This window comes from Adiantum capillus-veneris, chromosome 17 (assembly GCF_014529385.1).
Source record: "Adiantum capillus-veneris isolate H3 chromosome 17, ASM1452938v2, whole genome shotgun sequence".
Taxonomy (NCBI): domain Eukaryota; kingdom Viridiplantae; phylum Streptophyta; class Polypodiopsida; order Polypodiales; family Pteridaceae; genus Adiantum; species Adiantum capillus-veneris.
The window spans coordinates 108,500,438-108,644,616 of record NC_140947.1 but is presented as its reverse complement, the minus strand read 5'-3'; the positions used below and the strand labels follow the sequence as shown (position 1 = coordinate 108,644,616).

General features: G+C 44.5%; 1 protein-coding gene across 2 annotated transcripts; it reads left to right on the top strand.

Moving 5' to 3' along the window:
* Nucleotides 1-28,573: 28,573 nt before the first annotated feature.
* Nucleotides 28,574-141,184, top strand: RH1 (RNA helicase 1). Of its 2 annotated transcripts, XM_086487286.1 has the most exons (9): nucleotides 28,576-28,841; nucleotides 59,997-60,231; nucleotides 69,183-69,440; nucleotides 71,506-71,612; nucleotides 71,724-71,907; nucleotides 107,491-107,675; nucleotides 108,024-108,228; nucleotides 108,332-108,437; nucleotides 140,565-141,184. In XM_086487286.1, the coding sequence occupies exons 1-9, from the start codon at nucleotides 28,663-28,665 to the stop codon at nucleotides 140,612-140,614; spliced, it is 1,509 nt and encodes a 502-aa protein (XP_086343412.1). In that variant the 5' UTR covers nucleotides 28,576-28,662; the 3' UTR covers nucleotides 140,615-141,184. The 2 variants fall into 2 exon arrangements, with proteins under 2 accessions (XP_086343413.1, XP_086343412.1); XM_086487287.1 differs by lacking the exon at nucleotides 140,565-141,184 and having other exon boundaries at nucleotides 28,574-28,841; nucleotides 108,300-108,437.
* The last annotated feature ends 2,995 nt before the right edge of the window (nucleotides 141,185-144,179 follow it).

Below are 144,179 nucleotides of genomic sequence, written 5' to 3'. Positions count from 1 at the left end.
GTCTACAATGGTCAAATAAAGCACCCTGACAAGTTTCATCAAGTTTGGCACAGTAAAAGCCTACCAGTCACTAAAATCTCTAAAAGCGGTAAAGCGAACACAAATTTGTGCACAATTCTCACCACAAGTGTCCAAAAGTTATCCAACTCCATGCATATCACCAACAACCCATACACTTTCCATGCACTCACTCTGACACCAGTTTGCATGCCGCTGTCCCAATCTGTATCTTAGGCATGCCTAAGATAAATTTTGCCAGGATTGTGTTTTTTCGAGCTCATTTTTATCTATTTGGTTTCTCTACTTGATTGGGACTTGCTAATTTGGTATGACCAATGAATTGGATGCTGCCCTACTAGGATCCCTCTCATCTACCTCGAGAGCTCCAAAGAAGAAAACCATGAAGGAAAAATATGATGAGCTTCCACCATACCAGTTAGAAGAAGACTCCTTGAAGAAAGCAAATGTCACCCGGTTGTCAAACAAACAACTAGAGCATGTTACTATATACCATGGCTCATTGAAAAACACACACGGATCTAAAGTAAAAGTTTAGATGATGCCAAACAAAGCTCAAGATCTTGTCAAAGAAGAGGCAGTCATGCCACTTTGGGAAAGAATTGGCCTTAAAGACTACCTTGAACTGGAGCCTTGTGGTGTAGACTACAAGAGGGCTTATGAGCTCCTACATAGCATCACAGAAGAAGGAAGAGCAACCATGTCAGATTTGAATGACTCTCCGATCGAGGTGCACATCAGAGGACCAGGTTGCTAAAGCCCTAAGGTTGCAAAGAGGAGGAAAGCCTATTAGAGACCGAGGGTTTCCCACAGCCGGCATTTTCACAAGTTGATCAACCTCCTTCTCAGATCTAAAGGAAATAGAGATAGAGCTGGCACTTTGGCTCTATCATCACCACTTTCATTTCACTACTACAAGACCTCCTAGATACACAGGTCCAAATCATAATGTGGCATCCACATTCACACATGCCTCAAAGCAAGAAGGCATGACAGAAGTAGACCACACCCGATATATTCACACAACTCTTACTCATGTGAAAAAGCCGGAGAATGTCACCTTGTTGGGAGCTCCAAAAGTGTTAACATGGATTGCTTACCATGCTATCAACCAGGCAGAGCATTTACCGCGTGCCCCAGAGCAAAATCTATGGCTAATAAACAAGAAGGAAGAGGAAGAAGTGCAGACAAGAGCGTCACCAGTGAGGACAAGACGAGTTGATGTCCCTAGCCTAAAAACAACTACTGTAGAGCAAGAGCCGCAAAAAATGACAAGGAAGAAGAAGAGATTGTGGACGAAGACACCCCTCTCAAAAGAAAGAAAAGAGAAAAAAGGAAAGCAAAGGTAGAGGACATAAAAGCCACAAAACATGCACGCACTGCAGCAACAATAAAAGAACCAATCCTAAAATCAGTAAGAGTCAAAAGAGAGAAGGCCACTTTTGAGCTCGAAAGAGGACTCAGAGGGGATTTTGAGGGAAAATGAAAACCATCCCCAAGAAGAATCAAAATTCAAACCAAACACCCAATGTTCGATGAGAAGGACGATCCTCGGGCTAGCTTAGAATATCTTTATCACAAAGAAGAAGAACAACAAGAGTAGGCCATGTCACAAGAAGAAGAAAATACACCACCTATAGAGGATTCAACAAAAGAAAAAGTGAACCCTATTGCAGAAGCTCCACATTTCTCTCCTCCAAGTGCATCCCCACAGTCAAAGGACACAACACATCCACAACTAGAGGAGACCACTCCCATTGCTAGCAATATAGAACCAAAAAAAGAACTACCCAAAGAAATTATCAATGAGCAAGTCAATGAACCAGCTAGCCCAATAGAGATACCAAGTACTCAAGCCAACCAGCCAAATGAGCCAATCACCAAGGCTCATGACACACAAATGGATCAACTTGAAGTGAGCAACCCAACAAGGTTGGAGAGTCTGGAGGAAATAGATGAATATGCCTAGTATGCACATGATGTGGTGGAAAATATGAATGCTCACCACCAACAACTCCATAGCTTGTATAAGTGACTGTGGATCTTAGATGAAAGGCTTGAGATGGCCAATGTTTGTGCCGAATCATTCAAAGAGTCCATGGAATTCAAAGAAAAGGAATTGGATGAACTAATTGCAAAGTCAACAACAGATTTGGAAGCTCTCCAAACAAAGAATCAACAACAAGAGCAACAAGTCACAACGGCCACTGTAGCTCTACAAGAGTCTGCTTCAAAAATCAGCATGCTACAAATTCAACTCAACATTGCAAATAATTAGTTGGCACAATCAGATGTTAGGTACCAAGAGAAAAATACATTGCTAAACCATCTCAAGGACAACACTACAATAGCCACACTATAGGGCACATATCAGGCAGATAAAGTAGTGGAACAGAAAGTTAAAGACCTTGAGATGGAGCTGAGGCTAGAGAAAATGCAGCAACGAGAGCTCTCCATCGGGTTTATGCAATGGGAGGAGAGATATCAACAGGAAATAGACCAACTAAAAACAGAATTGAGCAAAGCTCAAGCATTTGCCTCGGCACATGCCACCACACCAGAGGAAGGATATGTAGATTCCGCAATGCAAGATAAAGATACCCTACAATTTATGGACTTTGAAACATCTACCATCAAAGAGACCAAAATTCCCAATCTAGATGTTTCTCATGATGAAGATGGACCAAAAATCTTAACTGCTGAGGAAGAAGCGGCATTAAAAGATTAGGTGGAAGAGGAGACAGAGGACATTTGGAAGGAAGCCATGCAGTGGGAAGAGCAAATAACACATTCCATCAATGTCAACCTCCTCACACCACCAAATATCAATACGGCATGGCATCAACAAGCTTTATCCTTCCCTCTCATCATAGTTGAAGTAAATTTGAAGTACTCCAAATCAAAGCGAGATTACTCAAAGATTTTGAAGTTGAATCAACACTCGCACATCCCAAATGATGGGAGATCTAGTTAAACCGACACCCCAGGTATCTTATCTTGTATAAAAATGCACCAACTCATATCAAACAAGATCTTGTGCAGTGCCCAATACCAAGAGTTCAAAGCTGGAAACAACACTCTCTCCTCAAGTAAAAGTGGCCTACTTGGCTCAACTACCCAAGGTTTCCATCCCCTTCAAATAACCAACACACAGAAGCATACATGGTGGAAACATTGTCCTCAACCATTCAGCTATTTTGTGGAATTTTGGATTTAGAAAGAATCCTATTGGTAAAGATTGCAAAAATGCTCCTAACCAGTTTGCAAGCTTTTCACTGTGTAGAGCAAACAAATGCAGCATGGATGTCCTTTCTTGAAGGCTCCAAGGGCTTATGCTATGATTTATCAGGCTAGCCCTTCGAATAAGTGCTTCATGGCTTCTATGCTAGGGTGACGTTTCTACCATCCTACGACCTGCAGACGTTTGAAGAAGAATTCTACATGGGCTTCTTAACTTATAGGTCCAAGATCTTTGGCCCCGTCATCACCAATTTGCGGGCAAGATTTGTCAGTTACTCCACAATTGAGCAAAGAAATAAAGTAACCATGCAGTTTTTGTCCACTAACAATAAAATACTCCACCTCAAATACCAACAAGGTCTTAAGCAGCACGCAAAAAGGATAGAGGCAAGGAATCCCGACCACTACTAAGCAACCTAAGTAGCTTTGTCTCGGACGACACAGGTCAAGAGGGGGGGAATATTAGCTGCTTAGCTAACAAGAGCGAGAGAAAGAGCATCAAAAGGGATGCCACTCATTTTTTTAAAAAGCCAATCAAATGTTTTAAATCCCTTTTTATCATTGAAAAATTCCACAAAGTCCAAAGACATTGTAATATTATTGATTGCCAAGGAGTCTAAAGAGGTTGAGGGCCTCCAAGTTTGTAATCATATGCAATTTCTAAGCTTTGTATTGAGCCCAAATAGCTAGAAATCCATTCTTTGAACCTTGGCTAAGGTATAAAAGCCAACTTTTGTAAGTAAAAACCTAAGTTTTTGGATAATGAAGGTAAGCACTTGCTGCAGAAGCTCAACATGAGTCTATTGTTTCTTTGATTCTTTGTGTCACTCTAATACTGTGTTGCATTGATTTTCTGAGCATACCAACGTGTTTGTAGGTGAAAGATGTTCCATGTGATGTAAGTTTCTCGCGATGAAAGTGTGATTTTAGTCGTGCTCTCTATAAGTTGGTTTTTCTCCCTATGCACCATACACACGCCAAAACTGGTTTTTGACCTTAGGAATAGGTAGAGCACGTCTAGAGGAAGCAATAGAGTGCTTTAGCCACCAAAATTGAATAGACCTAAAATAGGTTGTTCATCTTAGGTACGAGTTTGTCTTAGTATTAAAAATGACATTTGAGTACATGGGAGCATTAAGTATACTCTGCTCATGCTAGGCATAAAGTCATTGCATTTGGAGACTTGTAGCTATGCCAAATCATCAAAACAAGCTTGCGGTAAGGAAAGTAGCTTTTGATGTATGACACACATTTGAGACAGAGATAGGTGGGAAGAGCATAGACTTGGGTTTTTCAAGAGATTAGCTATCTCTTGTAGCCTCCATGCACTAGTCAGGTCAGCTATGTCCCACGGATTGACATTTTATGTCTCTGGTTCTGACTTTGATAGCATAGATATGGTGAGGCTTGACAGCCGACCGACAAACAAGGTCACCCATTTTTTTACTCAACAACATTTCAAAGATTATTGGACTTCAAGAATATAGAAAAAGTCTAAATTATTTCATGGTATCATGCAAGGCTACTATGCTAGCTCTCCATAACCTGTTCTTCTTATTCATTGGTGGTCCAGGAGGAGGTGGTTGTTGTTTCCATGAAAGGAGTACTTCAGCACACACCTTTGACAGATTCTTGGTTTTTGAGGTTTGGTACCACACTTGAATTCCCTTCCTGGCTTGGTTGGTTCTTGGTCTGCAACTAAGCCACTAAATGACTGATTATGTCTCCCTAGGGTGCCAATATTCAAATGTTGTAGGCATGAAATTCCACGTTATTAACTTTTGTGATACACCTTTTGCAAATCAAACATGAACACAAAGATGTATAGTATCACAATATCCATAAATAAATCTGATTGCAATATGAACATTAAACACTTTACCTCTTCCAAGAAAAAGTATTTAAACATTGTTAAATTTAGGCCAATCTATCCTTGTGGCATACATTGTTGAAATCCATTGGAGTTTAGTTTTCCAAGCCATTGATTAGCAGCTTACGAATGACTCTTTTGAAGGTACTAATACTAGTTTCCAATCTTGTTGAGTATAAATAATCTCCTAAACGAAGAGATGTTAAATAAAGAATCCTTCTAATTTTTTTAAAAAAAAGGTCCAATAAGTCATTCATGGGAAAATAACATCAACCATCAACTCTGTTATTTTAGCTGCTTATCCTATTTGAGATATCTTTCCATAGCTGTTGCAACATCTCTTTCTTTCTCTCTCTCTCTCTCTCTCTCTCTCTCTCTCTCTCTCTCTCTCTCTCTCTCTCTCTCTCTCTCTCTCTCTCTCTCTCTCTACAACAAGAAGATCTAGGGTTTCCTTCCTTGTTGTCTCCCCCTAGGCAAGGGCGGCCTTGTGGGGGGGTGTTAGTTTGGATCCCAACTCTACGCTCAAGCCAAGACAACCTTCAACACTACCTAATGATCTATGCTCAAGCTAAGACATCCATCATAACTACATGCCACCCTTGCTTGATTGCTTGCCTATAGAGCCAATGCTCCTGACAACGGCTAAATGCATGTATTCCCAGTGCTAGTGCATGCATCCCCAATGCTGCTACTTTCAGCCTTGCCCTCGTCAAACCAAGTGTAACATGAGCGTCACACAGTCTCTCCTTGGAGGTTTGAGTTCATGTTTTTCTAATTAAGATCAAGTGCAACCTAAGGGTCACCCAATCCTTCCAACCTGAAGGTTTGAGTTCAAACAGCCGATTCAAAACCCCATTATTTTGACAGGTAAAGGAAGCCCCAACATCTTCTTTTGGCACCCCGATCTGACACAAGAGCTTCCTCGTGGTGGATGTCCCACCACAAAAGGATCCCATTGGGTCACCAAGAAGCAAGGATTACTATACTAGAGGCTTAGGTTGAGGAACTCATTGGAGAAAATGAGAAACTCAAGCAACACCTACTTAAGCTAGAGGAGACAAAGGATGTAGAGATCCAAGCTCTAATCACAAAAGCCCAAGGGGTTGAAGCCTCCCTTACCTAGATTTTCAAGGTCGTGAAGGAAGTTCATGAAGCGACACAAAGATCAATGACACCAAGATACAGGAAGTCTTACAAGGATGCTGACTACAAGAATCCCTTAGCCATCGGGTCAAGATTGACGGATTTCACTCATGACGGTGCACCAGCAAGGATACTCTCAACGACCAATCGGAAAGCTTAATGAAATTCTTCAACCTATCAAACATCAAGCTTGAAACTGCTTCTTGGATCAATGACACACATAGGCATGTGCTACTCAAGCATTTTATTCTCACCTTCAAGGACAAAGAAGAATATTTTTAAGATCTTGCAGTACCTCAATACCAAGTAGTAATCCACCAGTGAGATACCTAATGTTCTTTAGAGACTTTTTAAGCATAAAACTAGCCCAGAATCTCAACATATATTCCATCACTAAATAGCCCACAAGCCGGAGTTAAAAAAACACAGAATATTCAAAAACCTGTTTATCATTATATCTCCAACCAAACAACCCGGCCAAATCTGAAGTGCTAGATAGGAGAAGAACACCACAAGATCAGACATAAAGAATTTTCTAAAAAAAAACCTGTAGAATCGGAGTAGATGATGATTCCTCCATAGATAAAAAATACACAAAATATTCAAAAACATGTTTATCATTATATCTCAACCAAACAACCCAGCCCAATCTAAAGTGCTAGATAGGAGAAGAACACCACAAGATCATACATAAAGAATTTTATAAAAAAAAACCTGTAGACTCGGAGTAGATGATGATTCATCCGTCGATTTCTCCTTCCCTTTAGGCATGATGTAGTCTTAATAGTTTAGATGTTATGAACGTATAGGTTGAAAATACAGCACGTTGATGCTAACTGAGTATAGAACTCACCTGTTCCATAGCTGTGAGGGTTTTATAGAGGTCCAAGCACAGTCGTAGCGGATGGGACCCGACCCACCATCGAGGTCGCTCCATACAGCCCCTCTCTCAGGGATTGCATTCGCACAAGATCCGATAGCGCATAGAGTTAGATGAAACATGAGCACAGAAGCTTCAGATATGAGCACACTCCATTCTCTTGCAAAGGGTAGCGTGAAACAGAATGGCAGTACTAGCAGAATTGCAGAAGGTTAAAAGTAAAAAACGCTAAACAAGTGTCATAAGGTAAGTTCATTTTTTAGGGTTTTTTAAAGCAGCAAAAAAACCAAGTTTAAGTAATTTCTAAAAAGAGACTACCAAAAATCCCCCAAATCTTACTACCCGTAGTGATTTAATTAGATCCAACAAGTCAGTAGCAGTAGCCAGTATGAAAATATTAGACAAAATTTGCTAAGGCGATGCATGATATATAAAAAATTCTAATGAAGAATACTCTCCAACTCTGGATGATTGTAGATGAAAAATAATTTGATATTTCAAGAGAGACCATTTTAGGTAGGATGGCCTAGTTTGGTAAGTATCTAGGAGAAACATATGTCGAAAAAAGCAAAGGTGAGTTAATGTGTTCCGGGACCCAATAAGAGTTGGCAAGAAGAGTTGGTTTTTTGTACGGAAATTCACTGGGTAGGGGTTGCAATCTGGGTCTATATAAGATCGGTGTTTTATACTTCAAAGAGCATTGTAACAGGCTAGATCAATCTTTAACAGCCGACAGTTAACAATTTTCTTTAATAACTTGTCTTAAGCAGTGTCTTACACTTCATCAATTATGGCTTATAATCAAGATCAGGTATTATCAATAATGCTAGCCCATATGCAGCAGTCAGGTGAGTCCATAAGGAGAAATACCATACTCCATTATGAGCGTCTTCTATTCCATCTATTAAGAACATCAGTTGCGCAGACAAAATGGTGGACATATCAAGAGGAGAGAAAAAAGATTTTGAAGATCAGAAAGTTAGTGGGACAGTTTGAGGAATGGACCAGTGAAAGTAAGGCTATGGTTGCAAAGTTAGATGTTCTTGGAGAAGCAAACATTGCATTGCTAGCAAAAAATGAAGTACTCAAAAGAAGGGTTGAACCATTGTTGTAGATGGAGAAACGACTACTTGAGAATGAGGGCGTGGAGTTGTAAGGAGTATTGCTAACTAATGCAGAAGTGGAATTAATCAAATAATAGGTACTCAAGACAGGGAAACAGGTGTTGCAGATTATAAGAAGTATGTGGAGGATTTGGTTTCAAAATCGTTGCTGATATTCAAAGAGCCTTATAACAAGAGAGGATTTGGATTGTGTGATAGAGAATCGCACTCAGTCTAATATGGTGTAGAACTTGAAGGAAGGAAATATGCAATTGAAGTTTGAGATTGAGTCATTAAAGAGAAAAGTAGAGGATGATGAAGCACGTTGGTTCCATACATTTACAGTTAAACTAGCAAGTCCAAGGATTCAAAACTATTACCATATACATGTGGTAGTGATGTGTGTGAACACACAAGGACCACCGGGGCATTTTTTCCCTCTTTAGGAGGTTTTTTTCCCCGAGCATTGTATATACGCCCATCACTCTACGGCTATCTATCTTTCCATTGCATACTAAGTAACACACTCTCTATTGTGTGCCTTGAGCTTCCTTCATCTTCTCCAAGCTGTGCGCGTTTCTCTGCAACCCTAATTCCAACAATTGGTATCAAAGCAGGTTGCATCCTCCCGGGCTTAGTCGCCAGCTGCTCCAGCACACGCCTGCTCACTTTCTCCGATTTCAGTGAGATTTGGCGAGTGTTCCACAGGTCGACAAATATTTAGGGTGAGCTCACAGAGCATGGTGTGCTCAGATTTTATATTCGGGCTCATTTCGGCCTCCGTTTCCACTATAGGTAGTGTTGCATAGGCTATTTCGTCATTTTGTGTAGAATTTTTATCAGTATCATTTTTTGTATAACAGGTGCCTTACATTCTTCTACGGTTTGTGCTATATAGCACGTGTTGTTACCGCTCCGTTTCTCCTATTTTTGGGCAATTTTCACATCAGGTGCAGCATTTACCATGGCTAACAACAACAACACAGATGTGTTCAAGATGTTTTCTGCTGAGGACAGGTTGGATGGGGACAATTACCGTATGTGGGCTTATATGATGCAACACGTTCTTGTGTCAAAGGGCATCTGGAATATTGTGCAGGGCATTGATGTACGTCCTGGTTCTGAGGATGTAGGCGATGTTGAGGATGTTGTAGGTCTTGCTGCAAGGATTGCTGCTATTAGAGTTGTTTTGCCTACGACAGAACATGCTCATTGGGATGTAAAGGATGTGCATGCTCATGCATTGATTGCGTTGTCTGAGAAGCGCACCATTGTTCCTCACATCCATTCAGCAAAATCTGCAAAATAGGCGTGGGATATTTGTTTGGTCTTTATGCAAGCCGCAATGAGGCTAAAATTGCTTTGCTGCGTAAAGAGCTGGAGTCGAAGATTATGCATGAGGAAGATGTTATGAACACTTTCCTTGCTAGTGTCAAGGATATCAATGAGCAACTTATTTTTGCAGGTGAAGTTATTTCAGACGGTTCCCTTGTGCAGACTGTTCTTGATGCCTTACCAGACTTTTTCTAGTACTTGGAGACTTATGACCCAAGGAAATCCAGAAGTTGTCAAGTTTGATGCATTATGCACATTGCTGTTGCAAGAGTCACTTTCTAGAAAAAACAGGACTAGACAGCGTGTAGTTGAACAAGCTTTTATTGCTTCTCAAAGAGAGGGTGGTAACAACAATGCAGCCACTCCTTATGTTTTTGTTGCAAGTGGCAAAACTTCTGCTCCTAATGTTTCTGCTAGCAGCACTTTGTCAGGCAATTCTGGTGATAAGGACAAAAAGAAGATGCGTTGCCATTATTGTAAAGCTAATGATCACTTGATCAAGTCATGTCCTAAGTTGAAGGCCAAAGAGGCTAAGAAGAAAGAGGGTGGTTCCACTGCAAATGCTGGTTCCACTACAAATGCAGCCATTGTTGAGTCTTCTGTGAAAGGAGACTATAATACTGAAGTTGATGCAGAATGGGCTTTTAGCGCAGAGTGCACTTACAATCTTGTTGTCCATGATGCATGCTTGTCAGTTGCTGCAGATTCGCATGTGTGGTGTGCTACAAAGCACATTACCTCATATCGTGCATTGTTCACCTCTCTCGAGTCTATCCCTCATGGGAATTCAGTCACTTGTGCCAACAATGTCTCTTATCCAGTTCAGGGAGTTGGAAAGATTGTGCTTACTGCTTCTAATGGCAGTTCTTTCACACTCGATGCATTTTATGTACCTGGGATCAAGAAGAATCTCTTGTCTGTATCCGCACTTGCTAGACTTGGACTTGTAGTCAAATTTGTGGATGATAGATGTACAGTTCATGATCTCAGTTTTGGTGATGAAATTGTTGTATCTGGCCTTTGTGCCGTGGGCTGTATAAGCTCACTTTGTATGACAAGTGTGGACAAAATTTTGCAAATGTTGTTGCAGATTCAAGGGCTATTTCAGATGCAAAACTTTGGCATGCATGTTTTGGTCATCTGAATTTTGCTAGTTTGCTCCGTTTGCAGAAATCCGATATGGTTGCTTCTTTGCCGCCTCTTGAAGCACCTAACAAACATGTTTGTGAAGGCTCTATTTTGGGTAAGATGTAGCGTTCTAAGTTTCCAAAGGATGGTTCAGTTTGGGCCACATGCAAGTTGCAGCTTGTGCATAGTGATGTTTGTGGGCCCATGCAAACTCCGTCCTTGGGCAATTACCTTTACTTTGTGACTTTCATTGATGATTACTCTAGGCATGCATGGGTATTTCCGCTTAAAGCGAAGTCCGAAGTTTTTATGTGCTTCAAAAAATTTCTGGCTATGGCTGAAAATGTCTCGAAATGTACTATGGGCACCCTCCGTTCTGATCAAGGGGGGGAGTATATGTCTCATGAATTTAATGCATTTCTGGCTGGTTGTGGGATAAAACACCAATGTACAGTGCCTTATACACCTCATCAAAATGGTGTTGCTGAGAGGAAAAACAGGTTACTTACGGAAATGGCACGATGTATGGTCAAAATTCAAGCTTTGCAGTATTCTTTTTGGCTTGAGGCCATCATGTGTGCCACTTATGTACAAAATAGGTGTCCTACGAAAGCTTTGCAGTCTATTACTCCATATGAAGCATGGCATGATAGAAAGCCTTCTATTGAGCACATGCGTGTTTTTGGCTGTTTGGCATATGCTTTGGTGCCACAAACATAGCGAAGAAAATTGGATGATCAGGCTGTCAAATGTATCTTTGTTGGTTATAGTGCTGAAAGCAAAGGTTACAGGTTGTATCAGCCGCAAACAAAACGTATTCTAGTTTCACGGGATGTAGTGTTTGTGGAAGATTCTGTTCAGCCCTTGCTGTCATGTACTAGAGACAGTAATGTAAGCTCAGAGGACATTTATGACACATTGTTGCCTCTTTTCAGTGGTGGAAATACAAATGTAAGTTCCAATGAGGCAAATGTATAGCCTATGGGGGTTTCTGAAAATGTGACAGATCAGCCTATTACTGATGCAGATGTACATGATGTACTTGATGAGGAAAGGACTGAAAATGCAGGCTAGAGGTATGCCAAAATGGCTTGTGCACACTTTGCGTGACAGTAAATTGGATGCACCTTTGTCTAGTCGTACTCGTTCAGGCTCTCGCCATGCATCTTATGCATGAGATTGTTATGATTTGGTTGTGTCTAGCTTACATGATGTTGAGGAGCCTCTGTGTTCTAATGAAGCACAGAATTTCGAAAATTGGATGGTTGCCATGCAATCAGAATATGATGCACTTATAGAATATGACACATGGACTTTATGTGATTTGCCTCCTGGGCAAAAGGCCATTGGTACAAAGTGGGTTTACAAGTTGAAACGCAAGCCGGATGGTGAGATTGATCGCCATAAGCGTCGACTTGTTGCAAAGGGTTATGCACAACAAAAAGGCATAGATTATGAAGAGACTTCTGCTCCCACTTGTCATATGACTACTGTGCGTTTTCTATGTGCATTGGCAGCTCATTTTGGTTGGGATGTACATCAATCAGACATTGTTACTGCTTTCTTGAATGGTGACATATTTGAGGAAGTTTATGTAACGTAGCCTCGCGTTTTGTCCTAAAAGGACAAGAGGACAAAATGTGCAGATGTAAGAAGGCTTTTGTGTGGGTTGAAGTAATCTCCTCGTGCTTGGTATGAGAAAGCTGACACTCATTTGGTCAAACGAGGCTTTCGTAGCAATCCAACAGAAAGCACATTGTATGTAAAGCATGAGGGTGATGTACTTCTCATTGTGGTTCTTTATGTCGATGATTTGCTGATCACTGCACCAAATGAGAGACGTATTGATGAATTTAAGGCTGATTTGAATGCTACTTTCAAGATGAAATATTTCGGGTTGTTGCATCATTACTTGGGCATACAGTTTAAGCAGTGTGATGGTGATATTGCCTTGTGTCAGAAAAGTTACATAGAGACCTTGCTATGTAAGTTTGGACTTGAGGATTGCAAACCTATTGCCACTCCCATGGAAACAGCTTTGAAGTTGAGTCTACATGATGTTGGCGATCCTGCTGATGTCACTCTTTACCAAACAGATGTTGGCTGTCTCATTTATGTATGCAACACGAGGCCGGATATTCAGTTTGTAGTCTCACAGGTCAATAGATTTATGCATAGCCCAGGGTCTAAGCATTGGCAGGGTAACAAGAGGATATTCTGCTACCTTAGTGGCACTTTACATCTTGGCTTGTTTTATCCCAAGGGGGGATCATTGCCGCCAGACTTACATGCTTTTTCGGACTCAGATTGGGTTGGTTGTTTTGACACGTGAGTGTCCACAAGTGATTTTTGTTTCATGCTTGGCAGTTCATGTATATCATGGTTGAGCAAGAAGCAACCTACTGTGGCCACTTCGAGTTGTGAGGCTGAGTACAGGGCAGTCTTCACAGCTACGGTTGAGTGTGTATGGCTCAGGCGCCTTATGGCTGACTTGGGTGTTGGACAGGACACTGCCAACACTATCTACACTGACAGTCAGAGCGCATTGGCAGTTGCGAGGAACCCAGTTTTTCATGCTCACACAAAGCACATTGAGGTGCATTACCACTATGTCAGGGAGAGACTCTCAGTAGGAGAGATCAACTTGGCTTATGTGCCAACACAGGACAACCTTGCAAATCTTTTCACAAAGGCATTGTCTCGTGAGAATCTTGAAGCTTTCCGCAAAGCTTTGGGCTTACTCCCCTTTGTGGACTGATCATGTCCTCAGGGCATGGCACTTCCCTTTACTCATGTGCCAGCTCTCGTTCACCGCATCACTCCAGGGGGAATTTGTTATCATATACATGTGGTAGCAATGTGTGTGAACACATTAGGACCGCCGGGGCATTTTTTCCCTCTTTAAGAGGTTTTTTCCCTCGAGCATTGTATATACGCCCATCACTCTAGGGCTATCTATCTTTCGATGTGGTAGCAATGTGTGTGAACACACTAGGACCGCCGGGGCATTTTTTCCCTCTTTAAGAGGTTTTTTCCCCCGAGCATTGTATATACGCCCATCACTCTAGGGCTATCTATCTTTCCATTGCATACTAAGTAACACACTCTCTATTGTGTGCCTTGAGCTTCCTTCATCTTCTCCAATCTGTGCGCGTTTCTCTACAACCCTAATTCCAACAAAAACACGTTTAAGCAGACGGAAGTTATGGAAAAGTCAAAAATTCAAAACACAAAAAATCACGAGTAGAAGGAGTTTGAGCAGAAAAATGTTGAGACATTGAAGGAAATAGAAAGTGTAAATGAGCAAGTGAATCCATAGTTCAGGACAGTTGTGGTCATTCTCAGGATGACAAGAATACACATAGCAAGAGTTGTGGATGTGACATGAGGAACATTTAATGCTACCATTGTCACAAGAAAGGACATATGAAGAAAGATTGTCGTTTGTTTCAAAAAGAGAAGAGTAAAGCCATTTTTGTAAGTCTTGCACCTCCTAAAATTAGTGTGAAGATACAGAAGCTCAATGTAATTGAGTCTCCACATGTAGATGTTGTTTTTGACGTGCCGCAACCATCAGATGTACTAGTCTTCATTTTTTATTTGAGTCCAAAGGTGTTATTGGCTCTTGATGAATGCTATGCACAAAATCGGATTATTTACTTAGGTACCAGTTTTCACGTTACTCCTCACAAGGAGTGGTTCTCTAGTTATGCTTCCACACATGGTTCAATTAAGCTCGATGATTCTCATCAGCTTTAGATATGTGGCGTTGGAGATGTGAAGTTGTGTATGAGCAATGGTATCGTGTTTATGCTACGGGATGTTAGATATGTGCCAAAGCTAACTAAGCGATTGGTTTTAGGAGGATAGCTTGATGATCTTGGATACACTATGCCTTTTGAAATGATCTCCCTTGACCATCATTTTCATCAAAGAAGTCATTATTAGTGAGATATATCAATCTTGATTTTCCAATGTTGCACTTAGATATGGATGCAATTGCAAACATTTGGATGATCTTGAGTGTTCTTCATAGAATTTGGGATTATTCTTTTATGAAGAGTAGAGTATCGTCTACAAAATATTTGCTAGCAATCGTTTGCCCCTTGAAAATGAGAGTCCTTGAATTTCCACTTTTGTAGCATTTCCTTGAGAGAAGATTTTAGTGCATGTGAGCCGATTGCAAACGGGAGTGGGAAAGTGGGAATCCTCATTTGATTTTTCTCTTCACTTCAAACATTCCTACCACCCTTTTGTTGTAGAGGAGCTCAAAGTAGCTAGCCACCCCTAGGGTGCTATCTTGAACATTCTATGTCTAAAGCCCAAGGCCTTCATGACACCTTCAATGTACGGCCACAAAATTCTATCACGCGCCTTGTCTAAGTTAATTTGAAGAAGGATGCATTCTTGCTTGGTGAAGTTTACATACTCAATGCTTATCATGGTTGCCAAAATGTTGTCATAAATTGATCTCCATTGATGAAGCCACGATGATGGGGGGTGTTTACTCTGTCTAGGATTGGAAGAAGCTTTAGTGATATAACCTTAGCTATAGTCTTGTAAGAAATTTTCATAATCGAGATAGGTCACCAATGACTTAAGAGAGAGCAACAAACTAGTTTGGGGATGGGCTTGATTAACGCTTTTTCACGGTGGCATCCAATCGTTCTTCTAGCAAAGCCTTGTTCACCATGTGAGCTATCAAGATTTTAAGATCTTACCAAAACTCTTTGAAACATTTTATTGATAGACCATCCCACCTAGGGGACTTTTTTCCCCCACACCTTGATACTCTATAAGGGGTGGACATCTCAAACAAGCAAAGATTTGATTGGGTCCTGAAAAATGTTACCAATAAGATGAAAAGGTGGGAGTACACACTCCTCCACCTTTCACAGCAAAGTGTCGGTGATTAAGTCCTTCAATCTTGAAAATGGCCAAAGGCAATTAAAAGAATTTTTAGAACCCATCAAATGGTTGCCATGGAAAAATAATAAAAAAGACACAATTGTATGGTAGTGGGGAGAGTGGTAATGGGTGGCAAGACCCAAAGACTAAGGTGGAATCAAGATCCTAAACCCAACACTTTACTCAAAAGTCATGTGTGCAAAGCTTGTAGGATCCTTAACAAATCAAAGGTTGGATTGGGTGGTCATGGCTTGGGATATGATGGATGAAGCAATGATTATTTTGTAAGGATGCTAAAGTGCATGACAAAATGATTGCTCCGAGTTGGACTTGTTTGCAACTTGGAGGTTGCACGAGAGAAACTATAAGAAAGTACGTCAACGTGGCCTCATCACTGGAATGGGGGGGAAACGCTCCATCCTACACTAGTTCACTTCAATCTTCAAGCTACGAGGGTTCCTTGAATTCCTTTTGGAGGGAAGTTGTCAAAAAGGTTAATAGAAAAGGGATCTCCAAGCTAGCACATTTCTAAGAAAATGACAACTTTTGCTCGAAGGATGTGGACTAATTAGTGGTGCAACATAGTTATCAATCAAGAAAACCTCAAAATTTATGTGAACTTGTCCAACGCTAGCCATTGGTACGAGGTATGATTCAAAAGCTTGTCATTGGCCCAAGGAAAAAATAATTGTACATTTAAAAACATTGGAAACTTATAAAAAGTTGACTTAGATTGCTATGCTCCCATGGTTTGTTCTTTGGCAGCATGATCCATGACATAGTTGTTTGTCCCAATTTCTTTGCTTCCAAACTTAAAAATCATTAGTTTCTTTTAAAGCTCTCACCATAAAATAGGGAACTAGGTCATATCCTCAAACAAAAAGTCCTAACGAGGTCTTCCATGGAAATTTTGTCGGTCTTCACACTCAAATGCACCACACATCCAAATGGATTTCTTTGATTGTAACCAAGTAATATGGATGGAAGGAAAATCAATCAAAGATTGATTAGAAGATTTAGAATGTAATCCACTTCAAAATGCACGCAATCAAGGTAGAGTAAACTAATAAAAAGACATGAAAGTTTATTAGCAAAAGCAAAAGTTACAAAGGCATTGAAAGCCCTAGAAAATCCATGACCACCATATCTACAAGAGCTTTGCTCGCACAAGAATGCTTCTCTCTTAGATTAAGCACTTTTTTATAGGCGTGGACTTCAACCCTCTTTACATTACATTTAAATTAAGTCCATTGTCCATAGTCTTATACAAATGGGAACTTCAAATGAGCCTAAAACCATACAATATACACGAAAAATATTGTGGCACATCCTTTGCTTGGTGCATGCTTGGTGTAAGTGTTAGCTCCCGCTAACAAAGATAGTTCTTTCTAATCTATGAAAGCTCAATGCCATGCTAACATTTTACTTTACAAAAAATGCATGGAACCCGACACTTAACTATCCAAGGCCTTTTGGGTTAGTAGACAAAAGAATGTTTGCAAAAGTAATGGCTTACCTTGGCACTAAATGCTAGAGAGAGAGAGAGAGAGAGAGAGAGAGAGAGAAATAGACCAAAGACAAAATTAGTAAGCGCTTGGGTTTAAACACTTCTCCTAAGCATACATGTTACAATTGTCCATATCTATGGGCTCAGCATAACAATGCCCATTAGTAATTTTCACATCGTTTTCCAATGCAAAATTCGATTCTAAATTGATGGTGGTAGTGATAGCCGTTTTTCGGCCTTCCATAATTGTCATAGTGAGCTACCTCACCCTACCAAAATCACCCAAACACTATGGCTATCCCTACCATTTCACTGTACATAGGCGTGTGTGAGTTAGGGGACTTTCTCCATATTTTCTTAAAAACCCTCAATTAGCTAGTCATTGGGCTAGTTGAGCTAAAAAAATAAAATATATTATAGCCCATTTGTGTGTAAATATTGCATTGTATAGATGGCCTAAATATAGGGATTTTTATAATTATTCTGGTATTTTATTTAAATATTTATACTTAGGTGTGTGTTTTATTAAACCCGTGTATGCCTTCTTTCATTCTCTTACACCATAAGTATTTTGCCAATGTGTACATACTCTAACCTCATATGTTTCTTTTATACAAATCACCCCCACATTTTCACCCTCACCCTCATGAAAACAAAAATTGATTTCTACTCTCTTAGTCACGTTTATTATATTATTTACTTGCATACCTTTTCCTCTTTCACCCAAGATAATACAAAGAAGGACCATATCATATGATTCAAATATCTTTCCATATCCATAATTCCTCCATATTTTTTTATTATTTTTACTCATTATTCTAACACCATGTGCTCATTGAGCTAAAATCCATGAATAGTCCATACACTAGTCCCACCATGTATATATTGCTTTATTCACCAATAATCCTCCTCCATGCATGTGTAAAGGTCAACTTGGATGCTTTGTATTATGATATGACAAAGGAGGGGCTCACTCTTGGATGCATTGTACAAATTCAACAAGGAGGGGGCCACTAAAAGACTTTTGCAGGCATAAAAACAGGCTTTTTGGTGAGATTTTTGGCAACCATCTCCACTCCAAATTTGGAGTGCTGGTCAAAAGAGAAAATGTGGAACAAGAGCTGAATAATCACCTCAAAAACTTTGGTGATTTTTTGAGCAACCATCGGTGAGCTAGGATTTTTTGAGTGGACCGCAGCCTGCCCACTTTTCTCACAAGTAGCCCTTAGTCTTCTCTCACCTCTTTCCACACATCTACACACACACACACACACACTCATTCCTCTTAATCCTTCACTCAAACCTGCACCTTCAATGGTTTCTCTCACCTTCTTTACCATTAACCTCCCCTCTTACTCCCATAGTTCTCATATGAGCTCTCCATGTACATACACCATCTCTATGCCTCTCTCTATTACTTCCAAAGTACAATTCCATCTTACCCCTTCTCTATATAAAATTCAGCATGTAAACCATGTTTTACCTCTGCAAATCAAGAGATCTCATCAACCAAATTACCATTTTCATTGCGATAATCAACCTTGGTGGCGGTGGCGTAAAGAAGAGAAGACAAAGAAGAAGATTGATAGTCATTTTGAGAATCTACACAAGTAAGTCAAAAACTTCTTCAAACTTCACCATCACAAGGATTTTCTCACTTCATTCAACCATCCACCCCATTCTACCCATTGTAAATATATCATTAACTTTCTAGTGATTACTAACACTAACCACTAACATACTAACACAAAATAGCCATTGACCTAACCATAAAAGACACCTCACCTCAAGACACGTACATAGTAACTCTCTCTCTCTCTATCTCTCTCTCTCTCTCTCTCTCTCTCTCTCTCTCTCTCTCTTCTTTCTTAAAACTCTACTTTCACCTTATCTACCATCAATAATGCTCTCTTTTGAGCCCACATTCATGACTTAAGCAGACAAAGAAGGCCCGCAATGTTTTGATGTTAAATAAAAATCATAATCTTGATTTGTTAGCTTGTAAATTAGGATTTCCAATAATATTAATGAGGGGTCTCCAACCTATAAATAGGCCCCTCTCCTTCTTGTAAAACAACCTCCAATATCTCACATAGCACCCCAACACTCTATGCGTGAGGAGAGACTCAGGTGTAGCAACCACTTTGTGAGCTTCACTCTTGGTGTGAGAGAAGCTTTCAAGCTACACATTGCAAGTGAGAGAGCGTGAGTTCAAAATCTCAAAACCACTATTGTATATGTTCCTCCATCATCAATCAAATGAGGTTTGGTGCATCAAAGGCGTGATTCGACGTTCAAATCTTCGTCCTTCCACTTGTGCGATACGGTTTAGTGAATTCAAGGTGACTTGTGTACTTTGAGTTTTATCGTTAATCTTGTTTTAGAAAGTGTTTTAGTGTGGTTTCATTGCCAATTTTGTGTCCATTGTAAGAGGGTATTTTGGTGAGATGTCTCCCACACCCTAAGACAGTGTGTGTGTGTTGGCAATGTTTAGCATTTACTAAGCATTGAGTGAGTTTTGTACAAGCTCTACTATAGCAACATAACGAACCATCTCCATTTGCAAGTCACAAATAAGGTATTACGCAAGATCCATTCCTCTCTCTCTTCCCTTTGCTCTAGCTCTCTCTGGCCCATTTTATGTGAGTCTTGGTGTGAGGTTGCTTGTGTGTGTTTTGTGGCGCATCCTCTTGGTTGTGCCAAAATCTCTCTTGCGTCCTAGTTCACATACCATAACTAGGTGGTGCCCCTTAATTTGTTTGGATGTGGGTTTGTTGTTGTTGTTTCTTGCTTGTGGTTGCCCCAACCTCAATTGAGCAGCACGGGAGCCTTGAGAGGTGTTTAGAGGTCGCCTCTCTTGTTGCCCTCCCCGGACCGCCTCAGTAGGTAATGAGAAGATCAATAATGCATGTTTGGTGTACCCATCTAGAAGTGCTCTAAACTTGGACATAAATGAAAATGTGGATGGCTAGATTGCCAAGATTCAAGCCTTCGACCCCTTCCCACTGACACGGTCTCCCCTAAGAGCTCTTTGTGTTAGTTGGGTTCCCAAATGCATACACAAACATATCTCTTGCAATTATTTCCATCCAAACAATGAAGTTTTCACCAACTGTGGGGGTTGAGTGCTTGGCTATGTTTTCATACATAGGATTGTGAGCACTACTCTTGAGGCCATGATTCATGCTAGTGGGTTGAATACCCCATTTCCAAGGGGGAAGGTCACCCGAGTTATGGTTGCCACGTAAAAAAATGAGCTTATTGGCCATAAGCTATTGAACACCATTGTGAAAATTATGAACCCAAAACTAAATTTCGCATTGAACATCAAATGGATGGTTGGTTTACGTGGCTGACTCTTCTAGGTGCGGTTAAGAGATCAAGCCCATCTCTGCTATTGACATTGAAAAGCGACTTTAGCTCTTCCTCTTATGGTTGTGAGGGCTCTTGTGTTGACGGTGGGTTCTAAAAACTCTTTCTTCTTTTTTACCAAATGGATGCGTGCCACATAGTTTCTACAACCATGGGCATTTGCTTGGGGCGTGCATTTCACCCCCATATCAATGAGTAGAGTTAGACTGTTTACACACAACCTAATCACAAAGAATGCTTGTCCAAGCCTTGGCATGGACTTGGTGATGGCAAGCATGCATTTCAATGTGCATAGTTACACACTTCCTAGAGTGTGCTTTGCATTGCTAGAAATTGAAGCTCAAATTTGAGTGTAGCGCACTAGTGCCACAAGAGCTGATTGGTTGCTAGAGATTCTTCCATTCTTGGACAACCTAGAGGTGTCGTCCAAAACCCTTGCAGCTTTGGGTGTGTGTTGTCTTCCAAGTAGGATATGGCGTGACCTTTAGATGGCACTGTGTAAGGTGAGGCAACGCCCAAATCGGGCTTGGAAATTGACTTATGCAGAAGTCATACAAGAAGGCTCTCTTGTTTTCTTATTGGCCTACAGAGGCCTTAGGGGGCTGGTGGAGAAAGTGTGCATTTTTGCAGCTGTTGATTTGGGGCGGCTAAGATGAGTGCCACGTGGATGTAGAGGCTTAAAGCTTAGGGTTTTTGTGTTTGCACATCCTTTTTGGGGGAGGTTGGTGCAGTGCGTGGATGAAGGCAGGTTCCAGTGTATGGATGAAGGCACAAGCCCATGTATGGCTGCTCTACAACACGTGGCTAAAGGCATGTGCAAGTATGGCTCCTTTGCAACTAAAGGCAGGTGCAAGTACGACTCCTTTGCAACTGAAGGTAGACGCACCTTTGTGAAGGAGGGCGCAATGTATTTTTTCTACGTGTTGTTCCTTGTGCTACTTTGTTTTTGTGCGCCTCGTATGCTAAGGGGACATCGCTTGTTTTTCTCTCACATGGCGTATCTCTATGTTCTGAATTGCAAAGCATTCAATGCCTAATGGGAGTGTACTTAGAGACGAAAACGTTTGTCTTATCCGGGTTGCTGCACATTGAATATGTGATGGGAGGCCACTCAAATGCAAAAATGGGCATATTTCGGGCTTCTGACAACCAACTTGCTAGGCGTGCTCATCATTTATTAAATGCCACAGTGCACAGAGTTTCATGAAATTGTATAAGAGCAGGGATTTGCCTATGCCTCTCCATTTGAATGTGTGAGAGGATATTTGATAGTGAGATTGAGTCTTGCTTGTCAATGGCTTCCAAACAACATAGTGGAAGTTCCTTTGCTAATGAAGTGTGAGAATGGTACATAAGTAGTGGACATTTTGATGGTGTCGATAGCATGGACTTTGAAGGGGGTGAGATGTATCGAAGGCTTTTGTTCTATTGTAGTTTCCAATTTTGTTTTGGCCGAACTATTAAAGAAGCTGTATCTCAAAATCTATTATTGAACTGTATTGCAAATGTGCTACTCATTCCAAAATCATTGAATATCATTGTTGGATGATGCTTATTTTGATCATTGTGTTAGCAATCTAATGTTTTTTTTGTTCACTGCGTTGTTGGCGTGTTGGCGTGTTGTTCACACGTGCATGGTCTCGGGTTATTTTGTTGTGAGGAGGTGAGTGGTTGTTGTCTGTTTTGATACCCAACTTTGACAATGATTGAAGTGCCAATTCCAATTATTAACCCGGTGTCTGAAATTTGTTGAGAAGCGCTCCAAGTGGAGAAAATAGAAATAAGAGTGGTAAAACTCTTGCAATACATATAGATTGTGACAGGCTGCTCGAGCTCTTTCTAAGCCTTGGTTGTTTTATCGCCATAGCAAGGAAAGAAGAATTTCAGTAGCCCACACGTCTCGAGGAAGCCACATAGAGTCAGCCACTTCAGGCTGGTCGAGTCTCATCAACGCCAAGATGTCTGTCTAGTCTGTTGTCACCCATGAGTAGCTGACTTGCAATGTACCCGCTATTTCAAGAAATGTGCTTCACTTGCTGGCTATTGCCCCTTTGATTTCTATCTCTCATTTTTATTTTTTGCACTGCATCTTGACCTGTTGCGAGGTCAACAAAACCCAACACCACCCCTACTACTCAACTTTGAGTCACACATGGGCAAAACGGATTCAAAAAGTGGAAAAAGGTGGACGGAAACCCTGCTCTAATTAGCTGATGCAGCTCAGATGAAAACCACGCTTTCACTCTCTAATTCTTTGTAATGTGCTTTTGCACGCTTTTGGTTGTGCTTCTAAGTATTGTGCATTTTGTACCTGCATTGAGAATTAAAAAAGAATCTCTATTTCTCTTCTCTCTCTCTCTCTCTCTCTCTCTCTCTCTCCTCAATTCCTCTCTATGTCTATTATTTACTTGCATAACAACGGACACTCCCTCTCTTCCTCTCTCTATACCATTCCTTATTTGGGTTGTTGAATATTGTCACCTATATTTGCATTAAGAATTTGACTAGTTTCTCTCTCTCTCTCTCTCTCTCTCTCTCTCTCTCTCTCTCTCTCTCTCACACACACACACACACACACACACACACACACACACATAGAAACAAAACATATACACACAATTTTCCATAGCCATGGAGAATCTTGGTAATTTGAGTATTCCAAAAGAGATAGACATTGACCTGATATTATGCAAACACATCCTTTTAATCGACAATTGTTTCAAGCACTCATATTGCAAACAAACTTAAGTTTTGAATCATTTAAGCTTATCATGTCACAATGCCTGTTTGAGAACTATTTAATAAATTTTATTACACAATCTTTAGCTTCATTGTTCTTTGGATCACAATTGGACTCATCAACTAAAAGCGCGGCACAATTGAATGCTTTATACAAAACTTGCAAAACATCAATGAGTGTAACAATGGAAGTCGTCAATATTTTTAATTACAAATTTAAAAAAGCACTTGTCATGATCCTTCATAATGCTACAAGTGGACAAAGCAAAGAACGAGTAGTTGGAAAATCATTCAACAATTTCAAAAATGACTTCTAATTATAGATACATCTACTACATGCTTAATATATCATGCATTAACGAGTTCACAATCACGTCGTAAGCATGTCCATTGGACAGTCAAAGAGTGTGATGCATTAACCCCTTGTGGAGAGAAAACATGAATAAACCAGCTACTCAAATCGCAGATCTATTTATTGAAAAGCAACCACTTTGTGTTCATAAACACTCTGCAATCACAACAAAAGTAAAATGACTAAGACATACAAAGTTGACAGAGACCATCTCATTGAAGCAACATCCTTTCATTTAACCACATTAGAGATCCACAATTGTAAAAAAATAATTCAAGAGGTTGAATGACACACCTACATATCCATGTGAAAAATGGGACCGATTGTTTTTTTGCTCGCAAGTCACACAATTCGTTCCTCCAATGTGCTTACACAATGAAAGTAGAAAGCGAAAAAGATGTTGCTCTCTATTCTATTTTTGTGCATGCAAGTGCAAAACAAAAAAATCCAAGGTGCCGTTTGAGAGCTTGCATAGATTAGTCTTTAACGAGCCTCTAATACCAGTCATGCAACTAAACAATATCGAAGCGCACATGGTCTCTATTCGCGTACCGTTTGCAAAGATTTGAGAACTAACTTATGACGGCAAGTATGGTTTGTGAGGGAGTGTGGTTAATGTTCTTGCAAACATTGAAAAAACACCACAAGTTCTTCCTCAATGTATCTAGGATGAGGCTTCAGTCTTGGTAGGCCTTAAACACGAGTTTGAGTACACACATTGTTGCTTATCTGAGCTTGTTAGACCGTTATTGACACTGAAAGCTACACATGCTCTTCTTAATAACTCCCTATATAAAAAGAAAAACATAACCATAAATCATAAATGGCTTGCACACTTTCAAGCAATCTCACGCTCATTAGTTCCCCTAGACACAATCACATATCAGATGGAGGATAAGGAAAGTATTGACACTGATGTTATGCTACACAGCATCACTATAGCTGAGCAAGTTGTCAATTGGAACACTCCACTTGGTTTATTTGCTGATGAATTTTGTGAGGAGCTCAATTTTTCTACAATCTTCTTTGGAGAGCCTAGAAAATACCACCAGCACGTATCAAAAAATTACCAAACAATACCAAAATGGGAGCTAATACACAAAGATAGAAGTTTTTCTCTCGATATCGAAAATTATTTTTAAAGTCACTAAAAATCATGACACAAAAAAATACTATCCTCCATTTGGATATGCCTTCGCAAAGCGAAACTTGAGGGAGCAACATTGTGTCTAGGAGAGGTTTGTCAAGGCACAAACATAGAAAAAGTAGTCTCATCACGACTAAGCTATAGAGACTTTGAAGCGCTTCGTACCTCCCCTGATTATAAAGAAAGAAAAACTTAGAAGTTTTTGGTATGATTCTACAACTAGGGCCACCAACTTTCTTTGTGACATTCTCTTAAGCTGAAAAACGTTGGAAAAATCTTGTTGATGCATTGCAACAAATAGTCCCTCTTAAACACGATAGAAATGAAAGTGATATTTCCTTCCATAAATGTTTTGATACAAGCAGATCCAATAACAACAACTCGCTTCTACCTTAACCGCTTCACAGCCATGAAAAGAATATTGCTTAACAATAACACAATATGTGAAAAAATTCTTGACTATTTCTTCGTGATAGAGTTCCAAAGCCGTGGTAGTCAACATGATCATGGTCTTTTATGGGTTGGACAAGCTCCTTTCTTTGATCATGACACATATGACACCATTACTGCATTTGTGGAGAAGTACATAAATACAGACAACTCCAAGCTTCCATTAGACCTTAGCAAAATAGAGAGATATCGCCGTAAAAAAACTTGTCTCAAGAGAGGAAAATGTTGTTGATTTTTGAGGCCCACTACTAATGACAACCAAAAGCGAATGAGAAGCAAGAAAAATTTCAAATACATTAAGAACAACCTTGATACAATTGGCGTTGAAACTACAATTTCCTTTGAGGAATGGTTGCAAAGCTTGCATTCTACTTTTGAAGAATACACTATGGCAATAAGAAACTCACTATCCACTGCAACAATCTTCTTGAAATGAAATATAAGTGACATTCATACAAACAATTTTAATCCCACGATTGCACCACTATGGGATGCAAACACTGATATTCAGTTCATCTTGAATGCACATGGCACAACAAGTTATTGCACATCATACATGACAAAAAAGGACAACACATTGATTGGCGCAATAAAATCTCGATTTGATATTTGTGTAGCCAATAGCGCAACAACAATTGAGCGACTACGCAAGATAGGCAACGCTATTTTTAACACACAACAAATTAGTGCACAACAAGCATTTTACATAGCGTTATCATTACCACTCCATAGTGCAACTCGTAACTTTGTATACATAATGACTAACCCTCCTCATCAACATGCATTAGTTCTCAAAAGAAAATCATCTCTGCAAAAAATAGACTCATTCGACACAAACAGATTCTTCCAAAACATTATTGATAAATATGATGTGAAAGACCACAAAGTCTCCATCATTTATGTTTGGCTAAATATGCATCAACAATTAAGCAAAAGAGAACAACATACAAAATACTGTGTAAAGCTAAGATCATATGATTTGTGAAACATAACATTCTTAGTAATTCAGAAGACCTCCTTGGATAAATAATGAGAACCAACAGTTGAAAGAATCCTCTACATGGAGGGATGTATATGATCAATATCTACAAGTCATAAAATTAATTGAAATCAAGTTCACTAAAAACCCATGCCCAATAGAAAAAATTGGAAAGCACTACATTCCTTCCTCAAGCACAACTAGTACAACATACAATAAATCACATGGCTCACATCATGTAGATATTCTTAATGACTTACAATTTAATATGTGCTCTAAAAACCCTTTGCACTTGCAACCTTTCAAGTACCTTTCTATGGCAAATGTCGACTTCCATGCAGGCATTTAAAAATTAAATCACCAACAATGACACATATTTAATGACATAATATCAAAAAAACAAATTCAGCCCAACAAAGAAATACACCTTTTCCTCACAGGAGGTGCATGAACAAGAAAAAAATTTACATTGCTATTGTTAGTAGAAGGATTGCAAAGATTCTACAACCATAAAAATCCACCAAATCTAGAATCTCCAACGACATTGCTAATGGCATACACACGAAAGACAACTTTTAGTATTGGTGGCACTACAATCCACTCTGCACTTCAGTTAGCTCTAATTACTTCTACAAAAACAAGTTTGAATGCTGAAAAGTTGGATGCACTTTCTCTCCTATGCCAAGACTCAAGAATCGTAGTTTTTGATGAGGTGTCTTTGATAGGTTCAAGCATGTTCTCCATGGCCGACTCACATTTGCATGTTATCAACCGCGTCCACGATAAACCATTTGGTGGATTGAATGTCATTCTGTGTAGTGATTTGTGTCGGGCAAGCCTTGTTAAGGATAACTGGATCTTCGCAAAAAAAAAAAACACTTTTAGAAGAAATTTTTTGTTGATATTGGCACACTCATCCGCACTGCTACGAACTTACACTAACAATGCGACAAAATGATCCAACATTCATAGATATCCTTAATAGACATCGAGTTGCCCAACATAGCTGTGAGGATTTGGAATACCTTAACAACAATTACTATAGACCTATTCCAAATAGCTATTTTTCTCCAACAAAGAAAAAGAAACTCATAATCTTAATGGTTATGATCAAATGGAGGGAACACTCCACACTTTCATCTCTATTGATAAAAGAAATAACTCATGCATCAAAACAATTAACATTCCCACAGATCCCAAATTGAATGGAGGATTGCATTCCACACTAAGCCTAAAAATAGGCATTGTTGTCGATCTATGCGCATGAAACTTGGATATTCTTGATGGATTGGTTAATGGAGCAGAAGAGGAGTACAAAAAATTTACAAAAACAATGAAAAAAACAATAATCTGGGTTCATTTCTCTAACCCTATCATCACAAAGAAAAAAACCTATGAAAATCAAACATTATTCACCAACCATTAACAAAGAATGTACTCCAATAGAACGTGTCGTTCATGAATTCCAAGTTGAGAAAAACTACTTAAATGTCATCTCGAGATCGCAGTCCTCATTTCAACCGGCTAGTGCTCGAACAATTCATCGTTCCCAGGGTCTTACATACATTGGCCTTCAATCATGAACATATAAGAATACATGGTCTTACATACACAACATTATTGTGTATTCAAGACCTAACTAATCTATACCTGCGCGAAAGAATACAACCTTCCCATATCAAAGTTGATCACACTGTACTAGAAGGATTGCATTGCCTAAAAGGGAAAGCTAAATGGATCTCTACCCATAAGCCATTACAAGGTTACGCAAACACACATGTCATCATTTAATCTCTACACGTTGTGTCTTTCAATAAACACATAAGAAAGATTACAACAAATTCCATGCTAATGACATCACATGTACTTTGTTTGCGAGAGACAAAACTAACAAAAAAAATACCACATGCAATACCAGGCTTTGCACAACACCAATTTAATGAAAAAGTGGGTGTCTCCATTCTCCACGAGAAAACATTCATCCACTTTTGTCATGGAAATATCTCTCATCCAAGAATTGAGATATTGCATACAACCATAAAATTCACAAACAACAAAATTATCAAAATAGTTTCTCTTTACAATTCGTCTTCAACACGACTAGCAAATTTAATAAACATATTAGAATTATTGCTTAAACAACACATTTTAAAAATTTCAATCATTATTTTGGGTGACTTCAACATTGATATTAAAGTTCCTAATATTTTCTACAACCAGCTTTCTCTTTGTTAACAAATATAACATCATACAATTAATAATAGATATTACAACTATTTATAGATCTTCTTTAGACCATGCTTGGGATAACTCTATGATCTTCAACTAAGAATTGAAAAACCAACTTCATGTATTGGTGTGATCACTCCAAGACATACATTATGTTACCTTGTGACCCATTCTTTTGTCTTGCTGGAGCCTTGTTTTTTAAAACATCAGTAGGCCTAAGGAAGTGCGTGCCAACTTGTTGCAGCTCGAGCTTCCTACGAGCATGGGGAAGAGGACGCGAGAAGAAGCGGAGGAACAGCACCGTCCGCCATCACTGAAGCCAGAAGAGGAGAGCTCCGCTGTTCGCACCTCCTTACCTGCGCTGCCTTGGATGCGTAAACCTCTAGATATCGATTCTTTCCCAACACTGCCCCTCCACCAAGTCGCTTGCTTGGACGCCAGGTAAGACCATGCATTGTATATGCTCGTGTGTGCGTGCGTCTATGTGGTTGTGGGTGAAATCTATATGCCTCCAAAGAAGTAAGAGTAGACATGCGGCATGATAAAATTGAGGTGAGTTGTCAACTCATCCTTGGACACCTTCATCTGCCTTTAGGGGGCTTCTCGGAAAACATGATTCAGTTGGATAAACCAAGCCACACAATGCCACGGCACACATGCTGCTTATCATATGGACTTAATTTATTGTCAAAGTGGCAGCGGAAGATCAATAGACAGGTGCTCTCCCTATCAAAAGAAACAGCTAGAAGACATGCACAAGGCAAACACACACTCGTGGTAGGCAGCCAGCAAGGGAGCATGTGAGCAGCGATGATCTCCAATGGAGACTGAAGGAAGGCAACCCTGAAATCCCGATCAACTGGTAAAGAAAAAGAGAGAGACGAGAGAATAAGAAGGCGATGAGCGAGGAAGAAGAGACATGTCAGACACTTCTTTTAGGCATGTTCCTCTTGATGTGAGTAATCTTTGGCATGTGGATGCCTGCTCAATTTTATTCTACATATTGCTTCCTAGCGGCTTTCTAGCCTTGCCTCTCTCTGGTGGAGCTTTTGTCCTGTTCTACTTTGGTTCGTGCCTTCTACCTCTACAATTTGGATGTACCTATGCAACCTTGATCCGGCGAAGACCTCATGGATGATTGCTTGGTGACAGCCTCTCTTTTCATCTTAGTGGTAGTTTCTCCCTTTGCACTTGCATTGTGTTTGCTTACACTTGCAGATTGTGGTCTAATCTAAGGCTGTGGCTCTACACTGACAATCATTCTTCCCAATGCATTCTCTTAACCATTTCTTGAAACATCTTAGCAAGTGTTTGATTAACAGTCAACACAAGGTGTATGCTAAGCAGAGCTTCTATGCTAGAGGCCCTTTGACTTCGATTTGTTGCCAGTTCCTCACCTTGGCAGCTTTCTCTCCTTTTTGGTCACAATGTTTCTCCTCAGGGGGGTCCCCGTATTATACCCTTACCTTGGCTCGTGCTGCTACACAGGGTTTCTCTATCTCAATGTTGATGAGCTATTTGATGCTTGCCTTTCGTCACGTCCTATATAATTCTTCAGCGACTTGTTTCGAGTTGACCACTCCATCACCTTATGTGAATTGATTGGTGTCATTGTAGCCTTGGTGATCATCACACTTGTGCTATACGGGTGGTTGTTTTGTGGGTTTGGCCTCATTCCTTCGGGATTTTCTTCTTATATCAGGATTTTTTCATTTTCCTCAGCAAATTCATTTGTGTGGAGGGGGGGTTGTTAGAGTATTTTAACCTTCCAAATGCTTCTCCTCTTGCTTATAGGCTTCTCATCACACGTGCACTAGTCCTTGATTGTGGATTGGCCACCCGTACATCTCTTGGATAGTGATCTCGGACACATTTAGAGTTCGCACCAGCACTTTGCTCACCTTAGGCATGTTTTGGCCATTTTTTATTTTTTAGGCTGAGGGTTTAATTTTTGGTAATGGTATTTGATAGAAATAATTGCTTGACCTTCCCCTGACTCACTATATATGTGGCCTCGGGGACTCTCTTTCCTTTGTCTTGTATCATTCACAAAATTTTCCATATGGAGTTATGGGGCTCGCTAGCCTCTCTCTCTCTCTCTCTCCCCATTGTCTCTTTCCTCTCTCCTTTTGCTACACACTGTGACAGAAGCTCTCTTTACAAAGCACTACCCAAGAGGAGAAACCGTTGGTGAAGAGCCGTATGTAAATACAACGCATAATCCTCAAATTGTTTTTGTAAAAAACACACACACTCTCTCTCTCTCTCTCTCTCTCTCTCTCCTTTGTCTCTTTCCTCTCTCCTTTTGCTACACACTTTGACAGAAGCTCTCTTTACAAAGCACTACCCAAGAGGAGAAACCGCAGGTGAAGAGTCGTACGTAAATACAACAAATTGTTTTTGTAAAAAACACTGATACTTCAATGGGTTAAAAATATGATCATTATTAAAAAAGCTGAGAGAAAATGGAAGTGCTGGCATAAATAGAAAAATGCTGATTGAGCAAAGGTTGGGAGGAAGCGCAAGGGTAGGGGATGGCGCTAGGGGAAGGCGATTGAAGATCTTGACACCATGCCTAATGCTTTGAATCTCAAAGTCATAAGGAATGGCCATTTTTAGGTCTTCGTTCCCCGTTCCCATTCCAACTTCCCGTTCCAAATCCCCGTTCCATGTTTTAGATATAAGTATTCATAACTGGGGTTGGCATCTTGCCTGTTGCCGTTCCCCATTCCCCTCTAACTTTTTGCTCGGGTAACTATGGCTTTGATACCATGTCAGAGTGCGCAATGGAAGGGAGAAATACAAAGGTACACAAAAGAATACAAGAGAGACAGATGGTGAAGCTGGCAACTCAATAACTCCAAACATTGATACAATACAATGGATGCCCAAGGAATGGACCTTGGCCACGAAGAAAAAATTCTACGTAATGATAAGGTTTTATGTAAGTATCTAGTTAAATTCTAAAATTATCCCTTTGAAGATGTTAAATGGATACAAGAGACATAATTAAAGGATAGCATGACCCTTGTAGATACCTACAATGAATTACACACAAAGCCTTAATCGATGTATTCCATGGCAAATGCATAGAAGAATAACATGATTCTCTCTTTCGAGAATCGAAATGTGTTCTCTCATGTTCTTCAATGTTTAAATGTATTAAGTGTATGCATACATAATGCGACACACTTGCGACAGACTTTCTTCCAAGTACCGAGTAGCTTTGCAAGATATTGCAAAAATGTGCTGGTGCTAAATGGGTAGACATACTTGCAGCAGATCCCAAGTGCCAAGTAGATTGGTCATCTACTCGGGAAAGATGCCAACATGCTAAAAGTGGATCCTGAGCAAAAAGCCAATGGACCAAGGATACCTCTCTTGTATATATGCATAGTCGAGGATGATTGTGATTTCAAGGGCGAGGTAATGTTACCAAATTTCATTTCTAGTCTATTAAATCAATTCTCTCTTTTTAGAATTTGCCATTCTAGTGAGAGAAAATAGAAAATAATAAAAGGGCTAAAAATGTAAAATGGGTAGCAAAATGTATTTTAAGACTTGAGAGTTCCAGAAGGTGATTGCATTTTATAGAAGTGCCAAAGGAATTTGATAAGGATTCAATCGGGAATTTATGGGAAGAAAACGAGATATCTACAAGTCTAAAAGTGTCCGAAACGGATCGCGAAAGCCTCCAAAAGGGGGCAGTATGGCTAACCAAAAGGTGGAAGTGGGAGCCTAGGTGTTATTATCCACACATGCAAATCTCAAGCTACGTGGAGATAATGGATGTGGTCCACAAGCCTCCCATGCAAGAGAGAAGGTAAAAGGAGTACTTTAAATAGAGAACTGTCTCTAAAGAATTTAGTTTGAGTATTTTTAGAAGAACTAAAAAAAGAAGGGCACGAGTCTTGTTGGAAACGGCAAGATAAACAACTTCATGTTCAGAGTTTTTCAATTTGAGGACCGCAAAGAGGAGACTTTTTCGTTTTTTATGCGCGACTGCACTAGAGAAAGTAGGGGTATTGTCACAAATTGCTGACGTGTCAAGCCATTGAAGAACGGAGCCAACGTGCAGATCTCGGCTCAAAGGCCTAAACCCTAAGTGAAGAAGCTGAAGCAATAGGAGAAGTTTTACCGACTTAAAAAGTCTTACCGAGTGGCCTATTTTTTAAGAAGAGTTCCCACCAACTTATGGGACCCCATCGATGGGGCCCAAGTGACATAAAGGCAGTAAAATAAAGCTGGATCCTCACACACACAAAAGATAGCGTTAAAAGTGATGATGTGGCATTGTTGTACGGAACTCCCGTAAATGCGTTGACTTGTACGGAATTTTGCTTTTCACGCTAACCTGATGACGTGGTAGCGAAAAAGTACAGATTTTCGTGATTTACAGTGGGCAGTTTTCAGCACCAGTTTTTGAGGCCATATGCTTTTGAGTTTGACTGCTTTTCATGTAACTGCTTCTCAAGGCCAAGGGCCTTTAAATATGTGCAAAAGGCTCAGTCTCTAGCACTTTCCGGGTGAAGGTGCAGAGTGTGTTGATGTATGCTCGTGTATGCGCGTGTGGTGTGTTGTGTGTTTGGGAGCATATGTTATTACCTAGTTCTACACCCACTATTGGGCACTGACGACATTAGTGGGGATGTCGTGGTATTTAGTCAATACTATGCATGATGAAGCTGATGGTTATATTGTCTTGTGGGTGACTACCATGGGTCTATACCTGGCACTTTCCTTTTAAGGGTGAATGTGGGCTTATCCTGGATTCATCTAGGTATATATAATATAAAGAAATACCAAAAGGGGCGCCAAGGTTTGGGGCCAGTAATCTTTGGGGTGGACTCACTCCACGTCTCGTGTGTCGTGCATCTCTTTCGGTTCAATTATTATTTGAAGTGCTAAAAGTCTGTTCAGTCTGTTCTTTTCTATTGGCACTTGGTGCCTGGTGCCTGTCTCGGTTACAGTGGTATCAGAGCTTTAGGCATGTGCTTTTCTGAAAGCATACCGGTTCTACCAAAGAGCAGACAGAGCAAGATGTCGCTTCCAAAGTTCACTGGAAATTTCATTTAAAGAATGTTCGTGTCCCGACCCCGGACTTATTAGCCACTCCCACCCTTACTTCCGTCTTCATCGCTCTGTCTTACAGGGCATAAGCCATAATAATCACTTGCAGAGAAGGATCAAAACTTTTTTTCGAGCTGTCGTCTTTCTCTAAGGCAGTGCCATGGAGTGGTGGATATCTATAGCTACCAAGCCGCACACTCCAAGGACTTGGCAAGCTTTCAAGAAAATTTTTGCTCGAAGTTATATGGTTTCTGTGAGCTTCTGCTAGAGTGGGGTATCCTGAAATGCTTGCCACAGAAATTCTTGCAGATTACGACCTGAAATCTCTCGACATCTCTCGACAGGTGTCTCTTCCCGAGCTAAAAACCTTGGAGGTGCAATGTGATTGCCAGGTTCTGGGACTACCATCACCGCCACAAGAACATTGCTTGTCAAGGCTCGTTTCGACTATTCAAGAGCTTATGGACCATGTTGCGGACGGCTACAACCATATGGAAGAAATCTCACCCTAATCTTGGTGCAAATTTTAGTATGGAAAGTAAGTCGATTTTGGAGCTCAACCGATGTCGAGATCGTTTTTTTTAAAGTTTGAATTTTGTCTGAGAATCTGTTTGAGAACTTGTTTGGTGATCCTATTTGGAATTTGTTTGAAATGGATGGTATCGGTTTTGAACTTTTCTTGGTACCGATTTGAATTGTTTGACTTTGGTTTTAATAGTTGTGTGAACGATTGGTGATTTTAGTCCTGGGTGGAGTAGTGAGAAATGATGTTTTGGTATTGTCTTGAAAACCTTGGAACGACGCAGATGGGATGTTTGGGGAGCGTTTCGTTGTATGTTTGAAAACCTCGGAACGACACAGACAGGATGTCTGGGGAGCGTTTCGTTGTATGTTGGAAAACCTCCAAATGACGTAGACGGGGGAGCGTTTGGTTGTATGTTGAACCTCCAAGCGACGCAAGCTGCGGTCCGGGGAGCGTTTGGTTGTACCAGTCCTCTGAACTCATGGCCCGAACCTTTTTAGGTCATTGTGGGGGGAGTGACGAGGTAGTCGTTGAGTAGCTTCATACCGCAGACCGTCTGTCTCGAGGGAGTGCTCAACGGCGCTGTTCATTGTGTCTTGTAACATGCATATGTGAGCATTTGTGTTGCATTGTGATGTGCCAACCATTGAATATTCCTTATTGGATGACATACTTTTGGGAAACCAATGACCCAGGATATCAAGAGTTCCGATCTACTCCTTCTTGGATGAGATACTTCTAGGAAACCAACGACCTAGGATATCAAGAGTACCAATCTGGAATGAGACTCCTTATTGGATGAGATTCTTCTGGGAAGCCAACGACCCACAAAATCAAGAGCTTCGATTTGGAATGATAATTGATTGTCCTCGGAATGTCCCTCGGAAATTTTTGAGCTTACTTGAGTTGTTTTGCAGGTATGCTGTAATCGCGGACGATTACTTTCTTTTAAGAAGGGGGATGTCAGAAATTGCTGACGTGTCAAGCCATTGAAGAACGGAGCCAAGCTGCAGATCCCAGCTCAAAGAGCAAGAGAAGTCTGACTTACAAAGTCTTGCCGAGTGGCCTATTTTTAAAGAAGAGTTCCCACCAACTTATGGGACCCCGTCTGATGGGGCGAAGTGACATAAAGGCAATAAAATAAAGCTGACCCTCACACACACAAAAGATAGTGTAAAAAGTGATGACGTGGAAGTGTTGTACGGAGCTCCCGCAAACGCGTTGACTTGCTGACGTGGCAACTTGTACGGAATTCCGCGTTTCACGTTGACTTGATGACGTGGCAGCTTGTACGGATTTTCGTGATTTACACTGGGCAGTTTTCAGTGCCAACTTTTGAGGCTATATGCTTTTGAGTTTGATTGCTTTTCATGTAACTGCTTTTCAAGGGCAAGGGCCTTTAAATATGTGCAGAGGGTTCAGTCCATGGCACTCTTCTGGGTGAAGGTGCAGAGTGCGAGTACCGACATTGTATAGAGTTCAAGTAATATAAAGAAATACCGAAAGGGGTGTCAAGGTTTGGGGCCAATACTCTCTAGGGTGGAATTTCGTCACTCCACGTCTCGTGTGTCGTTCATCTCTTTCAGTTCAGTTGTTATTGAAGTGCTAAAATTCTGTTGAGTTTGTTCTTCTCTATTGGCACGTGGTGCCTGTCCCGGCTACAGTTACTTCGGTCTTCCCAACTCTTGAAGCTCGATGCAATCCTCAGTCTAAAGGAAGATCTCCATGCTGTTCTCAAGGCTCATCATCTACTCTCTCTCTCTCTCTCACGAGTCTCCTGGCTAAATACACTGCTTATGCTAATTAACAACACAACAGGTTATTACTTCCTAATGCTTATGTATTTCTCTTTTCCAATCTGAGTTCTTAGTTAATCTCTATAGATCTTATCACTCGCGAGGTGTTTTAAGGCCTTGAGATCGAGTCCTACAAGTTAATTGTAGATCAAGTCTATTCACAAGAGGCTATCAGATTCTAGAGTCTCCATCTCTCTAATTCTATTAGTGGGAAGTGTGATTAGCATTGTAAGTAATCAAATGCTCTTTGAGTGAAAAGAACAGTTAATACAAAGTCCTTTTGGAAGGGGGTTCGGCTCCAAAACGTTCGGCCCTCAACTGGTGTTGAATTCTGTGTTTGTGTTTCAGCTCATGTGTGCATGTGTGATTGAATCTTGATGAAATTGTACATGTCTTTGTAAATGTTATGCTACAACGTGCTTAGGTATACACAAAGTGATTTAATTACACATTAATCTCCATATTTTTGATGTTATATTGCCAATACTCTGGCAATAAGTTTCCGCAGTATCTGTTTCATATGTCTAACAATCCATGAACTTGATGAAATGAAAGGACATTATGCTAAACAAGAAGATTTTGCAAGGATTCATGATCAGCTCGTTAATGGACGTCGTGAGCATTATACACTTAAGAGTGATTTTCTCATGATGCATGGCGCTATGCGTCACTAAGCAATTGTGGCCGAAAGTCTTTATTGAAAGTCATGCTCCACCGTATGCTGGGCATCATGGATTTGATGCGAGAGTGAAGGGAGTTGAGATATTCTTTTATTTGGCCAGCTTTTCGTCGAGATGTTGATGCTTTTGTAAGATTATGCTTAGTATGCCAAAAGGTCTAGTTTGATAGGTGAAAAGCGATGGGATTGTTACTGCCATTGCCGATTCCTGATAGGCCATGGGAAAGCATAGCGATGGACTTTATTGTTGATCTTCCAAGAACATCAACATGAAATGATGGATTTGGACTATGATTTGCAATTTCGGCAAGCAAGCCTTTTATTTCTATTAGGAAGAAGATAAAGTCAGAACACATGGTCAAGACATTTATGCATAATATCTTCCAAGAACATCAACATGAATGATGGATTTGGACTATCATTTGCAATTTCGGCAAGCAAGCCTTTCATTTCTATTAGGAAGAAGATAAAGTCAGAACACATGGTCAAGACATTTATGCATAATATTTTCAAGTACCATGGAATACCTCAGTCAATTGTCAATGGCAGGGATCCACGTATGACGAGCCTTTTCTAGAAGGCATTGTTTGAAAACATGGGTACTACGCTAAAGTTCTGATCTTCATTTTATCCACAAACAATGTAATGTGCAACGGAAGTGAATGATGGTGTATGGCTCAGGATGAGTGATCAGTGAGTCTTTAAGGTTCCTTTTACTAACGGGAAGGGAGAGCCTTCCTTTACTAATGAGAGAATGTGCAATGACCAAAACAAGAGTGGAATGCAAACTGTGAATGTGCTAGAGAGAGAGAGAGAGAGAGAGAGAGAGAGAGAGAGAGAGAGAGAGAGAGAGAGAGAGACGACACCAGATGTGGGGTCCCAAACCCCCCTCTCTATTGCTAGAGAGGTATTTGCTTTAGATTACACAAAGTCTAGTACAATGCTTCCAGATGCTGTGGTACTTGACGACGACGACGATGATGGTGTCGACGACGACGACAATGGCTGAAATTTGAAAATGCTGAGATCTAGTGCTGCGAGGCAAGGGCTGATTTGCTGCTGTCCATGCCTGCAAGGGCTGAGAATGCAAAACATTGACTGTACAGAGCTGAAAACAGAAAAACGCTGGCTGATCTGGGCTGAAACTGGACATGCTAGATGATCTACTGCGACGGGAAGGTCTGCGCGGCGAGGTTGTACTACCGGTGGTGTGGTATGGTGAGGCTAAGGGCTGGGAATTGAAAACGCTAGTCTTGCTGATGCAAAAACGCTGGGCTGATCCTGGAGAAAAACGTTGGAGATGCCTAAGGTGCTGCCGCTCTGCTCGGTGCCTACCTCCTTGTGTCTCTGCCTTATTCCACTGGTGCTAGGCCTCCCTTTATAGCCCCCAAATGTTGGGTCGAGCAGCTATCAAGATGCCCCCACGATTTGGTTAAAAATGCTAAAGTCACTTAGTAATAAAATAAGTGCCAATAAGAGGTGGTTCCCAAAATGACTGTGCATGCAAGATGAACAAAGTGACGGAGTGTCAAACGGTTTACCAAACACATGCCAAAAGTGTGATCGAATCTTGACTTTTCCCTAAACCTATTAACTGTGGCAAATCACAAAGCAAATGCCAATGCTTGATGGACAATCGTGCTCGTGCTTTTTCTATAATTTGTGTTATGCCAAGGAATGAACATGCAAAACCGACTGACAAAATGGACAATCGTGAAACATCGTGAACTCCTTGAATGCAAACTCTTTGTCTTTTCTAGAATGATTTGTATACATCCCTGCTCATCTGTGAGTGAATCATCTGCATTGTGCAATATGGTATGCTTATGAAAAGGGAACATATAAAGACGGTGACGAAAATACAAGAGACTGTCACGGATGAGAAACTCGAACAATGCGTATTGACTAATCATGCGAAGAAAAAATACTTTCTGAATGGGCTCTTTGGACCTCGACTCGAGAGCCAAGATCAGTCCTGCGTGACTGATCGTATTTGCAACTAGGTTAGCTTTGTTAGAAACATGATCATCCAAACCACCAAATTGCTCACGAGACTAGAACCGTTTAGTTTGACGGTCACCCCAAGGTGTACTCGGTACAAATTGGAGCAACGTGAAGGCTTGGTGATCCCGACGAACAATCACATCTCTATCATGCAAAAAATGCGTGTTGTGCTTCAAAGAAGACGTTGTTAGCGAAGGAAAATGAGAACCCCTATAGCGTTGCACACACCACACCATCCGAAAGAAACACCACAAAGTTGCGGAAACACCTATGTCGAACACCTGTAGAGTCGGGTGGAGAACAGCCCTAACCCGAACCATGATTAAAATTGATGAAAACCAAGACCATAAAGATGAAGCTTGTGTCGTGTAGACCTCCGTAGAGTATCCATATGCTTGATTCCGACACCAGACGAGAGAGTTACTAGCTTTAGAAGTTGGGGTATCTCTCAAAAGCTCCAAAAAAGCTAGTCTCTGTAAGGAAAAAGGGTGTGCAGGGAATTGCAGCTATTAAAAGGGGATTTTTTTTGGCTCTTCTTCCAAGGGATTTTCTCTCTCTTCTTAGCCGACATGGTTCTTTCCTTGGGCACCTTTTAATTGGTCCAATTTTGGCCTTTTTTGGGTCAAAAATGAGCTGTCGGCCACTTTTTGACCAAGGCAAGTGGGGAAAGGGGATGTCCAGTGGACCAAAAAGGTGGCCAGGCGCCTGGGCAGCTGGTGTGGACTCAAAATGGCGCCCCCTCTCTCCCCCAACTCCACGAGCCCTCACAAGCAAGGCAAGGAAGCTCCATTAGCTCCTTTGATACACCCTTAAGGGGTACCCACTCCCCCCCTTATACCCTCCAATTTCCACTTGCTCCCCCCTATGTGGGATTACTCCATTGCCACTTGGCACCATCCTCCCACCTCCCCACTTAAGCCAATGAATTTTCTGTTTTGCCCCCCACATCGAGCAATCTTGGTGGAGGCGTGGCGGGTGACTCCGAGCACCGAATGCGATGCTGTAAAGCCCGGCTTGGAGCTTATCACTTTGGCTATTTCCAGAAATCCTCGGCCACACCTTTTCTAATTAAATCCATCAAATCAGCCCACTTGCCTTTCTTCGCATGCATCCGCACCCACTTTCTAAGTAAGGAACCGTTCACTTCCAATGCATGTAACTTATGATATATGAGTCCATTTCACCGACTATCAAGCATGATTGAGAGTACTTATTGGAAACCACCTTATAAGAGTTCGACCAACCCAAAACTCTTGCAAATGACTAAGCAAAACCAAGCTTTTATACATAATTTTTACAAGAGCACTCTGAAAACTCAAAGCATTATGTACATCTATGTACTCGAGGCTAGTGAGCAAGCTTTTTGGCATGACTTAGTGACTTCATGAAACCGGCCTGTTCAATCCAAAAAGGGCGGTAGACTTTACTTCAAACCTTGATTTAGCTTTCACTCATTATTAGTCGTCTATTTTACCTGCGCTATAGTGACACAAGAGAGGGGAATGGGATACAGATGCTAGAATGCACCTGTATGAGAAGACGGACACCAGATTGGCCCCTAACTTAGGCGCCCCTTTCGGTATTTCTTTATTCTTTAAAAGAGGGAATAAATGCTGTGGATCCCTACAAGCTGCCCCGCACAAACTTGGCTGAATTTCAACTGTCCCGGCCTGATTTCGGCAGCATAACTGAACTAGGACCCTTCACATTCAGTATTCCCACGCATTGACTGACTTTCCCGACGCATACGGGCACTTTGCAAAACCTGGCGAGAATCTGCAGCACGCTGAATTCTCTGTTTTCAGCCCTGAAAATGCGCCAGATCACCTATACAGCGGTCCCCTTGCGTCCCTGAACCTCCTGGGGGTATTAGGGTCCGTTTAGGGCCAAAACCCTAAACCTGCAAAAATACACAGCAGGCTGTAATTTACTGTTTCGGTCTCCGTTTCGCGTGCCGGTAGCATCCGTAGCAAGTCCTCGAGCTCCCGCACCTATAGGGCTACTTGCCCTTTGAATCAGACGAGATTTCTGGCGTGAAACCTCTCCGAATTCACCTGTACCTGCGGGGGAATTAGCCGCTAGCTAATCCAGTACCTGTGCAAGAGGCTCTTGCCTCGGCAATCGCGCATGAACCCACACAACTGTACATTGGTCAAATGAAGAGCCCACTAGAGGGGCATAACATACTGCCAAAGGGGAGAGAGAGGGCAGTGCGTAGCGTGCAGGGCATCACTCCTGGCACCTCACTGTGCATAAGAGGGAAAGCAAGCACTCCATAGCTCTTAACCTGTGACAAATCTGAAAATGAGGCTCTCCCCCTCCTAAATTCAGCGCCACTTCTTGTTGCATGAGGCAAGTGCACCAGAAGGTGCCACTTGGCACATTTATAAGCATTTTCCCGTTTCGGGGTTGTCGCCTAAAAATCTCCCAACCGGTTGCCCAATTGACTTCACGGCAGAGTAAGAAAATGTTCCCCTTGTCATTCTGGAGGTAATGACGTCAATACATTTTCAGGTCCCAAAATAGCAGTTCCCTAAATTTTAGGAGATGTTGCCATTGTATCTTTCTAGGTCATCCGACCCTCTTTGTACACTGCGGCCACATCCAGAACTGAAATGTAGCCTCTGTAGCAAAGGATTCCACTTTGGCTAGTCAATGACCCCACTTGGCTAACCATAGTCCTTGTCCAACCTTAGTGCTCTATTGCCCTCAGGCCTGGACTTCCTCTGGACAGTTCCACACTAGCTATGCAATGCAGGGCAGTTAGATTTCCCGAGGGGTGTTTCCAAAAAGTGAAAGTAAATAGATAATAAGAAAGAAATCAACAAAAAGGATAGATAGTAGTCACACGCTGGTGACACTTCATGCTTATCCAAAAAATGCCTGACATAGCTTGCCAACCCTCCCTTGCCTGCTTAGTCATTCATGACAAGCAGAGGTCCCTAGGGTGAATAACTGCTGCATTTCATCCCCAGTACCCTCATCCAAATTTTCAGATGTCTCCACCTTGTCTCCTTCTACTGATAGCATTTCTTCAATCATAATTGTCATCAAACGTGCCAGATACTTCTTCAATCTATAACCATTAACACGATACTTATGCTGTGCACCATTTAAGTCTGCCAACTGATATGTGCCATTTTCAAACTTGTTTACAAGAGTAAAAGGACCTTCCCATTTGATTTGAAATTTCTTCTGAAAGGTATTGTCCAATTTGCTATTGTATCGCAACACCAAATCACCCTTCTCAAATTTTTATCCTCCACGCATTCGTTGGCTTTTAGCTGAGCCTTCCTTGACACTTCCTCATAGTAGCTCAAAGCTAAAACTCTATCCAATTGCAAGCATTGTAAATCCAATAACCTTTTCTGCCATGCATTTGTTTGCTCGTCATTTTCCAATGACAACAACTTGAGAGCAGGAATTTCCACTTCAATTGGCAGTGAAGCTTCCTTGCCATAAACCAAGTGGTAAGGGGAAAATCCTGTGCTTGTTTTGATAGCAGTTCTGTAGGCCCATAACGCACAAGGCAACTCTAAATCCCAAGTCTTCCCATGTATTTGAGTCATCTTTGTCAAGATCTTTACCAACTCTCCATTGAACCTTTCATTAAGACCAGTGTATTGTGGATAATAGGGAGAACTGTACCTATGCTGTATATTGAGCTTTTCGCATAAGAAATCAAACAGCTCTCCTCTAAATCCTGGTCCTCTATCAAAAAGTAGCTCTAGTGACACACCAAATTTGCAACATATGTACTCATAAACAAATTTTCCCATCTCTTTACTGGTAATCTTTTTGACGGTCAAACTGTGTGTTGCCCTATCAAACGGACGCCGAAAACTGCCGGACGGATCCTAAGCTAGGTGGGAGGTAGCCAATGCCAAAATGGTAGCCCAAAACGTTCCCCAAAACTGCGCAATCAAACGGTTAAACTGTGTGTTGCCCAATCAAACGGACGCTAAAAACTGCCGGACGGGTCGGACGGAACTAGGGGACGGGACGTGATCAGACGCATCGATGTGTTCGTCGAACGAGAACAACCTTGCAGGTGTTGGCAGAGTTTGTGCCGATAGAGGTAGAGCGGGTCTGCTCCCTAGAGACACATGCACAGATGACAAACATGGAGTTCTTTGATATGCTCATGCTAGAGGTTGATGAGTTGATGCAAGGATAGATAGTTCTGCCTATGGATGAGAGGGACATAGGCATCCCAGTGTCGACGATGACGTATCCATACGTGATGAGTAGTCTTTGAAACTGGCCCGTAGGGCGGTAGGCGTTGGCTTTCACCCGAAATGCTTTACTTTAAACACACACACAGAGCACTTTGTAAAGAGAACCTGCGACGGGAGTTAACACTTGAATACACACACGGCTCGGAAGCTAGAATGCTCCAAGCAGACGCCGACAACCTGTAGGCCCCAAAATTGGCGCCCCTTTCGGTATTTCTTTATTCTTAAGGAGGGTAAATTACAAGGTAAGGTCCTGGGAATCCTTCACGTGTATCCACCTAGATACCATTTGATTTGGCCAAATTTCGGCAGCATAACAGCCCCAAAACTTGCGCGAAACCAATTCCCCTGTTGGAACTCGCTTGCATTGTCGTATACCCTCTGATTCCTGTCCAAAAACAGTAAATTCAGCACGCTGTATTTACTGGTTTTTGCCCTGTTTTCAGCCCCAAACAGTCCCCTAACTGTCCTCTGCCAGTGGGGCATGATTCCCAATGGTCCTGGCGTCCGTATGGCTGAAAAACAGTGAAATTAAAGCACATACACAGCGCTGATTTTGCACCTGTACGGTGAGGTTATGACCCTCACCAGTGCCTGCTTTGGAGCAGCAGTTAGCTACCCCTGTTCCTGCTCAAGGAGGCTCTTGCCTCAGCACAAAAGCATGAACCCACACAACTGTACATCAGTCAAATGAGTAGCCCTCTTGTGGGGCATCACATAATTGCACGTAGGGGAGAGAGAGAGCAGTGTGTAGTGTGTAGGGCATCACTCCTAGCACCACAGTGTACATGAGAGGGAAAGAAAGCACTCCATAGCTCTTAACCTGTGACAGGTTGCAAATGAGGCCTCTCCCAGCATAAAAATCAGCGCCCATTTTTCTGCAAGAGGAAAGTTCACCAAAATGTGACACTTGGCGCATTTTCAAGCATTTTCCCGTTTCGGGTTCGCCGCTTAAAAATATCCGAACCGACGCGTCAGTTGACTTCGCGGCAGAGTTATTAAGTGTTCCCCTAGTCATACCGGAGGTAATGACGCGAACACATTTCACGGCCCAAAATAGCAGTTCCCTAAATTTTAGGAGATGCTTCCGTTGGGCTCCCACTGGTCTTCTAACCATCTATCCTCATTGGGACCGCATCCAAAAATGCAATGTGGCCCAACTGTCGGATACTTTTTGTTGGTAGTCCCACCTTGACTTTACGCCTTAATTGAGTTCACTTCATAGTATCCACCAACTTGCTAAGTGCGACGGGGGGACCTATATGATCTTGCTCTGAGCCTAGACATCCTCTTACCATACGAATTCCAGTGCCGACCACTTCCCGTCTGCGGGTGAATCTACCGTTCACATTGGCCATACAATGTCCGACCGTTTGCTACTTCAAAAAGAGGGTCTTAAACAAATAAAATAAACCCCATTGGAAAGAAATCAACAACCAAGGTTAGCAGTTGCCACATCTCTGTGACATGGTTAATAACTGCCACGTCCTCGTGACATACCCCCCTCTTGAAATCGCAAACGTCCTCGATTGCATACCGTAAATACACGCCACTGATGATCTTGTGGTATTAACACTCTTTTATCATCGCATGTATCCGCAAGAAAGGTCGTAACATACATAGATACAAATGACTTAATGAGGCCTTTATACTTTTGCCATTTCCATCTATGGCATTGAATTCATATGTACATTTGATGTACTAGCTCTATCATTACCCCTCCTTTGCACACGTTGGGTTGGGGCATAAGTAGGCTGTAACCCAAAGGCTTCAAGGTAAAGCTGCAATACATTTGGTGACTCTGAGAGTTCATGCTCTTCGATCCACTTTGCATCCATAGGCGGATAGTTCTTGAACTTCACCAAATAACGTCTTGCAACTTGTCCTTTAACTTTTCTGTCCTTATGTGCCAAAACTTGCTCAGGTACCAGGATCTCATTAAGTTCCTCAACTTCTGGCTGATCCTCAACTGGCATATCTTCTGGCACATCACCCACGAAGGGTCTTAGAAGACTCACGTGAAACGCATTATGAATCTTCCATGCATCAGGTAATTTCAGCCTGTAAGCCACATCGCTGATCTTGTCAAGCACTTGAAAAGGCCCATAGTAATGCATGCTGAGCTTAGGAAACAGCCGTTCCTTGCCCTTCATCTTCTTTAACCTTGCCTTTTCGAACCTTAAAAGAACCCAAATCACCAGGTGATAGTAACAATTCACGACGGTGACGATCAGCAGCCTTTTTCTGTTTTGCCTGAGTCTTCTCTAAGGCAACTTTAATTTTCTTATACATCTTATCCATGTTCTCAACATATCGATCTGCCTCAAAGATCTTGTCCTTTGTGTGCAAAATGGGAGGAACCTTTTTGCCGCCTTCAACAATTTCAAAAGGTGCTTTGCCAGTAGACGAATGCACCGTATTATTGTACGCATACTCAAGCATAGGCAAATATTGTTCCCACTTGCCCTTATTATCTGACACATAGCATTTCAGCAGATCTAAGACAGTAGAATTGGCCTCTTCTGACTGTCCATCAGTTTGTGGATGAAACGAAGACGAGAACTTGAGCGTGTCAAACAATCCTCTCCAGAACAAACTGGTCATGCGAGGATCACGATCACTGATAATCGATTGTGGCATACCATGGTACTTAAACACATTGTACATGAACAAGCGTGCCATCTGATCAGATTTTATCTTCTTCCTGACAGGGATAAAATGGGCTTGCTTGCTGAACCTGCAGATAATGGTCCATATACCATCATTCCCTGTTGGCGTCCTTGGAAGATCAAAGATAAAGTCCATAGCAATGCTTTCCCATGGCTTATCCGGAATCGGTAGTGGTTGTAACAACCCTGGTGCCTTTTGCCTGTCAAACTTGACCTTTTGGCAAACTATGCATGCTCGCACAAAGGCATCCACATCTCTCCTCAAGGTAGGCCAATAGAAGAACGTCTCTACCGCTTTAACTGTTGCATCAATGCCACGATGCCTTGCATACGGTGGGACATGACTCTCTTCCATGACCTTATGTCGCAATGGCCTAGTGACACAAAGTCTGCCATGCATCATCATAAAACCATCTCTGAGGAGGTAGTGCTCATGATGTTGCCCCTCTTGTAACTGTTCAAAGATCCTTGCAAAATCTTCATCAGCAGTATACTGTTCCTTCATGTCATCTAACTCATGATGATAAGGAATTGACACAACTGAAATTTGTGGCTTTCTTGATAACGCATCAGCCACAACATTCTTCTTGCCTTCCACATGCATAATCTGAAAGTGGAACATGGAAAGAATGTTTGCCCATCGCATATGCTTTTCAGATAACTTTGACTGTGTCAAGAAGTATCGCAAGGTCTGATGATCTGTTTGGACAACAAAATCAGCACCTAAGAGGTAGTGCTTCCAGCTAGAAAGCGCATGAATCACGGCCAAGAGCTCTTTCTCATAGACTTGCATAGTCCTCTCTGGCCCTTGCAAAATTCGGCTTTCATAGGCTACCACCCGTCCATCTTGCATTAGCACTGCTCCGATGCTACTGCCACACGCGTCACACTGGACCACAAATGACTTCCTAAGATCTGGCAAAACAATAACTGGATCTGAAGTCAACTTTTCCTTTAAGAGACTAAAAGCTGAAATCTCTTTTTGGGTCCATCTGAAAGTGACCTCTTTCTTTTGCAATGCGTGAAGAGGCGATGCTATCTCTGCAAAATTTCTGATAAACCTTCTATAGTAGGAACACAATCCCAAGAAGCTTGTGACATCGTGCACAGTCTTCAAGTCTGGCCATGTCTTGATAGCTTCGACCTTTGCGGGATCCATTCTAACACCATCCTTTGAGACTATGTGGCCCAGAAAGTGGTTCTCTTCGAGGAAGAATTCACTTTTCTTAGGATTGACAAGTAACCTGTGACTGCGTAGCTCTTCGAACACAATGGTCAAGAGACGCCTATGCTCCTCTTCATTCTTCGAATACACAATCATGTCATCGAAGAATGTTCCAACAAAGTGTTGATGCGAGCGGAAAATCCGGTCCATCATTCTGTTGAACGTGGCAGGAGCATTTGTTAGCCCAAACGGCATCACTAGAAACTCATAAAGACCAAATGTCGTTCTAAACGCAGTCTTGTGCACATCCTCTGGGCTTATACGAATCTGATGGTACCCACTCTTCAGGTCTATCCTGCTGAAAATTGCAGCACCCTCTAAACGATCGAGAATATCATCAATGCGAGGAATAGGAAACCTATTCTTGATGGTATTCTTATTCAACGCACGGTAATCAATACACATGCGCCATGAGCCATCCTTCTTCTGCACTAGGAGCACTGGGGAGCAAAAGGGTGAAGAACTAGGCTGAATCAGCCCCTTCTCTAATAACTCCTCAACCTGGCCCATAATCTCTTTCTGTTGCGCCGCACTAACCCTGTAGGGAGGTCTATTTGGTGGGCTACACCCTGGCACCAAATCTATCCGATGGTCCTCAGGTCTCTCTGGCGGCAATTGCGACGGTAATGAATCAGAAAAACAGTCACTAAACTTTTGCAAAAATGCTGACCTTTCTTTATCTAACACAGATAAATTTGACTGATCCCTATCTGAGACATCACATGCAAAAATCAGGTACACAGAAAGATGATTCTTTATTACAGAAGTGATAGCAGAAGCAGATACAATAGGGACTGACTCTCCTTTAAGCTTTACATCCAAGATGTGAGTTTTGCCCCTATGCTGTACAGTGATCTTTTTGTTGTAGGCATCCAAGACTCCATGCACTCGGAACATCCACGGGATCCCCAACAAGGCGTCACAACCTTCCAGCGGCATGATGTAAAACTCTTCAGTGTCCACATACGACTGAATATGCAGACGCAGTTTTCCAATGATGGGAGTAACACACTCTGAGTGGCCAGGACATGCCAACCCTGCCTCTGCTGTGTACCCCATCTCTTCAGCTTTGATGCCCAGCTTCATAGCTAACTCTGGTGAGATAAAGTTGGCTTTGGCACCTGGATCAAAGAAGATGAGTGCCGTCTGATCCCTAACTTTACCCCATGCCCTGCATAACTCACTGGCATCTGTGCTGGGCCTGTCACCCACCATGTCTGGCACTAAACCTGCCGTGGGTTTAGGCTTCTTGCCTTTCTGGTCTTCTTTATCCTTTGAGTCAGCTGGCCTTTTCTTTTGTGGACAATTGATAGAGATATGACCAGGCTGCTCGCATATAAAGCATTTGTTCTCAGCCATTAGGACCTTCTTTTCCTCGAGCGACTTGCGCACAAAAGGCTTCCTTTTCTGTTTCTTTGCCTGCGCTCTAGAAGTCCCAGCTGAATCCTTGTCTTTGGTGGCCTGTTCAGACCCCTGTGACGCATCAGGAGCCGTTTTCACAAAGGGCTTCTTCGCTGAATTTTTCTTTTGCTGCCCTCCTTTATCACTGCTCGGAAATCCACTGTCCTCTCCTTTCAACAGGGCAAGACCAGTGTTCGCAACTTCCATAAGCTGAGTAAGGGTAGCCACTCTGTTCTTTGTACAGTAATCTCGAAGCCCTTTTGGCAGCCCACAACAATACTTCTCTATCTGCTCTGTCAATGGCACAAATCTGTAGGAGGTCACTGAGAGTAATGCTTTACAGAACCTCCTATTGTACTCCAGCAAGCTCTTGCACGAAGCTGCCGTAAGCTGGTGCCAATCTGTTAGGACATCGGCTTCAAATTCATTTGATAGCCAAGCAGATGCAAACATTTTCTTGAAGTAAACCCAAGTGGCGGGTGCCTGTCCTTGCATTAACAATGTCGTCCACCATGTAAGCGCATTGTCCTTTAAGAAAGTGGCAGCTTTCCTAACCTTCGAGGCCTCTGTAAAATTCCCTCCCGCATAAGCTGTATCAAACTGCTGGAGGAAAGTAAGTGCCTTGGTCTTGTCCTCGAAACCACTGAAGGTACTGAACTTTACTGCTGCACCACCTTCTTTGTAAGCCTTCGGCTTCTCTAGTGCCCCCAAATTGTCATACGGAATGGTCTGCAACATGGGCACTGTAGTAGGCATGATCGGCACGTGTTGGCCATTCACAATTTGCGTCGGAGGTGCGATATCTGGCTGCTGTCCAGAAAAACCAGCCATGCCAATATGACCCCGTGGCACCCCAAACTGGCCCTGGTTGCCGTGGAAACCTTGCTGCATGCCGATAGTACCATACATGGGGTTTGGCATGATGCGGCTGACTTCCAGACGCATAACCAGCCATACTTTGGAACACTGATCCACCCCCGAAATACCCAGGATGTACCGTGGGTGGTGGAAAAACTGAGTGCATAGCCTGGTATCCAGCTCCCTGTCCATTCAAGACAGCATGCTGGCTCTGAAAGGTGGCGGGCTGAACTGGCATAACTTGTGGAATAGGCGTTCTAGCCACCTGTTCAAGCACGGGAGGAATCTGCTTTGGAGCCCCCGACTCCGCAACATGCGAGTGTTCCCTTTCCTCCTACGCCTCATGAAGTACCTGGGCTTGAGCTTCAACAAGCTCCGTACGCGGCGTAGGTTGCCTATTTTGCTGTTGCACTGGTGACGCTTGCAAGAATTCCATAAACCTCGGATTCTGCACCAGCTGCGAAAAGACATTCACCGTGGCAACTAACTGAGTCTTAAACGCATCATCCTCAAGTTGCCCTGTCATAAAGCCCTGTACTACTGGAGGGACATTCACGTTGACAGTAGGTACAGACTGACGTGGCCGTGAGCTCTCGCCAATCTCAAAAACCATAGGAATCTCCTGCCTGTCCTTTGGAGAGGAACCCTCTTCCATAATTCCCTTCCCCTTGTCGGCCATAGCGTAATCCCCGCGTTCTTGCACTGTGTGTCTTTACCCTGAACAATCCAGGCTCACTCTTTGAGGAAAAAGTGATTGATGTCCCAGCAACGGAACCATGAAACCGGCCCGTAGGGCGGTAGGCGTTGGCTTTCACCCGAAATGCTTTACTTTAAACACACACACAGAGCACTTTGTAAAGAGAACCTGCGACGGGAGTTAACACTTGAATACACACACGGCTCGGAAGCTAGAATGCTCCGAGCAGACGCCGACAACCTGTAGGCCCCAAAATTGGCGCCCCTTTCGGTATTTCTTTATTCTTAAGGAGGGTAAATTACAAGGTAAGGTCCTGGGAATCCTTCACGTGTATCCACCTAGATACCATTTGATTTGGCCAAATTTCGGCAGCATAACAGCCCCAAAACTTGCGCGAAACCAATTCCCCTGCTGGAACTCGCTTGCACTGTCGTATACCCTCTGATTCCTGTCCAAAAACAGTAAATTCAGCACGCTGTATTTACTGGTTTTTGCCCTGTTTTCAGCCCCAAACAGTCCCCTAACTGTCCTCTGCCAGTGGGGCACGATTCCCAATGGTCCTGGCGTCCGTATGGCTGAAAAACAGTGAAATTACAGCGCATACACAACGCTGATTTTGCACCTGTACGGTGAGGTTATGACCCTCACCAGTGCCTGCTTTGGAGCAGCAGTTAGCTACCCCTGTTCCTGCTCAAGGAGGCTCTTGCCTCAGCACAAAAGCATGAACCCACACAATTGTACATCAGTCAAATGAGTAGCCCTCTTGTGGGGCATCACATAACTGCACGTAGGGGGGAGAGAGAGCAGTGTGTAGTGTGTAGGGCATCACTCCTAGCACCACAGTGTACATGAGAGGGAAAGAAAGCACTCCATAGCTCTTAACCTGTGACAGGTTGCAAATGAGGCCTCTCCCAGCATAAAAATCAGCGCCCATTTTTCTGCAAGAGGAAAGTTCACCAAAATGTGACACTTGGCGCATTTTCAAGTATTTTCCCGTTTCGGGTTCGCCGCTTAAAAATATCCGAACCGACGCGTCAGTTGACTTCGCGGCAGAGTTATAAAGTGTTCCCCTAGTCATACCGGAGGTAATGACGCGAACACATTTCACGGCCCAAAATAGCAGTTCATTTTAGGAGATGCTTCCGTTGGGCTCCCACTGGTCTTCTGACCATCTATCCTCATTGGGACCGCATCCAAAAAATGCAATGTGGCCCAACTGTCGGATACTTTTTGTTGGTAGTCCCACCTTGACTTTACGCCTTAATTGAGTTCACTTCCTAGTATCCACCAACTTGCTAAGTGCGACGGGGGGACCTATATGATCTTGCTCTGAGCCTAGACATCCTCTTACCATACGAATTCCAGTGCCGACCACTTCCCGTCTGCGGGTGAATCTACCGTTCACATTGGCCATACAATGTCCGACCGTTTGCTACTTCAAAAAGAGGGTCTTAAACAAATAAAATAAACCCCATTGGAAAGAAATCAACAACCAAGGTTAGCAGTTGCCACATCTCTGTGACATGGTTAATAACTGCCACGTCCTCGTGACAGTCTTGATGATGCAGTGCATGTAGATAGCGTAGGGGAGGCTAGTACAACCAGGTTTGTGCATATTTCTTCAGCGTTCGGGTGCCTCATGTATGATCTACTAGTATTGAGGCACGGCCTAGTAGCTGCATTGGGAGCATTTGCGACAGGGATTGTCAGTCGTACGATGACTTACACTGTGTTGTAGACTATACAAAGTTGGTTGCGGGATTTGCATGCAGGCTCTAGCCTGGATACGCACATTCGCTTATCACTAGAGCCGACAGTTGCATGTAGATCGATTGAGCGAACCATTGGGCGTAGGTTGAGAGAGTCTCTCACTTGTTTCCTTGTATCTACTAGTAGCTTAGCTAGTAGGACCCACTTATTGGCACATTCACTTTTAAGTGGGAGATTGTTAGGGTTAAAGGCGAAGTGTCTTTACTCGGGACCGGACTTCCGCCCACTGCATACACTTTCCTTATCTTTGGACATATACAAAGAATAAGGAGCTCTTCTTCTTGACTGTTGCTCCACCCACACAATGCACTTCTCCTCTCCTCCCCTTCCCGCACGCGCACATCACACCGCACGGTGCGCACAAGCATCCGTGCACCACTGCACTCAACTGTCAGAGTGAGCAGCGGAAGGTGGAGAGAGAGAGAGAGAGAGAGAGAGAGAGAGAGAGAGAGAGAGAGAGAGAGAGAGAGAGAGAGAGAGAGAGAGAGAGTTGGTTGGTTGTATTAGGCTACAGCCCCCCAAGTAGGTATGTCATCACTGCCAACCAGTAACCCATAGGATTTATGCCAGTTAATGCGTGCACCATTGGCAATGCAAAAAACCTGTAGGGCCTCCCGCATGGCGTCAAGAGCAGGTAGCAAATAGCGCAACATGAGCATAGTGTCATCAGCAAACTCCTGATCGATAAGGTCTGGAGCTGTAGGTACTGGCATGGTCAAGCCACGAAATGCATGACTCTGAGCACGAAGAAAGTCGGACATAGTCTCTCCCACAAACAGATACAGATATGCTGCTAAAGGACATCCCTGACGGACAGATCAAGAAAGCTCAAAACTGCGACTGACACAGCCACCAATAGTAATAGCACTGCTGGCAGTTCTGAAGAGAGCGGAAATGCCTGAGATCCATCTCGAAGGGAAACCCATCCTGGCTAAAGATCCTTCGAGAAAGTCCCACTCAACACGATCGGATGCTTTCTCGAAGTCAAGGATGCAAAAAGCGAGAGGTTCAGAAGATGATCTGGCCCACTCTACTACCTCATAAAAGGTGAAGATATTATCCAGGATGCATCGATCCATGACAAAGCCTGTCTGAGAAGTATGAATAATATCTGGTAAGAACGGACGCAAGCGATGGCGGATCAGTAACGCTAATATCTTATAGACCGAAGGGAGTAGGGTAATAGGTCTCCACTGTCGGAGCTGAGTGGTGTCACCCCCCTTCGGAATAAGAGATATTAGACCTGAACAAAGATCCGGATGCATATATCCTGATACAAAGATGTCCTGACAACCGCGAAGCACTGGTATATGCAATACATCCCAATATGTCAAAAAGAAAGCTCTAGTGAGGCCATCCTCTCCTGGACAGGAGGATGGATCAAGACTCTCTATAGCAGCATGGAGCTCTGCAAGTGTGAAGGGTGCCAACAAGATCTCTGCCATAGTGTCTGTACAACGGTGTCGAGTGTGCTGCCAGATTTGCTCACGGGCAAGTAAAACCTCAGTAGTGCATACATCAGCAGTGAACACTGTCTCAAAATAATTTGCAGACATATCAAGAATAACATCAGGATGCATATGTAGTGTCCCTTGAGCATCGCACAAAGTCCGAAGGGTGGTGCCAGGAGGGCGTTCTTTATGCGCAGCGAAGAAGTCTTTATTCATTCGATCAGCTTTAGCTATCCAATGAGATACTGAAGCATGATGAGTGAACTCAGACCTAGCCTCCTGTACGCGACGAATCTCTTCTGTGAGCTCTGTCTGTCTAGCAGCGAGATAAGCATCCTGAGGCCACTCCTCAAGCAAGCGCTGAGTGGAACCAAGAGGGATGTGAAGATCAGACTCGCGTACTCTCAACTGACGATGAATAATAGCAGTCTGGTCACGGCAGTAAATACTAGACTGAGTAATGCAATGAGCGAGAAACTCTCCAAGGGGTCCACAATAAGAAGCATCCGTGGACCATAAGTCACGAATCTGGTGCTGCAATAATTGAGCGGTGAGAACACTATCAGGGATGCGGTAGCCTCGTCTCTGTGCAGAGGATTTAGTGAAGGAGATAAACAATGAGGTGGGTAAATGATCTGAGAGGTTGGTCCCTCTCCATATAGTAGTAAATCCGCCTAGAGCTGCTGCCCGAGGGCCAATGTAAAAACGATCAAGTCGCTCTAATAATCTCCCCTGTTGTCTCTGAAACCCCCAAGAGTAATGAAGTGTAGCAGGGTGGTGGCCAAAAGAGGGTATGTGCCAGGCGTCAACACCTTGAATAGCTAGAAGAAATCAATCCCAAGCTGGCTGCTCATCGGGAGAAATGGATGATAGAACTGGAGGTGTGATGGCTCGCCAATCAGAGTCGCTCTCAATGTTGTTGAAGTCACCTCCAACAACCCAAGAGTCTACATCAGGTAGAACAGCAGCCAAGGAGGACCAAAAAGTAGCTCTTTCCGGAGGGGTAGTGGGTGCATAGACTGACATAAAACCAATGATAGATTCCCGAATCCGAATAGAAACATAAACTGCTCTGCCAACGACAAGTGTGCCATGCTGCTGAACTGAGGCCAAGTAACATGGCCCCAGTGAGATGCATACACCGCAACTCTGTCCATGAAGGCCCAGAGCAGGCTCCCAAAAAGTGCGGGCGCCCGAGGGCATGAGATTGCCAAAAGGAGTGGCAATCTTATGCTCCTGTACTAGTAGTATATCCACAGTGCCCACTACATGAGTGTGTAAATCTCTGCGAAGTAAAAGCTTACGGGAACCTTTTACCCGAGAAGTCTGTAAACCATTAGCATTCCAAGAAACTACATGTAAATCCATAGACTGCATGAAAGAGTTTGTATAGTATCTGACTAACTACGCATCTTCTTGGAGGCAGCTGGACCATCCAAGGGGTGAGCTTCAGGCGGTAGGAAAGCAACCCGCAAGCCCTCTCTAAAATATGGTGTCTCATTGCACCAACTGCGGACCTCAGCTTGTTTACATTGCATTACCGATGCTGCAGCTTTGACACCCCAAATGCGCATAGACATAGGAAGCACCACATCTGAGGATACATGAATGACCATAGGCAATGAATAGCAAGCATAAACATCACTCCACTCCATAGCACCAATACATGAAGGGTAGTGAGGAGACAAAACATCAGGAGCGGAAGTAGACAACCATAAATGAAGCTGAGCCATAGTCTGTGCGTGCACAAAATGTAGAACCTGATCCTCGGACCATTCCTGAGCAGCGTGGAATGGAAGGAAAAAGGAATGGGTAGGCTGAGAGCGACTGCCAATTAAAGAGGGAACACAACTTGTCTTGTGATGCCATTGGTCTTCACGTCGTCTGCCGTTGGCTGGCCGTGCATTGGTCGCCAACCAGGTCATTCTAGCTACAGTATGGTATACGGCCTCTTGTTGGATGTTACATTCCGGTGTGATAGCTCAGCTCCGCCGACTAGTGAGGAACTTTTTATGGAGTGGCACAGATGGGACTACTGATACTCGTGCTCGAGTTCGTTGATCCACGATCATTTGTCCTAGGTCAGAGGGAGGTCTTGGCATTATTGATCCAGAGTTACAGAGCCGCACTTCTTACCAAGCTTATTGTTCGGGGTCTTTTTCTCGGCCAAGAACCTTGGAAGATGCTTCTTCAGGCTGCTCTTTGCACAGTGACTCCACGACTTGGCACTAGAGACGGTCATACTTGGCATTCAGGGTATCGTTTTCTCTTTACGGATGCCCCCTTGTCCACCTCCACCCTCTCACCCTTCCTCCGATCGCTCCTTCAGATTTGGGTTTCCATGCGATGGGCTATCATACGCTCACCTCCCTCATGTCGTGAGGAGATTGAGCGCCAGCCTCTCATTTGGAATGTTACAGTTCTTAATTCTTTGGTTAATCCACCTCGTCAGCTTGGAGAGAGGACTCACATTGATTGGGCTGCTTGGGACATTGGCCCTGCTGCCTCTATGCAGTTGTTTCATGAGACACATATGCTGGATGCAGATTTTGTGGCAGAACATTATGACATTGGTCGTGGGGTGACAGACAGACTGCTTGAGATTGATTCTGCCGTTCCTTCACAATGGGATGCAGTCATGCGAGGCACGGTTCAGATGCCCCCCCATTGTGGCTGGGAAGGCCTCTTTGATCAGAGCACTCTCTTATTAGTTCGTTTAGACACCATGCTGTTCACAGTTGATACTGACTACTCTCAGGGGATTCATGCTAGATTGACATATGATGCCACCTCTCCACAACTTATCTCCCCCGGCGCTCGATGGGAGGCCATACGAGTAGTTGGCTCACGCGGGAAGCGTCGTTGTGTTGACCCCCGTTTTGCTTCCGCTGATGCTGCACTTTGGAGGCTTTGGGTGTGGGAGGGTCGTGTCCTATCTCAGCTTTATTGGGACCCAGGAGAGTGGCATTGGCCTCACTCTGACCCCACCGGTGCACTTGTATCATTCTGAGTACACTGTCAGGATTGGAAGGTTAGCATTGATGAGACGGCAACCAGAGCAGCCCACTCGTATGCGTTTCTGGTTACATTCAGGCCTCTCCCATGCCTATCTGCAGCAGTTTTGGTCTGCCATTTGGGATTTACATGCGGCTCGTCGTATTTCTTTTTTCATGTGGATGATTGCACATGCGGGACTTCCAGTTGGGACTTGGCTAGCTACTATGGGTCATGATCCATTATGTACTCGCTGTCCTTTGCGACTACTTGAGTCACCTGCACACTGTCTTTGGTCATGCTCAGCTTCCCATGTAGTGTGGCTTGCAGTTTGCTTTCTACTCAGCAGAATAGGCGTTCAACATGGATTTCTCACTTGGGGATCTGTCTCATGGTTGATGCCGATGCCCGGCCCGCATCTTTTCTACGAGGGCTCAGCCATAGATCCAGCCTTCATGCTTACCTCGACTGGTTATCGGTGAGGGACTTTGGCTATGATATCACAGATTGCTTGGCAGGGGGATTCTCAGACACGTGACGAAGTTTTTTCAGTCATCACTAGTATTACACTATGGAATGTTTGGAGAGCTCGTTGTCTTCACATTCTAAGTGCGGCTCCACAGCTCCTTCAGGATATCCTCACTGCCATTTGGCTGGACATCATTCACACCTTGATTTGGTAGTGAGATTCTTCCTTAGGTACATCTCGAGCAGCCGAGGCTCGCCGATTTTCCTTCCTTCGGTGTTGGGCTCGATCCCCACTCTTCTTCACACTGACCGGTGGTCAGATTACTTGGCATTATGCCCCTCCTCAGTGGTTTCTCCTCCACTCATCACACCGACCACCATGAGATTGTTCTAGTCGAGTAGTCACTATAGTGGCTCTCCTCCTTACATTCAGCTTGTACACCCCATGTGATAGGCTATTTTGGCATCCGCTGGGGATTATATTGTACTCAGTAATATACAGCCTTGACAATTTCCAAAAAGAGAGAGAGAGAGAGAGAGAGAGAGAGAGAGAGAGAGAGAGAGAGAGAGAGAGAGAATGGCGATGGACACACAAGAGACAGATGGAAAAGGCAGGCAAGCCCCCGCCCCAATAACTTGAGATGGCAAAAACTGTTGTGTACAAGATGGCAAGAGGAATGGGAGAGTGCATCGCCCCCCTCCTATATATAGGAGAATAGGGAGTAGGTAGGGCAGACCAGAAGCCCCAACGGCCATGCACAAAAAACCCATAAATGAGGAAAAAATAGAAAAGGACCAGAATAGGTCCGATTGGGCAAAGTGCTGAGCAGAACCCTAAATGTGCCTGAAGATCCCTATCCAGCAGGTGTACGGGTGGCCAACCCACAACCAAGGGCCAGTGCACGTGATGTGTGTGAAGCCTGTAGGGCCTAGGCAGGGTGCGAAGCATCTGGAGATGAAGAATCCAACACTCCCCTCAATGATAGATGCGGAGTCGCTAAGGAAGAAAATGCAACACGCCTGGCAAATGTGGAGTGTGAAAAGAAGAAGCGCCAGCCAAACAAAAAACGACAAACCGTCCAGCACCAATGTGATAATGACCGAAGCTAGGTTAGGCTGATCAACTCGCACAAGGAAGCGGATGGAGAGGCTAACAACAGAACAAGTCGCCGAAGAGGATATATGAGGGAAAGATGGAAGACGAGCAGGGAGCTCATTGGTGGAGGTCAGCAGAAGAGAGAGACGGAAGAGAGAGAACCCCCCTTGAAGCAGAGCACTCTGACACAAAAGGAAAGAAGGCCAAGGTAGTAAATCCGGCAAACTCCAAGCCAAAATGTGATCTCCATCATAAGTGGGAAGAAGGAGGTGGATGAAACTAGAGGGTGAAGCCATCGGCTTGTGAAGGGCTAGAGATGGCGGTGGCAGACGTCTGTTGAGAAGCCGTCCCATCCTCACAATGTGAATCCTTCTTGCGGTCCCGTCGTCGTTTATAACATTTTGCTGTAAAATGACCTTTCTCTCCACAATAGGTACAAGTAATGTCACGGCGAGAAGGTGTACAACCAGGTCTAGAGTGTCCGGGAGCACTACCACCCCTATTGGATGTAGAGATCAATGCAGCAGAACTCGCAGAGGCGTCTGAGGTGGATCTGTCTTGAATGCGCGAAGCTATCTGCTGCACAGCGGGTAAGAGCTCCTCCCAAGTGATAGGAGTAGGGCGCGTGGAGGTAGTTAGTGATTGGAACAAGGAATCGTAAGTGTCGGGAAGCTTGAGCAGCAACCGAGTTGCCATGCCCTTGGAAGAGATCTGGTGTCCACAAGTTGCTAGCTCATCAGGGAGCAGAAGCATGTGGATAGCGTGTTGACGTCTTTACGCTTTCACACCACTGCACATTAGGTATGGGGTTTCCTTTGCAACATGTACGAGGCGAAGACACCCGGAAGGATCCTGGCCCTAGAAAAGACTTTGATGGACTTACCTCATGTGCAGTGGTGTGAGAGTGTAAAGACGTCAACACACTATCCGCACAGTTGATGAGTAAGAAAGAGTAAACTCTGTGATGGTTCAGATTCCACTGATCCACCATAGCGTGTGTAACCACAGTACCTGATCCGCCAGAAGCAGTACCATGAGAAGAAGTAGATGAGGAGCCAGCACGTGTAACTACAGAAGAAGTAGTAGCTGACGATGTCGATGTAGGAGCACCAGATGCAGGAGCAAGGCCGGGACACACAACATTTGCAGGATTGGTAAGCCAGTCCCAAAGGTCAAACTGCATAAGCATCACCATGATCTTCATCTTCCAGACGACAAAGTTGGAGCCAGCAAGCTTTTCGCAGAGAGGAAAGATGGGCATGGCTGGGACCAAGGGCCAATGCACGTGATGTGTGTGAAGCTAGTAGGCAGGGTGCGAAGCATCTGGAGATGAAGAATCTAACATCAACAACATAGATCCCAATACCAACCAATTGAGCATATATACAAAACATAAAGGGCAACCAACGGGTAACACAAATATTTGTGACAACACAACTACGCCTATCTCCGAATTGTGGTGGTGGTGAACTGGCCACGATGTCCTCTTGACCACCACTCCCTCTGTCTGCCACGTCTCATGGACGATTAGTATCACTGCCTAGGCGAGAGTTCACTGAGTGTGAACCTAAGGTCAACTATAACCGCCATCCAAAGCCAACGATAGCTGCTGTCCATGTTTTGTGACACTTGTACATAACCGACCCTTGTCTCATTCAACCTTTTAAGCATATTCAAATGGACATTTTTGAATATCATTTTTTTAACCAAAAAGTTTTTGTTTTGCGTACTTGGAAGTATTTTTTGTTTGGTTGCAATTATTTTGTAATATCAAGGCTGCATATTTTCAACTTTCTAATCCATACTGTACCAAATAGCATACAGAACAACATCTATATGTACACATTGATCTGTATGCAACCTTTTTGGTTTTTTTTTAAAATTTGAAAATGGGATACGTGGGTGTCCAACCTTGAGTTTTCAGAACTTTTTTCATTATAGTTGAATGCCACAATGATAATCTTTCAATGCAAAGTGCTCAAGCTTCTTCCCTTTGTACATTCTGAATCATACTATACCAAATGTCTCTACCAAGTTGGATGTTTTTTTTGTAGGCACTATGATGAGCCTTTCAGAGGTGATAGAATGGGGTATTTTCATTTTGAGCTGTTATTGTGTTGTGATATTGGTAGCTCTCATTTGTAGACGAGGTGATAGGTATTTGATGTGTTGTGCAATAGTAAGGCTTTTGGGATCTACTTGAATATTTGATGTTCTTAAAGTACCGTCTCTAAATGTCTTTTGAAATTGTTTCAGAATGTCCACAGTTAGGTTATTTTCCAACGGTATGTATTTTTGCGTACTGAACAATTTTTTCAAAACGGAACAATGTATAGTATGTACAGATTTGTACAATACACATCGTACACATCAACCCTGTTTTGTATGGTGTTTTTAAATACCTAGCAACCTTGGTAACAATATACAGCACTCTCTGATTATGTGATGTACTTACTACTGCTGCTTGCCAAAATTTGCTGAGAAACTGAAAACTGTTGAATATGCATGTCTATGGACGAGAATGTTGTTGCCTTGATTAGAAAGATTGCGTAGGTGCTGGGAACCTTCAGGCTTAGATTCCTTGTGTGACATTTTGTAAAGCTGGTATGGATTTTGAACGTAAATTGACAGTCTTAAATGTTTTGTTTTCCCCATGGCAGGCTAATATCAGCACTCGAGAAGGTTGGAATTGAAGCTCTTTTTCCTGTGCAAATAGCTGTTTGGCAGCAGACCATTGGACCTTGTGGAAGTGAAAGGGATCTCTGCATATGCTCCCCCACAGGGAGTGGGAAAACACTTGCATATGCCTTGCCTATTATGCAGATGCTGTCAACACGTGTTGTGAAAAAATTACGTGCCCTCGTCGTTTTACCAACAAGGGACCTTGCTATTCAGGTTATTTTACACTCAAAGATTTTTTTGACATGCCCTGTGATGTTGGTCTAATTTCAAAGGACACAGTTTGTTGGGTTGGTGAAGCCTCTAAATGCTCTAGCTCATTGCATTAATTGAATTGCCTAACTGCCTTTTGGTCTTTACAAAGAGCTGTTGTTGAACACAATATGCTTTGTTTTCATTGTTCTTTCACTCTTTCAATTTTGTTTGAATATTTTTTAGTATGCATTTAGTTTACAAGAGTAATGCTTTTCACACAAGGCTGCTGCTATAAAAGAAAAAACATATGCTACTCTTGCTGTAAATGGAAAAGCCAAGCAGCTATAACAGCGCTGTTTGAATTGCTTTGGATGCCAGCGGATCTCTCTCTCTCTCTCTCTCTCTCTCTCTCTACATATATATATATATATATATATATATATATATACATATATATATATATATATATATATACATATATATATATATATATATATATACATATATATATATATATATATATATACATATATATATATATATATATATATATACATATATATATATATATATGTATGTATACATATATATATATATATATATATATATATATATATATATATGTATGTATATATATATATATATATATATATATATATATATATATATATATATATGTATGTATATATATATATATCAGTTGTTTTTGCACCAGGATTCAGGCGAGGCATGGCGACTCTTCCATGGGCATTCTCCCCCCCCAGTCATCACTTCTATGGAGGTATGGGGTCAATATGCATCATCTCTCTACACAATCTCGGGGCAGCCACCTCTTCCGGATCCGTCAGAGCCATGCCCACACACATGTGCTTTCTTTACCGCTGAGATGGTAAAGAAAGCCATTGACAGGATGAGGATCAAGAGAGCATATGATCACGATGGCCTAATAGCAGATCATTTTATACATGCCAGAGACCTGCTTGCAGAGCTTCTAGGAGTGATGTTCAACCATGCCATGTGCGAGGGCCTACCTGATAATTGGAGTTTGTCTACTATCGTACCTATCTTCAAGTCAGGGGACCCTATGGAACCTGGGAACTACCGCACTATCATGATTGGACACACATTGGCATGGTTGTAGGCATCCATCCTTGATCGGCAGTTGAGTAGATAGGTAGAGAGAGAGGGTGTATGGGCAGCAGGACAGGCGGGTTTCGGGAGAGGTTTCTCTACTCTTGATCACATTCTGACACTTAGAGCCATTATTGAGGAGGGGAGATCACGTGGGAGATGGCTCTATTGTTGCTTTGTCGATTTTCGCAAAGCCTTCGATATAGTGCCCAAAGCTAGATTGATGCGCAGACTATAGGAGATAGGGGTACCCACAGAGTTGACTTGGGGGATCATGGCTCTATACATGTCAGTAGTGGGTCATGTACGCACTCCAGAGGGGATTTCTGACCTGGCTCACTCCACTATCAAGGTGAAACAGGGCTGCCCGCTATCTTCTACACTATTTGACATGTATGTGGATGAGGTTGCTGACTACATTGAGAGGGATGGTGATAGAGGAGCACAGTTGGCAGGGACATGGATCCCACTATTGCTATATGCTGATGATATTGTGTTGATTTCTGACTTACCGGAGGGGATGTGCAGCGTCATTCAGATGCTTTGTACACATTTGCCCACGATAGTGGATTGTTTGTTAACCTGTGGAAAACCAAGATTATGGTGTTTAACACCACACCGCAGTGGGTGGGGAGGTCAGCACCCACTTTTACATACGGCCAGGAGATGGTGGAGTATACACATGCATACACCTATCTTGGGGTAGACTTCAGTGGATCGGTGTTTTCATTGAGGAGAGTAACAGAGACTAGATTGCCGAGAGCTTATGCAGCCTTGGGATTGGAGAATATGTTTTCGCAGGTTCAGTTTCAGGATCTTGAACAATGCTGTGCCTTTTTGACACTCTAGTGGCTTCAGCTATGCTTTATGGGGTTCAGATTTGGGGACCCTCCTCCCCCCCCCCCCCCCCCCCCCCCCCCCCCCCCCCCCCCCCCCCCCTCCCCCCCCCCCCCGCGCAGTCGAGGCCCTTACTAAATCAGTTTCCTTCATGCATAATTTATGGGACCTCCCCAAAGACAGATGCTCGGCTAGCCCTTGAGTCATCCCGACAGCTCTCTCTCTCTCTCTCTCTTTGCCCCCCCCCCCCCCCCCCCCCCCCCCCCCCCCCCCCCAGCCAGCCCCCTTGCGCTGCCCTCTCTCGCTAATCCCTCGCGCTGCCTGCCCCGCCCCGCCCCTCGCGCTGCCCCCCCCCTGCCACACCTCCTCGCGCTCCCCCTCGCCCAGCCACCCCCGCTGCGCCCTGCTGCCCCCTGCATTTTCTGCAGCCAGGCCCCGCTGCCCCCGCACTTTTCTGCAGCCAGCCCCGCTGCCCCTGCATTTTCTGCTTTGCCTTGCATCCCCCCCCCCAATGCCGGGCAGGTACAGGTCCAGCAATTTTCCAGCAGGGAATTCACACTGCAGGGAATTTTCCAACAACTTTTAGAAATTTTCAGAAATCCTCAGAGTTTGCAGATAGAATTTTCAGAAATACAAAAAACTCAAGAAAATTCAGAAATTCAGATTGCAGACTTTTTTGTAGATTTTGCAGAAATTGCAAGGGTACGCAAAATGTATGCTTGATGCGGGAGACAATGTATGCATAGTGTGGAAACATATGTGCGCTTAGTGGCTCTCGTTTTCCGGGCGGCGATTAAGCATGAGGAAGCAGAATGATAAAGCCGACCCTTTAGAGGATGCCATTCAAAAGTGCAAAGAGGAAATGACGGAGACCATTACCAAGATGAACCGCAATCTATTGGGCACAATAAAAATTCTGGAAGGGCGTGTATTGATCCAAGAAAGCAAGATAAATGCACTGGAAGATCGAGTGACGACTCAGGATGAAGAAATTGCGTCACTCAAGAAGGATCTCGCCAAAGCACGATCAAAAAACACACTGGAAGAGGGCGAATTGCAACCCTCAGTAATCGAAGAAATCAACAGGATCAAGGAGCAAGTACGGGCCATCAAAGAGGGAGAAGAGCAACACAAAGAGATGACGACTTCTTGGGTAGATGTTCTTACAAAAACTCAACAGAAGGTGGGTGAAGCCGAGAAATGGATCGAGGTTGCCAAGAACGGAAAAGGTAAGGAGATAACGTCCACGTCCATACCTACTATCATTAATCTGACACTAGAGGAGGAGCAAAGAAGACGTGTGCGCGCTTTACATGTGAGAATTTGTGGTCTTAAAGACAAAGACAATGTGGACGAAGAGGTAAAAGAACTCGTGGTCTTGATGGGGGTTCATGAGCCGACCCACACAAGAGCTTGGAGAGTGGGCAACATAAAGAAAAATGGAAGCAGTGGGAAAACCTCAAAAGAAAGGGCACTCATCCTCTGTTTTCCCTCCATGGAAGCGAAGAAGACCATCTTGAAGAAAAGGCCAAATCTTTGTTGGGGATGATCTTACCCTCTCGCAGATCGCTCATGTGCAGGAGGTAATGCCGGAGATTAGAGTGGCAAGGGAAAAAGACAAGATTGCCTTTTACCGAGATGGAAGAGTGGTAATACTGGAGCGACGCTCCACATGACTATGCGAGACTTATGGGACCACACTCAAAGTTGCTGCCTGGAATTGTAACAGATCTATGCGTCCTGATGTGAGTGCTTTTGAGGATAGTTTTATTGGAAGAGACATCATCTTCTACTTTGAGACACATCAGGCCCGTGGGCAATCCATGCCTCACATCAGTGGATACAGATGGGAGACAACTTACAGACAAGAGATTCGATCAGAGCACAGAGGACGGGGCTCAAGGGGAGTGGCAGTGTTATTTAGAGAGGATTTGGAGCCATTGATACATATAGCCCGCAGGGATGAGTAGGCTAGGTGCATGTGGGTGAGATTGAGAGCAGAGACAGGTAGGTATCTTTACATTGCTATTTGCTACTTTCCCCCGAGTACGTTAGTCTATGCATCACCTAGAGGACAATCCCCCTTTTCTATTTTGGATGATGACATATGGGAGTTCTCTACAGATGGTGACATTTCATTCTAGGGGACTTCAATGCTAGGAGTGCCCATCAACAGACAGTGTTTTATGATACTTATGAGAAGTTGCTAAGAGAGCTAGATGTTGTAGAGACGGGCCTGTCCAAACTATCACAGGATGTGGAATATACTGAGTATGGGCGACACCTGATCGACATGGGCACTGCACATGGACTGGCCATCTTGAATGGCCTACAGAGATTTCCCGCGGCGAGAGGTTTCACATGCTTCCCACACAGACATGGAGCCAGCACAGTGGATTATGTCATGGCACAACCGAGTCTCATCTCTAGTATCCAGGATCTCACAGTTGGGCCGAGACCGGTTGGGGTGGCAGTGGATCATGCTCTTGTGTTGATGACCATCTCCTTCCAGTCAGTGTAGCACACAAACCACGAGTAGTAGCCCCTACTCGCTACACCTTCACGCGGGAGACGGATTCTGTATACATAGACGGGATCTACAGACACCTATGCATTGAGGAACTAGGGCGACATCTAGAGGAGCTTACTACTATGCTGACACAGACATTACATGATGCAACCGCAGAGGCATACCCACACACCCAGCCTGAGCAGAGACGCCGTTCAGGGAGCATGCCTCAGAATAGCTGGGATGATGAGGACTGCCGCCAGACTAGAGCTAGACTTCAGAGGGAGGTGCTTCTGGGGAACATCAATCACAGACAATGACAGATTGACTTCCGACGCCTGGTGCGGCGGAAGAAGAGGGCATTTTTGGCTCGAGTAGAGCAGGATCTATACCAGCTATTCTTGAGTCAGGACTCGCGTGAGGCGTGGTGGCTCTTTCATGAGCTGCCCCCCCGCCGTTACCTGTACAGAGATCTGGGGTCAGTACGCATCATCTTTGTACACAGTACTTGGACAGCTGCCCCTTCCTGACCCCCCCCGATCCATGCCCACACACATGTGCTTTTTCACCGCTGAGATGGTGAAGAAAGCCATTGATAGGATGAGGACTGGGAGAGCATATGATCATGATGGCTTCGTGGCTGAGCATTTCATGCATGCCAAAGATCTACTAGTAGAGCTTCTAGCAATTATGTTTAACCGTGCCATGTGTGAGGGCTTGCCTGATAGTTGGAGCCTATCTACGATTGTACCTATCTTCAAGTTGGGAGACCCTATGGAGCCTGGGAATTATGGCACTATCATGATTGGACACACACTGGCACGGTTGTACGCATCCATTCTTGAGCAGCAGTTGAGTAGATGGGCAGAGAGGGAAGGAATGCATGCAGTTGGGCAGGCAGGGTTCAGGAGAGGCTTTTCTACTCTTGACCATATCTTGACACTCGGGGCCATCATCGAGAAGGACAGATCTCATGGGAGACGGATCTATTGTAGCTTTGTGGACTTCCGCAAAGCCTTTGACATAGTACCTGGAGCTAGATTGATGCGCAGATTACAGGAGATGGGAGTACCCACAAAGCTCATTTGGGGGATCATGGCATTGTACAGATCAGTAGTAGGGCATGTACGCAGCTCTGAGGGACTATCTACACTGGTTCACTCCACTATTGGGGTGAAGTAGGGCTGCCCGCTCTCTCCTACTCTATTCAGTATGTATGTGGATGAGGTTTTTGACTACATTGAGAGTGATGGTGATAGAGGTGCACAGCTGGCAGGGACATGGATTCCACTTTTGTTATATGCTCATGATATTGTGTTGATCTCCGAATCTCCGGAAGGGATGCAACGTCACTTGGTTTGCCCACGAAAGTGGTTTGTCTGTCAACCTTGGTAAAACCAAGGTTATGGTGTTTAATACCACCCCACAATGGATCAGAAGGTCAGCACCTACATTCACATACGGCCAGGAGACTGTGGAGTATACAGATGCTTACACTTACCTTGGAGTGGTTTTTAGTGGACCTGCATTCTCACTAAGGAGAGCAACAGAGACCAGATTTACTAGAGCCCATGCAGCATTGGGTAGATTGGAGAGGATGTGTTTGCAGGTTCAGTTTCAGGAGCCTTGGACGAAGCTCTGGCTCTTTGACACTTTGGTGGCTTCTGCATTGCTCTATGGAGCTGAGATATGGGGACCTTCATTGGATCATCACGGGAGGTCGGGTCGCACTGATGGATGGGGGAGTAGGGAGAAACCTCTCGTCTCTATGATCTCGCGGCTCTTTAGAGCCAAGGCCTCAATACCACGTGCCATTATCCGAGCAGAGCTAGCGGTCCCCCCACTAGTGGTTGAGGCGCTCACCAGATCAGTCTCCTTCATACGCCGCATGTGGGAACTTCCTAGAGACAGATATGCCCGCCTTGCACTTGAGTCCTCTCGACAGTTAGCCATGCAGGGAGATACAACATGTTGGTATCGGGAGATGACATCATGGTTTTAGGCGCATGGGTTCAGCATAGACAGGTTGCCACCCTTCCAGTACTCATTGGATGCACCATCTCTCACTCTTACACAGTTCGAGATCACCCGGCTCATCCGCTAAGACCTGACCCAGCTAGACACCAGGAGGACATGGATACAGCCAGCACAAGAGCTAGGCATGAAGATGGCTTTCTACAGAGAGCATCTTCTCCAGCTTACGGAGGATGGTTTTGTGATGAGACCTAGATACATGGACACCCACTTGTCTCATGGGATACGATGTGCTATTGGCCAGTTACGCACATCTTCTCACCAGCTACGGATTGAGACTTGGAGATATGGCGGAGTACCAACAGAGGCCAGGACATGGCCCTTGTGTGACATGGAGCTTGAGACAGAGTTGCACTACAGATGCCGCTGCCCCGTCTACTACGAGATACGAGGTCCCTTCCAGTGCTTGTTCAGAGAGGGTTTTGAAATTTGGACCACTCTCCAGAGTCATGGGATACGAGGATCAGAGATGCCTGGGCTTGTTCTTGCTCGAGCTGCGCAGACACAGACATAGCCTGATGACTGGAGAGGCTAGCCAGTCTCAGAGACGGATCACAGATTTCTTTAGAGCAGACACTGGACAGCCGCAGGAGCTACTCCCACAGCAGAGCTCACATTCGTCTCACACCAGAGGCACACTGATCGACTGAGCGATTGAGCTGGGGAAATCCAGGTGCCCACGATTGCGGAGGACCACACAACATCGACGGAGGCTACATCAGAAGATTCGGAGCACTCTGACCAGGCATGCACGACGCCCGGTCAGACTACTGATCGTGGAGGAGATTGATGAGATCCGCCAACACCGATGCTGGATCTACTCCACAGCAAAGCTCACATTCGTCTCACACCAGAGGCACACTGACCGACCGAGCGATTGAGCTGGGGAAATCCAGGCACCCACGACTGCTGAGGACTACACAACATCGACGGAGGCTACATCAGAAGATTCGGAGCACTTTGGCCAGGCATGCACGACGCCCTGTCAGACTACTGACCATGAAGGAGATTGATGAGATCCGCCAACAACCGATGCTGGATCTCCTATGATTTAGCTATCCCAGCCAGCTGCTCATTTTACTTAGTTCACATCGACCAGCTTAGGATCCCATAGTATTTTTTGTTTTGTTATGTTGTTATTTTGTTACTCGGACTTTGTATCAGATGCACCACATTGTAACTTTCTGGTCTCATAGGTCACTTTGGCCTTTTGAAGACGTTAATATAACATTGCATTTCATTTCATTTCATTTCATTTCTCTCTCTCTGCATGAGACCTCAACAAGTTTAACCTCTCTGTTTCTATCTCAGATATTAAAGTCACTCTCACTGCTCAGACTTCTCCCTCTCTCTGACAAATATCAAGCAGAAATACAATGTTTTTTTAGTTTTGAAATGCAAGACAGTACTATGGGAATAGATGCTCCATTCAGTGTACATCAAATAGAGGATCCTTGCCCTTACACTTCAGATGGAGCTTTCTAGTCTGAGGGTCGATCATGACATGGTCCTTGTGATCACATCCCTCGAGCATGATATGAGAGTCTTCTTGTCCATTTAACGCTTGGACCTGTGAACGATGTTCGCCTATCAAGGGGGTCACTGCCACCTTATGCCCTCATCACCCTGGTGCTGCCAAAGCTACTCCAATCTGTGGTCCCATCTCCTTGAGCTTCTTTTCAAGGTGTGCTGCAACCTCAGGTGATACGAAGTTAACCTTAGCTCCATTGTCAAAGAATACAAGTGTCTCCTGGTTTCAAACCTTTCCCCATGCTCTGCATAGCTTTGAAGACTCATCCTCTTGCTGAACTCCAAGATAACAGACAATGGTCTCTGCCTCCTTTCCCTTTCTCTCGAGTCTCCTCTGCAGCCATCTGCTTGTCCAAGGTAACCAGTCTAACAGAAGCAAGTGATGGAGAGGTGCTGTAGAACTTTGAACTGTTGGTTGGAAGTCTGTTAGGTATCTTCATCGGAATATCTACCTCAAGCTTGTGTCAATGAGAGAGAAGCAAATAGCTGCTTAAACACACGCCAATCTTTGGGGCCTAACCTTGAATTGACCACTAATGGAGTGCATTCCCAGAAGAGGGCTTCCTCACTTTTGAAGCCTCAATGAAATTCCCTTTGAAAAGGCCACATCAGACTGCCGATTCAACTTATCGTGTGCACAATGGAAAGTGTTAAACTTCATACGTTGACCTCCTTTGTAGTACTTCTGCCCTCCATGCGAGTCCACTGATTATAAGCAGTGGCCTGAAGAAGGGCCGATTGTTCATAAAATATGCTATTCTGAGATTGTTTGTGTCTCTTCGTCTTTATATTTCTGATCTCACTTAGTATCTTCTGCAATTGATCTTTGAAGCTATATTTATAATCTACTGTTTTTCACTGCAATAAAATGAAGGTTTTGGCAAGCTTTTATTTAGCTCAAGAATGTTTCCTTGGACTCTGGACTTTTTAGGTCAAGGGAGTCTTTGATGTCATTGCCCCAGCAGTTGGGTTGTCCGTGGGGTTGGCCATTGGACAAACACAAATTGCCAGCGAAGCTGCAGAGCTGGTTGAGCTTCCAAGAAAGTGTGCACACAGCTTCAGCAAATCAGAGGTTGAGCTTGTGGGCTCTATTAATAGTCTTGTAGACATTCTTGTGGCAACACCAGGTCGCTTGATGGATCACATTACCAGCACACATGGATTTACATTAGAACACTTGCGTTATCTGGTGAGTTTCAGGCCTTGTACAAATTTTCGTATTCAACATAAACAAAAGCCAACATCATTAAGTTGTGGTGGCAGTTTATGTACTGTTTGTGTTTATATTTTTTCTCGTTTGAATTAGTAACAGCCTTCTCTCTCAACCATCTGACAGGTTTATGAGAATTCTAACAGTGGTCAGTGCCAATTTCACAATCTGTCAAAATATGATTTTCACTTTAACATTTGTATGATTGTTAGGCATCTTCTGAATGGAACGTTCTTCTTCACTGTAGCTAGTGAGTGTAGGCTACACCCACTTGTAGTATGATCGATTACATGACCATGGGCTTGCATTCCCATGCCATTGCATAATCACTAAGTCCTCATTATCATGACTCCATCATGCCATCACCATAAGAGATTGTTCACACATAGTGATAAGAGATGGTGGGAACTTGCGTTCCTCAACACATTCCCTGCTGTTCACCATCTTTAAGAACCAAGGAAGACAAAGATGCTTTGGACTTGGATCTTTAACACCTTCTCTCAAGTTCCGCAGCATCTCTAACAACATTGTTGACAAGGGGAACTGGTGTGAGCTTGCATCCTCCAACAACTTTCCTCAACTCTAGCACCATTTTAGTCCTGAAACAAAGAAACAAATCCATAATTAGAGGACTTTTCCTGGCTTCCTTATCTACATGAGTAACCTTCTCTTACTCCTTAACTTCATACCTGAAGTGAAGCTCCATCATACGCAACTCTGTGCTTGCAGATGAGGAGCTCATCCTTGTGTCACCAACTCCATGTATGTTCAATTGATCACTTGTAGATCACTTCTTTCTTTCATTGTCTTCTAACACATTATCCTTTGTATTTAGTTTTCTGATCATGCTCCATAGCTGAAAAAAGAAGGGCAACATTATGCTGCTCAAAGGCTGATGTGGGACTTCTTTGATGGGTCCTTTTGGGAATCCATCTACTGCTCATGGATCACCTTAAGCTTGCTTGCTTGATCTTCATTCTCCACCATAGAATCCATGCCTCCTTTTGACTTGAAACAGTCATGCTATCTCCATACCAAGCTCTTGAAGCTCATACCTCGTGATAATATGTTGTATTATCTGGAGGTCTAGCTGAGGTCCTCTGCTTCAATTAAGTTGTAAAGTCAACAGGTGATGGCAGCGTCCTTGACAACATTTTTACATTTTGAGAGGCTGCATCCAAGGCCAACTTTGAGAAGCTTTTGATCGTGTGGATTGGAGCTTTCTTGCGGTGACTATGCTAAGGATGGGTTGCAACATTGTATTCCACTACCCATAGTCGGGTACTGATTACCACTGGGGAGAGGATCGAGGTCTGCATTGACTAGACCTGTCAGATAAGGCTGTTCATCCTCTTGCACCTTTTTTGTTCATACTCTTCATAGAGGCCTTGAGTAGCTATCTCATTGCTCAAGAGGTTGGGCTTAAGGGATTGCATATGCCCAGCTATGAGGAGAGGAACTTTTGGATGTGGAGTTTGCTGATGACTCTGCTTTGTATTTGGACAGCAAGGAGGACAATCTTTAGAAGGGCCAATGGTGCTTCAGACATTTTGTGTCGCTTCGGGTGTGTTGCTCAATTTTCGCCTAATGGAAAGGAGCTGGATGAATGGTTATTGCCAATGATATAAGTCCTATTGCCTAGAGACACGTGTAGGGTCAAGGCTTTTTTAGCCTTTGAGGTAGATGTGACCGTATTGGCTACATATAGGTGCCAACTTTAGAATGTGCCCCTCCTTAATGAGCGGAGGACCATAGCTAGCCACAACATCTTTTTCTTGACCTGCAATCAATGTACTGTTCTGAAACCAGCTACTATTGGTTGCATAACCTGGAAGTGCATGTTGATTCTTAAAAAGAGACTGTGTGCATGCTCTGAAACCAATTATTGTTCTTGGCATAACCTGTAAGTGCCTGATTATGCTGAAGAAGAGACATTTGAATAGCTACTTTTAACTTTCTGATCAATTTAACCACCATTTTGGGCTTTTGCCACATCTTAAGTGCCCATTTCTAAAAAAAATTGTGTGTTTCTGGTGCCATCTAGGTGATTGATGAAAGTGATAGGCTTCTAAGGCAGGCTTACCAAGATTGGTTGCCACATACTTTAGACAGAATATTTGCAGAGGGTCAATCCGAACAACCATTGCTAAAGTAAATGTCTAGGAGGTTTTTACATGGGGGTTTTGATTCAAATATTACAGACAGTCTTGTCACAAATGTGAACCAACTAAAATGACTTGAAACCACTTTTGATACTTGCAGAGGTCTTCAGCGTGGTTTTGATGGGGCTAATCATTATCGTGCAATGAAGATGGTTTTATCAGCCACTTTGACAAGGGATCCAGCTAAAATATCACAAATCAAACTGTGTTTTCCATTGTTGATTTCTGCAAGTGCTGAAGAAAAGCGGTACCAACTACCTGAGCAACTACAGTCATACAAATTGGTAATATGCTATTCTTTATTTTTGTTTTTGGTTTGTACTTTTTACCAGGATGGTCCGCATGAATGTACAACTTAAACTCAATTGTTTGTTGGCTTGTTGATTTCATTTCTAGAGGTGGTTGCAGGAGGCTATTTTTTTCAAAGAAAAATGTGTGTGCGTGCGAGCGTATGTGTGAGAAATGAAATGTATTGTTAACGTCTGCAAAAGGCCAAAATGATCTACGGGATCAAAATATACAACTACCATCTGAGTGATACAACTATCTGTGACAGAAACTAAGTACTGAAATGAAACTAGATACAATATCGCTGTGGTGGGTGGGTAGGTAAGACCGCATTGATTGAAATAAGAAGTAAGCCTGAGATGGGAGGAGATCATCTAATGAACTGTCTCATGGGCCTCTATAGTATAGTGACAATCTCCTCCATATCCTCCTTTGTATCGTCTATCTTTGTGATGGCCTCCCTCTGAGCCTCGGTCTTCTAGATCAACCCAAGTGTGTAGCTCTATTAATAAGAACACCTTGTGTGCCTACTCTCTCTGTACTCTGTGTATGCTGTTGGCTGATGCCGGTAGATAGAAAGTGTGTGATTCGTCTCTGTACTGGCCCTCCATGCCCTAGTGGTTTGCTTCAAGAGTGTCTCACCGAGTCTGTGTATCTCTAGTAGATACATGCCTAAACATCTCTGATTTGAGACTCTAGAGAGTGGTCCAAATCTCTCCCGAAAAAGACAATGAAAACGGCCTCTAATCTCATAACATGCTGGACACTGACATATATAACGCTCCTCTGTCTCTGGTGCTAACTGGCATACTCGGCACATACGCTGCTCAGGTGGCACTCCACTGTATCTGCCAACCTCTATCACTAGCTGATGCGAGGAGGTGAGGATTTGACCAATTGCACATCGTGATGCATGTGACAAATGTATATCTATGTACCCTGGTCTAATAATGAATCCATCCTGTCTAGTAGGGAGAAGATGATCTCGGTAGAAAGCCATCTTTGTCCCCAACTCCTTTGTTGGTGCCAACCATTTCGTCCTAACATCAATCTGTGTAACGTCCTGTCTGATGAGCTGGCTAATATGTGTACGACTCAGACGGAGCGAAGGTGCATCTAGAGAGTACCGAAATGGAGGTAATCTATCCATACTGAATTCATGTAAATCAAATCGCGCCGACATCTGTGCATAACAACAAGTCATATGCCCAACATTAGCTAACTGTCTAGATGACTCCAAAGCTACCGGAGCATATCTATGTCTAGAAAGCTCCCACAGGCTGCGCATAAATGAAACAGATCTAGTGAGCGCCTCAACTGTAATGGAAGTCACACCAAGCTCTGCTCTAACAATGTCATGGGGGATTGAGTCCTTGCTGCGGATCATCTTGAAAATCATGGTGACCAAAGGTCTCCCCATAGATTTCCAACCATCGTATGTGCGCCCTTGTCTACTACGTCGGTCCATGCTAGGACCCCAAATCTGAACTCCATATAGTAAAGAAGTGACTAGAGTATCAAAGAGCCAAAGCTTCGTGCGGGGCTCTCGAAAGTCGAAACAAACATGTGAGCACATCCTCTCTAAAGAGCCCAAGGCAGCATAACCTCTAGTCAGCCTGACATCTATTGCCTCTCTGAGGGAGAAAGATGGACCAGAAAAGAGCACTCCCAAATAGGTGCATGAATCCACATACTCCACTGTATCCTGTCCATATGTGAACTGAGCTGCAGATTTTCTGACCCACTGTGGTGTGGTGTTCAACACCATAACCTTGCTTTTCCAAGGTTGATTGTCATACCACTATCCTACGAATATAAGGGCAGTGTGTCCAACTGCCTCTACATGCCCTTTGGAGAATTTGCAATCAACACAATGTCATGTGCATATAAGAGAAGAGGGATCCTTATACCTCCTAGCTGTGCTCCTCTATCTCCTCCTCTGTCAATATACTCTGAAAGCTCATCAATATACAACCCAAAGCGTGTCTGAGACGACGGACATCCCTGTTTCACTCCAATAATGGAGGTAGCTGGTGTAGTTAAACCCTCTCAAGTCCTGATTCTACCAGTCACTGTGTCATACAAAGCAGAAATCCCCCATACAATCTCATTGGTGGATTTCCCAATATCATATATCCTCTGTAGGAGCCTAGCTCTGGATACTGTATCAAATGCTTGACAGAAATCCACAAAGAAACAATAGATCCGTCTCCCTGAAAATTTGTCCTCAACGAGTGCTCTCGTGAATATGGTCAATAGTAGAGTATCCTCTCCTGAATCGCGCCTGTCCTTGTGATTTGAGCTGCATCCTCTCTGCCCATCTCTGTAACTCATGCTCGAGTATAGATGCATATAGCTTGGCCAGTGTATGGTTCATCATGATAGTGCGATAATCAGTCAGAAGAGTGGGATCTCTTGACTTGAGTATAGGCACAATGGTGTTAGTATTCCAGCTCTCCGGGAAGCCCTTACACACAGCTCTATTAAACATATGTGTCTTTCCTTGTCTATTGCCTCGCACACTATACTATCTGTGAAAAAGTAGAGGATTGAGGACAAATCTCTGGTGGATCTGGGATATGTGGTTGCCTTGGTACTGAACATAAATCAGCTGCATACTGTCCCCATGTATCAAGTGTTGTGATCTGTAATGGAGAACTATGTTTTTGAAAGAGTTTCCATGCCTCTTTTGATTTTACCCCAGAAAAATCTGATAGAGATCCCTGTCCAACTTTGCTAAATGGGCTCTTTTATTTTGCCTAATGAGGGGTTTGAAAAGAATCTGTGATCTCTTATGAGTGATAGATCCAAGGGCAACCTCTCTCTGCAACCATGCTCTTATCTCTCTGTACTCATCATCATATGAACTGTTCTGCGGAACAGTACTGGTCCGTGATTGGCAAAGCTGCTGAGTGAACTCCTCTAAAGGTAATTGAGGATCCACATCACATAAGGAGTGAAAGATCTTTGAAGTGTAAAGCCCATGAGTCTCTGAAGTAAAAAGATAGCGTGTATAAAGGGGCCATCTGTCACAAACTGCTGACGTGTCAAGACATTGAAGAACGGAGCAACTTGATCCCGGCCGAGAAGCCTAAACCCTAGAAGCAACAGAAGAAGTTTGACCAACTTGCAAAGTTTGGCCGAGTGGCCTATTTTCAAAGAAGAGTTTCCACCAACTTATGGGACCCTGTCCGATGATGGGGCCCAAGTGACATAAAGGTGTTAACATAAAGCAGGATCCACTCACACACATAGAAGATGCATCAAGACGTCATGACATCGCAACAGTACGGAAGACCTGAAAATTGCGTTGGTATGATGACGTGGTAGACTGTACGGATAGTCTCGGGTTTTGCGTTGACAGCTTTTGGAGCAGTTGCTTTTGAGTTTGAAGCTTTTCATGTAAACTGCTTTTCATAGGCCAAGGGACTTTAAATATGTGCAGAGGGCTCATTCTCTGGCATGCTTCCTGAAGAAGGTGCAGAGTCTGGAGTACTGGCGTTGTACTGAGTTCAAGCAATATAAAGAAATACCGAAAGGGGCGCTAACCTTTGGGGCCAGTGCTCTCTTGGGGTGGAACTCCGCCACTCCCCATCTCGTTCGTCTATCTCTTTCAGTTCAATTGTTATTTGAAGTGCTTAAAGTTGTTCAGTCTGTTCTGTTCCGTTGGCACGTGGTGCCTGTCCCTGTGACAATGGTATCAAAGCTTCAGGCGTGTGCTTTTTTGAAAGCATACCAGTCCCACCTAAGAGCAGATAGAGAAAACCGGCGTTTCCAAAGTCTACTGGAATTTTATTTGAAGCATCTTCGTGCCCTGATCCCCGACTTAGCCACTCCCATCCTTACTTCATTGCGCCATAGTTACAGGGAATGGTCATTTTCAAGTCTCCGTTCCCTTTCCAACTTCCCGTTCCGAATCCTTTTTCCGTGTTTCAAGTGTGAGTGTTCGAAATAGGGAATGACGTTTCATGCCCGTTGCCGTTCCCCGTTCCAAAATCCCGTTCCGGGTAACTATGCATCGCGCATCGGGCGCGCTCCTGTCTTCATCGCTCTGATCTTGGTTTTCCCAAGATTCACTGTGAGTTCCTTGTTCTATACAAAACTCATCTAAAGCTCTCAGATGGCTTTGTAGGCCCTCTGGTGACTCTGAAATTAGTACAATGTCATCAACATATAGCATAATGTGGACTGTGGCACCTGCTAGGTCTGCTCCTACCCCTCCCGCTCGTAGGATGTGGTCGGAGACCTCGTCGATGTAGAGCCCGAAGAGAGTTTGGGAGAGGGACATCCTGGCTTAACACCAATGGTGCTGACAATAGACTCTGACATACCGCCTTGACAGCAAACTCTCTGAGTCACTCTCTCATAGAGAGCATAGATGGCCCATATCATCTCCGAAGGTATCCCCAAATTCTGAAGTCGTCGAAAGAGCCTCTCCGATGGGACGGTGTCAAAGGCTTTGCGGAAATCCACAAAGCAGCAATAAAGACTCTTCTTTCGCACCTTTGCCCCATCAATGAGGCAACGCAGAACGAAGATGTGGTCGATAGTGGAGAAGGTCCGCCTAAACCGTGCCTGGCCAGGAGCCCGTAGGCCCTCAGCCTCCCTGTAAGAACTGAGCTCCGCCTCAAGAACTGCCCTATACAATGGCCCCCCATATAGTTTGGCCATTGTTTGGCCAATCATGATAGCCTTGTAATTCCCTGGGTCCAAGGTGTCTCCAGACTTGTGGATCGGCACAATGGTGTGGCTGGTTCACTCCTCTGGGAAGCCCTCTCCTATAGCCCGTTTGAATGCATGTGCGATCAACGGGGGTATCATGGCGGCTGTATAAATGAGGTGCTCACTCTGTAGACCTGTATGATCTGATCATTGGCGGTGCTGTAGTCGATGGATGGCCTTCTTGACCATCTCTGATGTGAAGGAGGAGGAGCTCGTGGGTCGAGGCCCGGGAGGTTGTGGAATCTTAGGTTGGTTCGGCACCTCATAAAGTTTCTGTGCATAGTTGTGCCATACCTGTGGATCCTCAATAGGGGTAGTTGGTCGTGGCTCCTGGATGGTGCGCAATGCTGTGGCACTGTCCATGCTCATGAACAGGGGTATAGCTCTAGCTCCTGTGCCTCCTCGAAAGCTCGCCGCTTTCAGCGTGTGGGTGTCTTCATCTGGCGTTTGGCCTCTCGATCAGTGGTCTCTCAAAGAGTCCGCTGTGCACGCAGTCGGCGGTAGAGATCTCTGCACTCATCATCATACCAACGGTTCTGTGGCATAGTTCAGTGGGAGTGTGGCTTGTATGGGTGGTGTGCGGGAAAGAGCTGATGTATGAAGAGCAAATGTGATGTGGGAGGCAAGCATTGGTAGTGATGTAGAGGGGTGGAGCAGAAGGAGTCCCTTATGGACCTCTGTCGAGTATAAGGGAGACTAGCTCGTGTGTGAAGTGAATCGTGGTGCGTGGGGTGCGTGTCATGGATGTGTGGCGTCGCTAGTGAAGGAGAGTGTGAGATAGGTGTGGTCAGCTGAGCGGGTTGGTGAAAGAGCTAAGTAGGTGGGTGGCCTCTCTAGGTCCCATGATGTAGTCCACGATACTCCCCACTTGGTTGCAACTCCTTATGGTATGCATGTCAGTCCTCTTGAAGTAGGCCATTGTGCCATCCCGTTATAAATAACGAGGCGGTACTGAGAGCCTAATCTGATCAAATGATGGCCGTACTCTGTGTGCTAGCTGTGTGTGTTGACTCTCTCATGGTGGCCTCCTCTTATCCTTCGACCTCTTTCTCAAGCTTGTATAGCCTGTTAGTGGACATCGAGGGTGTCCGCGATGTAGGAGTTGGCCGGCTTGGTCACCTCTGACGGTTTGGTCGCCTCTTCCTTCGCAGTTTTTTTCAGCATGTCGGCCCTTTAGGCGGGGGGGGAGGGGGGGGACAGCGCGTGGCACAGCAGTTAGTAGCGTGAGCACGTAGGTCCGCAGGTGCTGCAGCAAGGTAGCGCGCAGAGAGAGAGCAGGGGGGCGAACCCTAAGCGGACAGTGCAGACATCAGCGAGGCAGTGCGAACCCTAAACGGGCAGCGCAGACAACAGCAAGGCAGCGCGAACCCTAAACTGTAGCACAGATAGCAAACGGGCAACACGAACTCTAAACGGGCAGCACAGATGGGCAACACGAACTCTAAACGGGCAGCGTAGACGGGCAGGAGAGAGAGAGAGAGAGAGAGAGAGAGAGAGAGAGAGAGAGAGAGAGAGAGAGAGAGAGAGAGAGAGAGAGAGATGAAATGAAACGAAATGTTATATTAACGTCTTCAAAAGGCCAAAATGACCTATAAGACCAGGGAATTACAATGTGGTGGATCTGATACAAAGTCAGAGTAGCAAAAATGAAATGACAAAAGGATGAGATATAAATACTATGAAATCCTAAGCTGGAAGGTGTGAAATAAGCAGCTAGCCGGGATAGCTAAACCACGAGTCACAAGAGATCCAACATTGGTCGCTGGTGGATCTCATCAATCTCCTCCTTGGTCAGCAGTTTGACCGGGCGTTGTGCATGTCGGGCCAAAGTGATCCAGATCCTCTGATGTAGCCTCCGTCGATGCTGTGTAGTCTTCCGCATTCGTGGGCGTCTGGATCTCCCCAATTCAGTTGCTCGGTCGATCAGTGTGCCTCTGGTGTGAGACAACAAGATCTGATATGGTAGTAGCTCCTCCGTGTGTCCAGTGTTTGCTCTAAAGAAGTCTGTGATGTGTCTATGGGACTGGCTGACCTCTCCTCTCAGTAGGCTCTCTCTGTGTCTACGCAGCTCGAGCAAAAACAAACCGAGGCATCTTTGATCCTCGTACCTTATGACTTTGGAGAGTGGTCCAAAGCCCTCTCTGAACAAGTAGTGTAAGCGGCCTCGTATCTCGTAGTAGACGGGCAGTGGCATGTGTAGTGTAACTCTGTCTCAGGCTCTATGTCACACAGGGGGCATGTCTTGGCCTCTACTGGTACTCCGTTGTATCTCCCAGTCTCGATCCGCAGCTGGTGTGCGGATGTGCGTATCTGGCCAATAGCGCACTGCACCCCATGAGACAAGTGGGTGTCCATGTATCTGGGCCTCGTCACAAAACCGTCTGCTGTAAGCTGGAGAAGATGTTCTCTGTAGAAAGCCATCTTCGTGCCTAGCTCCTGTGTCGGCTATATCCATGTCCTCCTGGTGTCTAGCTGAATCAGGTCCTGGCCGATGAGCCTGGTGATTTCGGGCTGTGTAAGAGTCATGGAGGGTGTGTCCAGTGAGTACTGGAAGGGGGCCAATGTCACAAAGTGATGACGTGGCTGCCCGACTGCTGAAACCCTAATTTTTGCCAGAAACCCTAATCTTCAAAAAACCTAATTTTTGGAAACCCTAACCCTAACTGTTGCTAAAACCCTAACTGTGGCTGGAAACCCTAATCTGGCGGCAGAAACGCCATGTGGCAGCAGTATGGACGCTCGGTGATTTAGAGAAAGCAGTGAGGTGCTTTTGGGCTGCAGAATTTATGCCAGGCAGATTGCTTTATCTCTACGCAAATACAAGGAGAGAGAGAGAAGAGATCCCATTGCTTTAGTTTACTAAAGCTCTCTTGTGTGAGAGAGAGAGAAAATTTTGCTTTTGATTCTGAAGCTTTTGGGGCTCTGCTTTTGGCATCCCTTGTAAAACTTTAAATAAGTGGTTTTGGGCACACACCGTAGAGCATCTGGACGCAGAGTCTGAGAGTGAAACCCTAATCGCTCTCTTGTACTTTGAACATTGATTAATACATAAAGAAATACCGAAAGGGGCGCCAGTCTTTGGGGCCAATATCTCTAGGCACGGAACTCCGCCTGGCAAGTGCAAATCTATTGTGAATTGTGAACTGTTTTGAAGTGGTTATTTGGTGCTGTCGTGATTGATTCTTGACTTGGAGTGTCCAAGTCTGTTACAGTGGTATCAGAGCATGGCCGATTTCTCTTCTACGGGAAATCCGATCCCCAATTTTTTTTTTTCCGCGGCACCTATGGCTTCACGCAAGGATCGATCGACTCCCTTTGCATCCGGAGATGCGGGTAGGGATCACAATGAAGATTCCGGCAGAGAGTATGGCCCACCTCGTCCTACTCAATCGGAGCAAAGAGAGATGAAGCGTCATCAATTGATCGGCGATGCAACAAACATGATGCTCAGTTTTGCAAAGGACCGAAATTGACAAAATATATGAGCGAGACTTCTTTCCAGGAAGTGCATGCGCAATGGCAGAAAACCACACCACCACCCTCGAAACCCGCTCTCAAGAAACCTTTTGATCACAAGCAATATTCAGAGAAGGAATTAGAAGAGGTGGTTGTAACATTTAATGGCCTAATAACTTATGTGTAGCGGAAAATTAGCATGAACATAGTGGGCATTTCATTAGAATAGATTCCTAATGAGAATTACAAGAGTGCTTGGGTGGAGAAAGCAACAAAAAGCATAACACCTAGTTAGATAGCATCAACAATACTTTCAAAAGAGAGAGAAATTAAGCTATTGACAACAGTTGAGGACCGGATTTGCATGGAGCCGGTCCCCCCCTCCAAAAGGCTTTGTATTATGGTTTCTCCCATCAAGAGAGACATTGTACAATACAATTCTTTGTGTTCCTTCAAGACTAGCTAGTGCAATGAAGATGGAAGCTTCATGCACTAAGCAAAACACTTAACAAACACAACTTGAATTATCCCCGTTCTCAGACCCAAGACCTCACACACCTTCGAAGATGGTGAGAGCTAGCAGGGTATGAGAGTAGATTGAGAGGAAGGAGTAGAGAAAGATGTATATCTCCTCACATAATCACTCATATTAGCATAGCTTAGCTTAGTAATTAGCTTGGTAGAGGAGATGAGCATGCATTGAAGCTTGGCTCTTGGTTGGATTTGCATCCACATGCCAAGAGAGTGTTGAGGTAGGCTTCTATCTCACAAGCTTGGAGTAGGTGATGAGTTCTCCATTAAAGCTTGGGAAGAGATAGTCTTCTCTTTCTTCACCATGAGATTGTGTGTGTGTGTGATAATGCCAAGCAAAAATCAGCCCCCTCTCTCTCTTGGGCGAGCCCCCTTGCTATTTGTTCTTCCTGCAGCCTCATTGGCCCTCCCCAAGTCAAGCCAATTACAATTAAGCAGCATAAGTGATAGCCTTCTGACATGTGTCCCCCTTTCCCCTTTTGTGAGAGCTTGAGGTAATTAAATAATTAAACTAAACTCTCATTGGACCCCTTTGCCTCCTGGCCAATAGGAATCAGGTAAGCCATGGGGCTCCTGAATGCTCATTGGACCCTTTGGGAGACTGCCCAATAGTCTTCTAGGAGACTTAATTCTTATTGGTTTCTTTTATTAAATGTTTTTAAATTAATTAAACTAGATTTACTCTAGCTTAATTCTCATTGGTCCACTTCAAGGGTCATCCAATAGGAATTGGGCACACCTTGTGGGCATCTGGGCTAGGGAGCTGACATGTGTCCCTAATTCCCTTTGTGTAAAGGGGCTTGTGTGTGTGTGTGTGTGGCTTTCTCTCTCATCCCCTAGAAGAAGGGCTCGCCCCCTCCCATGTAGGGATGTGCATTGACTTTGGAGAGCACACAAAGTATCCAATTCCCCCTAAGCTTTAACCCTTTGGACACAACCTTTGAATTTTGGAACCTTAGCATTTTGGAAGTCTTAATGGGCTGAACCTTAGGGTCTTTTTAGCCCATTGTTGCACATAGCTCTTTTGCAGATGCCCCCCCCTTTGGATCCCTACTGTGGCCGGTCTGCTAGCTTAACCAATATTCTAGCTTTTTCTCCCTTGGCACTTCCCCACATTAAATGATCAGTTTAATATGAGAAAATCATTTAGGAGAATTAGATATTGATTATTATGACATGGTTAATGCACGGATTGCTCAGCTTTTTGACGTGCAGAAGAAAGCTAAAAAGCACGGCAAAAAGCAGAAGGAAGGCACTGACTTCCCGGGTTATTTGGGTCGTCAGTCGACATTTGACAAAGCAAAGAAACAGAAGAAGCGTGTTTGCTTTGAAGGAGTACCCAGTTCTTCTTCTTCTTCTTCTGACAGTTCTTCTAGGTCTTCAGATTCGAGCGAAGAAGACAGAAAAGGCAAAAAGCGAAGCAAGAAACAACGCTTCGGAAAGGGCCAGAAAAAGGCAAAGAAGTCTAAATCTCGCCCAGTGAGTGACAGTTCTACAAAAGACTCGTCTACGGATAGTTCAGACTCTGATGACGGCAAATTTTATGTGAACAAGAAGAATTTTTATAAAGCCAATCAATATGACTTTCCGGAAGATAAAAGCAAGAAAGTTCGAGAGTTTAAGGAAGGTGGACAGTCGATCAAATTTGACACTTTTTCAGGATGCAAAGATGCTTCGAAGGCTTTGTCTTTTATACAGCAGCTTGACATTGCCTTCGCGGGAGGACGCTATTCAGAGCACTCCAAGATTCGGAGAGCTGCCTCTTATTTTAAGGGGAATGCTCGCACTTGGTGGTCCACTCTTCTTTTAACAAGGCTGCGCCAGTTAAATGGCTGAAATTTAAGAAGCTTTTATTTCTTCTTGGTTGACGCAAGAGTATGAATGCGATATACGAGTTGCTTGGAACCATCTTCGGATGACCAAGAGAGATACAGTGGATGCTTACTGTGAGAAATTCTGGAGCTCTTTTCTACCCGCCTCTTCATTCAAGAAGATCTCGTTCAGAGAACACATAGAGCGGTTCACCTTGGGTCTACCTACAGAGATCCGAGATCATTGCTTGGAACAGAAGTCGGCTTCTATTCAGGAGTTGATGAGTCATGCGAAGCGTGGCTTTCCCATTCACTCTGGCAGTCTGACCTACCCCACCGATGAGGTCATGACACAACGAGCCGAACAGACTTCTGGGAATGAAAGTAGAAAGAGAAAGAGCAACCCAGAGAGAAGAAGGATGCACGACCAAAGCTTACTCCTGAGGAGCGAGCTCGCTTCATCAGGGAGGGGAAGTGCTTTGGATGCGGGGAACATGGACATATCTCCGCGAAGTGCCCTAAAAAGGCACAGAAAGAACAAAATGATAAGGACGACGACACTAGACAGGCTTGAGAGTTCGAGAGCAGCTGAGGAACGTGGCAGAAAAGGCAAGATGAAAACAAGACTGGTTCCAGATTGTGTGGGTACCGATCCCAACACCATGGACGAGAGTATAGAACTTTGCCGAGCTTGGGGCAAAGTGAAAGATCAAGAGGCCTTGATCTTCTTTGATGGAGGAGCCAAGGCCAACTTCATTTCATCGGAATTGGCGGCGCGGCTCGAGATCACTCTCGATCGGATGGGACCACTTGCGGAGGTTGTTCTAGCGGCACCCAGCACGGACGTAGCTATTACACCTGTCATTGGCAAACTTTGGTTGCATTGTCAGGGGTATTTGGGGCATGAGGACTTTTTCATAATGCCTTTGGAGGGTCGTGATGTTCTCTTAGGGATTCCTTGGTACCACAAGAACAACGCCGTGGTCGATTATCGGGGGAGGAAAGCGACATTGACTACAGAGAAGGGCAGAACCATTGTACTTGATATTAAACTGAAGGGCGAGTCTGTCCCTATTGTATCAGCTTCGGCCATTTCTAAACTAATGAAATCCAGTCTGTTTGTTTACTCGATCTTTATGAAAGAATTGAGTGATAAGGATAGGACAAATATGTCTAAACTTGATAAAGAACGCCAAGATTTTCTCCACTCTCACGCCGATTGCTTCTCAGAGGGCCTACTGGGCGAGTTACCACCTGCTTGTCCTGAAGATCATACCATTGATCTGATACCTGGAAGCACACCACTGAACCGGCCACCTTACCGTGTGAGCCGAGCACAGAATGAAGAGATTATGAACCAAGTGAAAGACCTCTTGGAAAAGGGTCTTGTCCAGCCTAGTACTTCACCGTATTGCTCTCCAGTGTTGTTGATTTTGAAGAAAGATGGATCTTAGAGAATTTGCATCGATTATAGAGCTCTCAACAAAATCACCATCAAGAACAGATTTCCGATTCCTAGGATTGATGATATACTCGACAGATTACAGGGATCCTCGTGCTTTAACAGGATTGATCTGAAGAGTGGATATCATCAGATCAGGATCGCGCCGAGAGACGTCTACACGACAGCTTTTCGGACGACTTTTGGGTTATTTGAGTTTTTGGTGATGCCTTTTGGCTTAACCAATGCTCCTGCGACATTTAACCGGATGATGGACAGGATTCTTTGAGAGTACAGGCTATTTGTTGGCACTTTCTTTGATGATATCATTGTTTTCTCCAAGAATGAGGTAGAACACAGAGATCATTTGCTTCAGGTCTTTTAGGCATTACGAGATCACAAGTTAGTGATTAATGCAAAGAAAAGTGAATTTTTCCTACCAGAGATACACTTTTTGGGACCCATTGTCTCAGCAGCAGCAGGAGTGCAAATGGATCCGGCCAAGATAGAGACTATACGTGATTGGCCCGATTTGAAGAATATCCATGAAGTTAGAAGCTTCTTGAAGGAGTACGAGCGGAAGTGCGACGCGAGAGACAGTGCGAGAAGAAGAGCACGACGATATGGTGAACTCGCTCTACTGTAATGTTTAGAGCATAGTGAGTTCTTATTAGGTTTTTACAAAAGAATATGTGTACATACCTGGCGGCCCGCCCACTTACCTGGGCGACCACATTGGGCTTTATACCCCAACAACCTCCCACTTAAAGTCCAATGTGGTACTTTAAGTGTGAGAGAAGCTACTATACAAGCTAATATACAAGAGATGTAGAGAAGTGATGTACTACCCTACACCTAACTGCTTGCGAATTGCCAATTCCCGGAGTCCTTCATTTGCACTGCTTCCTTGTAACATGAAGGCTCATTGCAATCAGTCAACATGACATAGTTCATAGATGGAACAAACCTATCAGGAGGTCGCGTGACACGTCCAGATCTACGCACAATAGGTGGCTCATGCTCAGCCACAACCTGTGGTTCCACTCTATCCTGTCCTTGCTCCTCTTGAGCTCTGACATTTTGTCTTGCACATGCAGGTCCATCTTCTTGGAAGACAACTCTTCTAATCTCCTCAACCCTCTTTGGTTTAGAATGATATTTGGATTCATTAAAGTGAACATCATTGCTGCAGACAACCTTTCTGGATTCGGGATCCCAAAGTCTGTACCCCATCTCACCAGAATTACCATAGCCTAGAAAGATGCACTTTCTACTCTTTGGCTCAAGTTTGTTCCTAAATTCCTTTGGAACGTGAGTATATGCCTCACAGCCAAAGACTCTGAGATGCTTGTATGAGGGCATTTTGCCTGACCATACCATCTCTGGCACTGAATCCTTCTGCAAAACCTTGCTAGGAGATCTATTTACAAGATGAACAACTGTTGATACAGCTTCAGCCCAAAACCCATTTGGCAGCTGTGCATTAGACAACATACTTCTGACCTTCTCTTGTATGGTCCTATTCATCCTCTCAACAACACCATTTTGAGGAGGATTGTAAGGAGCAGTAAGTTCACGTTTTATACCTTTTGACTCACAAAAGTCCTGAAAGGCCTTTGAAACATACTCTCCACCATTGTCAGTGCGTAAGCATTTAAGCTTCTTGCCACTCTGATTCTCCACAAGTGTCACAAACGTTTTGAAAACACTAAACGCTTCATCCTTGTGCTTGAGAAAGTAAACCCATACTTTCCTCGAGTAATCATCTATAAATGTTATAAAGTAAGAAGCTCCCCCTAGAGATAGGTTAGGCATAGGTCCACACAAATCACTATGAACAAGTGCCAACTGTGTATCTCTTCTATTGCTTCTATGCTTATGTGGTTGCTGTGTTTGCTTACCATACAGACAGTGTTCACAGAATTCAAAATCATTATATGAAAAGCCAGGCAAATAACCAGAACGAGACAAGATTTCCATTCCCTTCTTGGACATATGTTCTAACTGGTTATGCCACAAAGAAACGTTCGGCTGCTCGGTTACATTGATTACATTTTTAGAGACATTTAATACATAAATCATGTAAAGTCCTCCAGACTTTACTCCATGTGCTACTGTCATAGAACCCTTGGATATCTTCCACATGTTCTGTCCAAAAGTGGTGACGTAGCCAGCATCATCAAGTAAACCTGTGCTGATCAAGCTCTTTGTAATTGCGGGAACATGTCTCACATTGTTCAGCGTGAAAGAAGAGCCATTCTGAAACTTCAATTGAACATCTCCAACACCTAAGATCTCACATGTCTGCCCATTGCCTAGCCGAACATGATCTTTAGTGGTCACATAAGAAGTAAACCACTCCTTGTTTGGAGACACATGAAGTGATGCCCCTGAGTCTATAATCCAGTCACTCAGTGCATTTCCATCAGATGCTGTAAGAAGAGCTGAGTCCATTGTATTCTTCAAGAAGTAGATGTCTCCTGACACTAGACTGTCATCCTCTGCAACAGTGTTTGTCACATTTATTTCTTGAATCTTCACTGAGGACTTGTTCTTCTCACCATCGTCTTCAGCTTTCTCTTTGCCTTTTTCTGCTTTCCATTCTCTGCAGTCTCTTTTCATGTGACCCTTCTTGCCACAATGGTAGCATTCTATGTCACTCTTGCCTTTAGCACTGCGGGACTTGCTACGAGACTGATTCCTCTTTCCACCTTTGTACTTTTCTTTGGTCCTTCCCCTGACAACTAAGGCTGTTCCTTTGCCTTTGTCCATTGTCTTTCTATTGGTTTCTTCAGTAAGCAGACTTCCTTCTACACCTGCTATGTTCAAACCATCTGGAGGTGCAGAATTACTCAAAGCTGTGCGAAAAGTGTCCCAACTTTCCGGCAATGTGATCAACAGGAACATAGCTCTAACAGGTTCATCAAACTTGACACCTTGAGCTGACAACTGACTGTAGATGGTGTTGAATTCATTCAGATGATTGGACATAGGTGTCCCTTCTTTCATCTTCAAGTCAACAAGCTTCTTAAGCCAGTTTACCTGTGAAGCTGCACTCTGCTTCTCATAAAGATCACTCAGCTTTAACCATGCTTGATAAGCCGACATCTCGTCTTCTACATTGAAGTAAACGCTTTCTGCCAAAGTCAGCATAATGGTAGAAAGTGCCAATTCATCCATTTCGCTCCATTCATCTTCGTCCATATCTTTTGGTTTTATCCCTTTGAGCTTTATAGGTTTTATCTGCTTCTTTTGTGCCAACACGTGCCAAATCTGCTTCTTCCACAATGGGAAATTGGTTCCATCCAGCTTCTTGATATTATAAAGAGCAGTGTCCTGTGATCCAGCCATAGCTACGCTTCACAGTAGTTTAGTTTTCTGGGAAAAATTCGGGAGAGTTTCCCCTGTAAACTGACCTCTGAACCAATATCAACCTGTCAAATGAACCAAGAAAGCTTCAGATTCTGCAGAAATTTGGGCAGAGTCTACTTTGTAAAATGGCTCTGGTGTACTAAAAACAGACCAAAAAAACAGCTCAAAAAACACTGTCTCTCTGACATTGTAAGCTGCGGGTAAACCTGTCCTGCACCTGTACTGTCTCTCACCGAAAGGATCTCAACATTCGAGAATCCCCCAGCTCAATAAAACCTCACTCGACCCTCAACAAAGGCTGCAGTAAATCTGACAGTACATAGACTTCCCACAAAGTCATACATCCATAAATTTCCCACTATATGCTGTAACCGCTGCGGCGGTTGTTTGCTGCGTGACTCACAGCTAGCAAATCCTCAACAAACATACATCATCTCTGACAATACATCCCATGTGGAAGTACCTGCAATGTCAGGATGAAATCTGGAATATCAAGCAGCAAACACAAGCTACCTGATGAACTAGTGGATGTCGCCTACAGTCTGTGTGTAGATGCGTCCGTGTCGTATGTGACACGCCTCCAAGAACTGTGAGCCGTCCTTCGATGTGTAGACAGCCACAAATCAGCACTCTGGGAGTGTCGATATCCTCAGCACCTGCAGTCGTAGGCCGAAAACCCCAAATTTGCAGAGTCGGATCTGCACCCGTCGAGACCACGTAGTCGAAAATGGCCTGCGCAGACCTTTGTCGAAGCCGAACGGTGGCCGAGATGACCTCAGAATGAAATTCTGACAACATCGAGCCTTTCGGGCTTTCCTACGAGATTTGGGGCCGTGTCTTCGCCTGTCGAATTTCACTCCAATCTGAGCTGGTGACTCTAGCCTCCTACAGTGCTGCCTCGAGCCTCGATCTAAGCTCTGATACCAGTTGAAGGAGTACGAGCGGAAGTGCGACGCGAGAAGAAGAGCACGACGATATGGTGAACTCGCTCTACTGTAATGTGTAGAGCATAGTGAGTTCTTATTAGGTTTTTACAAAAGAATATGTGTACATAGTTGGCGGCCCGCCCACTTACCTGGGCGACCACATTGGGCTTTATACCCCAACACTTCTTGGGACTGTGTTCGTACTAGAGGCGGTTCATTTGAAAGTTTGCAGAGGTTGCTTCCCCTGTGCATATCTTGACAGAGAAAGGAGTCCCTTTCTTGTGGGGGTCCACAGAGGTGACCGCCTTTCAGACATTGAAAGAGAAATTGACTACAGGACCAGTTTTGACTTTGCTGGACTTGCAGAAGTCATTTGAAGTATATTGTGATGCTTGTGGTCGTAGTCTGGGTGCGGTCTTAATGCAAGAAGGCCATGTCATTGCTTACGAGAGCCGATTGTTCTCAAGGCCGGAGGTGACAACACAGATTTATGAGAAAGAGCTTTTGGCGGTTATCCATGCTCTTACTCAGTGGCGGCATTACATACTCGGAGCGGATTTTACTGTCTTTACAGACCATGAGAGTTTGCGCTACTTCTTGTCACAGAAGCAGCTTTCGGAAAAGCAGATGCGGTGGGCGAGCATCTTGTCACAGTTTCACTTCTAGATTGTCCATGTGCAAGGACAAAAGAATGTAGTGGCAGATGCTTTGTCTCAAAAGCCGTTGGTTCTAGCTATTTCCGCGATACATCATAGGAGCTTTGAGGATATGGTCGACCAGTATGCCACAGATACAGATTTTGCAGACGTTTTCACACGGATACATGATGGGGAGACAGTAGCGGGATATTCCATTTGAGATGGCTACTTGATGAGAAAAACCATGTTGTCGTTACATAGCCGTTGAGGGAAAAGGTTATGACTGAATGCCACTGTCCACCTTTTACGGGTCACCGCGGTATTGCTACCACCATGAAAGGGGTAGAGAGATACTTCTTTTGGCCGAGACTCAAAAAGGATGTGGAAGAGTTTGTGCGCAGTTGCTTAGTATGCCAGAAGGTCAAGTTTGACTTGCATAAAGCACAGGGATTGTTACAGCCTTTACCCATACCCAACCCGCCCGTGGGAAAGTATTGCAATGGATTTCATTTTTGACCTCCCGAGAAGACAGAGTGGTCACGATGGTATCTGGACTGTTATTGACAGATTTAGCTAACAAGATCATTTCATACCAGTGAAGAAAACAGTCAAGCCGGATCACTTAGCGAGACTGTTTGTGGCCCAGATCTTCAGATTACATGGCATGCCTGAGACGATTGTCTCCGACAAAGACCCCAGATTTACGAGTTTGTTTTGGAAGGCAATTTGGGAGAACATTGGCACGCGGTTGCAGTTCTCGTCATCATTCCACCCGCAGACTGACAGGCAATCTGAGATTGCCAATTCAGTGGTTTTAGATTTATTGAAGTCTTATATCTCGGATCAGAAGACTCAATGGGAAAAGTACCTACCTTTGGTGGAATTTGCCTACAATAACACGATACACTCTTTGACGGGGAAAGCGCCATTTGAGATTGTTGAAGGTGCTGCGAAGGTTCCACCCTTCCTAAGCACGAAAGATAAGATTTTTTGAAGCGGATGAATATACGCGAGACTTAGATACGGCTTTTGCCAAGGTTCGCGAGACTTTGCAGAAGTCTCAAGAACGACAAAAAAAGGCAGCGGATTGCCATCGTCGCGACTTGAAATTGAAGGAGGATGATTGGGTGCTCTTACGTTTTGAGAAGGCATGCCTGAGAAAGAAAAAGGGAAAGGAGAGGCTTTTTCCAAAGCTTAGTATGCGATACTACGGACCTTTCCAGATCATTGAAAAGATAAATGATGTTTCCTTCCGACTGAAACTGCCAGATACTTGGAGGATTCACAATGCATTTCATGTGAGTCTCTTGAAACCTTTTAAAGGTGATGTGCCTGGTGATGGGGAGCCTGATGAGCCATAGTTACAGGGGATGGGGGGGACGGGCCCTAGGGCCGGGGAACGGCCGTAACCGGGCTGGGAACGGCTGGGAACGCGGAGGGACGGATGGAAAACGGGCCAGACGGGTGGGTCGCAGGGGGGACGGACCGGGGACGGCTGGGGCTGGACCGGGGTCGGACGGACCGGACGGGGTCGGCCGGGGTCGGATTCAAAAAAGTGACCGTTTTTGACCGTTTGCAACGGCTCTGTGCAGCCCCAACTGCCATATTTTTAAAGCCTTGGCCCTTGGGAGGCTATAAAAGGCTCCCTTGGGCCTCTTAATACTCATAGTCTCAATGCTCAATGCTCATTCCATTTCCCTCGAGCTCAAGGCTCAAGTTTGAACTTTGAAGCTCTCCTTTACTCTCTCTCCACACAAGCTCTCCTCTAACCCTTCTAACTTCTAAGCTCTACTCTCTCGAGTCTCTCCACCATCATGTCATCTCAAGCCAACTCCACTTCTCAAGCCGCTTCTTCTCGAAGGAGGCCCGCCGTGCAAACGTGGTCGTGGTGGGATGAAGTCGACTTTAGCTCGCGTGGCAAAGGTGGCAGTGCAAGACCATGGACGTGCAAGCTATGTCCATACAAGAGATCGGGTGGTTTAAACAAAGTGCGAGCCCATCTTCTTCATGAACCCGGTCACGAGGTGAAGTTTTGCCCTCATGTAGCTCCCGAGAAGAGGTTGGATCTTCTTGAGAAACTCACGGTGTATGAGGTTGCGGAAGCGGCCAAGAGGGGCCGTTTTGTTGCCGTTGATCCCTCCGCCACGGCGACACCGCGAGAGCAAAGGGAAGCCAACCTTGACGACATCTCTCGAACCTTCAAGAGCCATGGATCTACACCGTCCTCTTCCCTTCCGCATCGCCAAACCACTCTCAACGAAAATTGGAATCCTAAATTGAAGGAAGAGGTAGATAGGTCGGTTGCCCGATTCTTCTTCCACGACCACATTGCCTTCCATGCTTCGCGGTGAGTTTCCCTTGGCATATGCACATTGCAATCTTCCATTTTGTATTCATAATGGGTTATAATTTCTCGACTCTCCATACTAACGCAACATGCTCTATTTTGTGTGGATAGGTCTCCATACTTTCGAACCATGGTTACGAAAATAGGGGAATATGGCTCCTCTTATGTGCCACCTTCATCGGAGAGGCTTCGCACCACCCTTCTTGACAAAGAGAAGCTTGCCGTGGAGCAAGCGGCCCAAGCAACAAAGGATTTGTGGGAGACCAATGGCGTCTCTCTTCTTGTAGATGGATGGAGCAACACTCGCAAGCGGTCCATCCACGGGGTGGTGGCCTACTCTCGGGGGGAGATGTACTTTGTGGAGTCACATGATGCATCCGATAGTGGCAAGGCCGCTGAGATGCTTGCTGCAGAGTGGACAAGCACCATAGAGATCATCGGCCCGGAGAATGTCCTTTGTATGGTTGCAGATGGAGAGGCGTCAAATAGGGCAGCCGGAGCTATCATTGAGGGCATGTATCCCAGCATCCATGTCACATTTTGCATGGCGCATTGCCTCAATAACCTCCTCAAGGACATAGGGAACTTGTCATGGATTTCACCCACCATTGGTGACGCCTCTCGAATTGTCTCCTTTGTGCTCAACCATCAAAAAGTGCGCCATGAATTCTCAAAGAGGAGCCAGTTGTCTTTGCTCAAATATTCAGAGACAAGATTTGCATTCAATTGGCTTATGCTAGGCCGCTTGTCTACATGTGGCGGAGCCTTAAGGGGCCTCTTTCTCAGTGATGAGTTCCAGGCCATGCCGGAGTCTACATCAACAGTAGGATTGAAATGCCGAGAATGGGCCGACGACGCCGCTTGGTGGGAGGAGGTGAAGACTCTTGACGCCATGGTCAAGCCTATTCTACACCTACTTCGAGTGGTGGATGGCTTGCAGCCATGCATTGGCAAAGTCTACGAAGCCATGGATCGGATGATAGAGGCACTTGAGAAGCTTGTGCCTGACCCTATTCAGTATGCGGAGATTCATGGCTTGTGTGAGTCGAGGTGGAATGGATACTACTCTCCACTTCATGCGGCAGCTTATGTGCTTGACCCTGAGTTTCAAGGAAGGCGTCAAGAGACCGACAAGGAGGTGAGCAAAGGATGGCAGCTTGCATTGGAGCGCCTTGAGCCTAGCAGTGACATTAGGCGCAAGATTAGAGACGAGCTACTCAACTACAGGCAAAAGAAGGGCTCCTATGGATGTGTAGATGCACAGCTTGATCGCAACAAGATTGGCTCGGTTTTGTGGTGGGAGGACTATGGAGGAGATGGCCCACATTTGCAGCGCTTGGCTGTTCGTGTCCTTAGCCAAGCATGTACCACTAGTTGCTTGGAGCAACTATGGAGTGTGTACAGCCACATTGCCTCTAAGAAGAGGAATCGCCTTGGCGTTCAGAGGGCCAATGATTTGGTGTTTGTGAGCGCTAACTTGCGCATGCTTGCCAAGAGCATCACACACAAGGCAGATCCTTTCACTGAGTGGGAGATGGCACAAGAGAATCCATCTATGGCCGATACTCTTTTGGAGGAGCTAGAGGAGGATTTCGAGCCTCAATGCGAGCCTCCCGAGCCGGAGCCCTCATACGTTGCTGACGACCTCGACTACGACGACGATGTGGAGATTCAGCTGGCGAGCACTTCTTGAGTTTGATGATCATTGATCACTCGACTCTCGAGTCTAGACTCTTGAGTCTACGACTCTACCTACTACATAGCCCTTTGTACTTTTTGTTATCCTTGAGGCCTCAGGCTTGTCCTAAGTCCTTTAGGCTTTTTGACTCTTGAGCCCTTGTGGCATGCACTTCTCATTTTGTATCCATCGATCATCGATGTTTTATTAGCACATTTCAGCCTATATGACTCGTGTTCTTTGGTCTATTTAGTGTAAATTTATGGTCAAAGTGATGCTCTATGTGTGTGGCATGTGTGTAGGTCAAAAAATGCCAAAAAAACTCTCTTTTTTTTTTTGCCGTTCCGACCCCGTCCCCGTTTCCTGACTTTTGCCGTCCCGACCCCGTTCCCGACCCCGACCCGCCGTCCCATGTAACTATGTGATGAGCAACCCGAAGTGGAAGAAAATGAGGAGATCCTTATTCCTGAACAGATTTTGGCACATACGGATACAAAGAATAAAGGTAAAGTCCGAAGGCGGTTCTTGGTTAAGTTCAAGAACTATCTTGGATTGGATGCGAAGTGGATGGAGGAGGAGGACCTAGCAGATACTCCTCAGATTGTGAAACTTTACCTTGATGCTTTTGGTTTAGCATAGTCTACTCCAAATGGAACCCAGAATTCAGCTTGGTTGGAGATCTGGTGCAATGGGATGCACAAGAGGGGAGTCGCTCCGCTCCTTTGTCAACAGATGCCTTGATTTAGATACTAGAGTCACTGATGTCTCTTTGAGCTTCAGGGATACTGAAAGTTGACAGTATTCTGCTGTATGACTTTATGAAATGGAATTCCTGATTATGATATTGATTTGTTCTTGACTTCTTTTAAGTGCAGGAACTGATAGACGAAATGACTGCAACATTTTGGTCTGATTGATCTCGAATAGACATGGTTGCAATAGGGGTTAGTCAATCGGACATCGAAGAGGTCTCGATTGGATCTAGATGCGATTGCTAGCTACATTGCCGATAAATCATGGTCTAAGATCCGAATGAATGTTGAATGTCATGTGATGTCCTGTGATGTCCTGTGATGTGACTGTCGATTGGTACATGTGCTAGATGTGTGTTCCTAGTACTTAGGTACAAACAGTCAGTGTCTGCTAAGACGATTTATGGCCTCTGTTTGTTTTGCAGGCGTAATCGAGGGCGATTACAATGCTTTCAAGAGGGGGGTATGTCACAAAGTGATGATGTGGCTGCCCGACTGCTAAAACCCTAATTTCTGCCAGAAACCCTAATCTGCAAAAACCCTAATTTTGGAAACCCTAACCCTAACTGCTGCTGAAACCCTAACTGCGGCTGGAACGCTAATCTGGCGGCAGAAATGCCACGTGGCAGCAGTATGAATGCCCGAAATTTCTGGCGTGATTTACGGAAAGCAGCGAGGTGCTTTTGGGCTGCGGAATTTACGCCAGGCAGCTTTTTGGGCATTGCTTTATCTCTACGCAAATACAAGGAGAGAGAGAGAGAGAGAGAGAGAGAGAGAGAGAGAGAGAGAGAGAGAGAGAGAGAGAGAGAGAGAGAGAGAGACAATTTTGCTTTTGATTCTGAAGCTTTTGGGGCTCTGCTTTTGGCATCCCTTGTAAAACTTTAAATAAGTGGTTTTGGGCACACTCTGTAGAGCATCTGGACGCAGAGTCTAAGAGTGAAACCCTAACCGCTCTCTTGTACTTTGAACATTGATTAATACATAAAGAAATACCGAAAGGGGCGCCGGTCTTTGGGGCCAATATCTCTAGGCACGGAACTCTGCCGGGCTAGTGCAAATCTATTGTGAACTGTGAACTGTTTTGAAGTGGTTATTTGGTGCTGTCGTGATTGATTCTTGACTTGGAGTGTCCAAGTCTGTTACAAGCAATCTGTCTATACTGAACCCATGCGCCTAGAACTAGGATGTCATCTCCCCATACCAACATGCTGTGTCTCCCTGCATGGCTAACTGTCAAGAGGACTCAAGTGCAAGGCGGTCATATTTGTCTCTGGGAAGTGCCCACATGTGGTGTATGAAGGAGACAGATCTAGTGAGCGCCTCAACTACTAGTGGGGGGGCAGCTAGCTCTGCTCGGATAATGGCACGTGGTACTGAGGCCTTGGCTCTAATGAGCTGCGAGATCATAGAGACCAGGGGCTTCTCCATGTCCCCCCATCCATCAGTGCGACTCGTCCTCCCGTGACGATCCAATGAAGGCCCCCATATCTCAGCTCCATAGAGCAATGCAGAGGCCACTAGCGTGTCAAAGAGCCAGAGCTTCGTCCGAGGCTCCTGAAACTGAACATGTGAACACATTCTGTCCAGTCTACCCAATGCGGAATGGGCTCTGGTCAATCTAGTCTTTGCTGCTCTCCCTAATGGGAATGCTGGTCCACTAAACACCACTCCGAGGTAAGTGTAAGCATCTGTATACTCCACTTTCCCCCGGCCGTATGTGAATGCGGGCGCTGACCTCTTGTTCCACTGTGGGGTGGTATTAAATATCACGACCTTGGTTTTTCCAAGGTTGACAGACAAACCACTTTCATGGGCAAACCTATGCAAAGCATCCAAGTGACGTTGCATCCCTTTCGGAGAGTCGGAGATCAACACAATATCATCAGCGTATAACAATAGCGGGATCCATGTCCCTGCAGGCGGTGCACCTTTATCCCCATCTCTCTCAATGTAGTCAGAAATCTCATCCACATACATACCAAAAAGAGTAGGAGAGAGCGGGCAGCCTTGCTTCACCCCAATAGTAGAGTGAAGCGTTGTAGAAAGACCCTCTGAAGTGCGTACATGACCTGCTATTGATCTGTACAATGCCATGATCCCCCAAATTATCTCTGTGGGTACTCCCATCTCCTGTAATGTGCGCATTAGTCTAGCTCTGGGTACTGTGTCAAATGCTCCACAAAGCTACAATAGATCCGTCTCCCACTGGATTTGCCCTCCTTGATGATGGCCCTGAGTGTCAAGATATGGTCAAGAGTAGAAAAACCTCTTTTGAATCCTGCTTGCCCGGCTGCACGCATTCCCTCTTTCTCTGCCCATCTACTTAGCTGCTGCTCAAGAATGGATACGTACAACCGTGCCAATGCGTGTCCAGTCATGATAGTGCGATAGTTTCCAGGCTGCATAGGGTTTCTTGATTTGAAAATAGGTACAATCGTAGATAGGCTCGAGGTATCAGGCAAGCCCTCGCACATGGCACGGTTAAACATGACTTCTAGAAGCTCTGCTAGTAGATCTTTGGCATGCATGAAATGCTCATCCACCAAGCCATCGTGATCATATGCTCTCCCAGTCCTCATTCTGTCAATAGCCTTCTTCACCATCTCGGCGGTGAAAAAAGCACATGTGGGTGGGCATGGGTCGGGGGGGGGGGGGGGGCGGTTGTCCAGAAATTGTGTAGAAAGCTGATGCGTACTGACCCCAAGTCTCTGTAGAGGTAATGGCGGGGGCAGCTCATGAAAGAGTCGCCATGCCTCACGTGAGTCCTGACTCAAGAATAGCTGGTAGAGATCTTGCTCTAGTTGGGCCAAAAATGCCCTCTTTTTCCGTTGCACCAGGTGTCGGAAGTCAATCTGTGACTGCCTGTGAGTGATGTCCCCCAAAAGCACCTCCCTGTGAAGTCTAGCTCTGGTTTGGCGGCATTCCTCATTATACTAGCTGTTCTGAGGCATGCTCCCAGAACGACGTCTGTGCTCGGGCTGGGTGTGTGGATATGCCTCTACTGCTGCATCATGTAATGTTTGTGTCAGTATAGTCGTAAGCTCCTCCAGAGGTCGCCCAGACTCCTGAGTGCTTAGGCGTCTGTAGACCCCGTCTATGTATACTGAATCCGTCTCCTGCGTGAAGGTATAGCGGGTAGGAGCTGCCACCCGTGGACTGTGTGCTACACTGAACTGGAAAGAGATGGTCAACGACACAATAGCATGATCCACTGCCACCCCAACAGGTCTAGGCCCAACTATGAGTTCCTGGATACTAAAGATGAGGCTTGGTTGTGCCATGACATAATCCATTGTGTTGGCTCCATGTCTGTTCGGAAAGCATGTGAAGCCTCCCGCATTGGGAAATCTCTGTAGGCCATTCAAGATGGCCAATCCATGTGCAGTCCCCATGTCTATCAGGTGCCGTCCATACTCAGTATGTTCCCCATCTTGTGATAGTCTGGATAGGCCAGTCTCTGCAACATCCAACTCTCTCAGCATCTCCTGTGAAGTATCATAGAACACTGTCTGATGATGTGCAGTCCTAGCATTGAAGTCCCCTAAATGATAATGTCGCCATCTCTGGAGAATTTCCATATGCCATCATCCAAAAAAGAGAAGGGGGATTGTCCTCTGGGTGGTACATATATATATATATATGTGTGTGTGTGTGTGTGTGTGTATATATATGTGTGTGTGTGTGTATATATATATATACGTGTGTGTGTGTGTATATATATGTGTGTGTGTGCACATATATATATATATATATATATATATATATATAGAGAGAGAGAGAGAGAGAGAGAGAGAGAGAGAGAGAGAGAGAGAGAGAGAGAGAGAGAGAGAGAGAGAGAGAGAGAGAGAAAATGAAATGTTATATTAACGTCTTCAAAAGGCCGAAATGACCTATGAGACCAAAAAGTTACAATTGATGAATTTGATACCATGTCTGAGTACGGAAATTAGAAAGTTACAAAGTTACCAAGTTACAAAGAACTGACACTAAAACACTAAGGAGAAAGGAAATAAGGGGGAGGGAAGGGGGGGGGGGGGGGGAGGGGGGTTTGTGGGTTCAGATGAAATCTCTCATCGGTCGCTGTCGAATCTCATCGACCTCCTCCATGGTCAGAAGTTTGGTTGGGCGTCTTGCATGTCCAGCTAGAGTGATCTGTATCTTCTGTTGCAACCTTCGTCGGTAGTGGGAGACCCCCGGAGGGTGTGGGCGTCTGGATTTGCCAAGTTCAGTGGCTCTGTCAAGCAGTGTACCTCTAGTATGAGTAGGCTCTGAGATCTGCTGTAATGACTGCTCCGTTGGCTCTCCCTTGTTTGGTGTAAAGAACTCTGTGATTCGTCTCTGAGACTGTCTTTCCCCTGATGTCCTCAGCAAGCTCTCCCTAAGTCTGCGCAGCTCTAGCAGGAACAATCTGAGACACTTCTGATCCTTGTGTCTCATGACTCTAGAAAAAGGTCCGAACCCTTCTTTGAACAGGCAGTGGAAGCGTCCGCGTATCTCATAGTATGCCGGGCAGTGGCATGTGTAGTGCAGCTCTGTCTCTGGCTCTAAGTTACATAGGTGACATATCCTGGCTCCTGCCGGCACCCCTCAAAATCGGCCAGTCTCGATCTGGAGCTGATGTGAGGATGTGCGTATCTATCCAATAGCGCATCTTATCCCATGAGATAAGTGTGTATCCATGTATGCTGGCCTAGTCACAAAGCCGTCCTCCGTGAGTTGGAGAAGATGCTCTCTGTAGAAGGCCATCTTCGTGCCCAACTCCTGTGTCGGCTGTATCCATGTGCTCCTGATATTTAGCTGAATGAGATCCTGACGTATGAGCCTGGTGATCTCTGTCCGTGTGAGAGACAAGGAGGGTGCATCCAAGAAGTATTGAAGCGGAGGTAATCTATCCATGTTGAGACCATGCGACTAGAACCATGATGCTATCTGTCCATACCAACATGGTGTATCGCCTTGTAGAGCTAGTTGTCGAGATGACTCCAGGGCAAGCCGAGCGTATCTGTCTCTGGGGAGATCCCATAGACCGTGCATAAAGGAAACTGATCTCGTTAGTACCTCCACCACGAGGGGGGGGGCGGCTAGCTCGGCTCGGATAATCGCATGTAGTACTGAGGCCTTAGCCCGAATCATCCGAGCGATCATAGAGACCAGAGGCCTCTCCATACATCTCCATCTATCTGTGTTGCCAGATCTCCCATGGTGGTCTACTGAGGGTCCCCATACCTGAACTCCATAGAGCATAGCTGGAGTCACTAGAGTGTCAAAGAGCCAAAGCTTTGTTCGCGGTTCCTGAAACTGAACTTGCGAACACATCCTCTCCAGTCCTCCCAAAGCTGCATATGCTCTCGTCAGTCTAGTCTCTGATGCTCTCCTTAGTGAAAACACTGGTCCACCGAATACCACCCCAAGATAGGTATATGCATCTGTGTACTCCACAGTCTCCTGGCCATACATAAATGTGGGTGCCGACCTCCTGACCCACTATGGTGTGGTGTTGAACACCATAACCTTGGTTTTCCCCAGATTGACCGACAATCCACTGTCACGAGCAAATGTATGCAGAGCATCCAAATGACGCTGCATCTCCTTTGGGGAGTCTGAAATCAGCACAATATCATCAGCATATAGTAACAACGGAATCCATGTCCCTGCTAGCTGAGCCCCCCTGTCCCCTTGCCGCTCTACATAGTCTGAAAACTCATCCAGATACATCCCAAAAAGAGTCGGGGATAGGGGGCATCCTTGCTTTACTCCAATAGTGGAGTGGACCATGTCAGACATTCCCTCAGTGGTGCGTACCCGCCCCATCACTGTCCTGTATAGAGCCAGAATACCCCATATCAGCTCTGTAGGCACACCCATGTCCTGTAGTCTGTGTATAAGTTTGGCTCTCGGCACTGTGTCAAAAGCTTTGTGGAAATCCACAAAGCTACAATAGATTCTCTTGCCATGGTGTCTACCCTCCTCAATAATAGCTCTGAGTGTCAGAATCTGGTCAAGAGTGGAGAAACCTCTCCTGAAACTTGCTTGCCCTGTGCTCTTATTCCCTCTCGCTCTGCCCATCTACTCAGCTCCTGCTCAAGAACGGATGCATACAACCTAGCTAATGTGTGGCCAACCATGATGGTGTGATAATTCGCGGGAATCATGGGATCTCCTAACTCGAAAATAGGCACAATCGTAGACATACTCCAAGTCTCCGGGAAGCCTTCATACATGGCTCGATTAAACATCATAGCCAGGAGCTCTGCAAGCATATCCCTGGCATGGATGAAGTGCTCTGCTACTAGACCATCATGATCATGTGCTCTCCTTGTCTTCATCCTGTCAATGGCTTTCCTTACCCTCTCGGCAGTAAAGAAAGAACATGTCTCTGGGCATGTCTCTAGTGGGTCCGGCAGAGGTGGTTGCCCTGATGCTGTGTAGAGAGATGTGGCATATTCCCCCCATGTCTCAGCGGAGGTGACTGCGGGCGGTGGTGAATGCTCGTGGAATAGCCTCCATGCTTCGCCTGAGTCCTGACTTATAAATAGCTGATATAGATCCCGCTCTAGCTGAGATAGATAGGCCCTTTTCTTTCGTCGCACTAGGCGGCGAAAGATAATCCGTGACTGTCTATGTGTGGTAATACCCGTGAGCACTTCCCTCTGTAGTTTGATCCTCGTCTCTCTGCACTCCTCATCATACCAACTGTTCTGGGGCATGTTCCCAGATCGTCTCCATGTGGGCTGGCTGTGGGGGTATGCCTCTGATGCTGCATCATGGAGCGTCTCTGTCAATATCTGAGTGAGTTCATCTAGTGGCCGTCCCGGCGCCTGGGTGCATAGCTGCCTGTATATCTCATCCATATACACAGAATCCGTCTCCCTCATGAAGGTATACCAAGTGTGTGTGGGGACCTCTCCTAATGGAGCTGTGCTGAACTGAAAGGTCAGGGTGAAAGACACGATAGCATGATCAACCGCTACTCCAACTGGCCTATTGCCCACCATGAAATCCTGAAAGAATGGAATGAGACCTGGTTGGGCCATAACATAATCCACTGTGCTGGCACCATGTCCGTGTGGAAAGCAAGTAAAACCTCCAGCTGTCGAAAATCTTTGTAGGCCATTCACAATGGCCAATTTGTGTGCGGTTCCCATATCTATCAAGTATCTGCCATATTCAGTGTATTCCTCATCTTGTGATAGTTTGGATAGACCCATCTCTGTGACGTCCAGCTCCCTGAGCATCTCTTCGGAAGTATCATAAAATATTGTCTGGTGGTGGGCAGTCCTAGCATTGAAATCCCCTAGTATGATAATGTCACCATCCTTGGAAAACTCCTGTATGTCATTATCCAAAATAGCAAAGGGGGATTTTCCTCTAGGTGATGCATATACTGACGTACTAGGAGGAAATTAACAAATAGCAATGTAGAGGTATCTGCCCGTCTCTGCCCTGAGCCTCACCCTCATGTACCTAGCCTATTCATCCTTGCGTGCTATATATATCATTGGCTGCAGTTCCTCCCTTAATAGAACTGCCACTCCCCCTAAGCGCCGTCCTTGATGCTCCGATCTAGTCTCCTGTTTGCAGGCTGTCTCCCATCTATATCCGCTCACCTGTGGCATGGATTGTCCTGGTGCTTGATGCGTCTCATAGTAGAAAATGATGTCTCTCCACGTGAAGCTATCCTCAAAGGCCCCTACATCAAGACGAAGTGACCCGTTACAATTCCAGGTTACCATCTTTAGTGTGGTCCCAAAGGTCTCGCACCGTCATGCGGGGCGTCGCTCCAATATCACCACCTTTCCATCCCTGTAAAAAGCAATCTTCCCCTTTTCCCTTGCTGCTCTTATTTCCGGCATTACTTCTTGCAGATGAGCAATCTGCGAGAGGGTGAGGTCATCTCCAAGAAAGATGTCCGTCTTCTTTAGAGTCGCTCTCTTCTTCAAGAAGTCTATCTTCGCTTCCATGGAGGGGAAGCAGAGAATGAGTGCCCTTTCCTTCGAGGTTTCTCCGTTGCTCCCACTTTTTTTAGTGCCCACTCTCCAAGCCCTCGTATGCGTCTGCTCGTTGACCCCCACCAAAGTCATGAGTTCTTTCACCTCTTTGTCTACATTATCTCGGTCTCTGAGGCCACATATCCTTACGTGTAAGGCCTGCACACGTCTCCTTTGCTCCTCTTCTACTGTCAAGTTGATGATGGTTGGTGTGGGGGTGGGAGTTATTTCCTTGCCTTTCCTTTCTTGACAATCTTGATTCATTTTTCGGCCTTTTCTGCTTTTTGCTGGGTCTTTGTGATGACATCTACCCACGAGGTTGTCATTTCTTTTTGTTGCTCCCCACCTTCTTTGATGGCCCGTACTTGTTCCTTAATCGTATTAAGCTCTTCAATGACAGAGGGTTGAAGTTCTCCCTCTTCGAGGACATTCTGCGATCGCACCTCTGCAAGCTCTTTCTTGAGTAGTGCGATTTCCTCATCTTGGGCCTTCACGCAATCTTCGAGTGTCCGTATCGTGCTTTCGTGTGTTGCCACGCGTGCAATGAGTCCGTTAATAGTACCTAAGAGGTGGCGGTTGATCTTGCTGAAGGACTCGCTTAGTTCTTCTTTGCATTTCTGGATGGCATCCTCCACCGGGTCATCCTTGCTATTCGGCTTTCTCATGATTGAGAGGCCGCGACAAAAAAGGGGGAGGGGGTACCGGAGAGAGGAAGAGGTTCTCTCTCTCTCTCTCTCTCTCTCTCTCTCTCTCTCTCTCTCTCTCTCTCTCTCTCTCTCTCTCTCTCTACGCGGACAGAGATCCTAAGTTCGCGGCTCTACGCCCCCTTTTTTTTTTTCTCTCTCTACGTCCTTTTTAACCTCTTTCTCTCTCTACGCCTAAAACCTTCCCACTCTCTCTCTCTACGCTACCTCTCTCTCTCTACGCCTAAAAGCTAAAGACTCTCCCTCTCTCTCTCTCTCTCTCTCTCTCTCTCTCTCTCTCTCTCTCTCTCTCTCTCTCTCTCTCTACGCTGGCAGGGTGCTTAGGGTTGGGGGGGTTTCAAGAGGGCGGCGGGTGGGTTGAGGGGGGGGGGGGGGGGGGGGGGGGGGGGGGGCAGTGGGAGGGGGAGTGGGGGAGAGAGAGAGAACGAGCGAGTAGGAGGCGGGAGGGTGCAGAGCGCGCGCGAATGGGTGCAGAGAGCGGGCGGCACGAGCAGGTGTAGAGAGAGCGGGGGTCCAGAGAGCGGGCAAGGCGCGAGGGGGCGGGGGCAGGGGCAGCGCGAGGAGGGGGTAGGGGCAGCATGTGTGGGAGTAGAGCAGGGGCAGAGAGAGAGAGAGAGAGAGAGAGAGAGAGAGAGAGAGAGAGAGAGAGAGAGAGAGAAATGAAATGAAGTTATATTAACGTCTTCAAAAAAGCCAAAGTGACCTATGAGACCAGAAAGTTACAATGTGGTGGATCTGATACAAAGTCAGAGTAACAAGATGATAGAGAGAGAGAGAGAGAGAGAGAGAGAGAGAGAGAGAGAGAGAGAGAGAGAGAGAGAGAGATGAAATGTTATTTTAACGTCTTCAAAAAGGCCAAAGTGACCTATGAGACCAGAGAGTTACAATGTGGTGGATCTGATACAAAGAGTAACAAGATGACAAAATGACAAAATAAGAATCCTAAACTGCTAGGTGTGAAATAAGCAGCTAGCTGGGATAGCTGAATCACAGGAGATCTAGCATTGGTCGTTGGCGGATCTCATCAATCTCCTCCATGGTTAGTAGTCTGACCGGGCGTCGTGCATGCTTGGCTAGAGTGTTCCGAATCTTCTGACGTAGCCTCCGTCGATGCTGTGTAGTCCTCCGCAGTCGTGGGCGCCTGGATTTCCCCAGTTCAGTCGCTTGATCGATCAGTGTGCCTCTGATGTGAGACAAGGGGGAGCTCTGCTGTGGGAGTGGCTCTTGCGGCTGTCCCGTGTCTGTTCTGAAGAAGTCTGTGATCCGTCTTTGAGACTGGCTAGCCTTGCCACTCATCAGGCTGTCTCTGTGTCTGTGCAGCTCGAGCAAGAACAAACCCAGGCATCTTTGATCCTCATATCCCATGACTCTTGAGAGTGGTCCAAAACCCTCTTTGAACAAGCAATGGAAGCGGCCTCGTATCTCGTAGTAGACGGGGCAGTGGCATGTATAATGCAACTCTGTCTCAGGCTCCACGTCACACAAGGGGCATGTCCTGGCCTCTGCTGGTACTCCGGTGTATCTCCCAGTCTCAATCCGCAGCTGGTGAAAAGATGTGTGTAACTGGCCAATAGCACATCGTATCGCATGAGACAAGTGGGTGTCCATGTATCTGGGCCTCGTCACAAAACCATCCTCCGTAAGCTGGAGAAGGTGGTCTCTATAGAAAGCCATCTTCGTGCCCAATTCTTGTGCTGGCTGTATCCATGTCAGGTCTTGGCGGATGAGCTTGGTGATCTCTGACTGTGTAAGAGTGAGAGATGGTGCATCCAATGAGTATTGGAATGGTGGCAGCCTGTCTATGCTGAACCAATGCGCCTGAAACCATGATGCCATCTCCCCATACCAGCATGTTGTATCCCCTTGCATGGCTAACTGTAGAGAGAGAGAGAGAGAGAGAGAGAGAGAGAGAGAGAGAGAGAGAGAGAGAGAGAGAGAGAGAGAGAGAGAGAGAGAGAGGAAATGTTTTATTAAACGGCCTCAAAAGGCCACAATGATCTATGAGACCAAAAGTTACATCCCAATAGAATTTGATACTTTGTCTAGAAAGCTATGAAAAAAATCTAAAATCTAGGTTTGTCATACATCGATGGGTAGGGGGGGGGGGGGGGGGGGGGGGGGGGTGTATTAGAGTAAACATGGTGAAAAGGGTAGGGGAGATGTATACTATCATATACATCAATACATCAATACACGGGAGGAGTGGGGGAATAGGGGGTAGAGGCTCAAGCTGTACAACAGCTCATCTCAAGAGATGAAGCATTGTTCTCCATGCTAAGAAGCCTGACAGGTCGTGCTTGATGTTGATCAATGATGATCCCAATCTGCCTATGTATGCGTCTCTGGCGATGTGAGGATTCTCGTAGCCTGGGGCGTCTGGCTCGTCCTAGATGGACAGCTCTAACAAGTGATGTCCCATCTAGCAAGCAGTGTCTCCCCTCTGGTGCTGCTGCTGAGCGGGGGCTCTAAAGAAATCTGTGATCTGTCTCTATGCAGACTCTCTTAGTGGGGTGTCCACCTCTGAGGAGTCTCTAAAAATCGGCGTATCTCTAAGAGGTAGAACCCCAAACATCTCTGGTCACAGTAATCCATGACCCTGGCCAATGGTCTAAAGGTGTTTTTGAACAAGCAGTGGAAGCGTCCTCTAATCTCATAATAGGCGGTATGTAGTGCTCCTCTATTTCTGGTCATACTGGCATACCTGACAAATCATCTCCTCTGGTGGTATTCTCTTGTGTCTATTTGTCTTTATCTCGAGCTGGTGAGAATAAGTTCAGATCTGGCTTATGGCACTTCTTAGACCTGTTATAGGTGTGTGTCCATGTAGCTGGGTCATACTATGAAGTGTTTATTTACCTACGTAGAAGGCCTAAAAGACCTATGAAACCTTAAAATTACATCATCGTCATATGATCCAAATGTCTAGTAAAGAAAATACACAAGACTTCAGTAACAAGTGCTAAAGCATGAGCTAACAATTGAGCACCATGCGAGTGTGGTCAGAGTCGGAAGCTATTTGGGGTTTGTGCTATCTGCAGGACTGCTACTTCTCTTGTTACATTGCTGCCTGTGCTTTTGGTCCAAGACACCTCTTCACGCCTTTGTCTCCAGAGGTTGATGCGCTTCTGCTGGTTGCTTTGGCTTCACGGCTAGGGGTCAAGCAACCTTGGCATTAGCCAGATGAATGCCTCTGTGGTTGTCTGTTGACTTTCAATGTATGACTTTGTGGTTCGTCAGCTGAAATATATTGCTAGTTTCTATGGATTTTCCCATTGCTACTGGGAACATCAAATGGACCAGTGTTAGTGATCCAAGTCTTGATGTATTACAGGGGATTTGCACATTCATGTAGTGGCGAATGGTGTGGATATCCTTCTTGTCCGAGAGGACAAGCTGTGTACCGACGGCTATTGCCGTCGTGGGAAGCTATTGCCAGGTGCTTGTCACATGTTTTGGGAGACTACTGTTGGTGACCATCAGTCCAGTGGAGGTGTATGTATATTTGTGGGATCGTGTTGGTGACATGTGGCATCAAATTGTGGATGTATTGCCTACTGTGGGGTTTTGGATCCTTAAGGGCGATCTCAACAATGTAGAGACCGTAGAGGATTGGCAGGCAATTGTGTCCTTTGCCCTACCCTCTATTGCTTGCTTTTAGAGAGAGGCTTGGGAGAGGTTCCTCTTGGGGGTTTGTGGTGATGTGTGGCATGTATCTTCCTTGACTCGTGTTAGGTGGAGCGAAATTGAAATCGTGACAAGATCTAGACTTTACACCCACAAATCACTCGTGCTAAGTAGCACGCATTCAAGCAAGGAAAGAAGTGTTGGAGTGTAAAGTCTAGATCTTGTCACCATTCCAATTCCGTTGCATCTGACAACTCGTACTCCACAGTTTTCATGGGGTTTTTGGAGATAGTTGGGACGGTTGTTGGAGAGATTAGACAGATTTGCTCTTTTTTGGGGCCGGGCGGGGCACCCTTATTGTTGCAGCACCTGAGCTGCTAAACAAGTAGCCCTTTTGGGGCATGGGAAATCAAAGGAAGACAGCTAAAAGGCCTCAAGCATTTAGCCACTAGGAGAGAGAAATCAAACCTGACTCGATGGCAGTCTCAAAGGATGTAAGACTCTTTCTTCAAGGGAATTTTAAGGGGAACAAATCAGGGCTGCCTAGTGACCCTCTTGGACTACCAGGGAGCAAGTATTTACCTTGCCCACAATGATCCCATGTTTTAATCAAATCTCTGTACAGTCTCTAAAATATAAAAAACGCTTGCAAAGATTGCATGCAGCTAGAACTCCGCTCTATTACTGTGCAAAAAAAGTTCACAAATAACCCAAAATGTATTATTAGTCTTAAGATCTCACAAATTCTCCTCGGAATCAGAATAATAAAGTCATAGGAATGGTCACTCTTCAGCAGTTAAAATCCCAGAAGTCGTATTGAAACTAAGATAAATGGTGCTACTATCACTTTAATAAAACAAATTTTCAGTCGCCCAGCCAGCCCCCTTTACGTTTAACTGCAATTTCCTGTATAGAAACCCTACATGGGGATATATATCTGAAGAAAGTCAGGAAACTTATTGATTAGACTTATCATCACCGATAGTCTTAACATCTGCCCCGGAAAAGGGGGAGAGAAAAAAGGGGGAAGGGGGAGGGGGCAAGAGAGGTTTGTTTTTGTATCCACAATCGAGTTTGCATTTGCTTCAAAGATCTCTAGGACGCACAAAAATGTTCATAGGTATAGATTAGACCAATCGTGCAGTCTCTAATCTAGTAATCTCAACCATGGTCACCATGAGGGTGTTTTTGCAGGAGTGAAACCTAGAAACCTCAAAACAAGACTCAGGTGGAGCTAAATTGGCCCATATGAAAGATGGGCTAAACCGTCCTTTGGTTTTTCTCTACAACTCACAAAATTGAGCTGTTTTGGGCAATAAATCTCTCTTGATTTCTATATATCATGTTTCACTTTCACTTTGACATTTTGTTTAATCTTTCCTATGGTGTGAAATGTTTTGTACCAAAAACTGTGTTTTGGAGTGAAACACTTCGGTTCGGAGAGATGATAGCTACTCAGAACCCACAAAATGAATGTTTTTTGACATTTCAAATGAAGGCAATTCTTGTTTTTCAAAGAGCACACTCTTTATTTGGAAGACTATACTCCCATTTGAATTCATTCTTTCCTCCGTTCTTTGTCTCTGCAGGTCACTGATGCTGATAAGAAACCATTGCATTTGATTGCACTTCTCCAGATGCTCAAGGGCGAGAAGACCATTGTCTTTACAGCATCAGTTACTTCAACCCACAGACTCTATCTGCTACTCCAGTGTTTTGGGACTCGGATAAAATCTGTTGAGTATTCTAGTCTACAGCACCAACAAAACAGGAGGTGAGTGCACAAGCACCACAGTTACATGCCGACTACTATGATGCTGTTAGAAGAGCCTGTGACCAAGTGCTGCCATCAATTCTCATATGATTAGTTTTGTTGTTCGTTTAAAGGAAAAAAACTGTGCACCAGCTTAAAAAACAAGGCAAAAATGAGCAGAGAAAATAATCCCAACCTTGTTTGTTATGTTTTAATTTTTGGCTTGCCTTCTGTGGATACCTTTTCATAAGATATTTCTTCTATCAAGCCAAATGGGTCCAGTCAGAAATTTGCATGGGCTGGGCCAAACAAAATGTTTTGTCTGTAGATCCGAATTGTGCTTAGTTAATATGTGTCTGCGCGCTGCAGCAAGGCTTTAGCCGCTTTCAGAAGAGGAGATGTGGAAGTGCTTGTGGCCTCTGATGCCATGACCCGTGGGATGGATGTAGAAGGTGTGATGAACGTTATCAATTATGATGTCCCAGTCTATGCCAAGACCTATGTTCATCGTGTTGGTCGTACTGCTCGTGCTGGGAAGGCAGGGTCTTCTTATACTTTACTTCGCAGAGAGGAGGTGTGTTTAAATGAGCAGTATATGAAGCAATACCATAGCTTAGTTGTCTAATGGTTCTCATTAATTTGCAGCCATTTTTTTGAGGGTGGCTAGTTTTCCACAGGTCAGACACTTCAAGGAAATGCTGCAAAAGGTTGATAATAGCAAATACAAGAGGTTCAAGCTGCCAGCACCAATGCTAGATGAATTGTTTCCCCTTTACATTGAAGGTTTGTTTCAGACCACTTACTTAATAGCATGTCATTTTTGTTTAGTTTCTTGGGCAAGTTTTGACCATAGACTACTTCATCTTGGAAGCCTGAACAAGGCAATATTGCATGTGTTGGCCTCTCTTTATGCAGCTAAAGCGAAACAGTGCCTTGCAAAGGCTGTAATTGAGTGTTGGGTAGACAGGGTCATGCATACTTCACTAATAAAACTGATTTCAACATGTCCTTCGCTAAGGATTCCAACTACCAAACACTTTTACGCAATGAGGAAATTTCCGAACGCCACCATGTCAATCTGGTTGATGTATTAGTACCTCATGAAGGCCCTTCTCTACTATTTTGTGTGGCTGATGTTCATTGGCATGCGAGGGCCTCTACAGTGCAGTGTCAAACACATTACGGGGGATACTTGGAAAATGTGGATTAAGTGAGCTCTCATTGCGACCAATCTAGACTTTGAAAATCCATGCCTTCAACATAGGGTGCATACCGTTCAGAAGTGATATCTGTTTGAAGTTCGCGCACCAAATCCACCAAATAATTCGATCAAATTGAGTTGTTCTGGAGACTTGAAAGCAGATCTGAGAACTTCCATTGAGTTCCTCTGCCGAAGTCTGATTAGGGTTAGCCTGCATCATAGGTGATTGTTCCTCTCGTGAGAATAAGGGAAAAGTTCTTTAATACCATTGTAATCACTTGCCAATAAATGATCTCCTTGATTACAAACTGGGAGCAATACTATACTAGAACTGAACAATCACACTTGAAGCTGACAATGGAGGGACGGAGTTCTGTTCAAGGAATCTCTCCTGGGCGATACATTAATACCAACATGAAAACCAGGATTATCTGCAAGTCTTGCCTCTGCCAACCAAGTGAAATGATCCCACATTTCCCACTGACACTCCTCAATTTCCACAAAAATACCAACGGACTAGTGCCCTTTGATGATAGCATCAACGGCCAAGAGCACCATTGGCCAACTAAAAGGTAGTGGGAGCTGCTTGTAAAGTGTCGAGGATATGCAGAGCATAGTTAGTAAACAATTGAGTATCATCTGCATACAGAGATGCTCCCAAGTGTCGAGGATATGCAGAGCATAGTTAGTAAACAATAGAGTATCACCTGCATACAGAGATCTCATAATTGAGGAGTCCGGCCTCCCAAGTAAAGGGACACAGCCTCAACAAACAATAAGAAAAAAAATGAACAAGCGGGGACGTAAAATGTGGGAGAGGAAAACAATGTCCAATATGATCTCAGAAAATGACAACACTAGAAGCAGAGCTGTATAGAGAGGCAACTCATGCAGTCCACTGCTCTGGAAACCCATCCTCTGCATAGTGCCCTTTAAGAAACCCTAGTCCACCTGGTCATATGCCTAGTCTACCCGATCATATGCCTTCTGGAAGTCGAGAAGCGTAATAGCCACTGGCTGTCCTGACTGTCTCGTCCATACATTAGCCTTATAAAAGATGTTGTCCAAGATGCATCTTTCCTGAACAAAACCAGTGTGAGATGCATGGATGAGAGCTGGCAAGAAAGGCTGTAAACGTGCACTGATCAATTGAGGCAATACCTTACACATAGAGGACATGAGAATAATTGTCACAAGTTTGTGGCGTGGCAAGACTTCTTGGGGGTTAGGGATTAAAAACCCTAACCTTGTGCAACTTTGGACTCACCGGCTGAGGGGCGTAAAACCCTAAAAACACAGTAAAATCAACTTTTGAGGAGGCTAGTGGATCCAAGAAGCATGTTCGCTTCGAGGATGACTCCTATTCGTTGTCTTCATTTTCATCTTTTGAAAGTTCAGAGAGTTTCTCTTCTTCTAACTCTAGCGAGGAGGGAAGAGACGGAATAAGCGAGAAAGACTAAGAAAAGAAAACCCAAAAAGAGGTCTAAGCAGCGCATAATGCATTCTAGCAGCTTTGAAGATATGGGTAAAGTTCAAAAGACTATTCACGTTGGCATGGTTGTTGAGGAGTACAAACAAGACTTATCACAGCTTGGAATCATATGAGGATGACAAAGAAAGATACTTTGGCTACTTATTGCGAGAGGTTTTGGGATACATATTTGCCAGTAGCTTCTTTTCGAAAGATTTTCTTTTTGGAGTAGATGGAGCGGTTTTGTTGTGGTCTGTCGAAAGAGATCAGGCGGTACTGCTTAAAGCAAAAATCTCATAGCATTCAGAAGCTCATGGAACACGCCAAGGACAATTTTTCTATGCATTATGGCTTCTTGACTTATCCCTCGGACAATCTAGTGACCACTTCCACGGGGAAAGAGTCTTTCGACAAGAAAAAGAAGAAGGGCAAGGAACAATAGAAGAAACCCATCGGCCCAAAATAGACAGTAGAGCAGCGTGCAAAGTACTATGGTTGTGGGGAACAAGGGCACATTCTTGCAAAGTGTCCTAGTAAAGAACCTAAGGAGCAAGCTGAGGAAAAACCAGAGACTTCGAAATCGGTAGACGAGCGGGCAAAGAAAGGGAAGAAGACAACGGCAGGATTGGTTCCAGATTTTTTGGGGGCGACCTTAAAGCAGAAGGATGAGAGTATTGAGCTCTGCAGAACGTGAGGCAAAGTACAAGAGATTAGGAAGTCTTGATATTCTTGGATGGAGGAGCCAAGGCCAACTTCATCTCACTAGAATTGGCAGCTCGACGTGGGATCACGCTTGAAGAAATGGGACCACAAATGAAATTCGGTTTTAGCAGCACCGGGGCTGATGTCACCATTACACTTGTCATTGACAAACTGCTATTGCTTTGCCAGGGGTATCTAGGGCACGAGGACTTGTATATCATGCCAGTTGAAGGGGTGTGTTGTACTTTTAGGGGTACCTTGGTTCCACAAGAATCGTGTCGTGGTTGATTACTCGTAAGGAAGGCAATATTGAAGAATGAGAAAGACAAAGAAATCATCTTAGATGGAAAATTAAAGGGCGAATCTGTCCCTTCTGTATTGGCTTCGATCATTTTTAAATTATCGAAATCCAGTCTTTTTGTTTGATTTGGAAGAGCATAACAAGTCAAATTTGAGAGAGTTAGAACAAGAATGTCAAGAATTTTTTGCAAGCTCAAGCTGATTGTTTCTTTGAGGGTTTTCCTGGAGAGCTGCCTCTTTACAGACCTAAAGATCATATGATTGATTTGATACTTGGCAGTATGCCACTGACTCAGCCACCTTACAAAGTGAGCAAAGCCCAAAATGAGGAAATAAATGAACCAAGTAAAAGCACTTCTTGGAAAGGGTTAATTCAACCTAGTACATCTCCTTTTGTCTTCTAGTTTTGAAGGGAGATGGGTCCTGGAGAACGTGTATTGATTATAGAGCTCTCAACAAAATCACCATCAAGAACAATTTTCCAATACCTAGAATCGATAATATACTTGAAAGACTACATGCTTCTTTGTGTTTTAGCAGAATCGATTTGAAAAGTGGTTATCATCAGATGAGAATTGCTCTTGGAGATGTATACAAGACTGCGTTCAGGACATCTTTCGGATTGTATGAGTATTTGGTAATGCCTACAGGTCTCACAAATGTTCTTGCAACGTTCAACAAGATGATGGACGAGATTTTTCAACAATGCAAACAATTTGCGGGCACTTTTTTTGAAGACATCATCGTATTCTCCAAGAATGAAGTAGAACTTAGAAAACATTTTGGAGACACTGCGGAAACACAAATTGATGAACAACCGGACAAAGAGTGAGTTCTTCTTGCGAGAGATACACATATTGGTTGAATAGAGGGTGTACAGATGGACCCGACCAAGGTATTCAGAAGTGGCCGAAACTAAAGAATGTGTATGAAGTTTGAAGCTTTTTCGGTTTGTGCTCGTATTAGAAGTGGTTCATTATAAAATTTGGAGAGATTGCTTCGCCTTTGCGTACCCTAACTCAGAAAGGTGTTCTGCTCACTTGGAGGCCTTAAGAAATTACAACATTTAATGCACTCAAAGAGAAGTTAACAAATGATCTTATTTTGATATTGCCAGATTTGTAGAAGCCATTTGAGGTTTACTGTGATGCTTGTGGTAGCAATCTTGAAGGAGTCTTAATGTAGGAGGGCCATGTCATAGCTTACGAGAGTGGAATGTTTTCTAGACCCAAGAGGGTTACACAGATCTACGAGGAGCTGTTAGGAGTAATACACGCTCTAACTCAACGGAGGCATTACTTGCTTGGAGCAGATTCCACAGTGTTTATAGATCATCAGGGTTTGAGATACTTCTTGTCCTAGAAGCAGCTTTCGATAAGCAAATAAGATGAGCAAACATTTTGTCTCAGTTCCATTTTCAAATTGTTCACGTTACGAGAAAGAGGAATTTGGTAGCAAACGCATTGTCTCAGAACTTAGAGGTATTGGCCATCTCGACGATACATCGCAAAAAATTTGAGGATATGCTTGACGAGTATGCGATAGATCTTGTCACAAGATTCACGATGTGGCGTGCCAACTGAAGAAATGGCCGAGAGGACAAGGGGTTAAAGAACCTAGATGGGCAAACATTTTTGTCTCAATTCCATTTTCAAATTGTTTTCTCAGAACTCACAGTTATCAGCCACTCGGTGATACATCGTAAAAAATGTGAGGATATGCTTGACCAGTAGGATAGATCCTGTCATAAGATTCGTGACGTGGCGTGCCAACTGAAGAAATGGCCGAGAGAACAAGGGGTTAAAGAACCCAGAAGAACTGAACCTAGAAAGTATGACCGAGGGGCCTAACCAGAAGAGGGGGGTTAGAGTTTTAATAAACTTGACCCTACCAACTTGAAAGAACTTGTAAGCAGTGGCTGTGGGACCTAAAGCCAAAAATATCAAAAATCTTGAACTTAGGAGGTTTGATTTCTGTAATTTAAGCTGACACAATGACGTGGCAGGCTATACAATTTTCCGGGTTTTGCGCTTGCAAATTTAGCAGCTTTTAGCGTGGGCTTTTGAGAGAGTGATTTTGGGTGTGAGTGCTTTTACAGAAAATGCTTTTGGGGCTCTGCTTTTGGGTATCCCTTGTACGATTTTAAGTATCCTAGGGCAACTTATCAGAGGGCGATTGGACGCAGAGTCTCAAAGAGAGCTGGACCCTTGGGAGCTGTACTTTTGCGAAGCAATATTAACTAAATTTTGATAAGGACGCCAGTCTTTGGGGCCAGTGCATTTGGGGACGGAACTTTGCCGTTCCTTGTCGACTCTCCTCTCTTTCTCTATTCAAGCTCAATGATTTTACCGTTTCTATTCGTGTGTTGCTATTGGTTTTTCGTTTGGAGTGTTCAAGCCTGCAACAAGGGTATTAGAGCTCAGAACGATTCATCTTCTATGGAGTATCCAATCCTTTTTGCAACACACATGGGTTCTTGAGGAGAATCCAATAGAGACGATATCCCTCTGACCTTGGGTTTGCGGGGAGATGGAGAAACGATGAGTCCCTGCGTGGAAACACAAGAAACCAACATAGATTTTGGTAAATTTCCGACAGGATCCGTCGACAGAGCGGAGTGCAAGCGTCAATTATAGATTGTCATGTCACTCGCTTGATGAGATTCACTCAAGATGGCGAGAGGCGTTGATTCTCCTCTCGAGATGATAGTTCATTGGAGGATTCAGAACAAAGAAGGAAATTAGCTGATAGTGCATCCGAGGGTTTCGAAGAAGTAAAGAAATCTACTGATGGTTCATTAGAGAATTCTAACGATTTAGATTGAGGTGCCAGAAGGGAGGCCAATGGGGCTACCAATAGGTCACAGGTCACACGTCATAGGTCACAAGAAAAGAACAAAAAGGTCAGCTAGGTCCACCGGATAATTTGGTCGAGGGCACTTTTTGGCCCTTGATGTAAAGTGGATTGGGGACGAGAACATCACAAATTTTCTTCAGTTTTGAGCTTTACCTTCAAGCTTTTGGATTATTTGCAATGTCTATGCCAAAAGTTACCGATGAATCGACAGGTTGAATTTGGTGTGGTGCGGATTGCATAAGAGGGGAGCCACTTTACTTCTTTGTCACAAATTGCCTAGCTTGAATAAAGTCACTAATTTCTCCTTGAGATTTTAGGGATACTGAGAGACTGACATTATTTTGTGGAATGACTTAATGAAAATATGTACATTGAATTGGAAATTTCCTTGATTGAACTGAAGACATGTGCTCTTTCATGTGTGTCTTATTAGAGGCATGTGGAGAAGATGAAACGTCTGCAGGGTTTTGTCTGATGAATGATTTGAACTTGGTGCATCTAGACACCTGTTAGAGATCAGTGAGATTTGGATGTGATATGTGAAATGAATGAGATTCTAGTGCATAAAGCAAAGTAACAGGGAATGGCCGTTTTCAGGTCTCTGTTCCCTGTTCCCATTCTAAGTTCTTGTTCCGAATCCCCGTTCCGTGTTTCAAACGTGAGTACCTCTAACAGGGAATGGCATTTTGTGGCAGTTGCCGTTCCACGTTCCCTGTTCCGGTTTTCCGTTCTTGATAACTATGGCATAAAGATTTCTATCTGGATGAGATAACTGGATATTGTTGTAAGTGCATCAAGAGTTTTGGAAGGATGAGATGGTTGCACAGTGATCTAGGTGCATCAAGAGTTTTGGACAGGATGAGATGGCTAGATTGAATGATTAAAACATAGTGTTCAATGTGAATTAAGTATGTGATTTTGTGAATTGCGTGCTATGTGATGTGAATGTATTGTCTTGTGGGGATGGTCATGGGCATGGTTTGCTTGAAATGTGAAAAGAGAGGATAGGAATCTGATGGTAATAAGATTTAGTAGATGAAGACATCCATGAAAGATCAGCGCGGTTCGGATGTGGTTGCTAAATAGATTACAATGATCATGATTTGTATCTGAGACCCTCGACAAAAATGTGATTGATCAGTGATTGATGTCTTTGTGAAAGTGTAATCGAGGGTGATTACAATTCTTTCAGGAGGGGAAAATGTCACAAGATCGGTGATGTGGTTTGCCCAATTGAAGAAATGGCTGAAAGGACAAGGGGTTAAAGAACCTAGAAGAGCTGAACCTAGAAAGCGTGACCGAGGGGCCTAAATTAGAATAGGGGGATTAAATTAGAAGAGAGGGGTTAGAGTTTTAATAAACCCAACCCTACCAACTTGAGAGAACTTATAAGCACTGGCCGTAGGGCCTAAACCCAAAAATATTAAAAGCTTGAACTCAGGGCTAATTTTTGTAAATTGCGCTAACAATATGACGTGGCAGGCTGTATGGATTTTCACGTTTTCTGATGGTAGATTTAGTAGATTTTAGCGTGGGCTTTTGAGAGGAGATGATTTTGGGTGTGTGCTTTTAGAGAAAATGCTTTTAAGGCTCTGCTTTTGCGGATCCCTTGTATGTTTATAAGTGCTCTAGGGCCACTCCTCAAGGGACATGTGGATGTAGAGTCTAGAAGAGAGTTGGACCCTCGGGAGTTGTACATTTGCAAAACAAAAATAAAGAAATATTGAAAGGGGCTCCTGAAGAAGAGCAGTGAAGGAGAACTAGAGCTTTGCACATACGAGTAACCAGTCTAAAAGACCGAGATGATGTGGAAGGGGAAGTCAAAGAACTTCTCCACATGAGGTAGTGAGGCTACTCATACAAAAGCATGGAGGGTAGGGAAGAAGACACAAGGAAATGGGGAGACCTCAAAGGAGAGAGCTTTAATCATGCGTTTTTCATCCATGGTGGCAAAGAAGGACTTGTTGAAGAAGTGTCCTACACTAAAGAAAACAGGCATATTCCTTGGAGATGACCTCACTCTCACACAGCTTGCGCATATGAGAGAGGTAATGCCAGAGATTCAAGCGGCAAGGGAGAAGGGAAAGAGGGCCTTCTACAGAGATGGTCGGGTGGTGATTGTAGAGCGGCGCTCCACATGACGGTGTGAGACCTATGGGACCACACTCAAAGTTGCCAGCTGGAATTGTAATGGATCTATGCGCCTTGATGTGGGTGCTTTTGAGGATAGTTTTACAGGAAGAGACATCGTCTTCTACTCTGAGACACATCAGGCCCCTGGGCAGTCTATGCCTCACATTAGTGGATACAGATGGGAGACAGCTTGTAGAAAGGAGACACATTCAGAGCACAGAGGGCGGGGCTCAGGAGGAGTGGCAGTGTTATTCAGGGAGGAGTTGCAGCCATTGATACATATAGCCCGCACGGATGAGCAAGCTAGGTACATGTGGGTGAGATTGAGAGCAGAGACAGGCAGATATCTTTACATCGCTATTTGCTACTTCCCCCCCCCCCCCCCCCCCCCCGAGTACGTCAGTATATGCACCACCCAGAGGAGAGTCCCCCTTTTCTATTTTGGATGATGACATATGGGAGTTCTCTAGAGATGGTGACATCATCATTCTAGGGGACTTCAATGTTAGGACTGCCCATCATCAGACAGTATTTTATGACACTTCAGAGGAGATGCTGAGAGAGCTAGATGTTGTAGAGACGAGCCTATCCAGACTATCACAGGATGGGGAATGTACTAAGTATGGACGACACTTAATAGACATGGGGACTGCACATGGATTGGCCATCTTGAATGGCCTACAAAGATTTCCCGCTACAGGGGGTTTTACATGCTTTCCACACAGACATGGAGCCAGCACAGTGGATTATGTCATGACATAGTCGAGCCTCATCTCTAGTATCCAGGATCTCACGGTTGGACCCAGACCTGTGGATCATTTTCTTGTGTCGTTGACCTTCTCTTTTCAGTTTAGTGTAGCACACAGGCTACGGGCAGCAACCCCTACTCGCTACACTTTCACACGAGAGACGCACTCTATATACATCGATGGGATCTACAAACGCTTGTGCACAGAGGAGCCAGGGCATACCCATACACCCAGTCTGAGCAGAGGCATACCCACACACCCAGTTTGAGCAGAGACGCTGTTCTGGGAGTATGCCCCAGAACAACTGGTATGAGGAATGCCGTGAGACTAGAGCTAGACTTCAGAGAGAGGTGCTTTTGGGGGACATAACTCACAGACAGTCACAGATTGACTTCCGACGCCTAGTGCGACGGAAGAAGAGGGCATTTTTGGCTCACCTAGAACAAGATCTATACCAGCTATTTCTGAGTGAGGATTCACGTGAGGCATGGCGGCTCTTCCATACCTCTACAGAGGCCTGGGGCCATTACGCATCATCTTTGTACACAGATTCTGGACAGCCGCCCCTTCCCGACCCCCCCGATCCATGCCCACATACATGTGCTTTTTTCACCGGCTGAGATGGTGAAGAAGGCCATTGACAAGATGAGGACTGGGAGAGCATATGATCATGATGGCTTAGTGGCTGAGCATTTCATGCATGCCAGAGATCTACTAGCAAAGCTTCTAGCAGGTATGTTTAACCGTGCCATGTGTGAGGGCTTGCCTGATACTTAGAGCCTATCTACTATTGTACCTATCTTCAAGTCAGGAGACGCTATGGAGCCTGGGAATTATGGCACTATCATGATTGGACACACATTGACACGATTGTACGCATCCATTCATGAGCAACAACTGAGTAGATGGGCAGAGAGGGCAAGATACGCATACCCGGACAGGTAGGATTCAGGAGAGGTTTCTCTACTCTTGACCATATCTTGACACTCAGAGCCATCATTGAGGAGGGCATATCACATGGGAGACGGATCTATTGTAGCTTTGTGGACTTCCGCAAAGCATTTGACACAGTACCCATAGCTACATTGATGCGCAGATTACAGGAGATGGGAGTACCCACAAAGCTCATTTGGGGGGTCATGGCATTATACAGCTTAGTAGTGGGGCATGTACGCACCTCGGAGGGTCTATCTACACCGGTTTACTCCACTATTGGGGTGAAGCAGGGCTGGCCGCTCTCTCCTCCTCTATTTGGTATGTATGTGGATGAGGTTTCTGACTACATTGAGAGAGATGGTGATAAGGTGCACAGCTGGCAGGGACATGGGTTTCACTATTGTTATATGTGATGATATTGTGTTGATCTCTGACTCTCCAGAGGGGATGCAACGTCACTTGGATGCTTTGCATAGGTTTGCCCATGAAAGTGGTTTGTCTATCAACCTTGGTAAAACCAAGGTCATGGTATTTAATACCACCCCACAGTGGATCAGGAGGTCAGCACCCGCATTCACATATGGCCAGGAGACAGTGGAGTATACAGATGCTTACACTTACCTTGGAGTGGTTTTTAGTGGACCAACATTTTCACCTGGGAGAGGAGCAGAGACTAGATTGACCAGAGCCCATGCAACATTAGGTGGATTGGAGAGGATGTGTTCACAGGTTCAGTTTCAGGAACCTCGGACGAAGCTCTGGCTCTTTGACACTTTGGTGGCTTCTGCATTGCTCTATGGAGCTGAGATATGGGGACCTTCATTGGATCATCATGGGAGGACGGGTCGCACTGATGGATGGGGAGACATGGAGAAGCCTCTAGTCTCTACGATCTCGCGGCTCATTAGAGCCAAGGCTTCAGTACTACGTGCCATTATGAGAGCAGAGCTAGTTGCCTCCCCACTCGTGGTTGAGGCACTCACCAGATCTGTCTCCATACACCGCATGTGGGAACTTCCCAAAGACAGATATGCCCGCCTTGCACTTGAGTCCTCTTGATAGTTAGCCATGTATGGAGATACATCATGCTGGGATGGGGAGATGACATCATGGTTTCAGGCGCATGGGTTCAGCATAGACAGATTGCCCCCCTTCCAGTACTCATTGGATGCACCCTCTCTGACTCTTACATAGTCGGAGATCACGAGGCTCATCTGCCAGGACTTGACTCAACTAGACACCAAGAGGACATGGATACAGCCAGTACAGGAGCTGGGCATGAAGATGGCTTTCTACAGAGAGCGTCTTCTCCAGCTTATGAGGACGGTTTTGTGACGAGGCCCAGATACATGGACACCCACGTCTCATGGGATACGATGCGCGATTGGCCAAATACGCACATATATGTTCACATCAACTGCGGATCGAGATTGGGAGATACAGTGGAGTACTAGCAGAGGCTAGGACATGCCCCATGTGTGACTTGAAGCCTGAGACAGGGTTGCACTACACATGCGACTGCCCCATGTACTACGAGATACGAGGCCGCTTCCACTGCTTGTTCAGAGAGGGATTTGGAGCACTCTCGAGAGTCATGTGGTACGAGGATCAGAGATGCCTGGGCTTGTTTTTGCTCGAGCTGCGCAGACACAGAGAGAGTCTGACGAGAGGACAGGCTAGGCAGTTTCAGAGACAGATCATAGACTTCTTTAGAGTAGACACTCGACACCCGGAGGAGCTACCACCACAACAGAGTTTGTCGCCTTACACCAGAGGCACACTGATCGATCGAGCGACCAAGATGGGGAGATCCAAACGCCCACGACTACGGAGGACTACACAACATCGACGGAGGCTGCATCGGAGGATCCGGATCATTTTTGGTTGGACATGCACGACGCCCGGTCAAACTACTCACCATGGAGGAGATTGATGAGACCGGCCAGCGACCGATGCTGGATCTCTTGTGATCTCTCTTGTGATTTAGCTATCCCAGCTAGCTGCTTAGTTCACACCTAGCAGTTTAGGATTCCACAGTAAAGTATCTTGATTTTGTCATTTTGTTACTTTTGTTACTTTGACTTCGTATCAGATCCACCACATTATTGTAACTTTCTGGTCTCATAGGTCACTTTGGCCTTTTGAAGACGTTAACATAACATTTCATTTCATTTCATTTCTCTCTCTCCAAGTTTAGTGATTTGGTAGTTTTTGTTTGTGTGTTGCTATTTATTGCTGCTTTTGCGGCTATAAGCAACCTTTTTGTAAATTCTTGTTCTCATGGACCACGAAAAACCTTATCAAAACCTTTTACGGATTTGTTTTCAAGGCATGTAGGGAGTTGAAAAAAAATAGAAATAAATAATTTCTATGTAAAATTGTTATTTTTTAAGAGCCATCTTTTGGGTATAATTGAATAAAATTCACTCAATATGTTGTTGAATTTAAAAGCCATTTTTGTGGCTTCTTACTTTTTTTTTTGAAAATTAATATTTTTATTTTACACTTTTTTGGGATAAATGGTACGAGAATTTTTTTCCATGTCATAGGACCTCAATGATATCCTATGATCACAGTTTCTTGAAACATAGACAATCTTAGAGCCAATTTTATAGAATGAGGTGCCAAGCCACTATTGTGGCTCAAGCCACTTAAGTGGCTCAAACACAAACCTAGTGTTAAGCCTATAATAGATCCCAATTTGTAGACATCTTTGACCGGATACAGAGTGTGGAGACAATTGTAGGCTATATTATCAAGGAAGGTTATTTGATGCGGAAAACCATGTTATGTGTGACACATAATTCGAGGAAAAAGGTGTTGATGGAGTGCCATAATTCTCCTTTTTGTTGGGCATAGAGGCATTGAGAGTACGTCGAAAGGAGTAGAAAAGTATTTCTACTTGCCTCAGCTCAAGAAGGATGTGGATGAATTTGTGCATACTTGTTTGGTTTGTCAAAAGGAAAAGTTTGACAAGCACAAATCAATAGGACTCCTATAGCCTTTACCTATTCCTGATCGAGCAATGAATTTCATCTTCAATCTTTCAAAGACTCCACATTGACAGATTCGACAAGTAGGCTCACTTCATACCAATAAAGAAGACAGTTAGAGTTGATCCTTGGCCAACTTGTTTGTCTCAGAGTTTTTTAGATTGCATGGCATGCCTACATCTTTAGTGTTAGATAGAGACCCCATATTCACAAGTTTGTTTTTGGAGAGCAGTGTGGGAGAATATAGGCACTCCATTGTCGTTACATACACAACTAGATGGGCGATCGGAGATAGCCAAGTCCGTGGTTTTGGACTTGTTGAAATCTTGTATCTCTGATCTCAAGACTCAGTGGGAGAAGCATTTGCCTCTGGTGGAGTTTGCTTAAAACAACCGTGTTCACACGTACGGAAAGGCACCATTTGAGATTATTGAGGGTGCTAGAAAGGTACCACCGATTTTGGGCACCAAGGGACAAGATAACGGATCAATACACGGGATGTAGACACTGCTTTTGCCAAGGTAAAAGAGTCTTTGTAGAAGTCTCAAGCATGGCATAAGAAGGCAGCCGATAAGCATTGATGCGACTTGCAATTGAAGGAGAATGATTGGGTGCTTTTTCGGTTTGAGAAAGCACGTGTACGAAAGAGGAAGGGTAAGGAGAGGCTTTTTCCAAAACTTAATATGGGATACTATGTACCCTTTTAAAAACAAGAAAAGATCCATGATGTATCCTTTCGACTAAAGTTGCGATACTTGGAATATTCACAATGCATTTAATGTGAGTTTATTGAGACCTTTCAAAGGTGAAGTGTCAGAGGACAGGGAGCCAGAGAAGCAGCGAGAAGTGGAACAAATGGAAGAGATTCTCGTTCGAGAGCAGATCTAGTGCACAAGGAAAGGAAAGTGAAGGTTAAGGTGGTTGGCCAATCGTCAAGTTCAGGAACCATTTGGCACTTGATGCAAAGTGGATGGACGAGGAGGACTTATCAGATTCTCCTCAGTTGCTAGAGCTGTACCTTGAGGCATTTGGGAGCCACTCCACTCCCTTGTCACATGTTGCCTAGAATGTAATAAAGTCACTAATTTCTCCATGAGATTTTAGGAATATTGGATGGCTGACAATATTCTATTAAAGGAGTTATGTACATTGAAATGGGAATTCCTAAATGAACTTGTTACATGTGTTCTTTCATGTTGAGTACATGTTGAAAAGATGAAATGATTGCAACATTTTATATATTTCACTTAACGGGTGATGTGAATGTGGTAGTAACAAGATTTAGTAGATCAAGACATTCGTGAAAAGATCAACGCGGTCTAGATGTGATTGCCAAATAAGTTACAATGGTCATGATTCTCATCTAAGATCTTGACAGGGATAAGGTTGTGAATGTGATGTGACTGTTCAGTGCTTGTCATCTTTGTGCAAGTGTTGAATGTGTGTCGTCTAGTGCATGGGTACATAGAGTCCTTGTCTACCAGGCTAGTTTTTGTCGTTTGTCTGTTTTGCAGGCGTAATCAAGGGTGATTACTCTTCTTTCAAGAGGGGGGTATGCCACAAGTTTGTGACGTGGCAAGATTTCCATGGGGTTAGGTATTAAAAACCCTAACCCTATGCAACTTTGGACCCACCAGGGGGGAGTCTAAAACCCTAAAATCACAGAAACTGTGTGAGCTGCTGATGTGGCACTTGTCACGAGGACGTGGCAATTGGTAACTTGAGTTGTTTGTTTCTTTCCGATGATTTTTTTAAAATTTTTGGGACCCTCTTTTTGAAGTTGCAAATGATCGGACATTGCATGGCCAGTGTGAAATGGCCAACGGCCAAGAGTTTCACCCGTAGGGAAGGGCAGGTTACCACGAGTTGGTTGGGCTAATCGGCACTGGAATCCGAGCCGGAAAAGGGTGTCTAGGCTCAATTCAAAGTCATTTAGGCCCCTCGTGACATTTATAAATTGGTGGGTACTAGAGAATTAACTCAAGAGAGGCAAACTGGACACATGGTGGCTCCTGATGCAATTGCCAGAAGCATCAACAAGAGGGGGCGCCTATTTCAAGAGGGGGGCCTGATTTCAGGCCGTCAAGTGATACAGTGTGTGTGAGTAGTGGGTGCAGGTGCTCACAACTTTAATGGAAAGCTTGCCTTCTCCCTTGCTCTATGTAGTGCGATGATTTGTTCTCGTGCATCTCTCTCTCTCCCCCCTTTGCACATATGGTAATGCCCCACTAGTTAGGCTTCTCAGATGACCATGTACAGTTCTAGGGGTTTTATGCGCGTTTGCCAAGGCAAGAGCCTTCTGTACAGGAACTGGATTAGCTAATTGCTAATCTCCTTCAGGTACGCACAGTTCCATCGCAAAGGAATGCAAAAACGGAGAGTTTTCTCACGTAAAAACTCGTCCGATGTACAGGGGAACTGTCCCATTGCGTGCGGGAGCACCTGAGACATGCGTCGGCGTGCTCGCTCTGCTCGAAACGGTCCAAAACAGAGAATTACAGCCTGCTGTGTTATTTTGCAGGTTTAGGGTTTCGCACCTAAACTCCAGGGAATTGCCAATGGAGCCTCGGAAAGGCCTTGTGATTCGTGTACAGGGCAGTAGGCACCTAACAGTGGCAAAACAGAAAATTACAGTACACTGAAATTGACCCGCAGCTCACTGGAAAGCTTCCATACCGCAAGGGAAAGTGTCCTTGACGTGTACTTTTGACCTACAGAGATATTTGCGTCTTTATGCTGGCAAAATTGGGTCAAAAACTTGCAATTATAGCCATGGACAGGTTTGGACAGCTTAGTGAGGGCTAGGTGCAAGGGTTCGGATCGTTTATTTGTTAGGGGAGCCTTAGGAAAGCATTGGGTGCTTGTACAGGTCAATTTAGAGAGATTTCCCATGAGGAATCTCGTCTAATTCAAGGGGCGAGTGACCCTACAGATGCGACAGGTCGAGGGCTACCCAGAAAAGTGATTTGCACGCGGATCGGAGCGCAAAACAGAGAATTCAGCGAGCTGCAATTTCTCGCCAGGTTTTGCAAAGAGCTCTAAATTGCGTGGAAAATCTATGTTTGCTTGGGATTTTGTGCGTGGAGACTTCTATTGTGGTTATGTTGCGGAGATCGGGTTGGAGTAGAGGGATTTCGGCCCGATAAAAGTGGGACATCTTGTGGATGTTTACAGGTTTTTCTCAAGTGTAATAAGAATAAAGAAATATCGAAAGGGGCGCCAGTCTTTGGGGCCAACAGGGTGTCGTTGTCTGCTAGGTGGCGCTCTAGCTGCTAGGCCGTGGTTTGTCTTGAGGTGTTGAATTCCAGTCATCACAGGCTTATTCGTGAAGTTCCTTTGTGTCGTAAAGTTAAAGTAAAGAATTTCGGATGAAAGCCAAAGCCTACCGCCCCACGGGCCGCTTTCATGGTTCCGTTGCCAGGACATCAATCACTTTTTCCTCAAAGAGTGAGCCTCGGTTGTTTTGGGTGAAGACACAGAGCACAGGAACTTGGAATTACACTATGGCTAACAGGACAGATGGCACCAGGGAAGAGGGTTCTTCTTCACAGAACAGACAGGAAATTCCCATGTTCGCCCTGCCAAAAAGTGGTCAAACTAGGACCGATTTTCTGTTGCGTTTTTAGGGTTTGTAAGTATGAACCAAGATGGGATAGGGAGAGGTCTCACGGTGGTAGATTGGCCACTAGATCTTCTGCGAGAGTGATGTGGGTCTGCCAGGTGACACGCTCCTCACCGATTCTCTGAGGCGATTCTTGGATTCTACGACGCATTGGTAAATCATCTTGAAATCTGAGCTTCCTTGGTCGTGGGTGGTACGTCACAGGATGTGGAATTATGCTCGTTTACTGAGGCAAGAGCCTCTTGCACACGTAAAAGTTAAGGGACAGGTTGCAAAGATGCTACTTGGTGAAGTTCAAGAACTATCCACCTATGGATGCAAAGTGGATGGAAGAGCATGAACTGTCAGAGTCACCAAATGTATTGCAGCTTCACCTTGAGGCCTTTGGGTTACAGCCTATGTATGCCCCAACCCAACGTCTGCAATGGAGGGGTAATGATAGAGCTAGCACATCAAATGTACTCATGGATTCAATGCAATAGCAGTGTACAGTTTGACAAAAGTATGAAGGTCTCATTAAGTCATTTGTACACATGTTTTGACAATCTTTCTTGCGGATACATGCGATGATAAAAGGCTGCTTACCACACAAGATCATCTATGGCATGTATATATGGCACGCAATCGAGGACGTTTGCGATTTTAAGAGGGTGGTATGTCACGAGGACGTGGCAATTGCTAGCTTGAGTTGTTGATTTCTTTCCGATGATTTTTGTTTAATTTTTGGGACCCTCTTTTTGAAGTTGCAAATGACCAGCCATTGCGTGGCCAGTGTGAAATGGCCGACGATCGAGAGTTCACCCGTAGTCGGGAAGGGCAGGTCACCACGAGTTGGTTGGGCTAATCGGCATTGGAATCCGAGCAGTAAAAGGGTGTCTAGGCTCAGCTCAAAGTCATTTAGGCCCCTGACGACATATATAAGTTGGTGGGTACTAGAGAATTAACTCAAAAGAGGCAAACTGGACACATGGCGGCTTCTGATGCAATTGCCAGAAGCATCAGCAAGAGGGGGTGCCCATTTCAAGAGGGGGGGCTGATTTCAGCTCATGAAGTGCTACAGTGTGTGTGAGTAGTGGGTGCAGGTGCTCACAACTTTCATGGAAAGCTTGCCTTCTCCCTTGCTCTATGTAGCGCGATGATGTGCTCTCGCGCATCTCTCTCTCTCCCCTTTGCACATATGGTAATGCCCCACTAGTTGGGCTTCTCAGATGACCATGTACAGTTCTGGGAGTATTATGCGCGTTTGCCAAGGCAAGAGCCTTCTATACAGGAACCGGATTGGCTAATTGCTAATCCCCTTCAGGTACGCACAGTTCCATCACGAAGGAATGCGAAAACAGAGAGTTTTCTCGTGTAAAACTTGTCCGATTTACAGGAGAACTGTCCCATTGCGTGCGGGAGCACCTGAGACATGCGTAGGCGTGCTCGCTTCGCTCGAAACGGTCCAAAATAGATAATTACAGCCTGCTGTGTTTTTCTGCAGGTTTAGGGTTTTGCACCTAAAGTGCAGGGAATCGCCAAGGGAGCCTCGGAAAGGCCTTGTGATGTGTGTACAGGGCAGTAGGCACCTAATAGCGGCAAAACAAAAAATTACAGCACATTGAAATTGACCTGCAGCTCATTGGAAAGCTTCCATATCCCAAGGGAGAGTGTCCTTGACGTGTACTTTTGACCTACAGAAATATTTGCGCCGTTATGTTGGCGAAATTGGGTAAAAAACTTGCAATTACATCCATGGACAAGTTTAGACAGCTTGGTGAGGGCTAGGTGCAAGGGTTTGGATCGTTTATTTGTTAGGGGAGCCTCGCAAAAGCATTGGGTGCTTGTACAGGTCAATTTAGAGAGATTTCCCGCGAGGAATCTCCTTTAATTTAAGGGGCGAGTGACCCTACAGATGCGATAGCTCGAGGGCTACCCAGAAAAGTGATTTGCGCGCGGATCGGAGCGCAAAACGGAGAATTCAGCGAGCTACAATTTCTCGCCAGGTTTTGCAAAGAGCTCTAAAGTGCATGGAAAATCTATGTTTGCTTGGGATTTTGTGCGTGGAGACTTTTATTGTGGTTATGTTGCCGAAATCGGGTTGGAGTAGAGGGATTTCAGCCCGATAAAAGTGGGACATCTTGTGGAAGTTTACAGGTTTTTCTCAAGTATAATAAGAAGAAAGAAATACCGAAAGGGGCGCCAGTCTTTGGGGCCAACAGGGTGTCGTTGTCTGCTTGGTGGTGCTCTAGCTGCCAGGCCGTGGTTTGTCTTGAGGTGTTGAATTCTAGTCACAGGCTTATTCGTGAAGTTCCTTTGTGTCGTAAAGTTAAAGTAAAGAATTTTGGGTGAAAGCCAAAGCCTACCGTCCCAGGGGCCGGTTTCAACACTTCCATACGGATTGACCAACGAATGATGGAGACTGTTGCTAACGTGGTAGCGAACTGTACGAGCAATCGCAAAACGAGGGGGCAGGCTTTGGGGGTTAATTTAGGGCATGAGAGCTTTTGGAGGCCAAGCTTTTCATGCATGCTGTTTTTCAAGATTAGGGGCCTTTAAGTATGGCCTTGCCAAGCTCACGCTAGCATTCCAATTGCGGAAGCAAAGTGCGATCCCTCCTCGCTATTTTTTTTTTCCGAAAAAAGATCCTTCCATTAGTTAATAAAGCTGCCCATAGGGCTACAAACCACTTCTCTTAAAGAGGGCTACATCAAAATTATGGGGAGACTCTCCCAATGAGTAAACAAAGTATATGTACAATGAGGACTAAATTACAAGATGGGAGAAGGGAAAAGCCACACTGGTGGTCGATAGTGGCACAAAATGATGACGTGGTGGGACTGCCCTGACTTGATGACGTGGTAGAACTGTATGGATTCTCGTAAAAGCGTTGACATGCCACGTGGCAGGTTGTACGGATTTCAATGATTTTTGTTGGATGCTTTTGGGCCAGTTCGCTTTTGAGTTAGCATCTTTTCATGTAATTGCTTTTGATTTTGAGGCCAAGGGCCTTCAAATAGAACCCAAGGCCCCTCTTTCCCTCAGTGTGCTGACGAGCAACTGAGCAGAGAGGGCCCGCGAGAGTTGTAATTTTGCTCAATCATTAATATAAAAATAGATACCAAAAGGGGCGCTAGATTTTGGGGCCAATACCTTTGGGAACGGAACTACGTCGGGCTGTGTCGACTCTATTTTAAAAAGCTTGATAAAGTTGTGAAGTATTTTAAGTGATTCTCTCGTGTGTCGTGCCCAATTTTCGACTTGGGGTCTGTAACAGTGGTGTCAAAGCTTTAAGCGTGTGCTTTTCTCAAAGCATACCAGTCCGCCAAATGTTTACAGAAAATTCTATTAAAGAATCTTCGTGTCCCGCCCGACCTCGGACTTATTAGCCACTCCCACCCTTACTTCATCGCTCCCGTCTTCATCACTCTGTCTTACAGGGCATAAGCCATAAAGAACCCCAGATTACACATGGATTCAAGTGACGAATCCCGCAAGAATTAGACAAACCCACCAGCAATTCCAGATCGGGTGAAAGTACGGGAACTTCAAATGGGCAATCGGAACAAGAGTACGGGCCCCACGGCTTACAGAGTACGAAGGAATGGAGATGCAGTGTCAATAGCAAGTTGATGCTTCTGCCAAGCAAATGTTACAGTATTCGAAGGATCCCTAGTATGCGAAATTTTTTGACCCGCCACTCGATTGATGAGATGCATTCCCGATGGTGTACGACCATCGATTCACCATTAAAGTCCGCATTGAAGAAACCACCTGTCCCGCGGATGTACACTGAAGATGAACTTGAGGATGTGATTGAACGATAAGTTAACCAAATATTGAAGACCACGAAGCCTCCAAAGAGACACAGCAAGGGAACAGACTACCCTCGTTATTTGGGTCGACAGTCTTCGTTTGCAAATGCACAAAAAGCAAAGAAGCGTACGCTTCGAGTGTGTGTCCAGCTCGTCCTCATCCTCTTCTTCTTCTGATTCCAGTGATGAGAACAGAATAGAGCAAGAAACGACAGAAGAACCAAAGACATGGAAAGAACAAGAAGAAGGCCAAGAAAAGCATATCCTATCGTAGATCTCGGAAATCTTTTGACAGTTTTGAGGAGGATTCATCCTCTTCTGAGAGTTCAGGCTCTGATGACCATATGTTTTACTCTAAGAGGAAGCACTTTTATAGAGCCAATTAATACGACTTTCTCGAAGATAAGAGCAAGAAGACCAAAGAATGCAAGGAGGGTGGATAGGCAATAAAATTTGATACCTTTTCAGGTTTTCGAGATGCGCACAAGGCCCTTGTTTTTATTCAGCAGTTTGACATGCTTTTTCTGGAGGAAGATATTCACAGCACTCCAAGATTAGAAGGGCAACATCCTATTTGAAAGGAAATGCACGGACATGGTGGTCCACTCTTTTGTTATGAAAAGAAGCATTGACAAAGTGGCTAAAGTTCAAGACACTTTTTACTTCTTCGTGGCTCACTCAAGAGTACGAATGTGACGTGATTACTGCATGGAATCATCTTATTATAGCCAAGGCAGATACTTTGGATACTTATTGCGAGAAATTTTGTGATGTTTTTCTACCTGCTTCATCCTTTGAAAAGATAAGTTTTAAGCAACAAATCGAGCGATTTTACTGTGAACTGCCCAAAAAGATACGAGATTACTGCTTGTTACAGAAAGCTGAGTCTATACAACAGTTGATGGGACATGCTAAGCAAGGCTTTGCTATGCATTTAGGTAACTTGTCTTATCCGCTAGATCAATTTTCGACAAGTGATGACAGAAGCAAAAGAAAAGAAAGATGGTCGTCCCCGACTGACAGAGGAACAAAAAGACGAATACCTCAAAACGGAAAAGTGTTTTGACTGTGGGTAACAAGGACACATATTTGCACGGTGCCCAAAAATGGCACAAGGATGAGAATCACCGACATACTAAAATAGAAATGGGCGAGAAGATACTCACTGCATAACTGCATAACAAATATTGGACAGAAAATTGAAAAAGATACTGATGAGCTGACACTATTTTGTTTTATGACTTTACGAATGAATGATTTTGAAATATGAATTTTTGAAGATGACTTTGATTTAGGCATTAAATTAATGTTTTCTGGAAGATCTTGCTATTTGTGAATAGATAACAAGTGAAATTGAGAATGAGATGATGACGAATTGGGAGGAGTGACAGCTCCAGAATGAACCCGACGATCACAATAAGAATTATAAATTTTGAACGATATAATTGAAAACTGTGGTGAGTGCATCAAGAGTTCGCGAGGGATGAGATGGCTACACAGAGAAAAGATGACTAGACTGAATGATTGAAACACTCTCTTCAGTATGAACTCAGTGTGTGATTGATGAACTGGAATTCTCGTAAATGATTACTCACACATGTGATTGTGTTTGAGGCAGGATTGAAAGATGGAATGATGGACGAAATGATTGCAGCATTTCGGTCTTGAGAAATCTATGGACATGATTGCAATAAGAATTAGTTAATTCGACATCAGTGAGGTCCGGTGTGGATCTAGATGCGATTGCTAAATACGCTGCCAGGAATCATGGTCCTAGATCTTGATGGATTTTATGTGATGTGATTTGAATGTAAAGTGACTGTTGTCTTTGTGCAAGTGCTAGATTTGTGTCGTCAAGTGCATCGGTACTTAGAGTTAGTGTCTACTGAATTGATTTATGGCTTATGTTTGATTTTGCAGGCGTAATTGAGGGTGATTACAATTCTTTCAAGAGGGGAATATGTCACAAAATGATGACGTGGTGGGACCGGCCGGGCCTGATGATGTGGCAAAATTGTACAAATTCCCGTAAAAAGCATTGACATGCTGACGAGGATTGCCATACAGATTTTTGTAAAAACCGCTGCCATGCCAGGTGGCAGGTTGTACGGATTTTCGTGATTTCTGTTGGATGCTTTTGGGCCGGTTGCTTTTGAGTTAGCAGCTTTTCATTTAACTGCTTTTGATTTTGAGGCCAAGGGCCTTTGAATAGAACCCAAAGCCTCTCTTTCTCTTAGTGTGCTGATGAGCAACTGAGCAGAGAGGGCCCATGGGAGTTGTAACTTTGCTCAAGCATTAATATAAAAATAAATACCGAAAGGGGCACCAGATTTTGGGCCAATACCTGTGGGCATGGAACTACGCCGGGCCGCGTTGACTGTATTTAAAAAGTGTGATAAAGTTGTGAAGTATTTTAAGCGATTCTCTCGTGTGTCGTGCCTGATTTCCGACTTGGGGTGTCCAAGTCTGGAACAGGAAGTGTCATCTAGGCACACCTTGGACCATGGTGAAGAAGGGCCCTAGGCGCCAGAGTGGTAGAAAAGCCTCTCTGCGGTCCCTCATGCGGTTGGAGTTGTCCTATAGTAGTTCAAACTGACCCCCAAGAGTGTGAAATAGATCCAGCCAAAAGTCACGAACAGTCTCGGTCGGTGGGACAGGGCAAGCCCCGAAGATGCGGAAGCAACGGGTCCACTAGATGAACCAGAGTGTCAGGCCACAAACGAGCTCTCAACATACCTCTCTCTCATTGCACCACTCTTGGGGGATAAGCTTTGTCGCAAGCTGGAGTGTAGCTCGACCCCCCTGGATCACTATCATCTTACTAGTGGAAGCCAACTCAATGTGAAGCGTAGGGCTCGTGAGAATGGACCAGGTTGCATCACCCCAAGTGTACTGTCGAGTTGTGGAAAGAGCTGGCATCAGTCGAAGAATCCAAAGCCAAACCTGCTGTGCCATGGGGTAGTCCCAAAGATAGTGACACTGACTCTCCAAAGGATGTCCACAAGCTGCACAGGTTGCCGAGAAGCCACTGTGTACTACTAGCTAGCTCCCAACTGCTGTAGCTCTGTGTGCAACTAGCCACTGGAACATAGTAACTCTCCTCGACTGCGTGGAGTCCCACAATCGCTCCCAAAAACCTGACAAGAATTCAGCTGTGAGACCCTTCTCCTGCGAGTGAAGTGCTGCAGTAGGACGAGCCTCTCGCGGTGCTACAATATGACGCCCCATGCGAACTCTGTACTGGAAAAAGGGGGTCCCAGGGTGATCGGCTGAAGAGAAGGGGTTCTCCAGAACCACTCTCCCGGGTCCCATTGTACTCATGCTAGAGGGCAGCTCCTTCAAGCCCAAAGTCGCCAGGCCTATCTCAAGATCTGCTGGGTTAGGATCTATGACACAGGTCCTCCCACTGATGTCCACAACTTGAATCCTCTGAAAGCAGCACTCTGCAACATGTGGAGCCTCTACTAGGACTCTTATGAAGGAGACCCTTTGCCTAAACCTCAAAAAACATGTGGGGTACTGACTCCGAGAAAGCTCGAATTGCAATGAGGACCTCTAGTTGCATGAAGGCCCCCATCCATCTAGGAGGTTGCCTCTAGAGGGGTGAGCCATCAATTATTAAAGCCTCTCTAATATCCTGACACATGCTCTGTGTCCCCCTCATGCCTCGTAGTTGGATGCTCTGAGCCTCCTTGGGCAAGCCTGAAAACTGAAGCCAATCGCCTAGAGTGCGAGCTGGACCCTCTGCCATGGGACCCCAAGAAACATGAGGCCTACTGCCAACCAAGTGGCCTCTCTGAGTGCTAACCATGTGGTTCCAAACAAGAGGTTGCCTCAAGCGCTCCTTCGTGCAAGTGGGCTGATGCTGCTCCGGGCCACTCCTCAGCTGCTCCCAAGACCTAAGCAGACTCGTAGAAAATCTGTCCTCCAACCTCCTGCTTAGAGCAACTCTGCACAACTCTGTAAAAATCGACCCGATGGACGGGCTCCAAGGGCCACCCGCATGCGGGACTCAAGCTCGAAGTCGGTGAAGCAACAACTCCTGCCATGGCTCCTCTCTTGGAAGCAGTCCTCTGACCACAAACTTCTCAAGGAGGGCTCTGCTCTGTTGTGCTGGGTCAATGATCCCTAGTCCTTGAGAACATGGTAAGGTGATGACTTGCCATGCCACTTTGGCCCGGGGTAGCTGGGTGTCGCGTCCTGACCACAAAAAGTTCCTAATGAGCCTCTCTAGCTAGCTAATACAGGAGCTCGACAAGATCCAGCGAGACGTGATGTACCACATAGTAGCCAACAACACCTGGTTGGCCACTACAACTATGTTTGCCAAAGAGAGCCGTGCCGAACTCTAGTGAAGCAGTTTCCTCCTAATGGATAGGAAAAGAGGAGCAGTTTGTTGCTTAGGGGACAAGTCCAACCCAAATAATGTACTGGAGTCCCTGTGGGAATCCACCTAAGCCCTCACCTGGCGACCAATCAGGCGTAGGAGCACTGCCAACCCAGAAAGCCACTGTCTTCCTCCAGTTGATTAGTGCTCGTGAAGCACAACAAAACACCTCAAGAGCCTGCTCACACTTGTGTAGAGTGGCCTTCTGACCCTCCAAGTACATGGCTGAGTCATCAGCAAACTCAGCGTCAAGTAGTAGCTTGACTCCCCTAATAGGGATCTCTAAACCACGCAAGCCAACCTCCCGTGAAGTCCAAAATGTGCTCATCGCCTCAGCATAGAAAAGAAAGAGAAAGGGGGCAAGAGGACATCCCTGTCTAACTGAACACGTGAGCATGAAGCGTTACCCTCTTCCCCCTGCCAAGAGCACCTGACTGTGTGCACGCCTGTAGAGAGCTGACACACCTCTGATCCAAGCACCTGAGAAACCCATCTTGCGTAGAGTGCCCTCCAAGAAGTCCCAATCAACTCTATTGTAAGCCTTCTCAAAATTGAGGAGTTTCACCAAATCCTCTTCTCGGAGATGCGTGAGGGCGGACGCCTCCCAAAAAGTGAAGATGTTGTCAAGGATGTTGCGCTCCTTGACAAAACCTGTCTGGGTCCCATCTATAATGCTCTCTAGTAGTGGCTGAATCCTCAAGCTCAGAGCCTTCGCTAGAATTTTGTAGGGTGGGTTGAGGATGGTGATGGGTCGCCACTGTCGAATCTCATCCAAGGAGCCTCCCTCTTTGGAAATGAGGTAGATCAAACCCTCATTCATGTTGTCAGGCATCTTTCCTGTGTGCAAAATGTACTGAAAAGCGCTGCAAAGATCTGAACCAAGCAAGTCTCAGTACTCCAAGAAGAAACTGGGAGTCAAACCATCCTCCCGTGGAGAGCTACCTCGGGGGAGTGCTCTGAGAGCCTCTTGGAGCGCCTCAACTGGAGGGGAAGCTCTAGTCTCTGACGCATCTCCCAAGTAACAATTCAGGGCATTTGTGCCCAAACCTGCTCTCTATATGCATCCTAACGATTTGACTGTGGCTCAACTGACGGTAAATCTTGATAAAAATCAGTAGCAACTCCATGCATATCTCAGGTTCTGAAGCAACTGACTGTGGCTCAGCTGACAGTAAATCTCGATAAAAGTCAGTAGCAGATACATGCATATCCTCGGGCTCTGACGCAACTGACCCGTTGAGCCTCCTCAAGTGACTGACATTGGTGTGCGAATGGTAGGGACCCACCGCCTCAAAGAACTCCCCAATAACTCTGTCTCCCACTTGGGTCCACTGAGATGCTTGCTAATGGAAGGAAAACTCCTGACGCCTCTCCTCAATGCTAGCCAACTCTTGTGTAGCCTCCTGTATCTGCTCCTCCAACCAAGGACTGTCTGGATGTTGCTCTTGCATCCTCTGCAAGGAAGCAAGGCCCCGATAGATGCTTCTGCTCCTCCCTGGCTGTAGCCAACCAAGCTGCAGACTCGTGGAGGAAGAAGCGACTAAGCTCAACCAGTCCAGAGGCCACTCTACTAGTAGGGGTGTCCTGAGTGTCCAAACTCTCTGTCCATTGTGCTATCACCCGCTCTCTGAGCTGTAGGTCCAACAAGACCCTCTCAAGGATGCGCAACATCGTACACCCACTCCTCTGTCTGTTAGTCACGGTGAGAATCACTGGCGCTTGGCCAGAAAATGTAGTCCTTGCCAGAATGCAAACAGATCTACCCATATCACAAATGTGATCACTAGCGTAGAAGCGATCTATGCGAGGTAGATTCACTCCTCCTACTCTGCGGTTGGAGCGAGAGAAAGACAAGCTGTCTGGGGGCCGTACAAAGCTTGTATGGTGCCAAACATAAGAAATCCTCAATGTCACACATTGACGCTCCCAAGCTGCCAACTCAGTACCGTGCACAGTAGCTTGGCTATCTCCAATCTTGTTTGAGGGGTCTCCCAATATGTCTCCCTCAACATACCACTGCTCTGCATGCGGCAATGACTTTACAATATGTGACCAAAACGTAGCTCGCGCATTTGCTACATTGGGCGTATAGATGTTCAGAAAGCCCATAAGGCAACCCTGAATGTGCATAGTAATCTACAGGGCCCTGCGTGGCACAATAATACCTCTGCCTACAATGGATTGTTGCCAAGAGTCCGCAATAGTCATACATACCCCTCCCTCAATGCCTCCAGGCCCAAATGCAGATGACCAAAATGTCTCATAATGACAACACAAAATCTGACCACATCGTCTAATGCGGCTCTCACAAAGATGATGCTCCTAAAGCATAAGAATATCAATCATACCACCCACAAGGCATCGCTGAAGCTTCTAACGAAGCGACCCTGTTGACGTTGAAATTGGGGTCCACCTAATCCTTGCACATTCCATGAGACTATCCTCATGGAGTCAGTGAGATAAAACTGATGTTGCAACAGTAACCAGCCTCGCTATCTTCGAGGCCGGCTTGGATGGGGAGTAATCCGCATCCGAGCGACCCTGAGATAGTCGAGAGTGAAGAGTCTGTCCAATCCAAGCCCAAGAAGAGCGTGCCATCCGTTGGGCGACATCCTCTGTTCAGGAGTCCTCATGTACATATACATAGCATGGTGGACTTTGTGTATCAACAAAAAAGTGAACCACAATGTGCCTACATCTTGTTGTGTCCAAAGGTGTCAACGAGAACTTGTCCGACGGCCATAGAGTCCGTATCAAATCTGTCACCCCCAAGTCTCCCATGTGATGAGAGAACTCGAGAGCGTGAGTTTGAACCCAGTCCATCACCGAGTCTTGAGTCCACTCAGTTTGGTCCTTGCCACATAGAGAAAAAGAGAAACCAACTGTTGTGTCTAGGGCCTCTGTCCCTCTAGCTACTAGAAACAACACATGGACTCTGAAGCAAGCCGCCTCAAAGTCTGGAGAGGAGTCGCCGAGGAAATGTGTGAAGTCGTAAGCGAAGAAGTCCCACCAACGACTGATGTCGAAACTTGTCAGTCCTCGAGGGACTGCGGCAAAAGGTGATGTTTGTACCGGAAGGGGGGTTTGCAGGAAAGTCTGCTCCTCTCTCCCCAAGCGGCTCGTGGCAAAAGTGCTTCCAAGAGACCTCCTAGCAGACGATGAAGGTCCTCTCCCTTGAGCCGGCTGTGAGGCAAGAACGGGAGAGGGTGAGGAAGCAGGGGGCTAGTGGGTGGATTTGGGGGGGAAGGGGTGGTAACGGGGGGAGCAAGAGGAGATGGAGGCGGGGGCGGGGCGGTGGATGGCACGAGAGGAGGGTCCGTCAATGGCGAAGCTGAGGTGGAGGGGGTATCTGTGGGCTTGTCCTGCTGTAAGGGGTCGAAATGGTTTCGTGTGGGAGCCCACTGCTATTGGCCTCGTGTAGGACGATCACTAGGGGGGCCGAACTGGCGTGGTGGTCTCTGGCGACGTCGACCATGGACCTATTGCCAACCCTCCTCTACCAGAGAACCTGCTTGAGCTCCCCGCCTGTTGTGTTTGGCTAGCCTTAGGAGGCTGGGCCTGGGTCTGTGTTGCCGGTTGGGGCCTCCTCCATGGATAGGCCTTCGCAAGATGGGCCATCTGTCGACAAATAAAGCACTGATTCAAGAGGTCTGAATACTTCACATTTTGACAGAGTCAACCACCCACTCACGCGAGGTAGTAAGACAACCTTCAGGAGGGTATGGGTGTCTCTAACCAGAACGCGTATTGTAGGTATGCCAGCTGGCTTGGCAGCGACAGAAGCTAACGTGCGAGGTGTCTCCAAGACAATCCCAATCTCTGAACCAATCCTGGAAAGGAGCGGGAGGTACTCTCTTCTTAGGCTTGGGAAGCAAGCTGAGATGGGTAGGTCTGCCTCCTGGAAAAGAGCATCGGTAGCCGGATCAAATCCATGGCGCCATTGTCGAAAATGAGCTCTAGTTGCTCGGATGGCGAAGGGGCTCATCGCAATGACCTTGGATGCCATCTTGGAGGTCTCAAACACTATCTGATAGTATCTGTGTCTGAGAAGTTGAACGTCGATGATCTTACCCCCACACTGCTAACAGGCGGGCTTGGAAGAGATTACGCACCTCCCCTCTGCTAGGTCGGGTGCCGATGATCTTGTAGATGACAGAGGTGGCTTGAAGGCGCGCCACCTCTGCCTCTAAGCTCGCTTGGTCTATCGGCGAAAGAGCAAGTCGGATGGTGGGTTCCCTATGAGGTGGAGCAAGGGGGGGAGGACAGGGTGGATAGCAATGGTGAGGGAGGTGCATGAGCAGCAGCGAGCGTGTCGGTATTTTTGCGATGCCGTTCACCTTGTGAACCAGGAAAGAAGTATTGACGTGGCGCCAGACATTGAGGCGAGTGAATTAGGAAGCGGAACTTCGTCCCTTCGTGTCGACTCTCCTATTCCCTCTTTGTCTATTTCAAGTTCTTTTGTTCCGGTTTCTCATGTGTGTTGCTATTAATTTTTTTCTTGGAGTGTCCAAGATTGTTACAATAATTTAACTTCACTTACGCAAGGAGGAATCCTTGCCATGTGGTATAAGAGAAAAGACATGGTAGGAGGCACCCCCTTTGTATCAAAAATTATGTTGCAAACCTTGCAGAAGTACATGGCAAATCACATCCCATGCTGCAAAAAAAAAAAGCAAACGAGTCAAACTATCCTCTCCATGGCAAGAGGCACCCTCATTACTAAGCATTGATGCATCTCTTACATGGAAAAGGAGCCATCAAAATCTGACACATAGCGATAGGCCAAATGAAAGACAAAATCTCTGCCCTAGCCTAGTCTCTCGAGAACGGCATTTGTCACCCGCTTAGTGCTAAGTAGTGCATCAATGTAATCAGAGGCAATAGGAAGAACCTCATCAGGGTCTATGTGTAAAACATCTATCGAATCACACAAAACCGAAGTGAGAGTCTAGTGGAAGGTCGAGAGCTTGACAAGAAGAGATTGAACCTCTTCATTGAAATTGAATCCTTGTGACGTCAACTGATTGAAGATAACATTGAATTCATTCAAGTATCCAGAATCTAGAAACAATGCTACCTTCTTTCATATGAAGCTCAAAGAGCTTCTTCATCAACAAATAAACATTATTATTTGCACGCTTGCTCCCATGAGGTCTCACAAAGTGATGACAAGCCGTGCCCAACTGGAAAGAACTAGCCGAGAGGACAAGAGGAACCAAACCCAAGAAGATGGGCCGAGGGGGTTAGGGATTTTAATCTCTAACCCCCACCAACTTATGGAGCACCAACCGAGGGACCTAAAACCTAAATATCAAAAGCTTGAACTTTGGGCAGGATTTTTGTAAATTGCGCTGGCTGTGCTGACGTGGCAGTTGTACAGATTTTTGCATTTTATGCTGGTTTGAATTGGGCAGATTTTACACGAGCTTTTGAGAGAAGATGCTTATGGGATCAAGTGCTTTTAAAGCTGATGCTTTTGGGGCTCTGCTTTTGGGCATCCCTTGTACCTTTATAAGTGCCCTAGGGCCACTCCTCATCAAAGAGCATCTAGACGCAGAGTCTCAGAGAGAGTAGGACCCCCGGGAGTTGTACCTTTGCGAAACAATAATAAAGAAATACCGAAAGGGGTGCTAGTCTTTGGCCAGTGCATCTTGGCTTGAAACTCTGCCATGCCGTGTCGACTCTCTCTCTCTCTCTCTCTCTCTCTCTCTCTCTCTCTCTCTCTCTCTCTCTCTCTACAAGTTCAGTTAAGTTATTTGCAGTTTCTGTTTGTGTGTTGCTATTGATTTCTCGCTTGGAGTGTCCAAGCCTGTAACATAAGGCACGAGAAGTAACTTCACTAACAATAGTGAAACTCTACAAGATGTAAGCGAATCATAGTTACCTGGAACGGGGTATGAGAACAAGACCAGCAAGGCCATTAAAGACGGAAACGGCTTGCTCATTTTAATGAAACGGTTTAGATACGGTTTTTTAAGGATATATTGTGTATTAAATGTTTACAACTCCTTGAAGAAATGACAAAACAAAAACGAGAAACGGGGGACTTCGGAAACGTAGTTTCTTCCGTTTCCAATCCAATAGTCCCCGAAAAGGAGTTTCCTGGTAACTATGAAATGAATAGTGGATCTAGCTTTAGCATCAAGTGATTTCCACTGGGCATCTGTGTAACCATCACCCTCTTGGCGTTCAAAAAATGGCTCTAATTGGCCATTCTGGATCAAAACATCTTGAATCTACTCCTTCCAATTATTGAAGTTTGTGCCATCGTACTTTTTGATGTTATAAATGTCCTTCTCAAAACTAGAAGCCATAATTGCGAAGTGTTCGATTTATGGCGAAATCTTGGGAAAAAGTTTCCCTCGTAACTCGAGCATAACCTCAATCTGAAATGAGTGACTATCAAAAGCATAAACAAACGTGTAAAGAGTATCGTATAAGGGATACTATAGCAACGTGTATCACCGAAAGGATCTCAACATTTGAGAATCCCCCAACACTATGGTCAAGCTCAATAATGACCATCTACTGATCAAGTCTCAGAAATGATCAGGACTGTAGTGATTACCAATATGGCTCCATAACCGATGTACAAATCAGTATGTGTAACTCAACTCACATGTAACGGAGTAATCATTGCTGTAGAAAGTAGGATATGCGCACTAGTAAAGATGCAAGCATAAACCAAAATCCCTCCGGGGATAAACTATCCTCAAAGAGCTCAACTGCAGTCAAGACTGCTCACGCATAAACATACACATAAACCTCCTACCAGAAGATATGAATTATGCTGCAAAACTTTGAAACTACCAAGTATAGGGAACTTGTAACCTGTCCCTATAAACCAGTTTCTGTAAAACCTATAGAAGCAATCATTGACGAGCCAATACATGGTTGTGCACAAATCAGAGACTCAGTCTCTCAGACCACATAAGCATACATCAAGCCAAAAGCGTATGGTTGTCAAAACAGTCTCTGCGGGCAATCCTACGTAGGCAATTTGTGTACTTGTATGCCTGTGTGCCCGCATCCGTGGAGGCCAGAATTGTAGCCCCCCTTGAGCTCCTGCTCCTGCTGTATGTCGATGCCTGTCTACTTGCAAATGTGAAGCGCTCCACGTGTAACGTCGACACCGAAAACCTCTCCTTGACTTGGTCGAGTACCATATACCCCCTCAACAGGGTATATTGCTTGATTGAGCAATCTAGCTTGGTCGTTCAAGACACCGAAGGCCTTGGAGACCTATGCATAGACGACGTGCGCACATGAGGATACAGGGTATCATCGCTCGAGACCGAGTGAGACCTTCCTGGCTTTTCACATGGAGGAGCTGCAGTGGCCTATGCAAGTGTTCATGAGATGACTTCCCCTATTAGTGTGTCCTCATTGCCATACCCCTGTTCTACAGTTTGTAATACGAGATTGGATCCCACTTGCCTACCAACTTCATTACCTTTCCTACAAAGATTGTTTTAGAATCTAGGATATTTCCTTTTATGCTTTATCTTAGATGATTGCATCACATCTGATAGGGTTGTAACTTTGGTATCATAGGTCACTTTGGCCTTTCGAAGGCGTTACTATAAAATTTCATTTCATTCTCATAGAGAAACTCATTTTTTAATTTGAGTGTGTGTGTTGATTCTAGCACTAATCGTTGGTGTTTTTTCATCTTAAGTTGATAGGCAGATGTTATGAAGCTTAAGAATATAATATTGCGGAGATGCATATTTTCTAATTATGCAGGGCTTGTTTGTTTCTTGCAGGCCTCGCGAAGTTGAAAGAAGTGACAGCTATGGAGGCAACGAGTATCTGAGGAAACTCTTGACGAGGGGCTGGTGATCTAGTTAACCAGATCAAGAAAGTCGAAAAGGTGCCAAGAATCAAGGAAGAATTAAGCAGTTGTTGAATGGGCAATGGAGAGGCTCGGTTCTTATTGTGAGCTCATGTGGCATACAGCTTTTCAGCTCTTTCCAAAAAATGTGCTCCTGTTCAATTCACATCTGCGTTCTATGTGTGACTACAAGAAATTGCAAGAGCATTGTCATCTCGCTGATCGACTTGTCGCATGCTTGAGGCTGCCCCGTAAACATTTACTACTGTGTCCATTTAATCTGCGAGGAGACTGTAATATATGAGGAGAGATCCCGGGGACTTAAAGCAATTGTCATAGAGAAAGGTGGTAACTCTGGCTCCCACCCATCTATTTTGTTCATCCTTCCTCTGATGATTGTGGCAAGGATGTTCACCTACACAGACATCAAAAGAAGAGTTCAAAGCCTTGCAAGTTGTCTCTTCGTGCGCGAGTTAGCACATGCATGGGTGCAGGTGCGTTCATGAGAGAGAGAGAGAGAGAGAGAGAGAGAGAGTATTCAAAATGAGAGACTTTCAACCCTGCTAAAAAGAAATTTAGCTCACTATATACATTACAAAATTGTACACTCATAGTCATGTGGAACGGGGAATGTCAAGAGACGAGCAAGGCCATCTAAGACAAAAACAGCTGCTTATCAATTAAGCAAGGCCATCTGGCTACTAGTTGCTAGGTGCCACCTCCGGCAGCGGCGCATCTCTCTCTCTCTCTCTCTCTCTCTCTCTCTCTCTCTGTGTGTGTGTGTGTGTGTTGAAGGTGCTGGATTCGGGAGCGTTTTGACACCTGGCTCGGGCTTTTTTGTTTTGGGGGGGGGGGATTCCTTCCGAGGTATCTGCTAAACTGATTTAAGATGTGGGTCATGAAGCAGTGTGGTTATCATATGTACGTCAAGCGGAGACGGTATCTTGATCTATGTGTGCTTGCTCCCATCTGTATTGATGCTACCCATGACAATAAAAATATTGCCAGAAAAATTTCACCATGTTGGTGTCCTATCTGGAGCCTTGGACGTGTTTTGCAGGTGTCATCAGATCCACCAGCTGTTATCTGTGTCTCCATGTTTTTATCCTAGATCCATTATTGTTCAATGAATAGTCTTATTTTTGTTACAATAGAGTCAACTTCTTAATTAGGGTGCATTTGAGATGAACCATGTCTCACCATTGTTATTTTCCAGTGTTTGATTGTGACAAGGTTTCTTTATTATGTTTTGAAATGTCCATAGTGATTTCATGTTAGCACCAAATCTTTAAAAAAATCATCTGGTAGTTTAACTTCTTCAATGTGAAACATCCCCAAAAAGGGCATTCTAAAACAAGAAAACAGAAAGGAAGTCAAGTCCTCTAGGGCTCTAAAATGAAAGGACCTGAAAACAAAAGAAGACTTTCAATGCTTCAATTCAAATGGTAGGTTCAATCACTATGGAAAATAATAAAATTTCAAATCCAATGTCGATGTAGACAATTCCATGCCTTTTTAGATCGTAAGTATTGAAAGCTTTTCAATTGTTGGATTATTGTTGTTGTCACCAAGTATCATGAGACTATCACATCAAGTCTCATATGCCATTATGTTGCATTGGAATGGTGACGACTTCATTATCTCATATGAAATTAGTTTGTGGATAGAGTGCCAACACCAATTTACCAGAGAGAAATTCACGTTCATTATCTTGTTCTTGAATACCATGGCTATGTAGTAGGAAATGGAATACGGAGTTGGGCACAAACTTTGTTTCTTATAAATTTTAGAAAAGACAATTATGCTGACTCTTGACTATACTTTTGTATAGCACTCACATAGATTGTGCACCAGTTAATTTTTTCAAATTTTTTTAGTAAGGAAAATTTAATTGGTATTTTGCTTTTCCTTTCATAGCTCCTCAAAGGGTTAATTTTTTCAATACAAACCTATTTAAGTAAAGATATTACTCACAAGGTTAGTGCTCTATCTTGATGGATCGATTGTACGATTACAAAAGTCAAGCTTTTATTTTAACAATGTGTTTCACAAGTTATTCCATGTTTATTTTGAGAAGTTTACTCGTACTATCCTATTTACACATTAATTATACTAAGTCACACATCAAAATTCCTAAATCAATTATACTCCACATCTTGCTACATGCTAGTCAACTCAAAGTATAGCAAATAGCTGACAAGCTCACCCATGGAACTATGTATTGATTGTCAATTTTCTTCTTATCAAGTATATTATCTTCCATTGTGATGTGCCAAATGATAGTAAAATGACATGCATTGAAGTGTTGAGTATAGCATTGTTTTTTAAAATACTATTATAGGCAAACATAAAGCATGAGTTAAGACACATAACACATGAATATGCATCTTGCTTATCCAAGCAAAAAGTCCACAAAGACAATGAATACAAGAGGGAATCACCATGAAGACATTCCAAAGCATGGTAACCAAATAGACCAAAAGATAATAGAAGTATGGTAAAAAATTGTTAACAACTTGATCAGATATACTATCTTGTCAACAATATGTCATATTTTTCATGAAAGTAAAAAAATCATCTTTCTAGCAACTCACAAAAAATCCTCAACATAACTTTGGGTGTCAATTATAATTTGAGATCTTGCTATACGTTTTAAACTTGAACCATTCTAGAAATTCAAAATCCATGTAACATTCAGAATACCAATGTTTATTCTCATATACATGCAGCTTCAAAAGTAAGAGAAGTTTATAAGAGGCCTTTTTCTAGAAAATGATTTATTTTATCAATATGAGATCAACCTATACACAAATTTCACATTTTCATGTCAGAATTTATCAATAGCATTGTTAACAAATAAGCCTACGGTTCCGAAGAAAATTTGTTCGAAGGAATCAACATGGCCCCCAATGGAAGGTGGAGAAGGAAAGGTCAAAGTGGCAAGATTATAGACATCTAGTGAAGATTGGCATTGCTATTCGATGACAGTCTACTTTAAATTATATCTTGTAAACCTTTTGAAATATACAATATAATGGACTGCAGCTTTGTCAAATTTGCAATCAAATTTCTTTTCGCTTCAATCTGAGGGTGTGTGCTCATTATAATTTTGTTGAATTAACTCATCAAGCTTCATATAAATCTTGAACCAATGGGTTGAAGGTATCTGGATGTCTCAACGTCCAAATGAGTCTCGTAAACCATGTTTATGCAGAGAGGTGGTTTTTCACACCATTTATACTTAGTTTTGCAAGTTTGTCTATCACTTGAATGCAAATCTCTATCTGTTTGTATTTTGTAGAGATGGTAGAGGAGTGATATAGGGCGAGTATAGCTTTTTAATGTTTATGCTAGTAGTGGCTGGTGCAGTAAGCCTAATTGCACAACGTGCATTACGACTTGTTGCTAAGAGTGGAAGCAGGTCAACACCACATTTGTCCGGGACATTGTACAGTCGCTCTCGCTGAGCCTGGCACAAACACAAGGAAAGAAAGACTGAAGGGGTTGCAATGCAATGATGATGACATTAACGAAAATGTAGAGCACC

What these genes read in the sequence shown, in the direction of transcription:
- RH1 (XM_086487286.1), top strand. Translation starts at nt 28,663, where the DNA reads ATGGGGAAGAGGACGCGAGAAGAAGCGGAGGAACAGCACCGTCCGCCA. An exon ending in TAGAACACTTGCGTTATCTG is followed by an intron (nt 69,441 to 71,505) that starts GTGAGTTTCAGG and finishes GGTGCCATCTAG; the next exon opens with GTGATTGATGAAAGTGATAG. An exon ending in TCCGAACAACCATTGCTAAA is followed by an intron (nt 71,613 to 71,723) that starts GTAAATGTCTAG and finishes TGATACTTGCAG; the next exon opens with AGGTCTTCAGCGTGGTTTTG.